The 144,179-nt window shown below is 37.0% G+C and overlaps 2 protein-coding genes across 3 annotated transcripts; one reads left to right on the plus strand and one right to left on the minus strand.

Annotated features, from left to right (window-relative positions):
• Nucleotides 1–20,223: 20,223 nt before the first annotated feature.
• Nucleotides 20,224–63,763, plus strand: LOC131033201 (DDT domain-containing protein DDR4). The gene is made up of 12 exons (XM_057964358.2): nt 20,224–21,970; nt 29,601–29,711; nt 45,146–45,232; nt 45,326–45,363; nt 45,453–45,534; nt 46,015–46,121; nt 46,302–46,461; nt 58,454–58,546; nt 58,894–59,017; nt 62,002–62,044; nt 62,181–62,372; nt 62,550–63,763. Exons 1-12 carry the CDS (start codon nt 21,695–21,697, stop codon nt 63,292–63,294), a joined length of 2,058 nt encoding a protein of 685 aa, XP_057820341.2. The 5' UTR covers nt 20,224–21,694; the 3' UTR covers nt 63,295–63,763.
• Nucleotides 63,764–87,695: 23,932 nt separating this feature from the next.
• Nucleotides 87,696–91,468, minus strand: LOC131033202 (patatin-like protein 2). Of its 2 annotated transcripts, none has more exons than XM_057964359.2 (9): nt 91,164–91,468; nt 90,731–90,930; nt 90,252–90,435; nt 89,936–90,100; nt 89,093–89,167; nt 88,769–88,999; nt 88,445–88,620; nt 88,225–88,305; nt 87,696–88,016 (listed from the first exon to the last, which is right to left on the minus strand). In XM_057964359.2, exons 1-8 carry the CDS (start codon nt 91,269–91,271, stop codon nt 88,257–88,259), a joined length of 1,188 nt encoding a protein of 395 aa, XP_057820342.2. In that variant the 5' UTR covers nt 91,272–91,468; the 3' UTR covers nt 87,696–88,016; nt 88,225–88,256. The 2 variants fall into 2 exon arrangements, with proteins under 2 accessions (XP_057820342.2, XP_057820343.2); XM_057964360.2 differs by having other exon boundaries at nt 87,697–88,016; nt 90,749–90,930; nt 91,164–91,461.
• Between the last annotated feature and the right edge of the window lie 52,711 nt (nt 91,469–144,179).

Raw genomic sequence — 144,179 nt, forward strand, 5'->3', positions numbered from 1 at the left:
GATATCTCCTATAGATATGCTACTCACTGTTTTGACAGGTTTATGGTTAGCTTCTATTTGAAATCTTTGGCACTGTATTTACTTTGTTTCTCATTGTATTGGACTAAACCATTGTGTCTTGTTTTTTTTTTTGTCTAAGCCTCTTAACGCACTGTCATAAAATTTTCATATCTACATGCAAGAGTGAGGATGCTAAGGAAGGTGGCGTAGTGCTATTCTCAGCTATCCATGAGATAGTATCTTTTCTGGGAAACTTTGGAACATCTGATGACTCTATTCATTGCTGTGAAGTTCTTGCATATCATCGATAACCTACAGAAAACACCTCGAAATGCAATATTTCATCTTTAAAATTTGCAAGTGCGAGTAGCGTTAAGGGGCACGATAGCATGCAGGTCGACCAGAGCATTTGTAACTGTGATATCTGATATAAATCTTCCTCCCATCGATGGTTTGGTGGATGTTTACAACCTACTCCATGTTTGCAGAGCCTGGCGCTATGTTTGCAATTCCATTCACTTGGAAATGAATACCTCTACACCCGCCAAGTGCATCTGCGTGAAAGGAGCCATCCGGGTATCAGGCGTTTAAACATTTCTTATTCAACATCTGCAAGTGGTCTTCAACTTGCGAGTGGAGTTTAGAGAGCACGATAGCAGGCATATCTATCGGCATGCAAAACAAACGGTGAAGGTTGTTATAAAACCGATTTTGCTATCCTTCACAAGCCACGTGGTGTATTCAATCCGCCAGGTAGATGTTCAAGGAGAAGGCGATATCTTTCAAAACACTTTCATATCGCCGCTGAAAACTAAGAAGTTGCAGTGTATCGACATCTTACTCATGTTGGCTAACTCACCGAAAGCATGAAACCGTTGCATGACTTTGAGTTTTCTCATATTGTGCGTAAGAACGTATTGGTAACTTGATGATTTTTACCAACTTATGATAATTTCTCATTCGCAACTCGAAGTTGGTGTTCATTGGTCCCTTTAACCATTTTACCATGTTGCCGCTAACACTTGGTCAACCGCCAGCTTAGACCGTTGATGATCATGTTTTACTTTAAACTCTTTGAAAATGCCAATAACAATCCTAGACAATACAATATTATCATTCATTTATTGGCGATTCGAGGGATCATTTAACTTGAAGTTTAGAAGTCAACATGTTATTTTGAATCATATCCTTTACTTTGAAAACGTTCATAGGATTACAAATACAAATACAAAGAGTTTCTCGATTTTCTCAAAAACATGATTTGCGACCCTTCACCATCATGATGTGAAGTACAATTATAACTTTTAAAGCTTGGGTGAACTTTGGGAATTCACATATATTCCCCTTTCTTTTTTACGAATACATCCAAATATATGACGAACCATTCACACTAAAACGACCCGTTATTACATGGAAACGAAGAAGAATTATAGTTGTCAAATTTACAATTAGGATCAACACAACACACACCACTTTCATACCCTTCACCACCTCCTTTCGCACACGATGATGAGCTAATCCACTGTCGTGAATAAGGATATCCCCATCAAACACATACATATATATCTGTGTGTGTGTGCACACACACACACACACACACACACACTCTATATATATATATATATATATATATATATATATATATATATATATATATATATATATATATATATATATATATATATATATATATATATATATATATATATATATGTACACACACACATATATACATGTGTATATACATGTGTGTATATATATATATACATGTGTGTATATATATATATACATGTGTGTATATATATATATACATGTGTATATATATATATACACATGTGTATATATATACACACATGTATATATATATATACACACATGTATATACACATGTATATATGTGTGTGTGTGTATATATATATATATACATATATATATACATACATGTATGTATATATACATATATGTATGTATATATACATACATATATGTATATATACATATATGTATGTATATATACATATATGTATATATATATACACATATACATATAAATACATATATGTATGTATATATATATACACATATACATATAAATACATATATGTATGTATATATATATACACATATACATATATATACATATATATGTATATATATGTATATGTGTATATATATATACATATATATATACATATATGTATATATATATATACACATATACATATATATACATATATATGTATATATATATATATATATATATATATATATACATATGTGTACATATATATACACATACATATGTGTTGACGTGTATTTTGTACACAATCAAACACAGAATAAAATACCCAAGGGTACCTTATCCTCTCTTGAATAAAGCCTCTGATTGTTGAAGATGTCGTAAAAAAGGATCAATCAGGATGACTCCAAGGTTCTTCGATGTAGGGTCTCTACGTGTGGATAAGCACCAGTGGTCGTTGTGAATGCTGTTTCATCAAGGGGCCTTACCTTTCCGAATTGTAGGAACAGAATTTCCTAAAACTAACAAGTTCTCAAAAGATCAAAAGATAGGGTTTGCAAGAGATGAATTCTAATCTAATCCTAAGAATGACTCAATGTAGGCTAGACTTGGTAAGATTCTACCAATTTTAGTATTGCCAAGGGATAACAACTCAACTGAAATTGATGCGATCTTCTAAGGTGTTTAATGATTTTCAAATCATCAAGAATTATAGATACTATCATAAAGATACATATCAATAGTTCAATAATGATTGAAGGTTCAAGCAATCCAAATATCTCCAGTTGACCACACAAGGCGTACTTACAATCAGTAAGAAGCTAGTGGTTTGGAACGTGAATCTCACCAAAGATCAAGCCCAACATTTAGTCCTTCAAAACTCTAATACCACTTCGACCGAGAATGATTCAAGAAAGTAAACAACCATGAAAATAGCCACAAGAATTGCAATAAAACACCATAACATCAACATTTTATTGATCTCAAAGCCAAAATAGACAACAATTGCTTGAAATTCTTTCTTCAATGCTCAATCTTGCTACAAAATAACTTTCTTCCCTCTAAATTCTAATAGCTCCTCTAATATCTAGTCTCTCATTACAAAATGAAAATGAGTGAGGGTATATATAGCATCCTCAATTACAATGAACGACCTAGATCAAAAGAAGATCAACAGCTGAGATTTTGACACCTAAACCCTAATTAGGGTTTGTTACAAAAAGTTCCCCTTTTATTGAACAATATTAAATGCATAGCCAAATATTAATTGGCACAAAAATCTAGGAAACATAGACCAATGATAATTAAGGTGTCACATCATCTACAACAACCTCTCTTCTCGAACCTTATTCCCTTTCCAATGCTATTTCTTAGCATATGAAATGAATCTAGACACAATTCCTTCAATCTCAGCAATAGGAATCTCGGGAAGATTCCTCATTCGTTCCTCCAAGTGGATAACCTGATCAAAGGCCTTGAGAAGAGCCGCATCCCATCCAGGTTCAAGTTCCTTGATCTTCTCAATCAGGAGCATAGTAGCGAACATTTGATCTCGTTGCCCATTTGTGATGACATTCTCATCTTTGCAAAAGATGACCTTGACTCTTTCTTCCAACTCTTGAAGATCCACATCTGTCTCAACTTCGATCCTCCTGCCAAGGATAGTACATAACACCTCAAACACCTTGTCCTGAATTGGATGGATGACTTCTTCAACTTGATTGCATTTGGTGCTGATGTCTTCGAAAAGAACCTCCTTCATCTGAAATAGAGTTGACCACTGGAGTAAATTATGAGCTCCTCCATCCATTATCTTTTCTTGTGCTAGGATCTTCCTTGGTGTTTGCCTGATTACTTGTAGAACAGGAATGATAACATCTCTAGTGTGGGCAAAGGTGGCTACTGTTATCATTAGGTTGTGGATGATCTCAAGGACCTGGATAGCTCAGTGGATTGTCTGCATCATTCTTGTTACAAATTTAACAGCAACTGTGTGGGATTTGTCAATCCAAGAGCTCATAAGCTGAACCAAGCTCTTGACTCTCTCTACCTTGCCAACCGATTCAAGGGGAAGTGCTTGCACAGGAGACACTGCTGGATCTTGACGTCCCAAGGGCTGATTGAGATGGCTAAAGTAGCCTCTCCAAGCACCGACCTCTTTTTCAAGCTTTCTATTCTTTTCCATTTCTTCTCTAAGCTTGTCTTTAAGTGCCTCAAATGAATCGGTTGCCTCATCCAGTGCCTGCTCAGCAGTGAGTGGACCAAGTTCAAATGTTTCTACATCATACTCCTCTGCAAGGATTTCACCTTCATACTTGTCCGTTGTTGGTGTAGCTATCTGTAACTTCCTGGACCCTGTCTCATCTCTGATCATCTTGGACATCTTGGTGGCCTTCTTCTTCTCCGTTACTTCCTGAGAATTTCCTACAAGGCTCTCTAAGTCAATTACATTATCTTCATCCTCAATCACAATCACCCTTGTCAATCTCTCCTTCAACCAATCTGGAATGGTGGATCTTGTCTCTCTGACTTGTATTTCTTTAGGCAAAGGTTCTTCTTCTCGGAGAGGAGATGTCACTTCATCATCATTCTTGTCTTCATGTAGCTCATTGACTTGGGGAGATCGACTTGATGAATGCTGGGGTGCCTTCCCTTTTTCAGGTCTATCATTTTGTACTATTGACTCCATAGACTCATCCACCTCAGGCATCTTCATCTCTTGTCCTTCAACTTGACTTGTCCTTTTCTCATGTCGAGATGAGGTACCTGATGAGCGATCTCGATTAGCCTCTTGCTTCTTCTTGGAGGGTTCCCTTTTCTCAGGTCTTTCTTTCCTCTTCGCGCCTCTAGGATGAGAATTGTCTTCACTTGCGCTTGCTCCTCCTTCTTCTGGTCTTTCCTCCAAAGTATAAGTCATTGGTATGTTCTTCTCTCTCAACTTTTGATGTTGTACATCCACCCATCTGCGAGTACATGACAGAATTGGAGCCATCAAAGCTCTCAGGTCTATAATCTCAGGTTCATTCCAATCTATCTTTATTGCTTTGTCTTCCCTGTCATAGGATGACTGGATATGTCTACCACTGTCCTGAGCTTGATTGGCCACTCTGTAAACTTTGCATTTCCTGATGAAATCTAAAGGTAATCTAGAATGCATTTTTCTTTTCACTTCTAAATCACTTGAGAGATTCATCAAAAGTCTTATACCTGAAATTTGTGCTTGTACTTCCTACCATATGCCTCTTCTATATACCCATAAGGATCAAAATTCTCCCTTGAGGCAAAGAATGCAAATGAATATGAGGCCAACTCCCTCTCTGCATCATCCAAGGCTAGAGCATTAGGACATACCTCAATTGAATTCCCCAATATGATGGGCACGGGAGCTCCATTTCTATGCCTGTGTCTGAATGTCTTCGCATAGTCTGCCAACTGCCTAGCCACCTCAAGTAGCACTATCTTGTCCGTCGGATACCTCGGCAACATGTAGGGAGGTGAAGGACATCCATGGACTCTGATATATGTAAACTTTTGAAACTAGATGAACCAAGCACCGTACTTCTTTATAAGTTCTTGTGCATCTTGAGATAGCCGATTGTGAATCCCGCCTTGCAATATCCTGGTGATGTTCATCGTGAAGGTATCATTGACTAACTTGTAGTCACTTCCTGGTGGATGATGCAAATGAACATAAGACTCACAAACTCTAACTTCCCCAGGTCCTCTCCCAATCACTCCTCTGTGAGGTAGTCCTGCATATTCGAAACTCCTGATCAAGGCATATATGATGTATGAACTCATGTGGAAGGACTTGGTAACCTTCAGTCTCCTTAACTGCACGTCCAAGCAATGGCTAATAATTCTAGCCCAATGAATCGTTCCTTTTCCTTGAACTATCACTTGGATGAAGTAGAACATCCACTTCTCAAAATAGAAGGCCTGAGGAGCCCCTGTAACTCGATTGAGAAAAGTTATCAAATCTCTGTACTCCTCCTGGAAGTTGATCCTATGTGGTGTGTTGGGAATCTTGCTCAGGCGAGGACGACTTTTGAGTAACCAACTCTTATTGATGATGTTTAAGCAAGAGTTTGGATCATCTTCATACATGGACCTGGCTCCTTCTAGGTTCTTGTAAATCATATCTTTATGCTCTGGAAGATGGAGAGCCTCACTTATAGCCTCCTCTGAAAGGTAAGCCAAAGTGTTCCCTTCCTTGGACACGATCGATCTTGATTGTGGGTCATAATGGCGAGCACACTCAATCATCAGCTCATGGCACTGGACCGCTAGAGGGAAACCGACCACCTTGATGATGCCACTTTCAATTATTCTCCTTGCAACGGGTGATGGCTTGCCAATGTAAGGGACCTCCCGAAACTTCTTGACACTGAAGTTTCCCAAGTTGGTATCTCCAATGTTGCTCCACTTTGACACGATTTTAGTCTCCAATTCTTCACTCCTCTAATCTTCCTTCATGAGAGCTGGGCGACTAGTGGAGGCTCCCGCCTTTGGGGTCGCCATCCTGACACCTACACAACATTTCATAATGAGTAATATATCTTGCAACGTAGAAATATAGAGTAGAAAGGAAGATTCAAGATTTTAACTAGGAAACTTCATGATAAATCTTGAGTTATCATTTCCTAATTAACTACGCAATTTTCAAAACTTGAAGTTCAAAATTCAAAATTTCAACATTGGGATTAGGATGATCTTGCCATACCTCCACTTGAGAATTAATTCTAAAAAATGATGCAAAAATAGGGGGAATTTTGGCTAGGCGAAATATAGATCAAAGTCCTTCCTTTAGCAAAATGCGCCTCCTTTAGTCTTCACAAGCATCAACTCCATCACCTTTAGTCTTCAACACTTGAGGAAAATTTGCTCCAAATAGGCTAGCTTTCGCACTTCTTCTTTGCTTCTCCAAATCGCACTTGAAACAATGAGTGAATGATTTGAATAATGAAAACATGCCCCAAATATATAGAGCGCTCACCATTTCATCTCCCCATAGGCCGACTTGATGAAAATAGGCCAAAAAAAAAAAAAAAATTAAAAAGGAAAAGGCCGACTTAATAAAATAATAAAAATGATACCTCAAGCGCTCCCTTTTTTAATTTTAATTTAATAAAAAAAATTAATTTTACATGCCTTAATAATAAAAAAATCGATTTTTTGGAGGCTCAAAATTAATTATTAAATGCTATGCGCTTTTATTAAATGCCAATTTAATTAATTCTTTTTTCAAATATTTCGAAGTTGATGATTTTGGCACTTCATGCGATTTGGAGGATGTTAACGTTGGGACATTGCAAAATAAAGAATGCACATGTTAAGCGCTCTGGTCCTTTGGTGAGGGATGGGAGCACTTTTGAAAAAGTGGCACAGTCCTTCAATGAGGGACAAGAGCACTTTTTCATTTTTAGGCTAGGATTCTCAACTTTGAAGTCAAACCTTTGTTCACCATGCCTTAGAAGATTTTTCCCATCTCATACAACGTTGCCTTAGCATAATCTCGGAGGGAATTTGTTGCTTTAAAAAAAAAGTGGGACGGTCCTTCAGTGAGGGACAGGAGCACTTTTGAGTCTATTGCATGAATCCTTGATCATGTTAATCTTCAATTTACCCTCAAGGCGTAGAATATCACATTTCACACCATTTTGAGCCTTGGTAATAAAAATATCATTTCAAAATGCAAGGTAAATGGTCATATTTGGAAAAAAGTGGCACGGTCCTTCAGTGAGGGAAGGGAGCACTTTTGCTAGTTGTCGTCAAAATTTGCAACTCTCGCATCTCAATTCAACTTCAAGGCATTTTAAACACTTTTTCAAACTTGCGCCTTGGTCTCAATTCGTCCAAAATTGGTGAGAAAGGCAAGATAACATGTTAAGTGCTCTGGTCCTTTGGTGAGGGACGGGAGCACTTTTAAAAAAGTGGGATGGTCCTTCAGTGAGGGACGGGAGCACTTTTGCAATTTCAAGCCAATTCGTCCTTTGCTAGTCTTCCAAATTATCTTCAATGGATGAATCTTGCCCTCCTTCATTCATTTCAATCATGCAACTTGCCTTGCCTTTGCCAGAAATCTGTATTTTTAGAAAAAGTGGGATGGTCCTTCAGTGAGGGACGGGAGCACTTTTGAAAAAGTGGGATGGTCCTTCGGTGAGGGATGGGAGCACTTTTCTCATCTTGGCGTACCCTTTTGTTCTTTAAATCTCTCAATTGCGTCCAAGGCATAAAACATCCTTCGTCCTTCCCATCCAAGTCAAGTTTTGCCATAAAATATCAAACAAATAGGAGAAACTTGAAAAAGTGGCACAGTCCTTCAGTGAGGGACGGGAGCACTTTTTGTCATTTGGGTTGATTTACTCTTTTGGGATCCGCTTAAATTATATTCAATGGACAAAACATGCTTCCCTTAACCCCTTCAAATCATAAAATCACCTTAACATTGCAAAGATAGTGCAGATTTGAAAAAAGTGGCACGGTCCTTCAGTGAGGGACGGTAGCACTTTTGAAAAAGTGGGATGGTCCTTCGGTGAGGGACAGGAGCACTTTTCCTTCTATCTTCAAAATTCACCAATTTTGTGCCTTCAAAATCTTCAAAAGTATCAAGTCATGTCCAATTGTCATTCCAGAAGACCCTGCACAAAACAAAATAGAAAAGTCAGTGACAAATATGCATAAAATAACATTTGTGCTCTGGTCCCTTGGAGAGGGACGAGAGCACTTTCATCCTTTCTGGCTAAAATATTCAAAATTTAGGTCTCCAATCATTTCACAAGGCAAAATTAGGTCATCTTCAAGGCCAGGAAACAATTATCTTGAAAAAGTGGCATGGTCCTTTAGTGAGGGACGGGAGCACTTTTTGTGTTTCAGGCATCATCTTGCCTCCAAAATTTGATCAAAATTTACCTAGGCAAAAATGTACAATTTCATCTTCAAAACGCTAACACTTAGACAAAATTTGAATTTTCCTTCAAAAAAAAAGAAACTTGACTAGACCTAACCTGAGACATATCTGACTTCGTGACAGACTCATCTTATTTCAAAAATCTCAATCTTCGGGAGGATGCATAATAACCTTCAAAATTTGACTGGACTCAGCTTGAAAATACCCAAAAGAAACCTCTAAGGTTTAGCCTTAGCCGAGACAACTCACTTACTCAAAAACCCTAAAAGTAGAGAAGAACAGGCAAAACAAAAGCAAAAAGAGGGGGTCCCCATTTTAATGGGGCGATGTGTGAAATGGTCACAACATCTGGCGACACCACTAAGAAATGTTGGTAAACATTTGGGAATCAATCTTTCTTGAAGAAAACTCAGAGAACCTCCCTCAATAAAACAAGGAGTTAAACAACACTTACAAGAAGAGATCTTCATACTGAGACAAAGTATCAAGTCCACAGTTACCCATGTGTGTGCAAATGAGTTAATTCCCCTCAACAAGACAATCATGATCCTCCAGGTTCCCCTGTGATAAGCTACGTAGTTTATCCGAACTCCAAAAGCATCCTGGATAGAGCCTCGCTGCTAGTCAGACGTCCATAGTCCCGACGAGGTTATCGCCGCAAGCTCACAAACATTGCTCCATTGCCAGCCAGGCGTCTATAGCCCCGATGGAGTTATCGGTATATTCCCCTTTAGCCAATTTGATAATTCTTTGTCGGCTCATTTTCTTTTCTTTTGATTTTTCTTATTTTCATTTTCTCATTTTTTCCTTTTGATATTGCTTTTTGTCCCATCAATTCTTTTGGCTTGTAAGCAGTGAAGCTTACTAGGGTTTGAGGATTGTGGTGGCGCTGAAGCCAGATTTTAGATTTTTCACCGATCACAGCTTTGCCTAAAAACCACAATGACTCAGAGATTATAAGTGTGAAAAGATATAATAACTGGGGGACAAAATATCTGAGTTCAATAAGCTAATCTTATTCCATTGCAAATATGGCCTGACTCAAAGTTTTATCAAAAGAAACCTCTTTATATTTCCAAAAGACCTCATAATTGTCCAAATGAAACCCACAATTGAGTGAGAAGTCAGAGTGCTACATGACAAAATCACCCAATTTCAAATGGATACCCCCCAGGACAAAAGAACTAACCTAGACAAGACACCTAAACTAGGAACCAAAAAGAAAGCGAAAGGCAAACCAAAACAAAACAAACCAGACAAATGAAAAACGAAAGCAAACTAAACTAGCTATGTACAAGGGAAGGCCTTTTGCATCCTAGGACTGGAAATAATGTTTGAGATACCTCCCATTGATAGGCAATGGGACATCTTCTCCGGTTAAAGTCTTTAATTTGAATGCATTCTCTCCAAAAATTTCTAAAATTTGATAAGGGCCTTTCCAAAGCTTATCAAATTTGTCATGCTCTCCCTTTTTCTCGCGTGCTTTATCCTAGTATAAGACAAGATCTGAGATCCAGAACGCCTTGACTCTAGCTTGTCGATCGAACCATCTTTTCACAACTCCTTGATGTTTTGCAAAATTTTCCAGTGTTTGATCTCTCTTTTCCTCGAGATTCAACAATGGTGTTAATCGGGGCTGGACAACATTGGTGTCTTCCATATATTCCTAGATAAATCTCAAAGTCGGGATCCTGAGTTGCATGGGGAATACCGGGTCTTGGCCATAAACCAGAAAATAAGGTGAAATCCCTAATGCGTTCTTGGTCCTGATTCTGTCTGCCCAGAGGGCAAATCTCAATTGGGTATGCCATTCTCTCAGACTTTTTTCCAGCAGCTTCTTAATAACACTGAGTAGGTTCTTATTAGTTGACTCAGCTAACCCATTACCCTGAGGATAATAATTTGATGAAAATTTGAGGGTTATTCCATACTCAAAAGCCCAATTTGAAAATCTCAATGATGTGAAGGTTGAGCCATTGTCGCAGACCAATGCATAAGGACATCCAAACCTTGTGATAATGTTTTCCTCTAGGAATTTAATTACGGCTTCGGTAGTGCATACCTTGAGCGCTTATGCCTCTGACCATCTGGTACAATAATTAGTAGCAGTGATGATATACCTGTGTTGTGCCAAAGACGCGGGGTTGACGACACCAATAAAATCCATTCCCCATTTGGCAAATGGTCTTGCTTCGATCATTGGGTTTAGTGGCATGGCATGATTTCTTTCTCAGAAAGCTGCGACTTGGCAGGTGTGGCAAGTCCTGATATGATTAAATGTGTCTTTGAAAAGCGCAGGCCAATAATATCCTACCCTTAAGATCTGATGAGCTGTAGCGAGGTTGGCTCCATATTCGGTCCCAAACTTGGAATGAAAATGTTCAATTATTTGTTTGGCCTCATCTTTGCCAACACACCTCAGATATATTCCCTCATAATTCCTGCGATATAGAATGGATCCTTGAAGCATATAATGTTGACACTTTATTCGCAATGCTCTTTTTTGCGTAGGTGTCGTGCGGGTAGGGCACTTGTTGTTGAGTAGGTATGTCACAATTTCTTTGTACCATTCATCAGGGGTGACATCCTCTAATTCATAAACTTGCTGGATTAATTCGGGTCCGTCAATTGCCAATGTTTGTGCTAAAGCTTGTCCTCGAACAAGTTTCATAGGCTGGATTTCGATATCAAACTCTTGGATAATGGCGACCCACTTGCCTCTTCTTTCTCCTAGTTCATTTTGCATTAGGAGGGTCTTGACTGCTACATCTGACACTATTGCATAAATTTTGGCCCTTAAGAGGTAATGTCTGAATTTTTTAATGGCCTTGACCAGTGCGTATGCCTGTTTTTCAATGTTAGGATATCTGAGTTCTGCATCTTTCAGTGGGGTGCTCATGAATGCAATTGGATTCTCGTCCCTCTCTTCACTTCTCTGGGTGAGAATAGCGGCACAAGTGTAGTCAGAAGCGAAGGAATATAGGTAGAAGGGTTTGAGGTAATCAAGACTGATCAATACTGGCACTTCTGCGATTGTCGTCTTTATCTCCTCGAATGCCCTCTTGGCTTGGGGCGACCATTCAATCTTTGCGTCCTTCTTTAGCATCTCGTTCAAAGGTCTGACTATCTCAGCAAATCCGGTGATGAATTTTATGACAAAGTTGATCTTGTCGAAGAATGATTTGAGTTCTTTCTTACTGGCTGGCAAATTGATAGTAGATATAGCTTTTACTCTTTCAGGATCGATGGAGATTCCTCTTTCTGAAATGACATGTCGTAAAAGCTTTCCTTCTGTTACCCCAAATATGCATTTCTTCAGGTTGAGAGACACACCATATCTTTTGCACCTTTGGAAGACTCTTCTTAAGTCATCCACATGATCTTCTCTTTTTCTGGAGAAAACTGTGATGTCGTCCATGTATATAATAATGCATTTTCCAATTAAGTCTCTGAAAGCGATATCCATGGCTCTCTGGAATGTGGCCCCGACATTGATAAGTCCAAAAGGCATTCTTTTGTATGCAAGTGTACCCCACTTGGTAGTGAAAGCGGTCTTTAGTCGATCTTCAGGCTCGACCAAAACTTGATTATAACCTGAATATCCATCCAGAAAAGACATCATCTGCGACCCATTGACAATCTGCAATACTTCATCCAGCGATGGCAGAGGATAATTGTCCTTTTCTGAAGCTCGGTTGAGATTTCTGAAATCGACACACAATCTGATCTCTCCACTTTTTTTCCTGACAGGAACCAGATTGGCGACCCACGTCGAATGTCTCACTGGGAAGATGATTTTGGCTGAGAGCAGCTTCTTAACTTCTTGATATATCAGGGGTTCCAATAAAGGATTAACCGGCCTTTGTCTCTGCCTAAATGGTTTGCTTCCTGGCTTCAAAGGGATTGTGTGAGTGATAATTGCAGTGTCATAAGTCTTGAGGTCTTCATAACTCCATGCGATGACGTCTGGGAAATCTCTCATATTTTTCAAAATTCCATTTCTTTCTGGTGTGGTGCAGGCCTTTCCAATGAACACATTCTTAACTTGCATGTCATCACCAATGTTAATTGTGTTGCACATGTTTCCTTCCATATTGTGGCTTTTCATCTCTTTCAATTTGTTGGGATCAAAGATTCTTTCTAACTCCACCATACCTTTTGGAATACTGGATTTCTTGACCAACACAGATGTCTTCCTAGCTCAAATCATTGATGAAGAAGAGGTGGAAGGAGCAGAATTGGCGCTAGAAGGAGGGCTCTTAAAACCACCAAAATCCGAAGAATTAAAGGGACAGTACACAGTTCAAGCATGATCATGAATCACGATGGTGTTGCCACATGAAGGATTGAATCAAGCAGTGCAACTTAATTTGGAGATAGGTAACATCCAAGAAGATATTGTTTCAGGATTGAATCACCTAGCGTGGAACATAAGGAGAAGTGAAGCTGAGTATAACAGAGTGAGAATCATCTTGGAGCAAGAAGAAGATAGGGCTGAAGAACACCGAAGAGCCGCCGCTATAGAGCTTCACAATCAAAGGAACCTATAGTAATCTCCGCAAGACAAGTCTTCACGCTGGATCGCATTGGTTCTTTCTCACCCGAGAAACATCAAAGAATATTGAGGTCGACACCAGGCGTCAAAAATCTGGGCGAGCTTCAGTTTACTTTAAGGTCGAAATGAGTCAAAAGAGAGGATACTCCCAAGGAATTTGAACTAAGATTAGAAGAATCTCCTGAGTCATCACAAGCTCCGTCTCTTCAAGAACAAGTGCAAGCGGCAATTCAAGCAAGTATCCAGGCGATTTCCCAACCAACAAGCCAGGCTAGTTCGTCAAGTCTCTTGTCAAGCTTTCAAACTTCGGGAAGCATGATGGCTCACAATGCTCCTCCTCCTCCTCCTCATGCTCATGTGCTTAACGACGCTACTTGGCTAATCAACAACCCATCACCATTGGAATTTGCAATCTATCACGACATACCAAAAAATCCAGAGCATTTTTGTTCCAAATTCAATGTCAGTGATTTCAATCGTACAGCGGAGGATCATATCAAGATGTTCGAAGACCTTCTTCGTAACAGACGAATCGAATATGGAGATGTAGCATGTAGGCTTTTTCCCTACTCATTGGGTGAAGAAGCATACTTCTGGTTTATTCACTTGCCTACAAGGTCAATCAGGACCTGGGACGCGATGAAGGATGCATTTATTGCAAAGTTTGGTATACCAACTACGCCAGCCGAGCTGTATAGACAGTTTGTTGAAATTCGGAGGAGAGAACAAGAGCCAATCACTTCTTTCAACAATAGGTTCCACTGCGCATACACGATGTTACAACATCCCTACCTCATTGCTGACCCAAGGGAAATCTATTATGGAGCCCTAGATCATCTTACCACCATGTTCGTGAGGACACATCCCATCCCGAATGATCTAAACACAGCATATGCAAAGGCTATTGAAGTCAGTAAGCACATGGGACAGAATATTACTGGGCCGCTACTACATATGGGACCTGTTGCAACACCAAATCAAATGCAAGCAGTTAATATGGCATTGGCCAACCAAACTCCAGTTATGAATCCTATTCCACAAGCAACATATCCTAGTATACAGCCGGCAAACCAGTTGGTACTTCATCCCAGAGTTCCACTTTCGCAAGCCCCACCGGTACAACCTGTGTACCTGCAAAACGCAACAAACTCATCAAGAACACAGGAAGAGAAGGATGAAATGAAAGAGTTGATTGAACAAGTCAAGAAGTTGTCGACCGAAGTAACTCATCTAAGGAATCAGAATAATCAACTACAAAGCATGCAAAGGGTCAACCACAACCAACATAAAAACAATCAAAATTTTCAAGGAAATAATAATCAAGGTTTCAGGAGCAATTATCAAGGAAATAACAACCAAGGCTTTCAGAGGAGACCATGGAATACTGCTCCTAATAATGGAAACGTGGTGACGCCGCTGGATAACCCATCAAATTCTCAGAATCAAGAAAATCATCCTACCAGTAAAGTCTTTTTGGCAAAAGCAGCCTTGTCCAGTTGGTGTAGACTCCACAATACAAACCAGCATTCTGAGTTGTAGTGTCCCGAATTCAAAATTGCGGCTGACATATTCCAGCAGGAGATGCGCAGCAACGATCCACCTGAAAATCCGCCCACGACTAGATACGAAATGGTCCCAACTACATGGTATGATCAAGCCATGATTGTGGAAAGTTACAAACATTCACCAGAAGAAGATAATCAGACTCGAAATGGGAGATTTCCACCAGAATCTGCCAATGGACCGATGGTACCTCCAGGTTCTCAGTTCCCACCTGCATCAGCAAATGAACCCGTTGAAAAATCAGAGTATTATTTTCTGCCATTGAATAACAGTTTCCTAGTCGAGGGGATAAAGGAGGTATTCCACCAGTCTTCAGGAGGTGTGAATCAAAGGGTATATCATAGAAATCAGAGAAATCAGGAACCCCTAACTACATCGATCCCTCCGAACAATTTCTCTACTCCTCCGGATCCACAAGCTAGTAATAATCCAGAATATCCACAACACACGTAAGGATACAGTCAAAAGAATATTGCACCTCCCATGGGCGATGAAATGAAAAGATTGGCCACGTTGGTGTTGGAAGAACTCAAGAAAGTCAAGGTTAGCCTACCGCTCTACAAGCTACTCAAAGTCTTAGAAATTAAAGATGCAATGATTAATAGCTTAAGTGAGTCAAATACAGTAAGGTCGAATGTTCAAAATCCCTCCAAGGATGCGGCCAACAAAGCTCAAGTTACCATCAATGTGACCCAAGAGGAAGCTAACAACAAAGAGCAATCTGAACAAGACGAATGCATGGTCCAGACCATAGCCTTCCCAGCCAAAAAGGAAGATATGTTAGAAGGCAAAATATTACTCAAAAGAGGCGAGACTAAGAAAGCTCAACCCACCATCAAGGAAAGCCTCACCACTAGTCAGATTCTTACAGAAAGGGGAGTTGCCATTAAGAGAGATGTGGTCAAGAAAGGGAAATCTCCAAACAAGATGGATCACTCAAAAGAAGAGAGCCCAACAAAGACTAACGATCCGAAGGTCAATGAAGTAAAACATCAAGAACACAGTGGGGATTCCTCAGTCCTTTCCCAAGGAAAAGATGAACCGGCCCCGTTCCTGCTATCAGTCAGAATTTTTGGGAAGTTACTACACAATTGCCTCTATGATTCAGGAGCTTCCAGTAATGTGATGCCCCTGGCTGTCTGTCAGAGACTAGGAATAACTCCTACTCCTACCAAAAGAAAAGTCACTCAACTAGACAAGATAGAAGTTCCAGTCATGGGAGAGTTGAACAATATCCACATGCAATTGGTTGCGGACCCAAGGGTTCAAAATTTCATAGACATATTAGTCGTAGATATTCCTGACCCATATGGGATGCTTCTGAGTAGAGATTGGTCACGAAAATTGAATGGGTATGTGTCAACTGACTTTGCACATATGTGGCTACCATGGAGAGGAGTCCCAAATCAAATCAAAATCGACAGTACTCCAAGATTGAGACTTATGATAACTGAGTATGGGGAAGATAATGAAGTCCTGTTCTTAGAATCGGATTTAGGGACATACAAGCCTAAAGTGGGAGAGGTCCTGATGATACAAAACCTGCAAGACAAGGATGGTCAGCAAGAAGTGATGGAATCTATAGAAATTGTTGTGGAAAGTGACCAAGGATCCGATCAAGAAGATGATGGAATGTTTGAGAATTTCAAAAAGTTCGTACATAGACACATACAACAAAGTGTGCAACTTGGTAACTTGGCATCCATCCGAGATCTACTCCTTCCCAACTGGTGTAGGATACATAATGCCGTCCATTCAGAACTATCCTGTGCTTTGTGCCAGACCGCATTCGAACAAGTATACAAAAGAGTCCCACAGACATTGATTGTAGAAGAAATTCAAGATTCAGAAGTTGAAAGCTCCTCAGAAGATGAAAGTCTATCCGACACATCAACCGAAGGCCAGGAGGACCGAGGAACGAAAGACCAAGAGAATGTAATATGGACATTAAGGTTCGATGGATCTAAGTCCAAACAAGGATCTGGAGCAGGCTATGAATTAATTAGCCCGACAGGAGAAACTTACCTTGCCGCTCATAGATTACAATTTCCTTGCACCAACAACGTAGTTGAATATGAATCCTTGATTCATGGATTATTGATGGCTATCAAAAAGAAAGCAAAAATACTACAAGTATATGGAGATTCAAAAATAGCTATAAGACAAATCAGAAGGCAGTATGTCTACCATGACAAAAGGTTGACTAGATACCGAAATCGAGTTTGGGACCTCATCGACAGTTTCGAGGCCTTCAACATCGAATCCATATACAGGCATCAGAATCAAGTGGCTAATTCCCTTGCACAGGCCGCTAGCTCTTTGATACCATTAGCAATGGAAGGATTGAAGAGGTTCACAGTAGAGCTCACCTCAGTACCTTCAGTCCCAGACAACATCACCAATTTTCAGGTTTTCGAAGATGACAAGCACATACTGGATTGCTTGAACCTTCAATCATTATTGAACTATTGATATGTATCTTTATGATAGTATCTATAATTCTTGATGATTTGAAAATCATTAAACACCTTAGAAGATCGCATCAATTTCAGTTGAGTTGTTATCCCTTGGCAATACTGAAATTGGTAGAATCTTACCAAGTCTAGCCTACATTAAGTCATTCTTAGGATTAGATTAGAATTCATCTCTTGCAAACCCTACCTTTTGATCTTTTTGAGAACTTGTTAGTTTTAGGAAATTCTGTTCCTATAATTCGGAAACGTAAGGCCCCTTGATGAAACAACATTCACAACGACCACTGGTGCTTATCCACATGTAGAGACCCTACATCGAAGAACCTTGGAGTCATCCTGATTGATCCTTTTTTGTGACATCTTCAGCAATCAGAGGCTTTATTCAAGAGAGGATAAGGTACCCTTGGGTATTTTATTTTGTGTTTGATTGTGTACAAAATACACGTCAACAATATGTATATGTATATGTATATGTACATGTACATGTACATATACATGTATGTACATGTGTATATACATATATATGTACATATACATGTACTTATATGTATATATATGTACATATATGTATATATACACATACGTGTATGTGTGTATGTATGTAATACTTTTTTAAACACACACGCGTGCATGTGCACATGTATGTGTCTCTCTCTCTATATATATATACACACACACACACACACATACGTGTATGTGTGTAATACATTTTTAAACACACATGTGTGCATGTGCACATGTATGTGTGTGTGTGTGTGTGTGTGTGTGTGTGTGTGTGTGTGTGTGTGTGTGTGTGTGTGTGTGTGTGTGTGTGTGTGTGTGTGCATATACATTGGCAAGGGTATGGGATATGGGATATAAGGTTTGCAGATCTCATGAGTGCTTTTTTATAAAGAGCTATAGATATTTTTTTTCGTTAAGTAGTAAAAAATATTTATTCACCTTTCTGTCCATATGGTCGTAGGATTGGGTATATATATACACACACACACACACACACACACACACACACACACACACACACATACGTGTATGTGCGTATGTATGTAATACTTTTTTAAACACACATGCGTGCATGTGCACATGTATGTGTCTATGTGTGTGTGTGTGTGTGTGTGTGTGTGTGTGTGTGTGTGTGTGTGTGTGTACATATGCATATATATACATATACATTGGCAAGGGTATGGGATATGGGATATAAGGTTTGCAGATCTCATGAGTGCTTTTTCATAAAGAGCTATAGATATTTTTTTCGTTAAGTAGTAAAAAATATTTATTCACCTTTCTGTCCATATGGTCGTAGGATTGGGTAACGAGCAATTTTTTTTTGTCGTTTTTTTTTTCAAATTTGCCCAAATAGGACAAATGCTAAACAAGAGATGCTGTCAACCTCGTAGCCAAAATGGCTAACTAGCCAACCTTAGACAACTACCTTTGTGTTTGCTTTTATAGAACCAAGCTCACATAAAACCACTAAGTGGTATTACATAAAACCATGTGACTAATACCACGAGATTACAAAATTATCAACCTCTCATTTAATATTGAGTACTTTATCAAATAACTTTCCCCAATATTAAATTAAATATTCAAATGGTACTTCATCATTGAGTGTGCAGTGTACAAGGATATCTGTAAGTAGTTTAAAAATACTTTGAAGGTGGATAGCCTAAACAAGCTTTTTGAGGAGTCAAGACTTCACAAGCTAGCAAGCTTCTTGATCAATATTCATAATAGAAGAGCCAACATAGAAAGAAATATGAAAATAGGTTAATGTTGATGCTTTTGATCCTTTGCATTGCAAGGTCTCGTGGACATCATTAAAATTAGGTCTCATTGACATCATTAAAATTCCTTCATTCATTCAATACTTTTTCATTTCACATTGAACACATAAAGTGATCCCAAAAATATTAACTCCTAGTGATGTAGAGTGATGCATGCACCTCTAGACACCCTTAGATGCACTACACACATGATAATAAATTAAACATTAAAAAACATAATGTAAGATGTACAACAACTATTTCTTAACCAACAAACTCCTAATAAAAAATTGATAATATATTACGGTACAGGAAAGAAAGAAAGAAAGAAATTTTAACGTCCATGAGGCTAAGGATAGCCTATGGGACAACCTGTCCAATCAAAACCGATTTTTGCAGATCAGTTCTTTGCCTATGCAAGTTGATGATGAGTGCTCCCAGCTTCTTGATATACTCCTCGTTGAATAAACTATACATCATGCTAGCGGTTAAGATATTGACAAACTTATCCCTATTGTCTTTAAGTGCATCACACTCTAAGATAAAATGCTTTTCGGTTTCCACACTCCCGGAGTTGCAAAATGTGCAAACTCTTTCTTCCTAAATCTCTTTTGGCCTTTTCCACTGCCCGATCTCGCATTGAAGTTGATGAGAGTTGATTCTACAACGAACAATAATAATTTTAGCTCTCCATGATATATTACTCCTATGTAGACTTTTTGAAGATGATCATAAACGGAGTTGAACTAATTGATATACTATTGTTTCTTTCTCCCTAACCCAACACTCCAAATTCTCAAAATTAACCAGCTAGACTAGTAACCCTTTCTCAACCCCCAAAAGAACTACCTATCTCAAACAAGAGGAAAGTTTAATCACTTGTTACATTTGGTGGAGGCACATAGACCGAGGCAAAACCGTAAGCCAAGAGAGGCAGCTAACTAGGGTTAAAATATTGCTCTCGCGGCGGACGGATGAGTTAGGTTCTCTAATGTCTTTTTCTTCTCTGCAATGACCATGTCTATACACTGCCAAATTATGAAAGAAACGGTCGCGTCTGTGCCTCTTTTATACAGCCCACGCTTTTGCCGCGATTCGATCTCTTGACCTGCGTCTTCACCCCCTTTCAGATGAGATAAGATAGAGTTAAAAAGTTAAGTCTAAGGAGGCCAAATTGGTCAGCAGGTTCTGTTCAAGCGCAGAATATTCTTCATGTCAAGTTTTTAAATTAATTCTGTGAAGGATTTACAGGTAGCAATGCAGAATATCGTTTTCGTCTTCGTCGTCGTTCTGTGTTGAAGATTTTGTGCCTCGGGAGTTCGTAAATTGTTATGAGAGGGTTTGTGCCGAAAATATAGAGCGAGGATTTCGAAACAAGCTAATTGTTGTGATTCGGCTTTTAATATCCGGACAGGGATTCTTAGGGTTTTATTTCGGTTAGACGAATATTCTGAAGATTCGCAGCCTGCAAGCGACCCGGAGAGTCGAACCTGAGCCAGTGGTGGTAAGCCTTTACAATGCCGAATATTATTGGTCTTTGTTAAAGATTTCTAGGTTTCCAGAGTCTATAAATTATTGCAAGAGGGTTTGCGGATAAAAGACATTGTCGAAACCGAGGCTATTGTGATCCGGTTTGTAAGAATTGGAAGATATAAGGTTTTGCTTTTGCACTAGATTTTTGTGGCGGGGAAGAATTCCAGGGCTACGATGGTGTGAGGATTTTAGTCGAGGATTGAACTCTGGACTAGAGGTAATTAACTCTTACAAAATTTGGGCATCAATGATTTATAGCTGAGAATAGAAGTGATGATAATCTCCCACCAATTACTGCTAGAGGATTTATAGCTGAGAATCAAATTTGGATGAGCAGCTTTACATGTCCACCAGTTTTCTGCTGTAGGATTTCTAGCCGAGAATCAAAAATTGATTAGCGGTGATAAACTCCCAGAATTTATTGCTAGAATATTGGTTGCAGAGAATTGAACTTGGGCTACGTATGATAAACTCCACCGATTTTCTGCTGTAGGATTCCTAGCTGAGAATAAAAAATTGATCAAAGGTGATAAACTCCCAGTAATTTACTGTTAGAAGATTGGTAGCAGAGAATTGAACTTGGACCACCTGTGATAAGCTCCATCAATTTTCCACCGAAGGTATTCTTGCTGCGAATCAAACTTGGACCGGCGGTGGTAAATTCCTCTAATTTACCGTTAGAGACTGTCTAGAGGATCTCTAGCTGAGAGTTAAACTCGGACCAGCGGCATTAAAGTCCCACCAATTTACCGCTAGAGAGCAGTGCAGAGAATTTCTAGCTTAAGTTGAACTTGGTCTAGTTGCAATAAACTCACATCAATTCACCGCTATAACACACTCTGGCAGGCTAATAAGAGGGTTTGTTGGTGTGTGATGATTATGTTGGACGGAGGAGGTGGAGGCCTGTCCCATGCAGAAGACCAGCAGCAGCAGGATAGGAAGCGGCGCCTGGCACGGGCTTGCACTGCCAAGACATCTGCACGTTTGGCTCCCCTCGCACCAACTGTGGAACGCCCCACCCCCCGCAAAAGTAACAGTGAAGACAGGGATTTCTTTACAGTTTTGACGACTCCTCCTCCTCCTCCTCACAGGCGCCGATGGCTGCTTCGCAACATGTGGGAATTGGCCTCTGTTCTCAATTTCTTCCATGTACGTTAATATTCCTTCTCTTTTGGTAAAGACATGTAGGGATTAGAGACTTTAAGCTTCCACATTCTTTAATTGAGACTAGAATAGCTTGTGGAAAAACCAGGCACAAAGATCTTGATGTTCAGTAATTCTGTGACAAATTCTTTTCATGCTCACCTGCCACTCACCCCACTGAATATATTATGAGGCTTAGATCATCTTTATAATTGGATTGATTTACTGCAATCAAATTGACGCGAGGAACATTTTTTCACATTTGGTTACCATCATGGCGATTGCTTTGCCTTAACCTAAACCATGGCCGACCGGACATGCTGAAGTCAATTTTAATTCCTTAGATGTATTAAATCTTAGTCCTAATGTTGCTGTCAACTGCAATATCCTGGCCATTAGTTCCAGTTTTATTGAGACAGTGGATTACTCTGTATTACTTGCCTACCCCGATGTCTTCGTTTGCCTGCTCTGCATATGACCAATCATGACCCGTTGGACTTAAGGGATATTCTTAGATTCAATTTAATTTAGTCTAAACTCCATTATGCAGATAATTGCCAATTCCTAGTCAATGATCATGAGATTGCACCCCAATAAATCATTACATTACAATATATTACTTTTTGAACATAATTACTGGACATTACTACTCTGCCTGAATTCAATTAGGTATTTTCTCTCACAATTAAAAAAATTAGGACATCAATGACCAGTATACCATGGCCTGTGGGACATATATAAGTCCATTTTTTCAATCTCAATTTATTTCCAAAGTTATGCCCGAGTATCATTTACCAGGCATGCGTCAAATAATCACCCAGTCATTACATTCTTCTTCTCGCTTACCATAATTATTTTATTTGGCTATCTTAATTACATTACCTGCTTAATTTTCTAATGCCCCTTCTGCCTTTATCTTTAGCAATTTTGATTGTTGGGCCCTCATTTGTCTTTGGATCCCTGGTATGATTTGTCTTTATAGATGACATTGTCTAACAGAGATTCAACCCCTGTTGGAAATAAGTAAAATAATTCTTGTATGTTCAATTTAATTACATTTTTTAATGATTAATTGTCAATCAGTCAATTACTATTTAAAGTTCCACTAAATCATTTTGAACTTCATATTATTTTCTTACTCAAATAACTTCACTTGAACTCTGTTCAGAGCCACTTAAGCATTGTCACTTGACAATTTTGAAAATTAGAGCCCCCCATATTCTACAATAGTTCATTAAACTTATGCGATTCATTTCTTTTATAATCATTACAATGCAGTATTAATTACGTTGTTGAATGTAGTTGCCACTTGCTGGTCACAAGTTTATGTCACACTCAGTCATTACATTAATCTTTGATTCTCTCTATATATTTTGATTTGTAAGTGAGGGAGAGTCTAAGGAGGCCCTTGCCCATGACAAAAGAAATATGAGATACGTACACCCAAAACTGTTCATCCTGAAGAGAAACCTAACAAACTAAAAGATGATAAACATTCAAATCTTTTATTCTTCCAATGCCCTTCATCAAAGACTCAACATAATTCTTCACCAAACAAGATTTGTTTTAATGTTATCAAGTTTCCACAATCCATAACGAATTAATGTAGTTGTTTCTGGATTCGATTGTGTAAAGAATTTTTTTGCATCAACGTTTCGGATCACACTCTGTGATCCATCATCAGGATGATAAAGAGAGCTCAAGGGTATAAAGATTTTTTTTTTGATTTGTAAGTGATGGGAGTCTATTGGTGCTCTTGCCCATGACAACAAAAATGTGAGATACAAACATTCAAAATTGAAACTAAAGAGAGGCACTCTGAAAAAGGAAAATTTTATCTAAAGAAAAACCTAACAAACTGAAAGATAATAAGATATTCAAGTCTTCTAATGCTAATCATCAAATACTCAGCATTTCTTCATTGAAGAATAAAAAATCAATAATGTGTTGGAAGTAACCTTGTTCCCTTATGAGAAAGAAGAGCCCCCACTGTTCAATGATATTCATCACCAATTGCATCCTTGGCTTCCAAACACAACCTCTCTGCTTCTGATTTCCTTAGTCTACGTTTTTCTGCAGGCCCACAATTAGCTTTGGCTTCTTACATTCTCTCTGAGAGATGGTTAAAATGTCTGTGGATGCAAACTGATCTTCCTTTTTCCTAAAATCCTGGAAGTCCACATTCTTCAAATTCTGTGAATCCTGCAAATAATGCAAATCCCCTTCATCAATAACCTTCTAAAAGCTGCCCTCTGCATCTGGTGGAACTGAAATCTCAAGCTGATCAAAATCATCTCCACTCTTTGAGAGTCTCCTACCAAGCTGACTTCCCTCCACCTTGATAAGGAGTGGAGAAGAATGAACATATATTTAGTCAGAAGTGCCATGGTTTTCCAAACAAAATCTACATCTGAACTACAATATTTCTGAAAACAGACAACACGAGAACCCAAGTAATTCTTAGGAGGACACTGTTATATTGTGCCCCAACTGTTGGCAGAAAAACACCTGAGAAGCAGTCCCTCAAAGTTCACAAATTGAGTCCAGTAACCTTGAGAGGACAAAATCCTTCGGGAATAACAAATTGCTCACCTTTTCTTCTACGCGTTCAGTCAAAACAGAATTTCTCATAACCAAATGGTGGTTATACAGACAAATCCACATTAGGAACTTTGTGATAAGGGCAACAGCAGGATCCAAAAAAGATGTCCAAGTGCTTACAAAGACACCAACCTTTCAAAGAACCAAGGGCCTTTTCTCACACAAATTCATGATCCTCAATTGACCCAAATTAAACAAGGCATTTTCTTATCCAACAATGAGAGAGAGGGTTCTGCGACCTTGTTCCAAACTAGATTCATATTTATTTATTTCATTATTTCAAATTCAATATGTTATATTTAATTTTAATATTTTTAGTTTTAATATAATATATTTGAACTTCAATACTAGATTTATGTTATTTGAATTTCATCACGAATTTTCCCCAATTTTTATCAGTTGATGAATTTGTTCTGAAATTTTATCTTTGTCGAACTCGAATACAAACACAAACCTTGTGACATAGGATCAAACCATCCACAGCTGTACAAGAACTGGAAACAAAGTTGGCCTTTGTGATTGAGGCTTCGCCTCGTCTGTCTGCTTCTCTGTCATCACGCCAAAAGCAACTGCTATGTGGCCATGTACTACAAACCCTATTCACCTTCACACTCATCTTACCACTAACCATTGCATTTTTAGCAGCTTTTTATAACTTTATTTTTCCATATTGCTTTATTACTTGAATTAACAATTACCTACCTATACTAATCAAGCTGTGCTAAGACTTTTTCTTGAAAAGTTCAAAAATTAGGGCCTGATCTACTTTCAAGGATGGACATGCAAATTAGTTCTCATATATGAATTTGAATAAATATAAATTTCAATATGGCAGTGAATTTCCACTCACTGATTATGAGTTTGAGGCCCACCTAGTCATTAGGTAACTCTAAACTGCTTATCCTGTTCAGATCCACACAAGCATTGGCCCATTTTTAATATTAAGTCTCAGTTACTATTGGAACTGGACACATACATATGCACTGCACAAGCAGAAGTCAGTCTATTTAAATTCTTTCTATTCCAGTGTTTACCTGAGGTTTTTAAAACGTTTTGGGGATGGTGGACAGGGACAGAATGTTCTTATACATGCCTATTCTTTTGCAGATTTTGGAGGGTACGTCTCCCAAATGTTGGTGACATTCCTTGTGATGTTGCCCATTTATGGGGACTCTGGGAGGATGTTAGGCTGTCCTCGACATCCCTCTGATGCCCTAGGATGCTGGGACATCCATCAAGGGCATCAAATAACACAGCCAAAAAAGTGGCCTCAAAATTCTAAAAACTCTAGAAACCAGAAATATCTTAGCCTTAAAACTGCAGTGTAATTGTTAAACGGGCCTCAAATCCCCCCTTCTTCACAACATTCCAATACCCATTGACCGTCTCTTTGCAGGAATCCAACCCCCATTGTGTGCCTCAATACAATTGAAAAAACTCAAAAGCATGTGGGTATGTAGATGGTATCATGGAATTTTCCCTTTGTTGAAGACCTTTTCCATTGAAATTTTGTTAAATGGGGACTGCCCATTTTTATTTTATGTAAACTCTACTGGCAGTATGTGACAGAAGGGCTGATCAGGAGTTTACAGCTCATTAACTCAGTAAGGGTTCGAATGAATTGAGCTTATTGAAACCCGTCTTTTTTAGAATGGTCCTTTTTATCAGACAGTGGAGGGAAGGGTCAGTGGAGATTTATGACTTGACAATCAACACTGTTATAACTTATCGGCAGTGTAGTGTGTACTCAATTCTGTACTTATTAATTAGTTTGTACATTTTGTGTATATTAGGGTTATATATATTACATATAACTCCCTAAGTTACCAGTTCATCAGAAAACCTAGCCATATCTGGGTCTGATTTGAAGCTGGCCCAGATTCTGATGTAATGTCCCCTACCTGATTAACATAATTTACCTATTTCAATATACTAAAATTGATTGAGAGACTAATCATGAGAACCAGTCATTGATATTCTTCAACTTATTAGTTATTAAGAAGGGCTTATTTATCTTCCTCATTAGATAATTAAATTCATTATTCATATTTCTTAATATAGATATCAAACCCTGCTACTACTTCAGTTTTAAGGGAGAAGGGTCTATGTATGTTACCAAAGCGCTTAGAGACCAACTACAATAGGTTCCCTCAAAGTTTACAGATCCAAGCCCTTACCTATCTTGGGTCTATACCCTCAAGGCTTATGGGTCGATGATCCCCACCCTATCTTGAGACTTAACCTATTGCTTGGATTTAGACTGCCCCTCTTTGGAACATCTCATTCCCATCTTCTTAAATACTGGCAGTAATAACATATTTAGACTATAAGCATACGGATTTCTTATGTATTATGAATATATATATGAAATTAAGTATGTCTGTCATACATATTGCAGTCCATACTAATATTACTATTTAATTTTGTATGAGCATACTAATTTCTTATGTATTATGAATATATATATGAAATTAAGTATGTCTGTCATACATATTGCAGTCCATATTAATATTACTATTTAATTTTGTATGAGAATGTTATTGGGCTTCATATATTAAGCATACTTATTAAACACATCCCCATGCATACCACCAAGAACAAGGATGTTACTGCTTGTAACTTAATAGCAGTTTTGATCTGATCTGATCCATGGTGATGTTACTGGATGCTTTGATTACTTTATATCTCTTAATGTGAGGGAGAAGTCCCACCTTTTCATCATGCATGCCCTTTGGCAAGAGAGACACCCTTTCACCATTAGCGCCCTTTGAAAAAGTGCAACTCTTCATTATTTCTGCCCTTTGAAAGGGACATAACCTTTCATAATCAGATGTGCACTTCTTCTTTAAATCAGATGTGCACTTCTGATTTCTACATTATCTCCCTCCTCAAATGAGGTTCTCTTCTTCCTTTTATATCTCACGTTTGAGGGAGTCGCAAGTTATCATTTCATTCCTTTTGACCATTCATTAACTTTAATCAAATTTTAATTATATTCTTTTATATTTTTATTCTTTTGTATTTTAATTTTATTATTATCATTCATTATTAAATTATATTTCAAAGTGGGGACATTACATCTGATTTGAAACACTTGGGAGTTTTTCAGGGTCCTGTCAAATAGGTCTGGATCTGCCCAGAACAAACCTCAGCAAACGTAAAGAACCCAAGCAAACCCGCCTGGAAAAGCCAAATTTTATCAATTTTAATTTTAATTTTATTCCTCTTTTGATTGGGCTGTAGATGAGAGAAATATACATATTGATTGTTAGGGTGTGCTTGCTAGCATTGAGAAGTGGTTCTGTAAAGGTGAAGGATTGTGTTGTTCTGTTGGCATATTACAATGGAATCTCCTGTTTTATCTTCTTCTGTTTTTGTTTAGTTATGCTACCAAATGGCCCTTGGGATACAGTGTCATATCATCTTGCAGTGTGCAAATATACTGTTTGATAATCGCACAATTGGCTATGTTATTATTTATGCTACCAAATGGCCCTTGGGATACAGTGTCATTTTATATTGGAGTATGCAAATATACTGTTTGATAATTGCACAATTGGCTATGTTATTATTGTCAAAAACAAACTTAGCTCAGGCACCTCTTCCCACTAATGGTATAACATAAACAATAGTAATTATGAAGGAAAAACGAGAAGCCACATATTTAATTTATAGAGATGTATTGAGAGTAGGCCCCTCAGGAGATGAAAAAGCTGCCAAATGAAATGGGTGCACAATTTGTTTTAGCTGGTCAATCCCATCTCCTTGTCACTGCGGTGTTGTTGTTATCCCATTTTTTACATGTTTTATTATTTTAATATTGAATGATGTATACTTATCATGACATTTGAGTTTGATAAATTGACATTGAAGTCATAATTTTTAATTTTTATGATGGTTTTGTTTATTTTATGATGCTAGGTGGTATTATGTATAATTTTATGATTGTTATATGTTTTTTGTACGGATGAACCCAAAACAAATAGAGAACCCTTTATTTTTGGCTGTATCTGTTTACCTGACCTGGACAGGCAACTGAAATATATTTGTACCCTGCCGCCCCCAAAATTTAGGAAAATATTTGCTCTACTTCCATCCTCAAAGCTTGGAGAAACACTGGTTTGCTTATCGTTCCAAGTCTAGTCATTATGTTACCCATTTAACTCAATTACTTTGACTACGTACCCTGAAAGCTCTCCTCAGGCATTAAAAAGTTCAAAAACTAGGACCTCATTTACATTGGAAGCATTGATTCTATTTGTAATTAAGACCTTTATCTATGATGATTGCATATCTAAGATAGCTTCAGCCTCATTGCAGGTTTTTTATTTAGTCTTATTTCTGCTGTGATGGTCAAGTTGCAAATTACTGTTAACAATATTTTAATTCCATTGAGTTATTTTATTGCTCTACAGTTCTTGCATTCCCTGATTACTTCACTTGACTACCTTGCTCAAGTTCAATCATTTTAAAGTTGTGGCCTTATCTACATCTGGAGTTCTTGTTACTTTGTTTCTGTTCTTAATAAAAGCTGTGTTTACATTGATCACATTTATCTAGGAAAGCTTGAACCTTGCCGCAGGTTTATGTTGATACTTGAATTACTTGTCTTTGAAAGCTTCAATCCTGCCTCAGGTCATTTATTTCATCTGAATACCATTGTTACAGTCAATTTGTTATTCACTGGTATCTAGTGTGAGTCCTATGGTATTGCTGCATAACTTAACATTCTTGCTTCATTTTTTTACATGTAATTTAATCTTTCTTCTTTATGGCAGTCTATTGACACTTACTAGTCACAAGTTCAAGTCTCTCTGAGTCATCATCCAATTACTTTTTTCCTCTGCAAATGCCTTTTTCACAGGTCTTAGGGAGCTTACTTGATTTCCCTGCTAAGGTCCACTCAGGAACTTTCTTTAAAATCATGGCCTTGAATGCTTTTGAGTTCTGGCCATTTTGGTTTTTAGTATGTTAGTGATGTATATATTTTAATCACACTTGTCTATTAATATTAATATAACCAACATTTGTGCAGGTTTTTCGGTCTGTTATCAATATAAATGTTGAATTCACTGCCGAGGAGTTGGAAACTTCTTTGATTACGCCGAACAACTTGCTGGACGATATACACATACCACTATTGAAGGTGTGGATTTCTGTATTGTGTACTTCCATTTTTAACATTTTCATTTCAGCAGCTTGACCTGCATCCTTATTTGAATTATTTAGTAGTCGCCAACATTTTCATAGGGACATCCCCTGCAAGTGACTGGACTGCACTAGCATTTCTTCTAGATTGAAAGTTATATTTTTACTTTATTGTTTTGCAATTTTTCTTTATATCTCTAGGTTATCACAAGAACAAAACTACCTTGTATGAGCTTGGGCAATTTTGGTAGTAAGTGCTCATCTTACTTTCAGGGCATGGCCTGGTGCAGATACTGAATTACAACAAGTTAGCTCTTTTTTCATAATATCTGAAGGGGTTTGTTGTTAATTAATTGTGGTGTTAGTATATTTTTTTTTTCTTTGCAAATTACTTTGCTCACTTTCAATTCTATTGTATTGTATTGCAACTATTATTAGTATTGTTGTTGTATTGAGTTCCATTAAGGTCTTGTGTGCCTTTTGGGTATTTTCTTAAATGTTGTTTTATACATCCTCCTTTTTTGTTTGTAAAACCCCTACTAATTTTTCACAAAATTTCTCTCTGTTCTTGCCTTTAGAGGTTTGAAACACACAGTTTGCTTGTAAGGATTTTATGATTTCCAATTCCAAGATTATAAGCAGTGTAGAAATTTAGATTCAGTATGCAAAGAGATTATGAAGTAACAGAACCTTGAAGTCTTATAATGAATGAAATTTCTTCTGTTTAATAGTATTGTTGTTGTATTGAGTTCCATTAAGGTCTTGTGTGCCTTTTGGGTATTTTCTTAAATGTTGTTTTATATATCCTCCTTTTTTGTTTGTAAAACCCCTACTAATTTTTCACAAAATTTCTCTCTGTTCTTGCCTTCAGAGGTTTGAAACACACAGTTTGCTTGTAAGGATTTTATGATTTCCAATTCCAAGATTATAAGCAGTGTAGAAATTTAGATTCAGTATGTAAAGAGATTATGAAGTAACAGAACCTTGAAGTCTTATAATGAATGTAATTTCTTCTGTTTAATAATGCTCAGAAATACACAAAAGTATGTATAACAAAATCTTGATGAAAACAGTTGCACCTTATTGGCAGCAGCTGATAGAAACCAGAATTAAATTGATGCAAGAGTTAATGTCTGTGTTTGGAGGCGCTAGACATTAATATACCCAAGGACTTGATCTAGAATCCAGAGATAAATGTATCCACGGATGGAGCCTTCAACAGATTCTTTCAGCAACTAAACTCTCAATTCATGTAACAGGTTGCAGTAGCAAACAAACTTCTTTAACTTCAAACTTCGACAGAAACAAATAATCTATGCCAAATTGAATACCCTATGCTGAACACACTTCAATATTAACCGCGATTTTACCTTCAAGAATGAACCTGTAGGCAGAGGATGGTACTCGCTCCAGGTGAAGGTAACACAATGCATAGAATCACTGTCATGCCAGGAAAAGGAAGGAGAATTGCTTCTTGAAATCACCAATACCAGCCTTCCCTGTTCAGAGGTATACTCCACAAAATATCCAACCAAACTCAGGCTACATACAAATCGGACAGCACAGGAGACTCACAGTATGCAAAGAACTGAGATCGCCACTGCCAAATTATGAAGTCGCTGTCCTAAGCAGTTCTCAGTCCAAAATGAAATTGTGCCATAACATAATCCTTCACACACTTATGCAAGGGCTTGCGTTCAGGAGAATATCCATACAAACAAGTTCTTCATTTCAACTAACAAGCTTTTCCCTTCATATTCCCTTTCGATGAATATACAGCCCGCAACTTTAATATTTACTTCAAAGAAATGGTCTTTATTTGCCAATGAACAAACAGCCGCACTTTATAATTTTCCTTTATTGTATCATCAATAAGAATAATGCTCTTATTTTTCTTTTTCACCACTTGATGAAAGCAACCAATAGCTTTCACACCAATAACAAATTAGACATTTAAAATGTAAATTGATCGCCATTAAAATTTTTTAGGACCATAAAATATTATATTCAGGCGAGATACCTATTGTAAAGGGTGAAAAATTAGGGTTTCACCCTTAGATGTAGTAAAACCACTAATTTTTGCTTAGGGACCATTACATTAGGGAAAGATAGAATTTGATAGATCTAAGCGGCCTAAAAGACCAAGATTTTGATCAGAGGTTTTAGATGTGTCTCTTCTTCCCTTTAAATTGAATTGATTTAATTAAAGATGCTGAAATTAAGGCAAATTTATGTAAATTGAAGCAATTATGCATAAACAGTGAGCTACAAGAGTCAAACGGAGCCACGAACTTGGATTTGAATAATAAATATGTGAGTGTTTAGATCTGTTCCCAAAAGGTTGACCTAAATTATTGGGACCAGAATGCTAGTCGCTCCGTTCCTCCGAACTTTTTGCCGTCCGAAAGGGAGCTTGTTTGTCTCTGCGAATAATGTCGATCCTGAAAATTACAGCTCTGTACTTGTTCTTGCACACAGTAGAGAAGGGAAAATGGTTGGAAATAGGGGTTTGCCTTAGGTCAAACCTCGGTTTTAGAATTAACTATGAAATAGAATTGAAATATAAATGAAGTGTTGTAATGGAAATGATTTTCTTTTGAGGGAAATGCTGAAAATGTTTGAAACACTAATGGTATACCTCTTTATGAAGTTTTTTTTGTTGGATTATTTGTCATTGATGTCTAAGGCTGAATTATATTTGAGCAGCTTAAGCTGCTTGAATGCTTGGTTGAGCCAGCTGACTGTGTGCTAGCTTGCTTCAGCTAACTAGCTGTCTACTTGTTTGAGGTGCTTGTTTGCTTGAATGTTGTTTGAGCTGACAGTGTGTGTACCTACTTGTCTTCTTCAGCAGCTAAATCAGCTTCTTATGCCACATCACTATGCTTTGGTGGGACCTGTCTCTCAGCCTCCTTTGCATTTTTCTTGAGACAACAATTTTGTTATTCGATGATAATTAGTGGTGCGTGGTGGTGTCTTTTTAATATTTCTGAATTGTGCGTTACTTCCTTTTGGAAGTCTAATTGTGCCATTGTGCTTATTTATTTGGCACAGGCCACGATTTGTATTGATCAGCATTTTTTTTTTAAAAAAAAAATGTAAGGAGGTGCATTTTTTTTTATGTGCCCGCTATTATTTTTCAAAACGGCTTTCTGAATTTGTGGGCAGAGTAAAATAAAAAAACGTCTGTCGCATGAAGAGAAATGAATTAAGTGTGGTAATTTGAGCTGTGTTTGTGCATAAAATTTGCTTCAGTTCGGTGCACCTTTTGGGTATATCATGGGTTACATGTTAGAAGGGAATGATCATTATGGCGCCGTCTCATTTTCAGTTAAGTGTGTGTGCAATGGTATTGTCGAGTTCTGAAGATAGTGAATTAAAATATATGAATTAAAAAATAAAAACAACTTATTTGATAGTCAAGAAACATGTCTTTATTTTTTTTGGCTGCTTGAAAGACGTGGAGACGGCGATTTATTTTTGGTGTAAAAAATAAAATCTCTCTTTTTCTGGGCATATATTTTTTTTGTTTTAGTGACTATACTCTAGCAGAATGATATACCTGATAAAGAATTTTGAATTGCCTATTTTTGAGTGGAAGAAACTTGTGGGCTTATTTAGTGCAGTAACACCCCTTATAGAATAAGTTTTTTTGATGGCCATCATGGACGCCCCTTATAGAATAAGTTTTTTTGATGGCCATCATGGACGCCCCTTATAGAATAAGTTTTTTTGATGGTCATTGTGGGGTTTTATAGATAGGCTAAGAAATTTTTCTGTATGCGGCTACTAATTTTTCTGGGTGTGTTGAGAGGTGAAAGTATAATCTTTTTCACTGTGTATTGTGGCCTGGGAAGAATATGAACTAAAAGTGAGTGTTGTGAGTTATAATGTTATATATTTCAAGCAAAAAAGAACAACGCTGTGTTGTTGGTTTTGAGGCGATGAAGTTGGCAGATGGACAGTATGTTATTTGCTTAGCGCATATGTTGGGTCTCTAGAGTTGATAGATTTTTGAAGTGAAATTTTTTACAGTCAACAGAAGTAATATCTGAAGCTGTGTGTTCTTGTGAACAGCTATCGGGGTATAATATGCTCATATTTTCTGATTTTTTTTTGTGTGGAGAACTATTTTGAGACAGTTTTCGGAGTGCTTTTGTCTTTGCTGTGTGGGTTTATATTCTGAAAGGTGTAATTAACTCTTATGTTTGTAAATTGGAGCCCTTTTTTGAGGTTGGTGCCTCTTTTATGGAGGTTGGTGCCTTTGATATTTAGAGTTGTTGCTCTTGGAAGGTGAAGACTTCTAGTGAGTTGTTGCTCACTCTTGTAATCTGGGTTGCAGCCCTGTGTTTTCCTTGAAGTGAATAGATTTCTCTTATGCCGTGGTTTTTACTCAAAAGGGTTTTTCCATGAGAAAATTTTGTGTCATTCTTCTGATGGTGGTTCTTGTGTATGATTTGATTTATTGCAGTCTCTAAAAGGGTAAAATTGTAGAATACTGATTCACCGCCCCTGCCCCCCACCCCCCCTTTCACAAGAAATTAAGGTTTCATGTAGATAGTCTTTATAAAACATAGAACATGAATGTCATCTCCAATGCTTGAATCTTGACTTTACTTTTGCTCCAATGCTTGAAAGAAGACTGATTGCTTGCTCACTTGAATTTGCTAGATGTAATTGAGATCTTGAATTCGTTAGTGCTTATCAAAATGAGAGGGGCAGACCTCTTTTTATACATGCTAGTCGAAAAACAAATTAATTTTCCGACATGAGCCCACACGGGATTTAGGTTCTCGCTCTAATCATGCTATCGTTACGAGGCCCCAAAATGGGCCCTTTTGGAGAGGACTAGGGTGCTAGGCGCTCTGGTCTTGGACATTAGAGTCCCAGGATCTTGGGGAAGGAAATGCAGATGATAAAAATTTGAGTAAAATGCATAGTGTGAGCAGAATCAGGGCTTCAATTAGGGCTTAGGGGATGACCGCCAAGGTGAGGGCTGAAGTGAGGACAAAATTGTAAAGGGAGTACAATTTAGGACACTACACCTATAATGAAGATTTTCCATATTAAACCATACACCTGCAAATTTATCACCAGTGGAGACTTTACAAATTTGAAGACATTCTGCAAATTCACTATTAAGGCACATGTGAAATATTTGAATGATATTTCCTGCAACTAGCTAGGATAGATTGTTGCACTACCAAAACCAACAAACCAATAGGGTTTTCATCCAATGGTTATAGCTCCAAAAAGCTCTCCAAACAGAAATGAGAAATAAACCAAGCATAATTGAAATGAGCCTCTCATTGCCTATTTATAGCCACCTGGAGATGATCTTTTAAATTCCCTTATAATTTCTTTCAAATTCTTCTTTAATTTCTTTTCATATTTCCCTCTTACTTTTAGCTTTAGCCAAAGGGAAATAATAAAGTGACCCTTTCTAATTCCTTATTGACATAACATTAGTCACTTAATGGCCTTATTGAATAATTAAAATAAGTTGTCATCAATTTTATTTACTTTCAACAACTTAATTTTAAATTATTTAAATTCTTCATTGACATAACATTAGTCATTTAATGACCTTAATAAATAATTAATATAAGTTGTCATTAACTTTATTTATTTTCGACAACTTAATTTTAATTATTTAATTATATTTATTGGCCAGATAAAAGGGTACATTACATTGTTTTTGCTGATTGTGCTTTCTGTTGCCATTATTGTAAGGTCCATGGTTAGGCAAGTTTTCTGTTGCCATTATTGTAATGTCCATGATTAGGCAAGTTTTTGGTTATTATGAGAGGATTGAAATTATTTCAATTGTTTGATTGTGGATCAAAGGTTTCTTAACCATTTCATAATGAATTGCTAATGAAATGGCTTGAAGGAAGGTCCTTATTTATTTTGAACCATCAGTTTGTGGATGAAGGTTCCAAGCTCTCTATGGACCTAGTCTTTGATTATTACACATGGCATTCTTGAGGGTACTTATCTGGTTCTCATCAAGGCCAAAACTAGCCTTGAATATCATTTGTCCCTGCTTTTCATGGGATTTTTTAATATTATTTGCTTTCTGTTTTAAATGGGTTTTTGTAAAGCAACGCTTTTGCCTGTTTTAGAGGTCCTAGGTCCAAAGTGAACAAATTGTACCAATTGTTGAATTTTCAGCACTGTCATTCGGGCAGTCTACTTTTGAGCAGCCCACATGGATTCAGACACTAAGAACAAGAAGACAAATGCATGAGAATGCAGACATGGTACTGATAGATGACCCTGAACTAGTATAAGTACTTTGAGAAGAAGTGAAAAAGGGTCATCACACAAAGAGGCATAAAGGGAGACCAACCTATCATTGCTGTAAGAGAGAGTTATGCTTTTCTAGCTTAAGTTCACTGAGTGATACTTTAGTTGAACTTTATTTAGCTCCTTCATGCTTTTCTGTAGCTCTCCTAAATTTACATTAGGGCATCTTTTTGCTTTCTATAAAGCATGTCTTTATGCATTTCAATTTTCATTTTGTAATCTTTATTTTTGAGTAATATAACATATCTTTCTTGCTGCTCTCGTTTGTGGAAGGTGTTCTTGTTTGCTGTTTGATTTTGCAGGTTTGTGTTGCAAAATTCAACAATTGCTACTATTGAAGAGGAGTTTATTGGATGAGTCTGAGAAAGGAAAGAGACAGAAAAGGAGATAGGATCTGTTTTAAATTCAATGAATGAGTATACAAAGGAATCTTTTAATGATCAAGCTGAGCAAATCACATCCTTAAAAAGACAGCTGAAGGTGGCATGAAAAAGTTAAAGAACACCAGAGACAAGTTATTGTTTTGCCAGAGTCTCTCATTGTGAGTCTACGTAGAGAAGGAATTACAACATATTTACTTAACGCTGATAGTTCTATATGGAATGTCTGATCAAATTTCTAAGGTGAAAGATAGAGCAATCTAATCCAGATGGTTTAATTAGAACTGCCCAGTCTAGCAGCCTGCACCATACTTCACACCTACCCATGCACAATGGAAGCAATTTTAATGCAAAACAACAAATTTATTAACTTCCTGTAGCTGATTTTGATTTGCAACAAAATAACATAATGCTGTAGTGGCTCTGGGCTACTCCTATAGCTTGCTTTCTACTAACTCAAAACAAGGCTTTCTTCACACCCATTTTTCTTAATACAATCCCCTTTTCACATTCAGGGGTGCTACTCCTATAGCTTGCTTTCCACTATCTCAAAACAAGGCTTTCTTCACAACCATTTTTCTTAATACAATCCCCTCTTCACATTCAGGGGTTCCTCATCTCTTTTTTATCTCCCAACTCTAAAACCAGTTTTCCAACAGAGATTCACATGTAATAGAAAATAAAGTTGGTCAATAGACTCTTACAGCTCTTGTCACCAGCCAATGATGAACAGTCATACTCATAAATGGATTGGTCTCCTCCAAGGAAGAATGAATAGTCATGTAGCCACAAGGATGATAATTGGCCATGGAAAAGTGCCACATAGTTAAAGAAGCTCAAGCAGCAATAAAAGATCATGCAGCCTCTACTATTGAAAGTGCTCATCCAAGAATGGCACATGATCAGGGAATACAGTAATGCAACGCTTTAATTGGCAAGGAAGATGTTGAATAGCAACAACAAAAGTTCAAGGGTCAAAGTAATGGCCAGCCACATAAAAGGAAGAAGAAATTGCAGCCTAGCAAGAAAGGATAACCCAAATAGAAGAGAAAGCAACCAAGAAAACTCTCAAGAACAGGTAGAAAACTTAGCTGCCATGTGTAGAAAACTCTGCCACAATCATTGCTCAATGTCTACATTGCTGAAAGCAGTAAATAATGTGAGAAATAGACTTGACCCCTCTGTTGCTTATTTAAGAAAAGGCATAAAGCTTCTTAAATGAGATATCTGACAGTTGACAAATAAAGAATTCAAAACATAATCTAAGTTTCGGGTTTGGGTTCGAGAGTTTGGTTCAATGGTTCGACAAAATTTTGAAAAGGGGTTTGGGTTCGATGGTTCGACAAAATTTTGAAAAGGGGATTGGGTTCATTAGTATAATATATATATATATATATATATATATATATATATATATATATATATATATATATATATATATATATATATATATATTGGAGTCTATGCCATCATAAAGTTTACCCAAAAAATGCTGATCAATATCAGCATACCTAATCATGTCGATGATGGGCTCAGTGAAATTCAAAACATTTTACACATGAGCCCCAATGCTTATACTTTTTTGGGCTCTTTTTGTGCTTGACTGCCGCCATACACTCCACAAGTTGTTGATGACCATAGAACTCAAGGGCCTCTCACAACTTCACAAAGTTCTTTTAAGACGATTGTGTGACATGCAAAACAAGTGAGTTTCAACAACCTAACATAGCATTAAAAAATACATGTCACATATGAACATTTAAAAAAAATTAAAAATATATTAAAAACAAAACTTTAATCACCTTCGACAACTTTGACTTCGAGGTGGTCCTGAAGATGCCTTGTGACATATGATGAGTAGTAAGAAACATTTAGATCTCCTTGCCCTTTGTGTAGATTTGTTTAATCCACTCAATTTTTGTGCCAATCTTTTGCAATATCAATTTTTAGTGTATTGCACATGTCCAAAAAATGTGACTATATGTATCCTCTACCATAGACCCAACTGCTCTACAATTTTTAGTGTAATCCATTATGACTTGGACAACATTTTTAGACCCCATGATTTCAATGGTTTCTATGAGGATATTGGCAATGAAACTTGCATCTTTTACTTGCTCCTCACAATACATCTTCAAAAGCATCGCTTCTTTAGGGGATATTGCTATAACATTGATCCATGATCTATTTTTACATTCATTCCATCCATCAAAAATGATGGACACACTTGTTTCAAGCCATGTATCCTTGATTACTCTCAATGATGTCTCTATTTAAACTTTCTCCTTTGCCTATAATGTGGTTCACACCATTTCCTACCTTGGATTAACATAATCAAGAGGTGTATTGTGAAGGGTTGTCATTATATCTTTCCAATAAGGTAATCTAAAAAGGTTGACAGGAAGCCCATTACCATAAATGCAACAAGCAATGCTCTGATTTGCAATCTCCCTCACTTCATTTTTTACAGTCTCTACTTTAGAAGAAGGTTGTGTTGGCATGAAAGGATGTGTGCTAGCCAGTTGCGATAAGCTACTAGGAGGTTTTGTGCAAGCTTCTTTTGACAAAAGGATGTGACAGAGACTTTGATCTATTACTTGGCACGTCGACATCCTCTTGTTTTTTAATATAAGCTAATATTTGTTTCTTTGACAATCCTTATTTATTTGCCTTAGGGCAAAGTTTATTCCTTGTAAAGGAATAGCGCAAAAGTGAGCTTTCACTCCAAAATGTGAGCTCTTCTACTCTATTCCACTTAGGCTACAATGCCATAGATAACCCCCATCACTAGGAAGTTGTTGAATCATTGTTGTATGTCACCAAAGAGGTAATGATGCATCAAATTTAAAAGAACTCTCCACATTTCAGGCAACAGAGCTAGAACTTCTATCCCTTTTGTATGAACCCAAAATATTTTTTCTTACAAATTAACAATGGTACATGTAATGCCCTGCTAAGAAACCCTAAAGGATACAACTACAAACACTTGAAAAAATTGCAAAATATATATTTTTTAAACAATATAGAACACATAAACGAATGAAATAACATTGCAATAGAAGCTGCACAAACGGAAGACTTAACTCAAACTCCTAAATGGTTTCCCAACATGAATTACTTAATTAAACTAATCATTACATAAGAACAATTAATCCATTTAAGAAATAGTTTTAACCATTAGGAACTTAGTTATACTAAACAATGATTGATTCATACCTTGCATGAGATAACACTAACATTTGTATGTTTCATTTATGATTAAACATTCAATTACATTACATTAATGAATTTAATTAAAGATGTCAATCCTATCATCTAAATCTCTTCATAATACATTGTTTTTACATTGCAAGGATAACGTAATATTACAACTGCACTTAAAACATCAAGTCTCATAATAATACATAATGATTACATCAAATTACAACTGTTGTAAAGACATACATATAAACATATGATACAATCGACCACAAAGGTCCAAGAGATAAAAATATGATCCGAGGAGAACAAAGAGGATCCAACTAGTACAATAGATTGAAGCAAATCCAAGAGATACACCTGGAGCACTTGCAAAGCTAATCCCTCGCAAGAAAGCATGAACAAAATACCCAGTGGAAAGTGGCACTATCACCCGACCATGTGGCCCAAAAAGGAACCACCCCTCCATGCTAGGAGATAGTAGTAAGGCCCTCAAGCAAACCACAACAAAGCATCACATGGTCTAACATGTATATCAGGTACTCACAAGGCGTAAGCATACAAATATGATTCTCAGGAGAGTGCTCCAAGCAAAGCCAACACAAGACTACACACTAGTGAACATAAGGGAAGAGTGTCATTGCATAGTTGGTATGGGTTATCTTGGCAGGCCTCCATAGGCCTTGGCCCCATCCTGGGTTATCCTGGTAGCCTCTCCCAAACCTCCGACCCCCATCCATGACTCATGCGGACCCAACAAACCTTTCATGAAGACAAGGTAGTTGGTTTGCCATTCCAAGTCTTCTCACTGCATCTCGAGTCTGGAGTAGCACTCAACCATTAGCGAGGCACAATTAATCTTGATTAATGTTTGAAACCCAACCCCAGTGTATTAATTAAGTTATCACTTATCACCCAACTTCCAAGGGGTAATCCTGGCAGCCACTTTGGGCCCCGACCCCCATTTAGAAGCCACTCTTTCTTATGACACTACACAACCTCCAAGGAACTCCAAGGCAAAATACAAAAGCCAACTAACACAAGGAGTTCAAAAACAAAACTGAAGAAACATTGGTCATACCAACCTTCTACCAAGGTTAAACCAACTGGAGGTGTGAAACGAACAACTGGTCTATTCACAAGACAAGACCGCAACCAAAATAAAGCAAGCACGACCACAATCAAAACTTAACCAAATCAACTTGCACAATAGACCCGCATTCATCAACATTCCCACATAACACGAGAATGACTCTTTCACATCAACACCAAAATCCACCAATCGGAGTAAATACTCAAAAGGAACACTTGCACTCTAAGCACATCCATGTTAAGGAATCATTACGATCACTCAAAATTTAATTAAAAGCTAATGTTATCTAATTGCAGCTCTTTCAATGAATTGACTCCTTCATGATAAGAAAATCCACAATGGAACAACGCATAAAAAGGGTTTAAGTAAACACACACCCAAATAGACTCGCACAATACTTGATTTAAAAACCATACACCCTTTAAAAGAATAAAAGCAACTCGTAGACTAAATAAGCCATCATATAAAACAAATATAAATCTTTTCCAATTTTAAATTTTTAAGTCAATTTGGCTATAACAAATTCCGTTTGCATTCAAATTTCTAATTAATGAAAATAACAATAAAATACATTTGAATACTAAATTCATTATTTAAACCAAAATAAATCTTTTCAATTAAAAATCATATCGACTAAACTTAATTGGTGACTATTCATATAGCCTTTATTTTCACTAAATAAATTATCATTGCATCGAATCAATCTTTGATATTTAATTCATATTAGTAATTCCAAAATACATATTATATATATACACATATATGAATATATATTTCAATATATATATATATATATATATCTATATCTATATATATATTTATTTATTAAATTCGAAATGTGAAAACCATTTTAAAAATCAATATCCCACTAAACTTCATAATTAATTTAAAATTACAAATTTATATATACATATAGACACATACACACACACACACATATATCACATTTTAATAAATATCGAAAAGCACATGGCGGAAATAATTTTTTTAAAACAACGAAACAACACTGCCCAAATTTTTTTTCCACAACATGGAGAAAGGGGCGTCCACGATAGTGGAGAGCTCCCCCCATGGTGTGGGGTGAGGAGCCTCCACATGTCGTGGAGAGTCTCCCCCCTACGGCTATGGTGAGGGGACACCACAACAGTGGTGCCGTCTTCCCACCACGGTGGGTAGAGAGGCACCACAACTTTGGTGCCCTCTCCCCACAACGTGGTGTTTGGGCTCCACGCCCCCCCACGTAATCTCCCTTTTTTAAAATTTTTTTTAATATAACTTTGTGAAATTTCAAAAAAGAAATTTCAGAATGAAGTTTCCTGCTGCAACAAAAACACCAGTCCTCTAGACTCTCCACGGCTGTGGTGAGGGGGCACCATAGCAATGGTGCCCTCTCCCCATCACTGTGGGTTGAGCTGTGGTGCCCTCTCCCTACGACGTGGAGTTTGGGCTCCACGGCCCCCCACGTAATCTCCCTTTTTTTAAATTTTTTTAAAATATTAATTTTTTTTTATAAAACTCTTTGTGAAATTCGACAAAGACATTACATTTTTTTTAATTATTTTTTTTTTCCAAACAAAATTTCAAAAAAGAAATTTTAGAATGAAGTTTCCATCAGCAACAAAAACACTAGTCCTCTGCCCAGAAACAAGGTAGAGACATTTGGCAAACAAATTTATTGGTAAAACATTCATAATATTAATTTAATAGTGTGAATCCAAGATTCAAATACCAAAATTTTAAAGACATTTCACAGTCCAATATTTTTCCCAAACAGAAAATTGAGATATTTCAAATCCCCATGAACCAATTTTACCCAAAAAGGGAAGGAATAACTTCTTCCAATTTCACTAAATTTGATAGAATCCCAGCTATTAGAGAATTCTAACAACAAATTCTTTCAACTAGACAAAAGAAGAAACAAGACAGTCACACAATCTCAGAGAATTTAAAAAAAACCAGAACAAAGCAAAAGAATCAAGCATCCAACTTGCAAATGCTTTCTTGGAGGAAATTTGAGGAAGAGCCATCCCAATCCTCCCAAAATTGCCAGAATTCACACCAAACCCCCAATAACCAACATGGAGGAAAATTTTTCCCAGAATGAGAAAATGATCCCTCATTTGAAATTTTTTACCAAATTATAAAGCAATTCACTCTATTTTAGGGCACAAATTCATTTTTTTATCAAATTTGAAAATCTAATTTTTTATTCAAAACATTTGCATGACTATATTTAAAAATTCTATTATTTTTTTAACACAAAAGCCAACAGATATTTTAATAACTAATAAGTAAAAATCAACTTTCTTTCTCTTTTATTTTATTAAAACAAATACTCTAAGACAAAATATAAATTTCCACTAATAATTCAACAATCACTTTAACTAAACAATTAAAGAATAATTGATTATCTAATTAACCACAAAAGTGCTCATAATTTAATTTTTTCATAATTTCAATTTAATAAACATGACACATATTAATTATTAATAACCATACGGTATTAATAAATAATTACTCATTAACTAACACAAGAAGAGAATAATTAAATGCACAAAAAGCATAACACGCAACATTCAACTTAAACAAAATAAAGACATGACCCACATACCAATGTCGGAATGATGGCCTACTTGGCGATCCGACAGGGTTGACAAAACGCTGACGATGCTCACAATCGAGCAAGGCTAGGGGTGATATTAGGGTCTTAGAACCATCTCCTCCACTTCCATCGGGTTAATTAGGTATGCTCAGACTTGTGGAGCCAGGTGGAGTCGTTACCTTGTACCTGCGATTCCTGCATCATCGAACCACGCATACTTATATATACAAACACGGTAAACACACCGGTGAAGGAGAATCGTGACTTTCCGTGTCTCATCGAAGTGAGTGATGGGAAATCATCTCCTTGCACCCCATACACTTTCCACACATACATGACGACATATACATAGAGCAACTCACACGTGAAGTCAATGTGTTAGTCCATCGTTAGTAACAGATAATAAACTTAACATTTCAGCATTTATAAAATACAATGCATAAGCAGAATTAACAACTACTTATTCAAAGAAATAGTAGTGCCTAATCAACATCTACTCCTCAATCAGCAATAATGCATAGTCATATTCACCAAATCACACTCCAAAACATCATACAGGAATAACACATCACAATCAAAATGAATCAACCATCCACATAAGTCACTGAAAAGTCAACCATGGTCAACGAGGTAAAAAAGGGTCGTATTAGGTAGGGGTACTACAATACACCTGATTTTTTTTAAAAAAGGGCATTATAACCCCCTATTATGCATAAAAAAGTTTTATTATATTCAAAACATATTAAAAAAATTGAAATTATAAAAAGAACTTGAAATTTTTTCAAAAAAATGAAAAGTTTACTCACCTTTGATGGCTAAATTTTCTTTGTGCTGCTATTTCTAACCTATTAGTGTAGGTTTTGCTCCCATGTAGTCCTCACCTACAAAGAAAATGAAACAACATTTAAAACTCAACAATGGCATCTTGGAGGGAAAAAATGCTGTTTTTGGTGTTTTATGTTTGATAAATAGTTTGCAAACATAAAAAAGCTCTCACTTTAGGGCAAAGGGAGTCATTGCGAGGCAGTTTTGATTAAAAAAATACTTTTTTAATGTTAAACTTTTTTTTGGTCCCATAGGTTGATGGTATGTGGGGGGTCCTTTTAGGTATGCCAGGGTACCACCTAGGTGTACCCGAGGATGAGTCCCGCACCCACACGCAAACCCTGGTGAAAATAGGAGGACCCAGTAACACAGTTCAATAGTAACAGACTGATGACTTTTCTCTCTAAGGGTTGCAACAATAATCACAAAAATTTGTCACCCTTTTTAACATGTGAAGTGTCACAATGGCATCAAGGGTACACAAGTGGTTGAAAATAAGCAAGAGATATTCATGTAGTGAGGACAAAATGGATTAATCATTACAATCATATCAAAAATGAGTTATTACATTGGTTCTTATACACCGAGTTTAATACTGTTGTCTCTCAGTTATTACATTGGTTGTTATATGTGCTGATTTCATCTCTATTGCAATTTGAAGTAGGCAAATATAATTAAGTTATCTGTGCATGAGCAAGGTGATGAGAGGAACTACTTGATGAATTTCAACCATGGATCGAGGGACTTAATGCTAGGCAGTTTCAATTAAACAAAGTTTAATTGGAATGATAATAAAGTGACAATTTATTAAATGATTATCATAAAACTACCGTTGAGCTAAATCACTGAGAGCAAGGTTATGTCTTATGTTTTGCTCATATTTTCCACTTTACTTATTTTTTGAATGCTATAAAAATGTGGTTAGAAGGAAAAGATAGTAAAGTTTTTTACAGCTCTTTTGAATTCATGTGTATCTCAAATGGGACTGTTTGAAAATGGCAATCTGACATCATAACTATGTCTTGCAGGCAATACCACCTATAATCAGGTCTGCATTGGGGCGAGGCACATGGGTGACCGTATTATGTAAGAAGCTTAAGGACTGGTGGTTCTGGGTAGGTTATAGGCATGACATGGGAATTTTGAGGTCTGCTGATATAGTGGTGAAACTTCTGGAACTGAACTTACTTGGTTACTTTTGTCTTTAGGTGGCAGAAGGGGAGCTTCCAATCATAGCATCTCATGGGTGAGAGTTTCAGTTTCAAGTATCATCTTTTTGTCCCTGTAGTTTCTATTTCTAGGAGGAATATGAAGGGCATGCCATTGATTGTGCAGAGAGGAGATTGGAGCATACAAAGAACTTGACCCTGGTACTCGGGTGTTGATTTTGAAAGCACTTTGTGAGATTCGTGTACAGGTATAACACATTTATGCATTGATTTTCTTGTGTTGGTAAAATTGTGATAAATGGATGCTACATACATGGTTGACAAGTAGCAAGGAAGGTGCAAATTTATTTTCTTCCTATATTTCCCAGTTGTCTTATTTGATAACAATTTTTGTTTATACAGAATATTGCTTTTTCCCTATTATACTTTTTAGTACCTCCTGACTTGTTTTTGAACTACAACTACCACTGTTTTTGAATTACAACTACCACTGTTTTTGAATTATTCTTATCATTGTTCTTTTCAGAAACATAAGTGCATCAATAAGAAAAAATATCTTTCCCTTGTGCTCATTTGAATTCTGCTGGCCTCAAATTATTGTTTGAATATCCACTATCTTTACCAGTATGTATACGTAAAAGCTTGTTGCTAGTATAGCTTTATCTGTATCTTTATTACTAATAATATGTACCATTTAATGAAACATTGGTCCTTCTATTTCACAATAGCAAGAGGACATTCAACGTTATATAGATGATTCTCTAAAGCACGGGTTCATACTCTCAACATTTAGAAAGGAGCGAATAGGGGGTGATGTGCATGGAACTTCCTTTTGGTAAAGTATTCGATCACCAAGGATCTCATTTCTCTTTGGATTCTTTTGGCTTATTATAGATCTTTTCAGAGAAATACTATTCCCATTGTCAGCTTATTAGGAAGTTTCTTCTATAATATTCATTTATGGAAACTGCCATAAATTTTAAATCTAAAATGGTTTTGTTGCATTCATTTTTAGGTATGAGGATGATCCCATACTTGGGCATCGCTTATATAGAGAGATTCGGAAAATTGAGGTCAAAACCAAGGCTAAGGGTAAAGGTCGTTCTTCATTGCCAATAGTGACCTGTCAATGGGAAACTGTTGCAGTCAATTTCGATGAGTTACAGGTGGTAGCGGTAAGTTGTTCCAAGAAGAGAGATTTACTTTCAGTTAGTAGTTTTTATCATTTAATGATTTATGCATCCTATGTAATAACAACTTTGTAAATTGTTTACTATTTTTATAATCTTCAAACATTTAACAAAAATGAGCAATATTAGCAAGTCCAAGTTAGTTGAGCATCTCTTTCTATCTAGTTACATTAATGAACATGTAAAAAGAAGTGATAAATTTGTTCAGCTTCTCGGGATTTACATTTTGTTACCCTTGACTCTGCTACATATCTGTCTGAAAATGATGTGTGTGCAACCTATTGATCTGTATTAGCTGCATTTGGACGGACTTATATTGTCTTTTGCAGTTTACAAGAGAAAATAAACCTCTTAAATTTACAGGTGTAAGTTGTTTTCTAAGCTTCTTTTGATGTCACTTTCATGAATGTTTTTGTTAATTTGTGAAGATATCAACTTGTTAAGCCTTGTGAATCTCATCAGCTCTGCCAGAAAAGTTTCTCAACTTCATAGAGAACGCCACACGGGATAGCAGATATCAATTAGGCATTAAAAGAGGATAGACAGAAATATTAATATCCTTCAGAATTTAAAAGGCATTGACAAATGATAAAAGCTTAATGTTCTTTAGTATGTCATAATGACAAGAGATCCAAATTTAAAACTAGGAATGGTACAAAAGGTATTCTCTTAGCCAAATAATAGTCATGTAATGTGTTTTGCATGGTTAACTTTATTTGTTTAAAATATGGCTGCATTACATGTAATATAGAAATCAATGTATAGAGCTCGGAGGATGAGAGAGAATGGAGGAATGACCCAACCTCTATTAATAATCAAATATGATATATATGGGATGATTGTTTCAATGGATATGACATTATGGTGTGATTAATAATCGGAGGAGATAGAGCTCAGAGGATGAGAGAGAATGGAGGAATGACCCAACCTCTATTCTTAGCCCAACCATGGAGAATAGGACAGTTTAATGTCCCCAATTTTTAACGTGACATTTAATTAAATTGATTCTTATTAAGTTTTCAAAATATAAATAAAATATTCATATGATGACTTAATATTAATTAATTTAATTAAATAACAATAAAATAATAAAATTTTATTATGTCACATTATTAATTTTATTTCTCCAAGTTGACCTATCTTCTAGATACTTCTTGGAGATCTTTATAAGGAGGTTCGTAGTGATGGATTGCTCATGCTTATGATTTGAAAATGTTTTATGATTTCTGGAGATGAAAACCTTTAGGAGTTCAATAGAAGGGTTGGACGAAAACCTGACTCTTCATGGGAGTGGATTCGCGACAGAGTTCAAAACTGAGCCAAATTTGTGAAGTCTCCATTGGAGACAAATTTGCAGTAGTAAGGGTTTTGCAGATTTTGAGGTTCGATATTATCTTATGAAGAATTTCTTTCAGTAATCACAAATAAAGGGGACCTTTTATATGATTAGCAAGCTGCTTGTCTGCCTTCTTAATTGAATTTTACAACTCGTTTTGGGTCTGCTGCCTAACTAATACCTTCTGTTGTAAAGACTCTTGGGGCAATCTCCCTTAAAGAAAACTCGTCAAAAGCTTGACTGCATGGGTGAGTCTAACTCAACCGCTAGGAGCCAAACAATTATCATATCGAGTGTTAGATATCTGTGCGGAGTCTACTAGGAGATTATTGTCATATATACGATATAAGGAGGACGCGATTGATACTATATATTGGGGTCCTAGGGCTAAGTTTACATTTGACGGCATGGGTTATATACAGTTGCAATCGTGTATAATAGAGACAAAAGTGGCTGACCTTGTTAATACTGTGGGAGTAAAACACTCAGCCACGAATATTTATTGGGATCTGATTCCACTTCAGCAAACATATGAACTTATTCACCAGTTCGATGGGAAGATTATTAGACGGGAGCTTGATGTGAGCTGAAGATTGGTCTGTTGGTTGCGGGAGTGGAAGAATCATTTTTATATCACGAAGGGTTCATCTTCATTGGAGCGTCTACAATAACCATGGACCTTATTGGTGAAATTGATTATTGCAGTTGGGAATCATAGTGTGGGTGACAGAGTATAACGGAAGCAGCTGATCATAGACTTATTCTATGAGCGATTTCCCTATCTGCTGAGCACTGTGAGTATAAATGTTAGCGCCTTTAAACACTACACATTAATAATCTCTATAACGATATTTCTGTCATGGATCCTTTTGGGCCTCATCGCTGCTGCATTAAAAAGGCAAAGTCATAATATTCCTGATATTTAATTAAACTTCTGTTCACCTTATACATTGAATGTACATTGAATGCCATGGTTATTATTGAATGTCTCAAACAATAGATTCTGCAATTTGAAACTAGTACAATCTAAGTTGCCGAATCGGGTACGGGTACGGGTATGGGTACGTTGGTACCAAACACCGGTATGTCTGCATCAGCTGGCTGTGTGTCTACTTGTCACTTTAACAGCTGCTGCAAACATTTTGCCATGTCATCATCTGCCAAACCTTTGTTGGAAGATTCCTTGTGTGGCCTGATTCTTAGTGAATCGATTCTCTTTTCTCATATTTAATTTTTAACGGAGACTTCATATGTTTTACGACAGCTTGCATAATTCCTTTTTTTGGCAAAGTATTTGAATAATTTCTGAGTGAATTTTTTTTTGGTGGTCGTGGTCATTAAAGTAGTTTGGAGGATGCAAAGAATATTTTCTTAAATGTCAGGAGTTGTGGAATTTCATTTCACGACAATTTTTCTCTTATGGGAGTCGCTGTTGCTGCAGGCCACGATTTTGAGCATGAAATTGATGATATCTATTTTTAGGTGTCTGCGTATTAATCTAAAGACGAACCGTTTTCTTATGGAGCTGTTTTTACACATACTCCTGGTGGTTGGAATTTCTATTGTGAGTGGTATGAAGTATTACGACTTTTCAGAATAGTGTTCGACGCCAAAAAGGGAATTGCGTGGAGTTTTCTGGAAGCCGTTTTGACAGAGAAAATTTTGTTTCGTGGCTGTGTGGAAGCAACAATGTTTCTTTTCGAATTGAATTGGCATGGTTAAGTTTGCTGAGTCAGTTCTCCAGCATATGCTTTTTTGTGTGGCAGAGACGTGGAGAATATTCTGTCTGTGTCGCTTTCTTTTATTGACCGACTTGAGTGGATAGCTGAAAAATTGAGTGCTAGAAATAAAGACGATATCGTTGGAAGTCGTGGTAAATGGAGCACTGAGCATGTAATGGCAATTGTGGCATTTTAATTTGAATATTGTTTTTATGTGGCTACAGGTGAATAGAGAATTGAACGAGGAGCTGGATTAAAAAAAATATGATTTGCTAATTGTGGTGTTTTGGAGTCCGTTTCTTAATGGCACAGGTCGTGGGTCAGATAAGACTGACAAAAATAGAGTGAAGTCTTTTTAAAAAATATACAGTCATTTTTTGGGGGCTGAAACAAAAAAATACAGAGTAAGCGATTCGACTGAGATTTTTTTAAAGTGGGATATATATATTTTGGGTTCGTGGAAATAGAATGTGTGCGTTATTTTTTAATGAAGTTAGTATTCAGATCGGACCAAAAAAAATATATCGGGCAGAGTTGATTAAAACAGTTAAGTGAATAAGAGGTCGATGTATGGGTTATGTCTTACAAGAAGGAGGGTGTAGTGCTGTCTCTGTGATTTCCGTGGCGAGGAGTGACTCTGGGATTTCTCTCCAAACAAGAGAAGATTTTTTTTTTCAGAAATCTGTGTTCTAATCTGCTCCTTTGGGGTCCACATATTGTAATTTGTAGGGAGTTGGTGCTTCCTCTAGAAGTTTAAGTTCTTGACAGATCTCAGTTGATGCTGAGTTGAGGGTTGGTGCCCATTTTTAAGATAGTGGAGAGATCATTGTGTTGTGGTTTTTTACCTGTCAGGGTTTTCCACGAGAATTTTTTTGTGTTCAGCTTGCATTCACTTATTTAGTTTGAAGTGGATTTAAATTCCTTTTGAAAGTTTTTAAAGTTCTCCAATATCGATTCACCCCCCCCTCTCAGTATTGGCTGTGTGTTCATCAAATATAATGTAGAATTTATAAAATTTTTACCTTCACAATCTTTGCACAAGGTGCCCAAAAGCCTGGCTCATAAAAAATGCAATCTGCCACTTCAATCCTTGCAGTGGTCATAGCATAGGATGAGGAAGCCCACGCCTCAAAGCTGACTTTGACCGAATCAAGGATTGTAATGTGACGAAGTTAGTGGCAAATCTAGTGATTCCTAGATGAGCCAACTCCCTCTGCCCTGTGTATTGCCTCATTAGGTTAAGGACCCATGGGTGATTGTACACAAATTTGCAAATATTTTTGGCCTTAACCACACATGTCTTGATCCATGGAAGATTGTTAAGATCCTCCAATATGAGGTCAAGGCAATGGGCAACACATGGATACCAAAATTTAGTTGGGTACCTGTCCATCAAAAGTCTACCCTCAACAACTTAATTTTCTGCATTATCGGTGACCACTTGAATTGCATTCTCTTCGCTCACCTCAAGTATGACTTCCTCTATAGCCTTTCAAAGGAATGTGGCATTATTTGAGTGTGCGAAAACATCAATTGACTTCAGGAACATGGTGCTACCTGAAAATGAATCAAAATCAATGATTCAATAAATCATAAATTAAAAATATTAATCACTAAATCAATTTCAAATTATTCAATGCATTGAGGGAAATAGAATGATCAATCACCTACGGAAGAAACAATAAAATTCAGGAGCGTCCTATTTCTTCTGGCTGTCCTACTGTCAGTCATGGTGGTGCAACCCTTCTTGCTCTATATCTCGAATTGCTCCTTTAATGTGGCTTTTACATCAACTTTCGATTTTGCCAAAATTTTGCCACTTAACTCAGCTTCAGATGAGGGCTTTGAACCCCGCCACACAAATAGTTACGACATCAACCATATTTTACCAATAAGGAGACCTAACACGTCACAAATAAATTGAATAAGAAAGTATGTCCAATTAAAATTCATGAGATGAAGAATCAAACTATAAATTTTAAAACAATCAAATAAAAAAGAATTACTTGGCTGCAAAGAATGGAATGGTGCAATAGTACCAAAATTTGCCAATTGCATGTCTAGTTGCATCATGTACTTCCTTGTTGCAACCCATGCGCTCAAGCGACGATTAGGAACCAGGAGTAGTGCATGGCTCAAAATATAAATCCATCCTAGATTTACGAACTCTAGGACCAATGCTAATACTCCCACTACCATTGGCACTAGCACAAGTACCTACGGTTGCACCAGTACTAGCACAAGCACTAGCACTAGGACGAAATGGACGCTTGGAAGAAGCCTCTCCAACATGACTAATGCTCGCCAACTCTTCCCTTTGCCTTTTCTTCATTTCCTTTTGTAATTCAAATGTTTCGATTTGCACTTGGCACTCATGAATAGCCTCAAGAGGTGCTTTGGTGCACTGTTCAACATCATGGCTGTGTGTGAGGGCAAGTTGGTATCTCAATGTATTTATGCCTCTATGAAAAATTGTTTGTGTTTTGCAATATTTACATTTGGCCTCTCCTTTTTTTTGCCTGTCAAAAGTTCAGCATTTTTCCAAGTTGGGTCCTTTCTATCTGGGGTTTTAGGAGTAGACATTGTGAAAAGTATGATTTTAAAAGCTCAAGGCTGCTGCCATAAGATATAATTACAAAAAAATGAACATTTGTGCATTGTAATTTGTAATTTTATTAAACAAATACAAATAAAATGTATGGTTTGTTCAAAAAAATAATGTAGAGTTTGTAGCTTTCTTCCAAAAAAAATCTAGGGTTTGTTCTTTCTTTGGAAGGAAATGAATTTAAATGTTGAAAAAAAAAAAACATTGAAATTTTTGTTTAGAAAACACAAAATAAAAAAAAAAAAATCAATCTTACCTCTTAGAACAAACTTGAAATGAAATGTAACCTCTTACCAATTGTTGGTAGAGAGCTCTTGATGCACCAAATGCGAGTATTAAAGCTGCCCGAATGTGATTTGTTGATGAAATCTTGGTCCTCCTCCTTGCTGGTTGCCCTACAATGCACTCTTATTTTTCCTCACAACTCACCTTTCTCCTATTTCACCAACACAATGAAATGAACTCACTTTTAGGGCTGTAGAGAATATAAACAACAAAAGAAAGCAATTAAATTCATTAAATTTAATTTTAATGTTTTATTCACTTAAGCTGCTGCTGGTCAAGTGTGGGCATTGAGACTCGCAGAGTTCAAGCTGGGTCGCGAGTTCAGCAGACTCACCCAAAACTCGTCCGGGTTCGAGTCCGGGCCCTTTGGACTCGTCGAGGGTCATCTAGATCAGGACTCATTGAGTCCAAGCTAGTTCGGGTGAGTCTCGGATCTTATGGTTGATATGGATACAGCTGGTACCCAGGGGGTGGGTGTATTTTGGATTTATAGAGGGTGTGATGTCAAGTATTTGCGTTACATGGTTATGTGGAAGTCTACATCTAAGCTTTCCCTTGCACTCGTGTGATTAGAGCAAGTGGTAACATATATTTATGAGCAAGAGCAAGTAGATGAAGTAGTAGGCCATGGATCAAATTATCCATTAGCAAAAAGATCTCAAGGAATGGAGCCCACTATGTTCCTATCTGATCCGAGGGGATATCCTATTTTAACTACACTTGAAAAATAACCCCTTACAAATAAGAGACCAAAGGGACATTGGAAATGACATTTAAAAATGAGTCAAGACATTGACGATCAACACAACAAAATGTTTTTATGCAATGGGTTGGTTTTCAATGTTGTTTGCTCACAATATTGACAAGAAATGGTGAAAAATTAATGAAGCTCCAAGTGGGTATATGTGCTTTGGTTATGAGAAGGTGCATGGTGCCTTATTGGAAAAGGAGGTCAAGTTTGTTGAAGATACATTGAAGTTCGCAAGGGATTCATGGGCTGATACATGGGTGACTATTGTTTTCGATAGATGTTGAAGTGCCCACTAAAGGGGCATTGTTTTGGAGAGTTGTGGATTATCACGGGGAGGTGAAGGATGACTAATTTGTGGATAACATACTTATTAGGACCATTGAGGGAGTGGGAGCTTGTAATGTTGTTCAAGTCATAATGAATGACACACATAATTGTAGACCTGTTGGTTTGTTGATTGAGGAGCACTATTCACACATCTTTTGGATGCTTAGTGCTATGCATGCACTAAGTTCTATGTTACAAAAGATCGACAACAAAATTAATTAGGTCAAAAAGTTGAATGTGTTGGGAAAACTATTGTTAGTGTTCACATGTTTGTTAGGACTATTACATCATGAATTATTATTATTAGAATATCATGTGATAGGTTTGTTAGTTTGTTTATTTATGCGTGTTTTTGTAATAGTTTGGTTATTTGTTAATCCTGTCATGTAAGGGAGTTGTTATAGGAGTTGTATAATATTGGAGATCCAATTCCCATAACTTGGCATATGTAATCTATGATTGAAAAAGGTGTGTGGAATATAGAAGCATTTCTATGTATAAAATTGCAAACTTCTATAATTCTGTGTGAATTTCTGATATGGTATTAGAGGCGATCAGAAAAGAAATAATGCCTATTTTTTCTAATCTTTTTGTGAAAGCTTCAGTGGGTAATCTCAAGTAGAAGATATGAAATTTGGAGGAAAGTCTACAGGAAACTCTTCATGAAAGAAATAATTGTTTTGCTTGAATATTTGAGGATTTGTATGGATTAAGTTTAAGGTGAAAAGTATGCTGGATAGTATGGTAATAGAATGCTCTAAGGCAATTTTTGTCAAAATTAAGACAAAAAAAATAAGAGAGTGCCTTGAATTTTTTTAACAAGTAATTAATGCGTTTTTGCCCCACCAGTAGTACTAGGTGTGACAGACAAAAAACAATTTTGATTATTGGGAGCTTGAACATGACTGGTATAGTCTTGATTGATCACATGCATCTGATCTATATGTGGAAGGATGAACTGATATAATGTGTGCTTAAAGATTTGTCTTCACTTGTTGATGTCTGAGGAAATCATCAACTTGATAATGAATCATTTTCTTCTAGGCTGTTGAAGCCTTAGAAGAGAGGGCATTAATGGACGACAAGATCCATCTCAGATAGTCGTCGACAAAATTTTCTAGATCAATATGGCGGTTTCAACTTTTCAGTGTCTTGTAAAATACTATTAGTACACCAAAGGATACTCCTGAGCTCAGGGAGGAGTTGCATAAGACTAGGCATCATATTGGATAGATGGTGAAAGATAAATCTCCAAAACTTAAAGCAGTGAGTGAAGCAGATCAATATACAAAAGTTGGTGCTATTAAGAAGGTAGTAGATGCAAAACTTGCTAAAGACTTCCAAATCAATCTTAAAGGAGTTATAAATAAAGGCCCAACAGCTTGTAGCTGAAATTGAGGAGCCAACTGAATAGTTTTTTTAAATCACTTCTCATGATGTTATATTTTGCGATCTATTAGTACAAATGAAGAGCTAAGTCATATAGATTTAAAGGCCTAGGTTTTTTGTCGAGTAAATGTCAATCGATAGATAGTTATTAGTTATTGTTTAGTTAGTGTTGTGTTATCAAAAGTTAGTGTTACTATTTATTGTGTTGTTTCCTTATGTAACCTCCCAATGTAAAATGAACAAAAGCATTAGTGTAATGCAATTCATGGATCTTGAAAAGGTTAATGGTAATCCAAAAAACCATATGAGGTGAACAGATGAGTGTGTTCCCATTCGAGTGCAGATTTGTGGTAGACCTGTGTGAAAATCATGAAAGGTTGATGTGAGGTGCCTTTCGTTTGAATCAAGATCATAAGCCACAAGAGTTGTCGTACTGTTCACTGGAAGTGCTTTTTTTGAAAGGAGGAGAATTGCGGACATCATTGATGTTGTAAACAGTTGTATAGGAAAGCAACTGACCATAAATATCTTCTAACTGTTGGACTTCTTGGAAGTGTGGTCAGCCGGTGATGAGTTAATTGAAGTGAAAGTGAGATAAATTCTCAGATGTAGGTGATCATGTGCAACAAGATCCAAATAGCAGTATGTAGACCTAAAAGTATGCATAGGCATATGATTTTGTTTCCAGTTCATCTGATGTACTTTCTCCCCATGTTCACTTTAAGGGGGGTGTTGGGAAAACTATTGTTAGTGTTTACACGTTTGTTAGTATTATTACATAATTAGTTATTAGTATTAGAATATCATGTGATAGGTTTGTTAGTTTGTTTAGGAGTTTGTTTATTTACCTATGTATTTGTTATAGTTTGGTTATTTGTTATCTGTCACGTAAGGGAGTCATTATAGGAGTTCTATAAAATCGGAGATCCAATTCCTATAAATTGGCATATGTAATCTTATGATTGACAAGGTGTGTGGAATATAGAAGTATTTCTATGTATAAAATTGAAAACTTCTATATTTATGCCTGAATTTCTAATAGTATGTAGAGGTTGAAGATATTTGAATGTTCATCACCAATCACCACATGTCACAAGGCATCTGTAGATCATTTTCAAATTTGGAGCTATTGGAGGTAAGTGAAAAAAAACTTTAGTTACATAGAATTTGTTTTTAAACGTAAGTCTTAATTTGATTTTTTATCACTCTTCAAAGTATGTTTTCAATTATTTTCTTTTAAAATAGATTGTTGAGATTCATTTCACTTTTCAATGCAACTGTTTTAAGACAACTTGTGAAGGTTTGAAAGACACTTTTTAGAATGTTCATTAGCCAAACTTGGTCTATATGGAGGCAAGACAACATTGAGAGGGCAACAAATGTAAAGTGGATTAATTAAATTGACATGGACAAGCTTTGTTTGGGAGATATATATGATAGCATCGAATCAATGATTGAGAAGATTAGGATCATCATGAATGGGAAATAGCAAGATCCTGAATAAATTTTCTTCAAACAAGTGCACAAAATTGTTGAAGAGAAATGGAACCTTGTTAGAATTTATTATGAATAACAAATCCCCAAGACTATATGTGTATGAGCTAGCCACAAAATCAAATGAGCAAAATAATGCTCTTCTATATTCAATATTATGAAGACAAGCTACAAAGAGTAACTTACAAATATGTAGGCCTTTTGGATGCACGAATTAAGAAGACGACATGTCTAAGAGGTATGAGTTAACTCTATTACTCTCAATGAAGAGGCAAGCTAACTCAATCTAAGTGAAATAGAGGAGGCTCTTATCCACCGTCAATCAAGAGTAGAGCTGGCACTTAACTACCATTAATCAAGAGTTGATGAGGCAATGGGGCGCTTTTGTATCTGAAGTCAAGGCGTTAACATATTATTATCAGCTACTAAGGCAAAAATAACTAAAGATCTTAATTATCTAAGTAAACCTATTTAATAGGTTCAATATCACACTTAGGATAGAACATATCTAATGTGAATAAAGTATTATGCCAATAATCACAATGACCATACTACTCCATCTTCTTTCCTTTTCATTGAGTCCAATTGTTCTAGTGTTGAGGTTCTTTTTGTGCCAACAAGGATAGCCCCATATAAAGATTATGAAGTCTCTGAAGGGTACAAGGCAATGTTTCATAGACTCTTCCCTGATCCTGATTTGCAAGATGTAGTCACAAGTGAGTTCATTGAGTTTGTACACTCCAATAGTTAAAGTATTAAAAGTCACAAGTGAGTTCATTGAGTTTGTACACTTCAATAGTTAAAAAGCTCTTCATGATAAGTTCAATAAGGATACTCATAGTTGGTGGAACTTCCATGGCCAACAATTCCAACACCTACAGCCTCTTGCGATCAAAGTTTTGTTGCAAAAAAGTTTGTTAAGTTTTTATATATTTTTATCCGTGAAGTTTCAATGATAAATTTTAAATTTAAGATTATTATAATATATACTATATCCCTCTACTTTGTCTTAAATTTTAGTAGGGAGCTAGTTCATCTGCATTTGAGAGGAATTGGGGCACATACTCCATCTGCTCAGCAACGACTGATTGCACTTAAAAGGGTAGAAAACTTAATGTAGATGCATTTCAACTTGTGCCTCTTGTTGCACAAACAACATGGCTACAAGGAAGGGGACACGAGGTTATGGATAAAAAACAAATTTTTTCAGGGAGATACTGCAAAGTTGGAATGTTTTGAAATTATCCCCCATTAAGGGGTGCTCAGAGTTAATGCTATTGTTAACTTGAGAGAAGGCATAAAGTGGACACTACCAATAGGAGGTCTGATGAAGGTGAATTTTGATGGAGCAGCCAAAAGAAACCTGTTCCCATTTAGGGTGGGACGTATTGTTTGGGAAGAGGGGTGGTTACTGTTCACCTCCTTGAAATTATTCAAAGAAAATGTTTTCAAACAATTTGGTTTATCCTTGGTCCAAATTAAGGAAGATTTCATGGTCAGTCATAATAGACATGGCATATAGATTCTGAATTATAGTTACTTAAGTTTCTTTTATATGGCAGGAGGCTCCAGCTATTTAGACTTGAGTCGTTTAATAGTTACTGCAAGGTGATAGATTGAATATATATGCTTGTTATATCAGTATTATGTATGTGAACAGGGAGATGTGTTGTTGAACTTAAAGCTGTGTAGAAAATTGATAATTATTTGTAATATATTTAGAAGCTATGGGTTACAAACAGGCTTGGATTTTGTTAGATTTTTGTTACAGCTGGGGGACACACTAACAACCCTCAATTTATTTATTGAAAAAAATAGATGCTTATTTTGTTATTTAATAGAAGACACCAAGCTGTATATTGGAAGCATTTCAATAGTCTGTAGTAGATTTCCTTTAGTGTCATCACAGGCATATAAGAATTCATCGTATTGCTTTCTTGCTTGCATATCATTGCATGTAATCATTTGATGAGGGCTTATTGGTTAGTGGTAGTTTCAAGGCTTTAACTTTAATTGCTTCAAATTGTGTCCTGATTCCTTCCTATAATTTTTATTAATGTAATGTGCAGGAGAAACTTTTTTCAAGTAGGAACAGGATGGAAGCTGGGATTGGAAAGAAACTAAAGAATGATATTCTTCCAGAGCTTGAAACAGTTCAGAAGGTAAAGCTTTTATGGAAGACAAACTAATTTAAATAAAGGTCGCTTTGCTTTAAATAACAATTTCTTTGAGATCACTAGATTGAGCCCATGCCATCACTGTAGATTTCAATCTTTGATTTGAAATTCTCATGTGTGGTCAATGGGCTTTTGTGTTATCTTGATACATGCATCGAGAGTGCTTGAGTTGTGTACAGTGAGAGGGTTCAGAACTCAACCTCATGCATTTTGTGTTCTCTCAGGGAAAAGATTTAGATATTTCCATTTAAATTATATATGAAATATCTATATGGTTTTGCCTGTGTAACATAATAAGCAGATTTTTTCCCCTCTACTTTCTTTTGTATCAGAGAAAAGAGCGAGCACTAAAAAAGCAGCAGAGGCAAGCTCTTCTTCTTGATAACTTTGTAAGCTCTCGAGGACCATCTTCAGGCCGCTCTCTCCGTGATCGTAAACCTGTTACATACACGTTTGGTATGTAAATCTTTTGTGTTCTGGGCATTGCACATAAGATTTCTATCCTGTAACTGTTTCAAGCTAGTTTAGATTCTAAAGTTAAAAGTCTACATGCATTTAAAAGATATTCTAATATACTATGTGATACTGATGGATGATGCTAATCTCCATTTCAATTATTCAGTCTTATCTTCCTTTTTATACAACAAGCAGATGACATAACATATAATGACATTAAATAAAAGTTGTATTCAGCACTTTTGTGTTTGAGGAGTGGTGGCATAGATCATTTGAGTCCTGAGAAATAAATTCACATCGACATGAGCCAGTGACAACTGAGTTTTTATGGTGTCAAATGAATTAGTTTGCAGTAAGTGCAATTCAAAGGAAATTCTTAAAATCTTATGAGGTATATATAATCTTGGCACTCAATTCTTTAATGATATTCCAAGACAAATTGATCCTTTGTAGTGCATAGCAGAATGAGAAAATATGGCTGTCTCTCTTCTAGTGAAATTCACCTAAACCATGAGTTTTCCACATTACAATTAAGTGGTTTTTTTGTCCACCATGTGCCCAACTCTTAGATCCCTACATCCTCCTTTTTGCTTATCATGAAATCATAGATTAGTTTGGTTTCTTCTATTGGCAGGTATATTGTCATTGAAATTAGGACCTTAGAACGCCATTGTGGTAGTTGGGCATTCATTATTGGTTTACTATATATAATTTTCTAGTACATTTAAACAAGGACATGGGTTTTAACTTGTAACTAATGTCCCTTTCTAGGATATTACTATTTTTTTTCCCTGAAACAATAATTCCAAGTTAGAATGACAATTGCATTATAGATAAAACTTTATTGAAAATGATAAAATTTTATTATAATATTCAACTTATAATTCTTTGAATAATTCTGAATAAGAACTTATCGTGGTTTCTTCTGTTGTAATCTTCCTTCAAACTTGCAACTATGAATGTCTGTTATAATATTCGGATCAATAATTTTCCAAAAATCAATCATATCTTGAATTCTTTGGAAATTCTTTCAAATTTTCTGAATCAGAGGTTCTTGTCCCTAACTCAGTAGTGGCAAGATTAAGGGTTTTCATTGTTAACTTGCCAAGAGTATCTAAGGGTTTTCGTCCTTAAGTCTCTTTATGAACCTGGGAGGGGGTTTGGCCTTGTTTTTTGAAAGTCACTTCCTCAAATTCAAGACTGATCCATTGATTGGACGATTGCTTGATTTCTTGATGATTTATTATTTGATGTTTTCTGATTGATGAACTGAGTTGCCCTTTATATCCCTTTTTTGGACGAGAAAATGAGTCATCACCCTTCATCGCGGCCTTTTGTGAATGGTAATTTATTTCTATATTGGTGGATTGGCTGATTCATTTTTTCCTTTTATACCTTTAATCCTTCAATTGTCATAACTCATATCCAACAACTATTATTTCGGTAACTCATAGATTGACTTGGAATATCTAGTAATTTATAATTTATAATTTATCTATATTTTTATTAATACTTAATATTTACAGAATTATATCTATTTATGATTAATAAAATAATAAACTATTTATCTATTATTAATTTATTTTATATTTATTTATATATTAAATTTAGTGTTAATTTATATTTGTATTTATTTATTTTTAAAATATATCAAACACAGCCATACAAAACCCCCAAGATAATGGGGAACATAGTCTAATTCTGTTATGGCATATTTCATATTTGAAAGCAAATTGGCACATATTAATATTTTACTACTAGAGATTAATGCTTATCTAAGTTGCTGGTATGGGTACACTTGTGTGTGCATGTGTGTGTGTACACAATAAATAAAGAAATAATTTTTTTAAAGAAATATGCAGAATCGTTAAACTAAATACATTTGATTGTATGATACTTCATCATTGATCAATGCCAAATGCCAAAATGGTAGTGATAAAGATAACTATTAAATGTGAATTGATAATTCAGAATTCCAATATTATGGTATATGCCATATAAATTATAATACATATCAGCTGCCCTTTAAAATACCAAAATGAGCAAAGAGAGAGTGAAGAGAGCAAAATATCTTTGTATTGGGCATTATGACCCTTTTAGGGGCGTTTTAGGGTTTTTGGATGCAAAAAATAACTTAAAAAATGGCTTTTTTTTGTTACTTTTGGGTGCTCAGTGCCTTTGGGTACCTTGGGTACATACCCTGGGCGAAACCAGGGATACCCCTGGGTGAACCCGTGCCCAGACTTACCTGGTATGGGTGCGGGAGGCCTTAAGGGCGTACCCAGTAACTTAGATTCTTAGTTTCACAGGTTTGCATACGTGTTGCTGTTTTGTCACATTTGAGAAGTTTGAACTAGTTCAAGCTTGATTGTAATACCATTGAAACATTTAAGAGTTATTTTGAAGCTTGCCTTGAGATCTTTTCTGTGCTTGTAAAACAGAAGAAAATGAGTGCTTATTATCATTTTCTTATCTAAGTAAATATTTTACTACAAGAGATTGATTAATAATTTAATAATACATATAGTTGGTTTAACATTTTTGCATCATTGTTTGTTCTTTTATCATTTGCAAAACTTGAACTAGTTTGGTCTGAAAGTTGCACCATTGAAAAATATCGAGGAGTCTTTTGGAGCCTGTCTTGGATCTATTTTTAGTTTTGGAAAGTTCACGAGAGGAATGCCTGTATATTGTAAAAAAGAAGAAAATGAAAGTTGCAATTATTATTTCTTTATCTAAGTAATTAGTGTGATATCTTTTTTATGGTCCCTTTCCTCCTATGGGTAATTAGTTGGTTTGGAAATTAGAAATATAAAGAATTATAAAATACTGTATGTCATATATTCAATTTTCAGCCATAACATTACATGCGTAGAATGCCACTGACTAGCATGTCATAAAATACTAGTTTTTAACTAGGGCCATTATTATTTTGTATAGACTCAGCTGAGTGATTGGCAGTTTTTTCTCTCTTCTTTGTGCAGATGATTTTGACCGGTCTATTAATGAGGCAATAAAAGTAACAACGTAAGTGATTTTTCAGTTGATATACACATATATTTTTGAATTTTGTTATAAGGTTTTCAATTTATATTTTAAATGTGATGTTACAGCATTTCTAGTTGTTGTATGATTTCAATTTGGTGCATTTAAAATGATTCAGAAAGAAGCAACCATCACCAGAGCCCATTCTTAGGAGGTTTCAAATGAGATCGGAGATTCCAACTACAAATGGTAGAGTGAATGGTAAATTAAATAGCAACCTGGAATATTCTGATATGGCTTCCTCCTCAGATCCAGGGAATGAAATTGGAGAATCTGATTCAGATGATTCACATGCTCCTCTCACTCGCAGGTGTGTTCGCCTTTCTAGCAAAACAAATCATGAAATATTATATTGTTATTTCATATTACAATTATCATCCTTGATGAAAGTTACGAACTCTTTGGATGTGCTCAGACACAATTGCATAATGTATGCTTAGGCTTAGGATCCATTTAGTATTGACATGTTTTGTACTATGCTATGTAGTGATAGACAGAGAAGGCGACCTCAAAGGTATTCAGAGAAAGAGTTTGTTGAAGCTGTTTCAGACAATGAGGCAGACTTTGATAGTGATGAGGAGATAGTTGGGGAGGCAGTATATGATGATGAGTACATTAGAAGTCGAAGACGTAAAAAACAGTATAGTAGCTCAGAGGGTGATGATGAATATAAAGGGGATGAGGACAGTATTGAAGAGGAAGAAGATGATGGTGATGCTTTAAGTACTAGTGAGGATGTTGATGATGGACAAAATTTAAGATGGAGACAAAGGCTTTCAAATTTAAAAAAAAGGAAGGAACGTAAATTGAAGTCTTTTGATGAACTGCAATCTGGTCTGCGTCGCAGCAAGAGAGCCACTCGTACCATTAATTACAGCCAGTATGACATCTCAAATTCTGATGAAGAATATGCTGAAGCTTCTGAGAAACCAGCTGGATCAAGTCAGGAGATAGATGAACTCAAAAGACACTCTTATGTGAGTAGCAGCGCTGATTATGATATGGAAAGTGAAGAATCTCATGATATGACCAAATATCCCAAGGATGAAAAACTGCTTAGGAAATGTATTAATAAAGTGGATGCCTCCTTGGAGAAAGGATCTGTACAAGAAACAACGTGTTCAACAAAGGAGGTTACGAGGGAACAACCTGCTGATGTAAAGAAGCGACGTTTCATTGACCTGAATGAGCTAGCTCCAGTTGCAGGACTTGATGATGGCCCAGCAGTGTAGAAGTAAAACAGCATGGACCACAATCAGGCATTGGCAGGGTCGTGGAGACCATTAACCTGCATTGTATAAGAACTAACTAGTGTAGAAGAGCCAAAGGGGCACGCTGTTGCAGTTTGCTACTGCAAGTGAAATATTAAATCAGAAAATCTGCCTCTCATATGGGTTCAATCCCAACTAGTTTAGTTCAACCTCTCCGATATGGATTCCAATCCCATTAGTTCAGCCTCATTGATACAGATTCTAATCCTCAGTGGTTTAGTTCTCATTTGAGTTGTAGTCCTGACTATTTCAAAGCTCAGGTGTATCATAATCAGAAAGTCCAAGGATATGAAATTCATTATTCACATTTTTGTAGGGAGTAACGAGCTGTCATTCCAGTTGTAATTCTAGTCTCAAAATATTTTACAATGTTGCATTGGCTATGCATTTTCCATCTCGTGTTAGATTAATATGAGTTATTTAATTCATATTACGGGAAGTAATTCTAGTGACAGGTTCGAACTAATAAGTCTTAACCATTCAAATTCACCATTACTTTTTTTAACTATAGATCTTGTGGGTAAATAATGAGATGGAATGTTATCAAGTGTAATTTTTGATGCACTATTGTTGGGCTAAAGTCGTGTTTAGCTTTTGCCCTTTAGTTTGATAAGAGTTGATTATAATTATTTCAATTATTTGAATCTCTTATTTATTATTAACCTTCCTCAAACCATCAACTGAGCAGTGTCATCTCTGTCAAATTTGTATTTGAAGGTATGGCAAATTCTATTCTGCTGTACTTATGATTTGTAAATTTAATAGGCATCGAGTTCTTTACTCTATAAGTTAAATGTAGCAATGGTGTTTTTATGGTGGATTTCTCAACTTAAATTTGTTTTACAGTTCAGTCCCTCATTTCTCCTTGGCTATTGGAAAAACTGATATACAATGTCGTTCTTAACTTGTAATGCAAGTAGTCTTGAAAGTTAATGATGCTTGCAGGATAAAGCACTTACTTGACTGGAGGTGCTATTTGTTCATCTAAATGAATTTTCTAAGCTCATAAGATAGATGATGCACTTTTAATGTCTGCAATTAACGAAGTACAATGTTGAGTGATATCTCTTTAAACATTCAATGTATTGGGAAGGAAGTATCATGAGGTGAGCAGAATATTTTCTTTATACTTGAGTGGAGGTGCTATTTGTTGATCAAAATGGATTTTCAAAGCTCTGAATTTTAAGATAGTGCACTTTTAATGTCCACAATTAAGGAAGTACAATGTTTTTGAGTTTTGTGCTGGGATATTGAGGTTCTTTAAAGACTTGTATTAGTTTATTTTTGTTGTTTAACAATTAGTTATTTTCTAGTAAGACTGTAGTTTATAAAGTTATACTTGGAAGACTTGGTTCAAGTCATATTGTAATACATTCCCGAATGAATTCAATACTATTATAATCATATGATGTTTAATATTGTGCAAATGTAAAGGATATTTGATTTTTTCCATATGGTATTCTAAGCCTAGGGAATATTGGTGATAGGGAGACAGTGATGAAAAGAACAATAGTTATGAAAGGATATATGAATGGTGGTGTTGTAGGATAATTTTTTATCTGTCCTTTTGTTTGCATTGAAATCCGTTGGTACCTTTTGCAGAATCTTTTCACGACAAGGGATGAAAAGAGCAATAGTTATGAAAGGATATATGAGTGGTGGTGTTGTAGGATAATGTTTTATGTCCTTTTGTTTGCATCGAAATCCTTTGAAACCTTTTGCAGAATCTTTTCACAGCTAGGGCTAGGGCATTGTTCTTGAAGAAATAAGCATTTGCAAATTGTTATGGTCAACTAATTTAATATTTGCTCTGGTTTAGCTTGATAAAATATATAGGCCCTCAATGTTCTGCTAAAAATGACTCCTCTCCAATGTAAAGGAAAAACAATTGGGAAATAGTGAATGTGAATGAACCGTCACGTACATATGCAAATAAGTTATTGGACTGGTATAGAAGAGATGATAAAGCCAAAACTATTTTGGTCTTGCCCTTTTCAACACCTAATTGCCTAATTACATCAAGTAGATTTAGACAAATCATCAACAAAAATTTGGGATTTGTTTGAATAAACTAATTGAAGCTAAAGCATTTGTAGCAGAATTTTTTCTATATTTTCTACTGTTTAGATTTGTAATGGAAGATAGGATAACTATGTCTAACTGCATAAGCAATTTGAGGTTTCTTATTGGATAACTAATATAAGTAAAGGTTAAGACTCTTTTGTCAAATACTGTCTTCAAAGTACAATAGTGTTATTTTTATATTTAACCAAAAAGAATTCTCAAGACCCTAGAAGATATGATTTCAACTCTTAGAAGAAGAGAAGAACAAATTCAGAGGATACATAAGTTATTACTAACATAGAGCATTATATTTATGAAGCAATAATAAAAAATGGTAAATTAAATATTATTATTATAAAAAAGGCTCACACAACTTCGACTTTGTTGGTAAATAGATTTGTCACTAAAGATTTCAAAGTGACTCTTCTAATGGGTAATGACAAATGTCCCAATAGTTGGATGGATCATTATGAAATAACAATCTTCCTCTTCATTTGAGTGGGCAATTGCCTTGTATGATGAGGGTTTTTGTGTACTTTTAATCGAAAAGTACAAAAAGGAGAAAGAACAAAACTAAAGAAAGATGGCTAACAAAAACCCCAATAGTAGACATACAAATGCCATTTGACATTCACAACTGGTAACAATTACCTTTGGGGATTTTAGCACAAAATATGTTTTGATATGCAATGATAGGAAGAAGATAACAAATCTCAATATATGAAGAGATAAATTACCTTGACACACCCAACTCAAGATATTGGAAATGATCATGTTTCATTACATATTTTGCATGGATTACCAATAATTCACATAGGCACGCAAAGGTATTACCAATTTAACATGCAAAAAATTAGCAATAATAACTCTTTATTGTTAACATTCAAAACATATGAACCAAATGCATTTTTCATTGTCTTTTTGGAAATATGTAATTCAATAACTCTTAAGTCAGTGTAAATACCAGTCATCTGAAAAGTATCTATGAAAATTCCTCTAGAATTTCCCCTAACCGCCTTGCCTAATAACTACCTTAATTACCTTTTTGAAATTTAATAAATAAAATTAATGAACCATACATATAATATTTTGCATAACTTATTTGGAAAAAAGATCCATTTTCTAACTTTTGATTACATTGACATAAATCATTTTAACAAAAAGATAACTAGCACCCACCGATGTATTAACAACCACCAATGCATTAACAAACTTTAGTCCTACTGACTTAATGGATTCAATCACACCTTGAATTAAAGATCACCAATAACATTTCTCAAATGTTCTTCAGGTGTCACAAGTACAACATTGGAGATAAATTTGATGATAAACTGACAATCACTGCATACTCTTAGGTTCATGATATCCCTGATAATTGTGGTCGAGCATGAGTTGATTAGTCCAAATGAAATTTCTAATTTTGCACTGTGCAGACAAAGAATGTGTCTTGTTTTTTTTGATCATCAACATCATTTAATGCAAAAGTTAAAGAGTTTGGTATATACCCCATGGCTTTCCTATTTTCCCAGACATTCTCTTCATTGCAGCTGCGATCTACCTTCGTCAAAGAATGCTTTGACCTATTTGTTTACAACCATTTAATCACAACCATATTAAATCCATATTGCAATGAATACCATAAAGTATCCAAATGGTGACATTAGGTTCAAGTGGAATTTTGTTGATCAAATTTGCTCCCTCTTGAAGGTGGCCACCACAAGCATGATATCTTATATTTTGTGTGATACCATAATCTTGTACCATGAAATGGAAGTATAGTTGGCCTTCTTTTGCTAGGCTTGCATGATGGTAATTCTTTATCTCTGGGATGAATGCCAAGCTCGGAGAATGAGAAGCATAGGCTTGTAGATACCAGGATCATTGATTTTAATAATACAATATTTACTCCCTCCTCCATCGAGATGAGACCAAAGTGGTTCTTCAAACTTTTGCCTATTGATCAACCGCCGCCAAAAGGAGAAATGTAGAAACCCTATGGCATTCACTGTATATTCTTCCAACTGTCATATATTATGTTTTCATACATTTAGCTTATAGCTTGTGGAAGAACATCAATATCTTCAGGAATAAGAAGATACTAACCATTCTGACGTTGCATCTATAATAACTGTCAAAAATCCTCATTTTTGTTATTCTTAGATGGATTTCCATGCCATCATAAATTAGCTTCTGTCCCCCATGGTAGTTTCAAGATTCCCTTCTAAGCGGTTAGGCTTCAAAGAAGTTAGGCTCTGATACCAATTGATGGACTTGAAAAGCACTGAGAGGGGGGTGAATCAATGATACCAAATCAATCACTACTTTAAACACTAACTGGTAGATGAACTTAATGCCACTATTTTGGTGAGCACAAAGATGTTGGTAAAGTTTGTGGAACTTAAAATTACACCTGCCGGATGCATTTGCTTAAAATTTGCAACACTTCTTCAACAATTCCATCTAACAACGCTTATTGTTTTGACACAAAAAGTTTGATATGGCATCTTTTATTACCTTGTCTCTATCATACCTTTCAACTAATGCATCCATTGCTGCCTATAAGTCCTTGACACTTTCATGTGTTTGTTTGTAAAGCTCAATCCGTTTTACCACATAATCAGACGCCTGAATTTTTTTACCAGTTTTATCCAGAGGTGGCACAACCAATTCCACATATTATTTCCTGATTGATCAAGCCTTACCCTCAAAAGTCTTGGCTCTTTTTGCAACTTTGGGCTTCACTAGAACTAGTTGGCCAAAACCAAAGTCATCTGAAGAGATGGCTTGTTTCTTTCTTTTGGGCGTTATTGATTCCAAACAAGGAGGAAGATAAGGAGCACCTTCTTCAACACCTGCAACCATAGTCTATGTAGATGTAACTTGTTCTTGAACAATTGTGGTTACAATTAGTGAAGTATGTGTTTGAACTGAAGATGAAGTTTCCACAATCAACACATTTGTCAAAGACTCAGACATAAACTTGTCAAAATCCATCATTCTGATATCGAGCATGGATGAGGGCACATCTGACAAGATGGGAAGAGAAGAAAGTGTACTAAACACATTCTCAATGTTGTTGTGAGTATCCAAAATTGACTCACAAGCAGTTGAAGAATGCATAGATTGATTTGAGACAACTGGTGCAGTTGAAACATTAAAAATAATAGGAGAAGATTGTACATTTATGACGGGAGGAGGTACCATAGTAGAAATAGGAGTGGAAGCCTCCAAACCAACCTCTAGAGTGGATTCATGCTCTGAAGTAACTGGAGGTTCTGATAGTCCGTCCTCCAAATGTTCTTCTCCTTGCTCCTCATCACAAGCTAATGTTCCCTTCTAATGTCCAATATCATCTTTGCCCATTGTAGACTTGTATCTAGGTGCCTTTTTGGGAGCAGGGGCATCTTCTTTGTTCTTTGTTCTCAACTCAGACTTCTTACTGGTAAGTCCAACAATATCTTCTTCTGATCCTGTGCTTAAAGGTTTCAACTTTATCCCATTTTTCTACAACCAGGGGTTAATGTTGGCTAGAATAGGTTGAAATATTTCTCTTATAGAAATCATTTCTTTTTGTGACCATCAAATTGAAGGAAGAGGGGGGTCAACAATCGTTTTCTCTTCATAGGGAAGATTCAAGATATCTTCTTCATCCTCCATGTCTTTATGATTTTCAATCTGTTCCAAGATAAGCCAACAGTAATCCACAATCAACCCATATATCCTCAATCCTATGCACATGAGTATAGCTCCTTTTGAGCTTGTCTTTCATACCTCTATAGTCAAAGTCTTCTCTTCTTTTGAATTTCTTCATAGTAACCCATTGTTGTTTCCATAGCCTTGGCCTTAGGAGATACTGTTATTGAGTATCTACTGATGGCTAGAGAAAATTTGAAACCAGATTTATGTGCTTCTAATTGTTGGCCATGCACTATCATGATTTGCAAACACATTTCCATTAGTACAATCTTATCACTTGGATGCCTAGGGAGCATATAAGGGCATCCCTCAAAACATTCTATTATGATATATGTGAAAGTAGGAAACTGTAACATACAAATTTTTTTATTGATATTTTCCCATGCTCCATCCGAAACTCTTTTCTTTTTTGAGCTCTTTATTAAACATGCACATATATGAATAGAAGAAGGCATCATTAACTCTTCAAAATTGTTTGATACTTTGTTTCAGATTTAATTGTGAATACTCTACTCGTGCATAGGAACTTGCCTTCTATCACCTTCTCAAGTCAGACTTGGAAAATATCTCATCAATGCAGTGACATACACTAAGTATGAGGTTATATAGAACTTCAGGGTGGTTGACACCTTTGAGAGTTGATTGCAAATCGCATCACTAATCTACTTTCTCCAGAAGATTTTTTGGTTTCCCTTTCTGATTATGTGAATGTAATGATACATCCACTCTTGAAAAAGATTGGATTTAGGAAGTTCCTTAACCCTATTGAGAAGGGTTATCAAATCATTGATTTCTTTGAAGTCACTACGATAGTGTGCCTTTGGCCACCTTGCAATTGTAGGCTTGGGCATTAGAAGCCAGTTTGTGTTTATATTATTTTTGCAATTTTCAGAGAACTTGTCATAATAGGCTTGTGCTAATTGTATAATAAGATCGATATACTCATCAATGTCTACACATTTGAAGATTTTATCGAAGAAGTCCTCAACTAGACTTATAACTACCTTTCCATCTACATCTTTCACACTCTTTCTTTCTTTGTCAAAGTGGGTTGCTGGTGCTAGGACAAACTCAGTATCTCGTGAGCTGACACTAAAAATGAGGAAGCTAGATGAATATTGCTAGACAAAACAACTTGCATGCTTATAGACACAAGTTGCTAATTGATCCTCTTTAGAATTTTTGACATGTCCACATGGCCAATCTTCGTATCTCTAATATTACCAATGTTAGATGACATGGAAGTCACCAGGAACACGTTTTGGGATTTGCATTTCATGGTCTTCTTGCTTGGAGAAGGTTCCGACATCTGGAGTGAAGCTGCAATACTGAATTGAGAATTTTCCAGTGTTAGAAAATTTTATTTTTCATATTTCATGTAATTGTGGAAAAATTTTACGCTTTTGCATTGGAGTATTGTTGTGATGTATTTTGGAGAAAATTATCCAGTCCCCATGTGAACCTATGCTATAGTGCAAAGTCGAAGAAATTCTCCACTTCTGCACAAAGGTAGGTTTGAACTTGTAATTCAGAGAAAATTCTGTGAACTACATTGTGAAGTGCTTGCGAGATTAGAGTTTAGTCGGGTTTTATTCTTTGAACTACACTTGTGAGATGGAAATGGTATGTAGTTTGGAGAATAATCTCTGAACTACACTTGTGAGTGTGAGCTATTGTTGATAAGGTTTTATAGCCTAATCAACGCAAAGGTTTGTGTTACGGTGTTGTTCGGGTTATAAAACCCGATCAATATATGTATCATGGCCAATGTATTAAGTTGTTCGGGTTTCAAAACTTGAACAATGGGTATCAATGGAAGGGTAAAGTTTGTGTTGTTTGGATTTTGAAACTCGAATAACACGAGGGTTTGTTGTTAGTGGATAAAATGCAAAGAAAAACATCCACATCTGCAAGATGGGAATAGGAATAAAGCCACAAGATGAATTGAGAAACAATATCTACCCTTTCAAATATTTAATACTTAAAGGGAAGAAACAAAAACAAAAGAAATAAAAAAACATACTAGTAAGAAATTAAAAACCCTGAAAAAGGAAAGAAAAGAAGACAAGAAAATAACAGAATACCTAAAAAGTGCACAAAATGAGCGAATAAATCCACTTCAATCTTACCATGAGGAGGGCAAGGGTGTCACAAGAGCACAAAAGACTCAAACAAACTAAAAGAATGATGAAACAATGAGTTAAAACTAATTAAAATATGTCACTTAAGTACATTTAATGCCACTCATGCGGAGAAAAAGGGGTTGCAGTTTAGTTTTTGAATAAATTTTTACCCCTCATTTGAGTAAAAAAAAACCTGAACTATATTTGTGAAGTGGAGAGGCATGCAATTTGGATTTAAAACTCAAAGTGCACTATGCAATGAGGACTAGGTGTAGTAGCTGTAAAGCGGAAAAATTGAACCCTAGTTGTTCTCCCCTCCCCAACTCCAAGGAGAGAGAAGGGAGGTCACTAGGGTTGATGGTTTTCACTTAGGAGAGACTTTACATTCAAAAGAGGGGTTGAAATCCACAAGATCCAATCCCACACAATGCAGGATTGGATTCTAAATGAGTTTCAAGGGTTAAGACATCAAGGATACCCTCTTTTGTAAAGAATGCAGATAGAATGATTGAACTAGGAATGCATGTAAAGTAGGAAAGATTCACTTATAAACAGAGATAGGGATACGGGATGAAGCCGCGGACCTGGAATTAGCAGTAAAATGTCGAGACGGTGCTGTTTTGCAAATTTGAGCGAAAGTTGACGGGACGATGGCGCCCGGAGTGCACACGGTCCTCCGAAAAATCCGCGAAACGAAGGGGGATCTGTTCGTCTCTGCACAAGGATTCCAGATCTTCAATTACAGCCGCGTACCTGCAACCTACACACAGAAAAGAGAGGACGATTGGGGGGTTAGGGATTAGGGGTTTGCCTTTAGGTCAAACCCCGGTTTTGGAATTAACCAAGAAATGAGAATGCTGTAAATGTAAATGTTTGTAATGTAAACAAGTACTGATACCTTGTTGTAAGAATGTTTGTATTCTTACATGCGAAGGTGTAATGTATGTAGTTTGTTGTATGTTGTATGTGATCTCCTCTTCAATGGTTGAATCCTTGTCTTGAATGCAACACCTAGCCTTGAATGGAGACTTAGAATGCTCAATTGCTTGAAGGAATGCTTGAATGCTTGAATGTTTGAATATCGCTTCCGCATCTTGCCCTTGCTTATTTCCTTCCTCCCTTTCTAGGAGAGGAAAAGTAGTTTATATACTTGTCAATTAGGGTTGAGAGACTGATTTTTCCGACCTTAGGCCGACCTAGAAGCATTATTTTCCAATTTGCAAACTTCAAGACCCGATGCCCAAAAGGAGACCGGGCCCAAAATAGGGCCAGGGACCAGGGCGTTGGGCGCCATGGTCCTGGGGGACCAGGGCGCTGGGCGCCCTAGTCCTGAAGGACCAGGGCGCTGGTCGCATGGTCCCACCTCCCGGGACAGCAGGGTGCAAGGAAGGATCAGGCCAAGGTGCAAAAAGATGCAGTTTTTGATGTCACAAGCAGGTTTCGGGGTCTCCATTCAGGTTCAACGTTGCACCGCCATCGTGAAGACCCAAATGCAGTCGAAATTGCAAGTGTCACAATTTTAGGACGCTACATTTAGCCCCCACTTTAGCGGGAGTATAAGCGTACGCCCATACTTCTGGTAAAGTACAAGGAAACAACATTGAAAGACTTTCACCACGTCAAGGAGGCAAGATACACCAAGCCCCCAGTGGACTAAGGATCTTACGACTTCGATTGACAAAGTAAAAGGGAAGATCACGAGGGAGAACCATGACTGTCAGTAGTAAGGTTCCCTCACTATGAGTCATGCAAGAAAGATATCAAAAATTTTCAAGGCAAAGCTAAATTTGTCAAGAAATTTTCAAGTATCTTGGAGAGATATGAATGGGGTGTATGCCCCCCTACGTTAAAGCGATCGCACACGCCTCATCGGGGGTGATTGCTTTAAGGTAGTGATACATATAAGAAATGAGAAGGGAAAGGAGCACATTATCACAAGGATTTAGCCCCCAAGTGTGAGATAAACCCAAGGATAATAGACACAAAACACAAAGCACGAGGTGAATTCGCTTTCCTCGGGGTCAGTATGCTGTATGATAATTCATGTATATCATATGTATGTATGCATAATTGTTCTTCATTCCCCAATCAAGGAAGGTCACCTAGAAGAAGGAAACACATGTGTCTTTTGAGTCAACATGAGAGAGACCAAAAGAGATCTCAATGTTTTGCATCGTCCTCAAGTAGACAACACTAAGGACAACAAATAGAAGAATGAGAATAACACATAGAAGAGGTAACAAAAGAGATCAAGAGAGGAGGAGAGAGTCTTCTATGCTAATGAAACTAGTCTAGCACGTCATCTACCCCCCGATCTTGTTGATCAATATTTCGGGAAGGCAGGAAACACGCTAGAGGAGGAACATCCAACACAGCAGATGGAGCTATCACAAGATCCAAACAAGGGCTATGTTCATGTCCCAAGCCACGTTGTTCTTGTCTAGGAGCTAGGATAAGTGCTTTAGAAAATTCGTTAGATAAATGGTTATCAACATCAACATATTCATATTCACTATCAGAATGAACAGGAGTAACATTTTCATCATGAATAATATTTTCATCATGAATAACATTTTCATCTATATCATCATCAAGATTTATAAAAATAGGATCTTTAACTCGCACAGGATCAAGACCATCATGCATCTTATGTTTAGGAGATTTTGGTTCAATTTTTGGCTGAGGAGAAAATGGAATAATACTAGTTGAAGGTGTTTTTGGGGATTGCAAAGTTTGAGAAGCAACTGCCTGAGCTCTAAGACGACGCTTTCGTCAGCATTCACGTGCAGAACGATTTTGTCTAGTCTTAGTAGGAAGTTGAGAAGATTGAGGAGGAGGAATGTTCTGATCCTTATCACTTGGGTGTTTAGGTTGTGGTCTCTTAGGTTGAACAATAGGAGAAGAGGAAGGTCTCTTCTCTCCATAAGAGGAAGGAGGAGGAGCTGCTCCATATAAAGGAGGAATATTTGGTTTAGGAAGGAGACCAAGTCCATCATGATGAGGAGGTATAGGTCTACTTTTAGGAAGTTTATTAGTCATAGGCATAGTCACATTCATAGGGATAGGTTGGGAATCTTCTTGAGGAAAGACATTAGTTTTATCTTTCAAAGGAAGAACTTCCTTCTCAAGAATGATAGGAATATCAAGTTTAGGTGTTCTAGGTTCACTTAGAGATAGGATCATATCTTTTTTCCACTTTTGATAAGATTTGAAAAGATGATCACTCCGCGGTGGAAGAGATTGGAATTGTTTAGGCCAAAAATAATCAATAGGAACGCTAGAAGTTCTTTCAGCTGGTTTAAAGAGACTATGATTGACAGTAACAACTTCACCATTATGGGGAAATTTCAAACACTTATGAATAGGAGAAGCAATAGCTTTCATGGAAGATAGCCAAGGATAGCCTAGCTTCACACGAAATTGTTCGGACGATGGAATAATAGCAAAGTCCACATCAAGGGATTTGTTATGAACCTCAATAGGTAATGTAATAGAACCAATTGCAGGCAGGAGAAGAAAATGCATCAAACAATTTCACAACCACATTTGTTTCGTCATAGATCACTTGATTCAATTGCAAAGTAAAAAGAAATTCTTCAGTAATAATATTAACCATACAAGAAGGGTCAATAAGAACTCCACGACAAGGTGTATTCTTGACTTTTGCAACTATATATAAAGGACCATTAGGTGCCCTGATAGTTTCACTGGAATCAAATGTGATGGAAGGTTCTTTAGGGATTTTCTGCTGTTCCACAAAGTTAATCACATTCGGAGTCATAGACACAAGACTATCAGGTGAGAAAGAGGAATCATTAGTCTCAACCACATTAGAGGTATGAGAAGGTAATGGATCAGTAAAAATCTGAAGATTTTGGTTAGGAGGAGCTACAGATGTGTTGCCTTTATCATTCACACCAGAAACAGAGATAGTATTATTATCAATCAAATCTTGAATTTTACCCTTTAAATCAAAACATTTTTCAGTATCATGCCCAGGATGACGATGAAATTGACAAAAAGATTTGTTATCAAAATAGGGTGAGTTAATCTTTGCAGGATCTATTTGCTTTATAGGAGGAAGAGTAAGCACATTTTGTTCCAATAACTTATTCATAATACTATGCAATGATTCATTCAAAGGAGTAAACTTTCTTTCTTTCTTGAAAAACTTAGAAATAGGAGGCACACCTGATGCTGCATTCACATTGTTGTTGATGATGTTTTCATTAAACTTAATTGACTCTCTGTTCGGTTTAAACTTCCCAAGTGGTTGTTGACTACTATCACCCTTATCACTCGGAGCCGTAGGATTTGCTTGTTCCATTTGACTCATAGTCAGTTGATAATTGTGAAGAGTTGCACACAACTGTTGGAAAGAAGTAAACTCAGAAAACAGAAGTTTTTCTCTAATATCTTTTTGTAAATTAGAAATAAAGATTCTTTGAATATCATTGTCAGGTACTGGAAAAGAAATTTGAGCATACAAATGCTTATATCTACCAATGAAATCAGTCCTTTAGCACCTTGTTTACAATGCATTAAATCAATCAAAGTAACTTTAGGACTTATATTGTTTTGAAATTGTTGAATAAAAGCATTTGCAAGTTGTTCGAAAGAAGTAATAGAATAAGAAGGCAATGAGCAATACCCTTGTAGGGCTTTATCTCTTAATGTTCTAGTAAATAGTTTTGCAAGCAACCTTTGGTCATAAGCAAAATCGGTACATATTGTTTGAAAGGTCTTAACATGTGTTAGAGGATCACCCTTACCATTATAAAGCTCCAAATGCGGAATTTCAACATGTTTAGGGGGGATAGCTCGAACAATGTCAAGAGAAAGTGGGCTCGCAACATCAAATGTGGGCACACTAAACTTAGATTGATTCATAGAGGCAATTTGTTGCTGTAAAGAAGAGACAGTTTGTGCAAGATTGTTAATGGTTGCTTCAGTCGAAGAGTTCATATTAGACGTGTTAGATTGTGATGGAGGTATTATGTTATTGAAATAAGGTATTGATTGAGAGTAAGGTGGTGGGACACTATGATAGTTAGTCATAGGAGATGATTGGAAAGAAGGAACACTACAAGGAGGAATGGAAGGGTTAAATGAATTGCCCCCTTGCGTCATGTTTATTTGCGGAAATGTAATAGGGACACTCATTGAAGGAATGAATGAAGGAAGAGGATTGATTGAAGAAGAAGGATTGCCCCCATGACTGGTGATCATAGGTGGAATGTCTTGTATTGAAGTAGTCATTATGTTTGATGTAAAAGTAGGTATACTAGCAATAGGAGTTGTCAAAGGAATAGAATGATTAACTTGAGTAGGAGGTTGTGTATAACCCAAAGTTTCGGCACAACTCTTCATAGGCATCACATTTGAATCCACAATGTGTGCAATACCACGCAAAATATCAATTCCATTCTTATCACTTTGAACCATACGTTTTAGACCCTCAATTAATGAAAGAGCTTCACTATCAGGGTATTCTTGAGACATCCATTGTCGAAAATCATCAAATTGGTTATCCAATTTTGAAAGTTGTTCTATAGAAACCTCATGGAGAGCTTCTTCATCATTAAGAGGATTAGAGGAATTACCCATGTCTTCGTTAAAAAGGCCATTCAAATTAGGTTCCATCTCCTCAGTAATTAAACCTTGGAAAGACTTAATTCTAAGGCTTTGTCTAACGGGAATAGTGTAAGTAGGGCTTATTGTTGTAAAACTCATGCACAAAAGAGAGAGAGAAGATTTTGAATTTTATAGGTAGCAAATTTCAATAAAATCAGCCAATCTCCTAGATTTAAGCTGTTAAATACAATCAGGACAATCTCCCGAAATTTCGGAAAAAATGTCAGGGACCGTGGCGAACGGAGTGCACACGGTCCTCACAACTTTTTTCAAAATTTTCAGGGATGAAAGTTATGATGATTTTAAAGCGAGTCTGAAAAAATTGAGTGATTTTACGATCTGTGGATAGGCCAAATTAAAGTTGCAATCTCAAAATTGAACCCTAACAAGATTGTTGAAAAATGCAAAATTTGAATTTTGAAAAAGAGAGGGAAACTGAAATTTTGAATTTTATGATTTTAGAGGGAATACTGAAAGCAATGCAGGCTTTGAAATTTAAAAGTTGACTCAATTTCATGCAAAATTCAAATTCGAAAGTGGAAATCAAAGTTGCCGCAATTAAACACTTAATTTCAAAAGTCACAAATTGTAAAAATTTGAATAAAGCACTGAAATTTCGAATGAATGCCAACACACTTTTCAGATTTAGGACAGTAAGGAACACAATTTTGATATGAATTTTAATTTCAACAATTTTTGAATGATTATAAGCCTTAATCCAAGCAATCACTAGACCAACTTTGACTTTAATTTTGAAAGTGTTAGAATTGATAAAATCAGCCAAAATTCTGGATTTTAGCAGGAAAATACAGTAAGATCTAGCTCCTGAAATTTCGGAAAAAATGTTGGGGACGATGGCGCTCGGGGTGCACACGGTCCTCGCAACTTTTTTCCAAATTTTCAGGGGTGAAAGATATTGTGATTTTGTTGCGGAATCCAAAGTTACAGCCGATTTGGAGGTGTTTTGATCAGTGAAATTATCAGTCAAAGGTTGAATCAAGAAGGTTTTAAAAATTAGGGTTTTGACACTTAACCACTTAATTTTCAAAATTAAAGCACAAATATGAATTGACAATTTGCAATAGAAGGGTAGATCTGAAACAAGCATTAACAATTAAACATTTCACAAGCTCAATTACTAAAAAGAAAATTTTAGGGTTTTTGTGCAATCAACCTCTAAAATTTGCAAAAGATCAAACATGGAAATGTAATTAAGGAAGCAAATTTTTCAGATCTAACCATGAATAATCAGAATTAGGATGTTCACGTTGGGGTCACCAAAATGTAAAGTGGAAAAATCAAACCCTAGTTGTTCTCCCCTCCCCAACTCCAAGGAGAGAGAAAGAAGTTCACTAGGGTTGATGGTTTTCACTTAGGAGAGACTTTACATTCAAAAGAGGGGTTGAAATCCACAAGATCCAATCCCACACAATGCAGGATTGGATTCTAAATGAGTTTCAAGGGTTAAGACATCAAGGATACCCTCTTTTGTAAAGAATGCAGATAGAATGATTGAACTAGGAATGCATGTAAAGTAGGAAAGATTCACTTATAAACAGAGATAGGGATACGGGATGAAGCTGCGGACCTGGAATTAGCAGTAAAATATCGAGACGGTGCTGTTCTGCAAATTTGAGCGAAATTTGACGGGACGATGGCGCCCGGAGTGCACACGGTCCTCCGAAAAATCCGCGAAATGAAGGGGGATCTGTTCGTCTCTGCACAAGGATTCCAGATCTTCAATTACAGCCGCGTACCTGCAACCTACACACAAAAAAGAGAGGACGATTGGGGGGTTAGGGATTAGGGGTTTGCCTTTAGGTCAAACCCCAGTTTTGGAATTAACCAAGAAATGAGAATGCTGTAAATGTAAATGTTTGTAATGTAAACAAGTACTGATACCTTGTTGTAAGAATGTTTGTATTCTTACATGCGAAGGTGTAATGTATGTAGTATGTTGTATGTTGTATGTGATCTCCTCTTCAATGGTTGAATCCTTGTCTTGAATGCAACACCTAGCCTTGAATGGAGACTTAGAATGCTCAATTGCTTGAAGGAATGCTTGAATGCTTGAATGTTTGAATGTTTGAATATCGCTTCCGCGTCTTGCCCTTGCTTATTTCCTTCCTCCCTTTCTAGGAGAGGAAAAGTAGTTTATATACTTGTCAATTAGGGTTGAGAGACTAATTTTTCCGACCTTAGGCCGACCTAGAAGCATTATTTTCCAATTTGCAAACTTCAAGACCCGATGCCCAAAAGGAGACCGGGCCCAAAATAGGGCCAGGGACCAGGGCGCTGGGCGCCATGGTCCTGGGGGACCAGGGCACTGGGCGCCCTAGTCCTGAAGGACCAGGGCGCTGGGCGCCATGGTCCCACCTCCCGGGACAACAAGGTGCAAGGAAGGATCAGGCCAAGGTGCAAAAAGATGCAGTTTTTGATGTCACAAGCAGGTTTCAGGGTCTCCATTCAGGTTCAACGTTGCACTGCCATCGTGAAGACCCAAATGCAGTCGAAATTGCAAGTGTCACAATTTTAGGACGCTATAGTAGCAAAAAAATTCTCTGCTACTACACTACATACCAAAAACAAGTATAATTGCATTAAATTTCTCTGCAACTGCACTAAGCGAAAAAAAATACTAACTCCTAAAATTGACTTTGCTAATATAGAAAAAGGACAAACAAGAGATTAGATTGAGATGGTTTCTCGAGCAATCAAACCACACACAAGAGCGATTGAAAATTGTCTTGATACACGTGCTTATATTACGTCCAGGCTACGAAATGGACAAGTCTTGTAGAGATTATCCCATAATTTGAGCGAGCTAAAAATCGAGGATAACAATTTTTTTGTAAGTGATTAGTGCCTCATTAATTGAATTCATAATTGTGATGTATAAAGGTGATTTTCATTAATAAACCCTATATGTATGCGATGTCCCTTTTGGATACTCTTTGGTTGTCACTTTCTCTCTTTTGTGTGACATGTCTCTAGTTCATGTAGAGTGTATTGAGGCTATCATTTTTTGGCACGATGGTGTTATCTAGTCCCTTGGTGTGGAGGGTGATTTTTTCTAGTATTCCTCCTCACTTATTTCTTTAGTATGTTCAACTCTTCCATAGTCGTATATTTTCTTATGTTGTTCAATGGCTAAGAAACATGTTGGATTGAAGCATTAGGATCTCTTTCTCTATGGTAAGGTTCTCTAGTATTGAATTATAATGATTTCCCGCAACCTATATTTTATCTTTCCCAATTAGGTAAAGAATGTTCTAGGTCTAGATGAGGTGGAGGGTTATGGTAAGCTATTCTTATGATAATCTAGAATGGACTATTTCCTTGAAAGTGTTGAATTTTTTATCTCTTCCATTGAGATCATAATTTTTTTTTCTAGAATAATTGAATGAGAAGCATAAGATGTTGATGCAGGGTTCTAGGAGCTCCTTGAAGGTTAAAGAATAGTTTATAGGTAATGGTGGTTTAATGGTGATTTTTCTTGCTCAATAAGGAGCTCCTAGCTATTATCCATAGTTTTGTTAATATCATGATATTTGTCTTAATCTTTATTTGATGTTAAAGCATATTTTGGTGACACATTCTCAAGGTCTTGAAGTGAATAACTCTTACATTCTATCATCCTTGGATGATCAATTGGTTGGTTATTGAGTGTCAAGAAGAGATCATTAATTGTGTCTATTATTTTGCCCTTTCTCAGTGTAATGTCAACACTTTTGTGAGTCTTGAGTTGGTGGTGGTTGATTTTAGGGGTTAGTGGTTCTTTTATTGTAAGTAGTGTGATAGGTGATGGATCGGGATTGGGTCATTGTGGTGTTGCTTACCAAGTGTAGTTGTTTCTATTTTTTTTGTTTTTAAGTTTATATTGCCATCAACTCATCTCTTCCATCGTATGATTTTTTTCCTCTCCATATAATCTTCTATTATATTTATAGTAGTTTCTTGTATCTTAAATATGAGCTCACATAAAACCTAATTTTTTTTTTTAAAAAAAATATATCATTAATGTTGATTGGAGTTATATTTTGTTGTCCTCATTTTTGTTTTAAAAAATGAAGGACCATTACATTAAATTTTTGTCAAAAAATGAAAATTTTACTTTATGGCATGCTTCCCGAGGTAGAATTTTGCCTAATCCTTGGACTGGCTTAATCTCTAGTCCATCCTTGAACCACGTTTCTAATTTTGTCATATTCTGGGTTTGTTTGCTATGTCTTTCCTTCAATTTTAGGTTTTTTCTCCCTGGCTACAGGTGGGAAATTTTCCTTAAATTGCAAGTTTTAATGATTTCCTTTGTTTTGGTCTTTGTAGGGAAATTTTTGGCTAATTACAAGTGCACTTTATTGAAAAAGAGAACTTGTAACTTGCTTTTTATTTCCCCCTTGATGCTTTTTGGCTTTTTAAGTTATAATAGGGATTTTTTGAATAAGTTACAAATTTACTTGCAATTCTTTTCTAAAACCCCTATTTTAATGTCTTTTGCTTGTAATAGGGATTTAAAACCCCTATTACATATGTGCAAGTTATTAAAACTTGTTGTAGGGATTTAATATTCCCTTTACAAATTATTTGCAATTTGCACATCTCTCTCCAAAAATTGATTTTGCCTAGAAATGAAATAAAGTAACATTTAAAACTTGCTATTTTGCCTAAAAAACCCGATTTCTCCATAAAGTGCAAGTTAAAGAATTTTAAACTTGTAATTGCATCTCCAAAACCCAATTTTGCCTTGTGAAGAGAAAAGTGACAATTAAAACATGTAATATGAACCCCAAAATCCGATTTTCACTTTTCTCATGCAAAATCGAACTTGTTCTTTCTTCTTAAAAACCCGACCAGCCAAGAGAAACGTTTTTGTTGGAAATTTGAAGCATTTTTTGTGGAGAATTTTTTGGAGATAGAAGGCATTTGGGATTCTTCCCTATTCTCATGCATTTGCAAACACATGTCACGCCATTTGAAGTGTATGGTTGTTGGTTTTTGGTGTTGAATAAGAAAGCACATTTTTACCAAAACCACGATTTTCTCTCCCAAAGTTGCCACAGATCTTCAACCTCCTAAGTTGTTTTTGCTTTCTATGCTTAGGCATTGATTTTGGGAGAAGATTTGACCCCTTCTTGGGCCATTTTATCTGATTTTGATGCCATGTTTTCTGTTTATGACATTTTAATAAAAACGTGGCTAAGGTTTCAGATTGCGGTTTATCTCTATTTAAGAGCTATTCTTCTTTATTCCAAAGATTGATCATCTTTTGAAGAGACATTTTTAGATTGAAACAAGGTATGATTTCTTTTATTTTCTTGTTTCATTTCTTGTTTTCTTATTTTTCCTTTCTAGTTGTAGATTTGTATATATGTGGATTTTGCCCCAAAAATCGGTTTTGTGAGAGAGATTTTCCCCTTTGAAAAATAATTTTTAAATTGCATTGTTCTTCCCCATTTTCCCTCTTTACTTGTATTCGGGATTTTAAATCCCGATTACAATTTGGATGAAAATCATTGTTCTTCCCTTACGGTTAAAAATATTTAACCATCTTTTGTTGAAATTCCAAGTTGCAAAGATGAAAAATACCCATCCTTCCAAAATCGGGTTTTTAGAACCGGATTACATGTTCAAATTTCTTCCCGTTTTTATGAAAATGTCATCCCCTAAATCTTTCCATTTTAATCCACCATATCACCTATATCCGTACTTTCCATTCACATCATTTCCCACAAGTCTAATTCTCATTTTTCACCCATTTCTCCATTTTCCGTTTTACAAGTATACTTGCATTCGGGTTTTAAACATCCGATTGCATGTGCGCTCTTCCAAACTTGTATACTTGTAAAATTTTCCCCAAGACTCAAAATTGGTCAAAGTCAGGATTCTTGTCATTTCCCATTTATTTCCCCTCTTTCTCTCACAAAATCGTGAAGTGGAAGGGTTGAAGTTCTTCCCATTTGAAGAAGAAAAAATGTTAGTTGCAGCTGATTAAAATGTTAGTTGCAGCTGTTTATGATGTTGCCTTAACACTTTTAAGTCTTCATCGCAGTAAACCAGATTGTCTTTCAATGTTAGATTTGCCTTCATCCCCAAATCTGAAAAAGATGAAGTACAAATATGACAAGTATCGGAATGAAATTTCACCTTTGCAAGTCTCTTCTCCTTTGGATTGCATAAAAGATACATAGATCGGGCATGTAGACATGTCCAAATTTGTCAAGAGGGTGGAGGATGGCTGCCCTAGAACTTGAATTTGTTCTCGCTTGCGCCCATCGCTTTGACAAGGAGATGAGAACCATTAAAAATGATTATGATGAAGCAATAATCCGCCTCGGTGCTGATACCATTGAGAAAGTCTTTAGAATACCACCAACACCTGTTTATATGGAAATCTCCAAAGATAGTGCAATTGAGTACTATGTAAAAAGGGAAAAGGATTGCAAACGTCATAAATTAACAGGTAGATTCATGAGCCACGCGCTGCTTTCTCAAGTGGGCCAAATTGTACCATTGTGACTTCAAATGGGAGATTGGGGACATCATAACTCTCCTCAATAGGAAAATAGGTTTTGAACATTCTAATGTTTTTGAGCCTTGGATGTACCAGTTCATCATGTTCATAAGGCAGTCCCATCACATATCATGGGGAGAAGTCATGAGTGATACCTTGTGCGAGCAACTTGTAGCAGTCCCTTCCACCATGACTTTCTACATGAACTCATACTTGGTGTACTTGGTAGAATCACTTAGACATTTTCCTGGTTTTTCTACCAAGGGTGATCGCTCGCTTATACCGGTATGGGAATACTATGATCAGCTGCCTTTGAGACCCAGCAGATTGAATTTTAGAAGAGTTCAAGATGCATTCTTCGATTACTTCATGTGCCAGTTTGACAGAACTCTGAAGAACAGAAGGGTATCAGATGAGGCATGGGAAAGAGTGAATGAGTATGGGTGCTTGTTTCTTCAATTCCCGACCTTTACCTATATGAGAGTCAGATGCTATAATGGGCAGCCATACATGCTCCCTAGATACCCAACTGATAAGATCATACTTATGGAGTTGGGAAGAAAGATCATGACTGTGCATGCCCATCAGTCTGTTAGACATAAGGTCGGAATGGGGATTTCTACAACAAACCCATTGAAAATTGGCCGGTATTCTCTTGTCACATCCATCAAAGCCAAGGCTATGGAGACTGAGATGCAGGAAATTAAGCTCAAAAGGTTTAAGTTCAAAGCTGATTTTGATTACTGGGGTATGAAGGAAAAGATAAAAAATTCCTTCGTGCACATGCATCGTATTGAGGATATCTGGGTAGATCTCCGAACAGAAGTAGAGGTTCTCAAGATGGACTACTGCAGGCTTACTGTTGAGCAAGTTATTGATTTGAACTTGGTTGATATTCCATAAGGGATGATTGATGATGGGCATGCACTTGATCCTGAATATATTTTACGAAGGGTTGAGGAAGCTCCACTTCCTTTAATCCAATGGTCACACAAGGAGTCCACATCCATTCTTGAGAGATTTCTGCCTATCTTGGCTAACACCAACGCTTGGCTGAAAAGTAATGAGTCGAGACCTCTTGGATGTAAGTATGAGATTCAGGTTGACAACAAGGAAGGCGCATCATCTTCTGGCACCAGAATCAAATTGCGAGTTAGTCAGGCAGTAGTGCTTCCTCCTGAGGAGGCGACTGTTCGTGGAAAGGAAAAGTCATGGTTTCATGTTCAGGTGATCGATCTTGATAATCCAAAAGAAGGGCAACAATCTGATGATGCTCCTAAGTCTCCAGCTTCGGACTCACCTCATGAGATCCCTTCCTCAGTTTTGATTGAGACGCCCCTTTCTCCTCCTGACTTAATGGTGGAAGAGTCTCCTCAGAATGTCATTCCTATTTCAGCATACGAGCTGCCTCCTGATCATCAACAAGAGAGTGTGCTGGAAGTTCCTGAAGATACTCCTGCATGTATCTAGCTGTCAGAGATTGATACCTCCACTTATGGCTTTGAAGAATTTATGAGGCAATCTTCATGCCCATTGGTTACTGAGCAAACCGTGGTCGCCATCCAAACAGATACTCCTCCCAGGATGACCACAGTTGTTCAAACAGAAAGTGCTTCTCCTCTGCTTGCGACTGTTACTGAAGGAGGATTGATGGCTTTACCCTCGTGGCTTAGTTCTTTTACCCCAAAAAGGAAGAAGCAAGAAATCTCACCTGATGCTTTTGATTATCAGCAACTGAAATAGTCTAGGCCCAAGGTGGCTAAAAAGGCCAAAACTATCTCAAGAGTGACTGTTGACATCAACAAGATGAAGATAGCTGAAATTGTTGAGCCTTTAGCAGATAAGCCACTTGAAGAGATGTCTGCTGCTGATTACAAGGTCACAAGGGTGGAATTGGGTAAGCAAACACATGAAGTGGTTAAACATGATGCCCAATATTCTGTAGCCTCACTAGTGCATCAGTATGATGAACTTTTGGCAAAGAAAGATAAGCTAGAAGAAGAAAACCGACAACTTGTGGCAGCTGTTCATAAAATTACAAAACCTGCTGTTGAAGGAAGTAATCCCACAAGTTCTTCCGGTTCCCAAGAATCAATTCATGGACTTGAAAGGGGTGCTCAGAAAGTACAAGCATTGGATTCCTGGGTTGATCAGCTTCATGATCTATGTGCGCAAGTGATGAAAGACATTTTCCAAATGATGTCTAAGTTGGAGGCCACTTAAGAGAAATTGAATCATACCTCCGACACTTTCAAACAAAATCTGGAAAGGGTTGAAGATAGTTTGACAATCTGGCGCACCATTCCTCCACAACAGTTGAGCGTTCTTCAGGAGCATGCCATTATTTCTTCTAGGGTCATGTACTTGGAATTTGAAGAACTTCTGGAGAATAAAGCCCTTGTTCTCAAATCCCTCATTGAGGAGATTGATGATGCAATGAGATTGCGGGAGGAAGTTTTCCAAGGCATTGTTTCCCATTGTGAGAAGGCCTCTTTCAACATAATGAGTCAGGATGGAGAGCTGATACCAGAAGAAGAATTTCTTGCATATTTACAGATGAAGATTCATAATGAATGGAGGAGCGAACAATTCTCAGTTGCTTCAATTCAAGTTTTAATGAAACACCAAATCTTTTTGCATGAAATTCAATCCATCTTGGAGAAGAACAATTCTATGCTCCTCTGATGCCATGATACCATTGTGAAGATCATGATTGTTGCCAAGAACACCCACGAACCGAATCCTGCCGAGTTACAAATGATCATCCAGAAGTTCGAAGGATTCATGTCTTCATGTGCTGCAGCTTAAGTGTTTTTCAACACTTAGTTGTATTTTTCCAGAATTGTAATCTCTTAGTTGTAGTTTTTATTTTGACAAATTACATGTAAAACCCTTTTTGTAAATTGCAAGTTAATCGATTACTTGCACTTTTGTAATTACATGTAAAGCAACTACAAGTTGTGTTCAATTAGGACTGTAGTTGGAATAAGTCATAGTTAGTTATTGAATAAGTCTTGGTGGTTGAGAGAATCTCTCAAGTTAGTTAGGATCCTCTCACATTTTTCTCAAGACTCCTCTTCTATAAATACTTAAGGGGTCTATTGTAATTTTTATCTTTTAGAAAACAAGCAAAAACTGTGCTAAATTTGCAGCAAAGAAGTCTTTGAGCTTTTATGTGTAAGTTGAAGAATTGAAAGGAATAGAAGAAAATTGCTCAAGCTTTGAGTCTTTGTGCTACATTCTTGAGTTTGTGTTCCATATTTCCTTCTTTGCAAGTGTTTCTTTGAGAGCTTAATCGAATCTGATTTGCAGTCTTTGAGCTGCAAGTATTGAAGATTAATTTAGTTAAAGTAGAAGTTCTATTGGAAAAAGCTGTAAGATTTTGTTCTTACACTTGTTCTTAACATAATTTAGAAGTAGATTTTGTGAGAAATAGCTGCGAGTCTTTGAGTTTATACTACTTCCCATTGTTTTATGTAGAAAGGATAAGATATTTCAGTCTTTGTGCTATTATAATTTGTTCTTAATTAAATTAGTATAGAAAAGGGTAGATAGGACTTCACATAATCAAGTCTTTGAGCTTGATATTGCTGTCTCGTCCCGAAGGAAGTGACAGAAGTCTTTGAGCTTTCAGGAAACTTCATTTCCTTTCTCTCATTTCATTTCGAAAGTTGTTACTGCTGTTTTATATCAAATCGCTATCACTTTTCTGTGAAGAGAAAAGGATATTGTCTTTCTTGAAAGAAGAAGAAGAAATATTGCTGTCCCATCCTATTTTATTTTTAAAGTTGTAGTTAGATAGGGGGAGCCTTCCCTTAATTAGGAGAGTTTTACTCACACACTATGGTTGAAGCCACAATTTTGTATATTTCCCCATTGTTTTAAAATATATCATTAATGTTAATTGGAGTTATAATTTTTTAAGATAACAATTTCAATTATGTAAACGAACTTTAAGAATCATTTTAACTTTATAATTATATATTTTTTATTTACTTTCACCTACATATAAAAAAGATTATATTTTAAACTAAAAGATGGGTAAAAATTTATTTATGAATGAAGAATCACAAATTTTTTAAGATCTCTTCCTTGTAAATATGAACCTCCTTTCAATGCAATTTTAAATCTTTAAGAAACCTTCCATACTATAAATTACATTCTACTAATTTTACCATTTTAAATACATACAATATATATTATTTTAAATAAAAGAGATTGAACCCTGTAAATATATTGCTTGCATAAAATAAGATTACTCAAGTCTGATAGTATAATGACCAGGTTCAAGAAGCACAGTAAACCTAGGAGAAATACAACACACATGATAATACAACAAAAATAATCAAAACTAGACACAACACACACACGTATATATATTTATATTTATAAATTGAAAAGATCTGCAACCAGAAAAGAACACATTCATTGTCTTTGGCACTTCAATCTTCATGCTTAGGAAGAAGCAAAAACCTCCCTTTGGGAATTGGCCATCTTGCAAAGCAAGTCTGAGAAGGAGAGCATCACTGAAAAGATTTCCATGAATATATTTCTAGCATAGAACTTGAAGAATAAGCAAACGCTGTAATATATATCCATGGCATTTGAAAGGAATCCCAAACCCATGTCCACAGGCAAGAAGGAGCACTGGGAGTCTTTAAGAATTTCCTCACCAATGACAATACAATTAGAAAAGTAAATCCTCAATTATATTGAAATATCATTCATCAATTTATGTACACAAAAAATTCTATGATAGGGTAGATATAACACTTCCACAATTTAATATTTCAAGAAACTCAATGTCTATCTCTTTGTGAAACTATGTATAATGATGATTAAAACAATATAATGTAGGCGTACCTTAGAAATCTAGTATTCCTATTGTGACACGATTATAAGGATGATCTTTTTCTCTTCTCTTCCCATAGCAATTTGGCAAATCTGTTAATTACAGAGAAACAATTGTTGTGAGTATTGACCGTTGCAATATGAATAACTTTTAGGTCAAGAAATTTTTTTAAGTTCTGATTAAGAAAACTACAACTGAGTAATGGATATAAATGATGATTACAGATGAAACCTGGTCAATGCATCCTTGTTGGTACCCTCATTTTGAACTTCTTCAAACTTGCCAGTTTCCAAATCCACTCTGCTCACAGGCTTATCCAATAACTTCTTCCCAATATTCACAAGATTCTCAAGGTTTTCTTTGCATGAACAATCTACACTTACTCCAACTCCACTTAAATTTGCTTCCTAATTAAAACTAAATGATTAGAGAGAATCTACACTAGAACTAGTTTACATAAAATTGACATACCATCTATTATTTCTAGTTACATGTCTACCTACATATAGAATAGATGAAAAAATAAGTTTGAAATTTTAAGGTCTTGTAAAATACCTGGATTCTGAGATAGTTTCCTTTGTGAAAACCAGACTGGAACATATTAGCCATGTATATGTCCACCATATCTGCACTGGCATTCATGAAGACATCTATGATTGGAGCTCTACCCTTATTCTGAATCCATCCCAAACCACCCCATTGAGCAGCCTCTTTGGCATTATAGTTTATACTTTGTGAATCTTCTTGTCCAGTTCCAAGTGAAAGAACTAATATTTCTCCATAATCCTAACCCAACAAAAAAAAATCTCTGCTCTTATCTTGTTTGCTCAAACACACAATTTATTCAAGCATCAAAATATGATAATAATCATTATCTACCTGAGGTCTAGTATTTTTGAATCCCGGATTCTCCTTCAGGCGCATTTTTTTAATTTGATTTATTGCTAACAAAGTCTGCATTGATCATTTTAATAAAAAATTATGATGAATGATTATATTAAGCACTGTGCCATCATCATAGTGCCCACATAAGTAAAAGTGAGAGATGATGATAAATAAAAGAGATTCTGATTTGACTAAAAGTAAAGAGCCATAAAAGGAAAAGGGAATGTCTGAAACAGTCCTAACATAAAGATAAATTTTCCCAGCCAGTGATCAATCAAACAATTGGCAAAGTACAAATCAACAAATATTCTTATGCCAATTATATTGTTCTTTATTTTCGTTGATTTGATAGTTCTAGCTTCTTATTAACTAAGTAACCTGAAATTACAAAAAGTGAGGATTAGTAAAAGAGTAAAATTTTATATCATAATGTTGTTTAGTATTATTTTTGGATTGGATTGTATTAGAATTTTTGTATCAACGTTTTTCATTATATTTCATGATTTATCATCATGTAAATAGTAAATTAGGGGAGAAAAAACTTATCTTAGTCTGCAATTAACCATTTTTTCTCTTCTAGCTTTCTATTATTCTGATGATAGATAATGGAATGTGATCCGAAACGTAACTCCCACACAATCAGATCAAAAAATAATAATAAACAAGATTGAAATACACAAATGAGGATAAACAAGGCTGACAGTTTACACTGTTTTCCAAAAATAGCTGATTTGTTTCTTTTTTATATTCTGCAACATTATGGCTCAAATGACATATGTACTTTTCTCAAAGGGATATTTAGGTCTCCTAGCTTAGTAATTCATCATGTTTACTTACAGGATTGTTGGCAGCAATTCCTCCATCTATCAAGTGAAAACTTCTAGATCTTCCAGAGGATTGATCATGTGTTGTAAAGTAGTGAGGTGGGAAAAAAGTAGGAGCTGCAGATGTACCAATGCATACATCTTTTAAAAATGGATTCTTGAAAGCATTTTCCTTTGCCTGCAAGTATAATATAAAAGTATTCAATCAGATCCAGACCTGTAAACAGAATTGCACCAACCTAAAAGACTACAGATAAATTAAAACACATTAACATTAGAAAAATTGTGGTTCAAAAACTTTGTTAATGCAGCAAGAGACTTGATTTGACCTCAAAAGTAGAAAAAATGATTGGCTGCTGCAGCTTTATATCAAAAGTGGGTAATAACACATTGGTGATGGTCTCGCTTAGACGTAGATTAGGAATCATCTCATTAAAGATCTGCCCGAGGTACTGCCCTGAGTATTTGCAACCATAAAACAGACACGTGGCTCCTCCAAACAGATTCCAACGGCTACAAGAATTCAATTTGTATCAGATTTAGACAGTAAAAATATTAAATGCAGGCAATTTTTACAGTCCATTAAATTATTTGATGATTTTTAAATTTGACTGTATTATCAATTTTTTTATGAATATTTCAAATCATATTCTATGATCTGTCATAAAATGAGTAAGTTTGTTTGAGAAAAGGAAAATGGATCATTCTTTTCAAACAGATCATATTAATAAAAAAATGATAACACAATCAAATCCAAAAACTATCAAACAAAATAAAAATATTACAAGATCAATACAAGAATACCAACTTGAGATCATATACTAACGTTGGTTGTGGGAAAATTTCAGGAAGACTCCTCAAGTAGAAATCAGTGACTTCTTTGGCAGAAAACAGAGGACGTTTGTTAGGTTTTGGAGAGCTTATCATAGCAGTCACCAGTCCTCCAGTACTAGTACCTGCTATAAGATCAAAATAGTCTACTATTCTGGCTTCTGCACCATCTAATTCCTACGAAACAAAAATACAATGGAAGTTAAATGGATCATCCAAGCCCATGAGAAATCAGTCCTATTGATAAAAGAAGAAAATGAATACTCAATTGGCTTTGACCCATTTCTTGATAATGGTCTCTAAATTAGTTGATTGTAATTAAGAAACCTAGAAAAAGATGTAGTTTAACTTCTCAACTTCTATTTGATTTACTCTTCTTGATACAAATTTGGACATTAGTTGTTGGTTACCTGAAGTTTGGCCTCTAAAAATCCAAGAGCTTGGGCAGGAATAAGTCCCCTAACTCCTCCTCCATCAATACTCAAGATTGTTGCCATCTTTGCTTGTGCTTTAGCCATTGCTTGTATTACCTGACTGCTAAGAAATGATGGAATAGATTGCAGAAAAATGTATGCTTTCTGTGAACTACTGAGTTCACACTTTAATTTCTAAAAATTATGGATGTGTGCCACAAGATTCTTTCTGGCTTGTATCTTTTTGAAAGTAGCTTCCATAATGTGGTCTAATGGAGATTTGTCCCACCTACTTTACTTTTCATCAGCCCCCCAAGCATTGTTCTTGTATTGCGAAGAAGAATCTTGACCCAAAACAAGGAAAGCCATTAGGACTCGGTCTTTTGAAGGGTCACAGTTAATAATTTGGGTGTAAAGGTTCCATTTTGTTGGATAAGGGTTAATTGGTAGTGATGAGGATTTTTTTATTGAGTTAGGTTTTATCTATTAAGATTTTCTCAAGTGAATTATTGTATTTTGTAGTTTAATATATATATATATATATATATATATATATATATATATATATATATAAAATCAGTAAACGGTAAAGTTAATTTTTTTTTATAGCTTAATAAAATATTTACAATAAGAAATTAATTGAATATGTCCAGATTATCAAAAATGATAAAGTGGCAGAACTGGAATCAACCCCTTACCAGAAAGAAAGCAATTTTTAAAGTTAAAGTGTATGGAGAACGTTTTACAGAGTAGCAAAATATTAACAGAAAATAGCAAAATTTCACAAATTGTCCCATACGCTATGTAGAAGAAGAGGGAGAGCTAGTAGAACTTGAGCTTGAGCTTGAAACCACTCCACGACCTTGACCCCTTCCACGACCCCTACCCCGGAGACGACCACCACCTCTGCGACTATTAGACAGTTCAGATAACCGGAAGACAACTAAGAGGGGGGGTGGGTGTGGGGGGGTGAATAAGTTGTCACAGATTACTGGAAGTATTAGCAATTTAAACTTTAATACCAGAACCCAAAACAATAATACCAGAATAGCAATTAAACCAATTAAGTATAAACAATAATCACAGAATAAATACCATCCACATGACACCAAGATTTGTATGTGGAAAACCCGGTGAAGGGAAAAACCACGGTGGGAAGCCTATCCACAGTCAGATAATACTTCTGCAGTAAGTATGTGAATTACAATGAAGGGGTCTGCATTTGCAAAAAGGCCAATAGCCTAGCACACTGCTCATCACAAAAGGAGCCTCATTGACTACATATAAATCCAAACTACAATTCAGAGAAGTGCTGAACTGCAATAGATAGCATCTCCTATGGCTGAGTACAGTTCTGGTTAAGCTCAATACCGGAGGACTAAATCCTCTTACATAAACCCAATTCGATTTCCAATGATTGACCAACTCTTCTGCCTGAATGATATTACATTATTCGCGCATTACATTCCTTGACCATGACCTCTTACATTAACCATGATGATCTACAATGAGATCTTACATCTTATTATACAAACTCTTGACCATAAACAATCAGGTCGGCCAGTATATAATAAACCAATTACATATTTACAAACCATGTCATCCTTAGACCAAACAAGTAATATCAAAACATAAGACATCCCAGAAATACAACAATAGGTTCTACCCACACGTTGCATTAATGCCGGTCCATAACCTAGATCAACCGGGACCAAGTATAGGTCCACACATTTCAACAATGATCTCCAAATGCCAAGTCTCAAACAAGATCACCAACATCATCCTAAAAATCCATCAGAAGCTACACCATCACCAATTATGCAATTCATCAAAGATCTCCACCAAAAAGCTCTGTCAGTGAAACCCTCGCCGGAACCAGAAACCAATCTTCTAAGCAAGCAAGATAGCATCCAATCACCAGACCAAAAACAACTGACCAAATATGAGTATGAGAATCACGAACAAACCAATTCCATCACCAGATTATACCGGAGTCTAACAGATCATGCTAGATCCAAGTTAACTAGAAACCACTCAACATACTGGGACCAGAAGGGTGTCGGTAAAGCATCCAAATAGCTAGTGTTGACATTAATGACAAAACATCAATGCAACACATAATCAATTGCACCAAATGGCCAACAATCTCCCCCTTTGGCATTGATGGCAACACTAGATGTGAAAAACATCTAAGTACCAAGAAATGCCAAACAAGTCCCCTCCTATGGAAGACAACCAATAATTGCATGCATATAGGCCTGAATATCAATATCTCTCACCCTATGAATAATATTTCTCCCTTGGACATTTTTACTTTTTCACATCACTATCTCTCCCCTTTTGACATCAATGCCAGAAATATGACAAAAATATCAAAGCAAAAACATAAGCCTCTGAATCTCAAAGTGAACTACTCCCCCTGAGCAGTAGCATCCCACATTAGTGCTAGAATGAATAGTATTTCTGATAATGCATGCCAGATTGATGCCAAACCACATCAATCAAGTCTCTGTCGAAGGGGCAGAAACCCCTAATCTGTCTCTCAGGTACTCAAATGATTCCTTAGATAAAGGTTTAGTGAAAATATCTACAATCCGTTCTTTAGTGTTCACATAAACCAGTCTAACTTCATTTGCTTCCACCTTCTCCTTCAAAAAGTTATACTTGATAGATATGTGTTTTGTCTTAGAATGAAATACCAGATTCTTTGATATATTAATACTAGCAGAGTTATCACAGTGAATAACTACCGATGCATCACAATCCACCTTTATATCCTTCAACATTTGCTTCATCCATAAAACTTGTGTACAATTAGTAGCAGCAACAACATACTCAACTTCAGTAGTAGATAAAGAAGTACATGACTGTTTCTTGTTGATCCATAAAACCAACTTTTTTCCAAGAAAGAAAGCTCCACCAGAAGTACTTTTCCGGTCATCAACATCTCCAGCCCAATCAACATCTGTATATGCACATAAAGTAAAGTTATCATCCTTAGGGTACCATAAGCCATATTCTGATGTACCTTGCAAGTATCTAAAAATCCTTTTCACCGCCATCTCATGATTTTCTCTAGGATCACTCTGAAATCTTGAAACAATACAAACAACATTCATAATGTCAGGCCTAGTCTGAGTCAAATAAAGTAGTCCTCCAATCATTGATTTGTATCTTGTAGGATTTACCAATGTAGAAACATCTTTTCTTGTCAATTTCTCACTTGTAACCATAGGTGTATTTACCGGTTTAGAATCTCCCATACCAAATTTCAACAATTCCTTAGCATATTTAGTTTGACAGATAAAAATGCCTTTGTCAGTCTGAGTAATCCGCAAACCTAAGAAAATTTCATCTCACCAATCATAGACATCTCAAATTCTTTCTCCATATTCTTAGAAAATTCTATGCATAATTTATCTTCACCTCCAAAAATAATGTCATCAACAAATACTTCAACAGTTAGTATATCATCATCAGTGATTTTATAATACAAATTACTATCAGTACCGCCCTTAGTTAAACCAAGCTTCAAAAGATATTTATCCAACCTTACATACCAAGCTCTAGGTGCTTGTTTCAATCCACATAAAACTTTCCTTAACCTGCAAACCATATTTGTATCATTTGATAGCGAAAAACCATCAGGTTGCTCAATATAAACTTCCTCATCAAGATCTCCTTTAAAAAATGCACATTTAACATCCATCTGATCAATCTTGTAGTTTTTATAAGCAGCATAGGCAAGAAATAATCTTACAGCTTCAATCCTAGCTACCGGTGCAAAAGCTTCTCCATAATCAATTCCTTCCTTCTGAGAATATCCTTTACAAATCAATCTAGCCTTATTCCTTATGACTTGACCATCCTCATTCAAATTATTCCTAAAAACCCATTTAGTTCCAATAACATTTTTCTTTTTAGGTCGGGGAACCAAAGTCCATGTGTTATTTTTCTCAATCTGATCTAATTCTTCTTCCATAACTTTTAACCCAAATTTATCTTTACATGCCTCAATTAATGATACCGGTTCAACTTGTGAAATTTAACATACCTCATTAGTTGCCAGTCTTCTTCTTGTCATCACTCCATTGCTCTTATCCCCAATGATTTGATCTTCAGAATGATTCAATCTCACATACCTAGGAGTCTTCTGACTCTCTGTTCCTCTTCCCTGTTCTTCAGTTATTGTAGAAATCTCTGATGTTGCCAGAGTAACTGGTTCAACTCTCTGTTCTGGTAAAGGTGCTACTGGTTTAGATATAATCATTTCCACTGCCGGTTCCTTCTCATGAACTCTTATTTGACTTCTGTTTAGCTCATCTAATTTAACATTATCACTCTCCACAATTCTCTGCAATCTCTTGTTATAACATCTATATGCTTTGCTTTCATTAGAATAATCAAGAAATATGCCTTCATCACTTCTAGGATCAAATTTCCCAATTGTATCATCTCTCTTGATATAACATTTACTACCAAAAATTCTGAAATACTTAACTGTAGGTGTATTGCCAAACCATAATTCATAAGGTGTCTTACCGGTTTCTCCTTTGATATGTACTCTGTGTGAGAGTTGAGAAATACAACACCACAGGAGCCCAAATGATCTCTGCAAGTTGAATAACCTGTTACATGGAGAAGCAAGGAAACAAATAACAAATAAAACAAATACACATAAAATATGCTAAAAAAGATGAGAGCTCAATATTCACAAAATGTGTAATGTGATAATCCTTTCCTTAAAATACAATGAAAATAATAACCTCTAATAGGTCAAGAAATCTTAAAAAAGAAAACCTAGGCTTGCACATAATAATTAATAAAAGAATTAATTATTATGCACCTAAAGTTAGCTTAAGAGTAAAAGAGATAAAAGGGATCTTAAATAATTAAATAAATATTGTTTAATTAATCAAGTAAATACCCAAATACTCTAACACCCCCCCTTAAGCTAGATTTAGGGAGAAGTTAAAACCTAGAACAACTACTGAAAGCAAGAAAGATGGGTCCCGACAATAAGGTCTAATCAGATACCCAAATATAACCAAATCTCTATGAACCGGAGAAATAGAGAACACCACGTGAGAACAAACTTCTACTCCAAACAGAGATGGAAAGAGCAAGAAGAAGGACTGAAAAAACCTCCAAACAAGAATGTTCCAAAAAGATAGGAACAAGAGAAGATCAGAAGAATCACTAAAGCATGAAGAACCTGCAAACACTGTCAAAGAATAACTGCTGATTTGAAGAACCTCGACTGAAATAGAACATGACTAGGTAGAGAAGACTGTGATCTGTATGAGTGCCCTCAAATGACACTACTCAAATCAAAAGGCAAACAAAGGCAAACAACTGAACTCGAAGATACAGATGTTGGGAAAAATGGTGTCTCAACCTTGCATTTATGCGAGGTTACTATTTATAGTAAGTTTTCATTTGAGCACGAAATGGTGCGAAACTCTCCCTGAAGCTTCTGGTTGGCTAGATAAGCATTCCGGTAAAGTTGCGTCGCAAGGTCACAGCTAGTTTTGAAGATATTAAAGTTTTCGTCTTGGAGGGGTGCGATAAAATGTTTAAACTTAATTTTGGGGGCTTTAGAGGCTCCGAAATGCCCTGAAAAGTGGCCGTACCCGACGCAGCGGGTTACGAGGTGATAGAGCACTTCGCGAGCTTTCCGACGCTTCAAACGGTTCGTTAATCGGACACCCGGTTCTCAAGTTATGGCCTCCGGAAGTTTGTACTCCTGAAATAGGAAAAATAATTTGTATCGGATACATAAATGAGCTGTAAAAGGGAGCGACACGTGTTGATGTGTGCTTTAACATGTCATAGGGCATCTAGAAGGGAGATAAGGTCGGCTACACCTTATTGGGTGGTTTTAGCCCATGGTTTTGTAATACCGTTTGACGGTTTCTTGTATTGTATCTCCTATTTATGAGGTGTGAGAGATAGAGGTTGGGTGTAAGAGAGTCTTATGGCTATTGAGTTGCCTCTGAATCTCTGATTAGTGGTACTCCTGCGAAGAGCTTGCTCTGCAAGTATGTTGTAATCTGTTTTTGATTGCTGAATAAAATATTGAGCTGCTTTTGGAGTGTGGGGTTTTTCTCCCGAAAGGGTTTTCCCCACGTAAATCACTGTGTTGTGGTATGAATGCTATTATATTTATTTCTATTTTTCTGTAACTGTTGTAACGATCTAAAAAAGTTTTGCATTACTCTCCTCTCAAGGTTAGTGTAGAAAGTTGTTTTCGCTACTTAACTTCCTTACAAGTGGTATCAGAGCCTGATCACCTTTGGTTTCAATTGTGGGCAGTTGGGTTTTTTGAACTAATCCAGATTTGAGTGGGAGCTTGTGCAGAAGACACTTTTTGATCTTGTTGTAGGAATATTCAGATGGCGAGTTCGTCAGGGAGAATAGAGGTGGAGAAATTTAATGGAAGTAATTTTGAGATGTAGAAGCTGAAGATGGAAGATCTGCTAATAGATCGAGATCTTTGGGATGCTGTTGATGTGAATGTCCAAAGGCCCTCAGATCCTACTGCGGCAGCTCAGTATGATGTTATGGACCGAAAAGCCAAGGGTCTAATCAGACTGTGCCTGGCAGACTCTGTTCTAATCAATGTCCATGAAGAAAACTCTGCAAAGAAGCTATGAACTAAGCTTGGTGAGATGTATCAAGCGAAATCTTTATTAAATCAAATTTTCTTAAGAAAGAAATTGTATTCCTTAGAGATGGAAGAGGGTGGATGAATCGTAGACCACCTGGAAGCATTCAATATGTTGGTGGCTCAATTAGTATCCGTCGATGTTAAGATGGACGAGGAGGAGAAATGTCAGATCTTGCTTTGTTCTTTGCTTGATTCGTGGGATTCTCTTGTTATGGCTATCAGTAGTAAATCTGTTGTTTTGAAATCTGAAGACGTGGTGGGTGCCCTACTCGGTGAAGAGATGCGAAAGAAGTTATCCATCAGTTCAAAGGAAGCCCTAACCGTTCGTGGAAGACCTAAGGAGAAAGGCAAGAACAATGAGAAGCGCGACAAGTCCAAATCCAAAGGGAGATCGAAATCTCCTGGAAAGTCCAAAGTCATTTGCTGGAACTGCGGTAAACCGGGTCACATCCGTAAGGACTGCAAAGAAGAAAAGAAGAAGAAGAAAAAGAAAAAGTTCGATTCTGATTCTGAGTCCGACAAGGAAGATGGCGATGCATTTATTGCGGCTTTGGCGACTCATGCAGGTAATGATGCCTGGCTAATTGACTCAGGTGCATCTTTTCATATGACTTCCAATAGAGATTGGTTTTCCGAATATGAAGGATTTAATGGAGGTAAGGTGTACTTGGGTGATGATTCACCTCTAGACATTGTTGGTCGAGGTAAAGTTAGAATCAGGTTTTCTGATGGTAGAATAAAAAGGATTAATGATGTGCTGCATATCCCTGGATTAAAACGAAACCTGTTATCTGTGAGCAAACTGATAGATGCGGGTGTGTAGGTAGTCTTTTCTGAAGCAGGATGTAAGATGATTAAGGGTGCTATGGTAGTTGTTAGAGGTGTCAGGTTTGACACTTTGTATAAGCTTGAAGCATACACTGTTGAGTGTAATAGCACTTCTGTAAAAAGTAAATATGCAGATACTTCACTGGAAGATTTGAAGGTTTCACCTTCAGCAGATGGAAATGGTTTTTGGGTACCTAAGGGTGTTCTTTCCTCTGAAGCAAAGTTATCTGCAGAGAAGACTATGTTATGGCACCAGAGACTTGGCCACATTGGAGAAAAGGGTCTAAGGACCTTGAAAAATAAAAACCTTGTTGAAGGTTTGAATGATTGTAATCTTGACTTTGATTTCTGTGAGCATTGCATTTATGGAAAACAAAATCGCGTTCAGTTTTACTCGAGTTCTCATAAAACTTGTGGTGTTTTGGATCTTATCCATTCTGATGTGTTTGGTTCAGTAGATGTTTCTTCGATTGGAAAATCCACATATTATGTTTCATTTATTGATGATTTTAGTAGAAGGACATGGGTTTATTTTCTAAAGAGTAAATCTGAAGTTTTTAGTCGTTTTAAAGAATTTAAAGCAATGGTTGAGTTGCAGACTGGAAAGAAAATAAAATGTTTGAGAACTGATAATGGCAGTGAGTTTTGCTCTAATGATTTTGATAGATTCTGTAAAGACTGTGGAATTAACAGGCAGAAGACAACTCCGTATTCTCCACAGCAGAATGGAGTTGCAGAAAGAATGAACAGGACACTGATGGAGAAGGCTAGGAGTATGTTGAGTGGTGCTGGTCTCGAACAAAAGTTTTGGGCTGAAGCTGTTGCCACTGCTTGCTACCTGATTAACAGGTCTCCTACATCAGCTCTTGTTGATAAAACGCCTATGGAAGCATGGTCAGGTCACAAGCCTTCATTGAGACATCTTAGAGTTTTTGATTGCGAGGCATATGCACATGTGCCAAAGGAGAAGCGAACAAAGTTGGAGAACAAGGCTGTGAAATGTATCTTCATTGGGTATAGTTATGGTGTGAAAGGACAAAAGGTAATTCACAGTAGAAGTGTTATTTTTAGAGAAATTAAGTCTCCTTCTGTTACATTGCAGCCAAAACAGACTAAAAAAGAAGATGTGATTCAACTTCTTTCTACACCTGAAAGAGTTGAATCGAGACCCCTAGATAGGCAAGAAGTTGAGGAGAGCTCGTCTAGCTCTGAATCTTCAGAAGAGGAGGAAGAACCTCCAACTCAGCTTGTTCGAAGGTCTACAAGACATAGACAACCACCTGAAAGGTATTCACCTAATGATTAGAGATGTATTTTTGCTCTGAATACTAGTGTGGATGAACCGAAATCTGTAGAAGAGGCATTAGGTATGAATGATGCAGAATCCTGGAAGATTGCTATGGAGGAAGAAATGGCAGCTTTGAAAAAGAATGATACATGGGATCTTGTACCATTACCTGAAGGACGAAAACCTGTTGGTTGTAAATGGGTGTTCAAAAAAAAGATTGGTTCAGATGGAAGCATTGAGAAGTATAAAGCAAGGTTGGTTGCAAAAGGCTACTCTCAGGTTGAGGGTGTTGATTACGGTGATTTTTCTCCTGTTGCAAAAATGACGTCCATTAGATTTTTGCTTTCTATTGCTACTGCTTATGATTTAGAGGTTGAGCAAATGGATGTGAAAACTGCTTTTCTTCATGGTGATTTGGAGGAAGATATTTATATGACACAGCCGAAGCACTATGTGGTGAAAGGCAAAAGTAATTTGGTCTGTAAATTGAAGAAATCTTTGTATGGCCTCAAACAAAGTCCTAGGATGTGGTACCAGAAATTTGATACATATGTGTTGAGTTTGGGATTTGAACGTTCTAAATCAGATCACTGTGTTTATTATAAATCTGATGGTGATCATTTCTTATTCATTGCATTGTATGTTGATGATATGTTATTCATTGCATTGTATGTTGATGATATGTTATTCATTGGTAAAGGGAAAGGTATGATTTCAGAACTGAAGTCTCAGCTCGCTGCTAAATTTGAAATGAAAGATCTTGGTGCAGTAAAGCACATTCTTGGGATGGAAATTAGAAGAGATAGGGTGAACAGAAAGCTATGGCTAGGCCAGAGTAAGTATGTGAATTCAGTGCTACAGAGGTTCAACATGCAGAATTGTAGACCATTGAGTGTTCCTTTTACAGTTGGAACGAAACTATCTGTTTCAGATTGTCCTACATCCCCATTGGAGATGGAAGATATGAGCAAAGTGCCTTACCAGAGTGCGGTTGGAAGCTTGATGTATGCTATGGTCTGTACTAGACCAGACATTGCCCAAGCAGTGGGAGTACTTTCTAGATATATGTCTAATCCTGGTAGAGTTCATTGGGATGCAGTCAAAAGAGTCTTCAGATATTTGAAGGGTACTTCAGAGTATTCTTTGTGTTATCATGGTAATTCAGTTGGAGACATGACTTCCCTAGATATCCATGGTTATGTGGATTCAGATTGGGCAGGTGATATTGATAGTAGAAGATCCACCAGTGCTTATGTGTTTACTTTGTTTGGTGGTGCAATTAGTTGGATGAGTAAGCAACAGGCTGTGGTTGCTTTATCCACTACTGAAGCAGAGTATATGGCAGCTACTCATGCTTGTAAATAGGCCATTTGGCTTAAGAGACTATGTTCGGATATTGAAATAAAACAAGGTACAGTGACAGTTTACTGTGACAGTCAGAGTGCAATTAGCCTAGCTAAGAACCCGACATTTCATGCCCAGACCAAACATATTGATGTTCAGTATCATTTTGTTAGAGATATGGTCGAAGATGGTAGGGTGAAGCTGGTTAAGGTGGAAACTTTGATGAATGTTGCAGATGCTTTAACTAAGGCTGTGAGTACAGAGAAGTTTAGATGGTGTTCAGAGTCTATGGGCCTTATGGCCCCTAGCAATTGATTCATTGTGTTGACATTCCCTTCCGCTCCTGCAAGGTGTTCGACAAGTGGGAGATTTGTTGGGAAAAATGGTGTCTCAACCTTGCATTTATGCGAGGTTACTATTTATAGTAAGTTTTCATTTGAGCACGAAATGGTGCGAAACTCTCCCTGAAGCTTCTGGTTGGCTAGATAAGCATTCCGGTAAAGTTGCGTCGCAAGGTCACAGCTAGTTTTGAAGATATTAAAGTTTTCGTCTTGGAGGGGTGCGATAAAATGTTTAAACTTAATTTTGGGGGCTTTAGAGGCTCCAAAACGCCCTAAAAAGTGGTCGTACCCTGCGCAACTGGTTATGAGGTGATAGAGCACTTCGCGAGCTTTCCGACGCTTCAAACGGTTCATCAATCAGACACCCGGTTCTCAAGTTATGGCCTCTGGAAGTTTGTACTCCTGAAATAGGAAAAATAATTTGTATCGGATACATAAATGAGCTGTAAAAGGGAGCGACACGTGTTGATGTGTGCTTTAACATGTCATAAGACATCTAGAAGGGAGATAAGGTCGGCTACACCTTATTGGGTGGTTTTAGCCCATGGTTTTGTAATACCGTTTGACGGTTTCTTGTATTGTATCTCCTATTTATGAGGTGTGTGAGATAGAGGTTGGGTGTAAGAGAGTCTTATGGCTATTGAGTTGCCTCTGAATATCTGATTAGTGGTACTCTTGCGAAGAGCTTGCTCTGCAAGTATGTTGTAATCTGTTTTTGATTGCTGAATAAAATATTGAGCTGCTTTTGGAGTGTGGGGTTTTTCTCCCGAAAGGGTTTTCCCCACGTAAATCACTGTGTTGTGGTATGAATGCTATTATATCTATTTCTATTTTTCTGTAACTGTTGTAACGATCTGAAAAAGTTTTGCATTACTCTCCTCTCAAGGTTAGTGTAGGAAGTTGTTTCCGCTACTTAACTTCCTTACAACAGATGGTATGAGAAACCAAAGCCTGAAGAGCTGATCAATCAAACCAAGGAAGCATTAGAACCAACATGACAAACCTCCCCATAATGCTGAAAGGGGATAGGGACAGGTACACTGAAAGGAATGGCCAACAAGAACTGCATGACGAAGAACTAGGAACATCGAAGGCGCAAAGACAATACATAGTGTTGTGGAAGGAATACTCACTTGACACACAACATGAGGCGAATTTCGTGGAAGGAACATTCATTGGACAAAGGTAGATGGAAAAAAAAAGGCAAATATCAAACCCCTCATGACACTTTAAAAGTAGTGCATGTACAATAAGGCACAAGATGTGCAAGATCCCAAGTAAACAATGCATGATGACACTTTATCTCAATGCTTTTGCATAAAAGAAGATACAATGATAAGAAGACTGGAAATAAAAAGGAGAACCAAAATAGAGACATCCTACTCAAAGAAGAGATCCCAGGACTTGAAACAACCAAGATATCCACAGAGTGCTAAAAAAACAAAAAACTAAAGAAAACATTTCTAGAGCAGAATCTGGAAAGAAAACTCATATGGCTAGAAAGTACACAAGACAAGATTTCCAAGGATATAATTTTTTCGAAAAATGGAGTTCGAATGCTCATTCTATGGCTCCCGGAGTGCAAAAATGAGACCCCACTTTGATTGGAAAAAAACACAGTTAAACAACAAAATTGGAGAAAAATTCCAACATCACGAGGTCCAGCTCGGAACCATCTTTCCGACGCCTATTCGTTTTCGAAAAAACAACTCTGTATGCTCAAGCTATGGCCAAAAAATGAACCCCCCTTAAAAAGACAAGAGGGAGGAGGTCCGATGGCAAGCGGGTGGCGCCCCGACGGTCAGGCATGGGCAGCGGAAAGGGGCCGTAGGCGGAGTGGGCGAGCTGAGCGTGAGCGGAGGAAGCGGGCTGCAGCAGCGGCGGGGAGGAGGGCTCCGACGACAGCGGTGCAGGGAGATGTCGGGCGGCGGCGATGGGGGTCGAAGTGCGAGGCCAACATGGACTGATAGGTTCGGTCGAGCGTACAGACAGTCGGTGGCCGGACTGTCAGACGTACAGAACCCTGCGAAACACCAAAAAGCCTTCCAAAATTTTTTTTTTTTTTAAAAACTTTTTTTCTCTTTCGCCTTTTTTGATTTTTTTTTTAAAATCAAAAAATCGACTTGCATGCCGTAAAAAAACAAAAAATAATTTTTTTTGAATTTTTTTCTCGAACTACATGCCAGGGTCGTACGACCTGTTATTGAAGAAAAATTACCCCTAGATGCTCAGGATTCAAAATTAGGCAAGTTTTAGATGACTATAGGGGTTTTTGGGCCTTCTGAGCACAATGGTGAGGTCCGTTTAGGCCCAAAGTGCTTAGAAAAAAGGCCTATCCCTAAGTACAAAAGAAAACTTCCTGAAACCCCAGATTTGCTTCCAATACAAAAATTCTCAAAATAAGAACAGATAGCTGCAGATCTAAAGCTTTGATACCATGTGAGAGTTGAGAAATACAACACCATAGGAGCCCGAACGATCTCTGCAAGCTGAATAACCTGTTACAAGGAGAAGCGAGGAAGCAAATAACATATAAAACTGTGTGGGAGAAAAAGTGACATTAAGCAAACATGCCCTAATCTCACTTTCAAGCACACATTTGTGGAATACGAAAGAGCCTAGAGATATCACACAATTGGCTACTTCTTTTTGTGGAAGAGAGAGCCACGGGCTACCTATTAGGATTTCTATTCCTTTGTTGTAATTGAAAGATGAAATGATGCAAGTTCAATCCCTAACCCCAAAGTGTAAGTATGAACTAATAACAAGATTACAGAATTGAACTTAAATGATGGAAAGCCGTAAACACAAGAATAAGACGAGAATGCAAATACGTACCTGGAGTAAAAATCTGAGTGAAAATGTTCAGGACGGGGGCGCGGGCGCCACTGTCCTGATTCTGCCCCTGAAACTGCTCCGAAAACTGTTGTTTTGCACTCTGGAAAAGCTGTCAAAAATGCTGAAAATGCTGTCTGTCAGGAGGACCAGGGCGCCCAGCGCCCCTGTCCCAGGGACCAGGGCGCCCCATGCCCCTGTCCTGGTCTTTTGCTCTGAAATTTGGTGGGAAAGTCGGTCTCAGTCTGCTTCTCCCGGATCTGCAACCTGCGGCGTCGTCCGAGTTCCGAAACCTGCACTTATATCTGAAAAGGTGTTTGGGTAGCTATATAGGGTTTTGCCTTAGTCAAACCCCTGCTTCGGTGATTTCCACTTCCATGAATAGCCAAGTTGTATTGTAAAATGTATTGTGTGTGCAGACCTAGTGTGTGTGCAAGGTCCTAAAATGCAAGAAAGCAAACTAGAGCAACCTAGAAAGTAAACCCTAATTGCTTGTAAATGATAATGTAAATTCTCTAAATCAAGATGAAAAGTGATCTAAAGCATGAATAAATGATATATTGAAGCTTATGCAAAGACATGAAAACAACATGAAATCATACCCAACCCTCAAGGGAGGGGTACAAGCCAATCTTCAGTCGGTAATCTCCTATTGTTCTTCAATGTCTTCCAAGCCCTAAATGAATGAATGAAATTGATGAATGCTTGATAGAGGGATGTTGAATGTTGTTGAAGTCTTCAAAGATCTGCTCTTTCGCTGCGTAGAAGGTCCTTCAAAGCCAAAATTCTGATCCTTTCAAATGAAGAAAGAGAGCTCTTATGTATGAAACCCTAGGTCTTAATTTCAACTTTTGACCGACCTAGAGATTGAATCTCCCGCCAATTTCTTGGGGTTAAGCTTTATTTTATGATTGGATCGCGCTCCTAAAATTTCGGGAAAAATGTCCGGGACCATGTTGCACTCCGGGCGCCATGGTCCCGACAACTTTTCACCAAATTTTCAGGACTGTCGGATATGATGATTTTAGAGAGAATCCCGAAGTTACAGGTGATTTCGAGATGTTTTGACCCCCGAAATCAAGCCCCCAAGTTCAAAATAGGACCTAATCAGGGTTTTTGGTTAAATGATGTATTGGAGGAATAAATTGAAAGGGGCACACTTTAATGAAAGGGCCCAGTTTTATGATATGGAAGATGATGAAATAGAACCTTAGACCTAATTAATTTGATTAATTAAGTGCTAAAGGAGAAATGCAATGCAAAATACAAAATGCGCCAAGGTGGGTGCTAAACTAGGTGTGAAATTGTACCACCCTAGCAAGTGCGTACAATTTACGACGCTACAAAAACAAATACACATAAAATATGCTCAAAAAGATGAGAGCTCAATATTCACAAAATGTGTAATGTGATAATCTTTTTCTTACAATACAATGAAAAGAATAACTTTAATAGGTCAAGAAACCCTAAAAAGGAAAACCTAGGCTTGCACATAATAATTAATAAAAGAATTAATTATTATGCACCTAAAGTTAGCTTAAGTGTAAAAGAGATAAAGAGAACTTAAATAATTAAACAAATATTGTTTAATTAATCTAGTAAATACCCAAAAACTCTAACATTCTGTTGAATGTATAAACCGTTGCACTCACTGCTTCTGTCTAGTAGATATGAGGTAGATTAGCTTCCATCATAATTGTTCTAGCAGCATCCAAGATAGTTCTGTTTTTCTTTTCCACAACTCCATTCTGCTGAGGTGTTCGTGGAGCAGAAAATTGTCTTCTTATACCATGCTTGTCACAAAAGTTATTAAACTCACCGGATGTGAATTCTCCACCACGATTTGATCTCAAACATTTAATCTTCAATCCTATCTTAGTTTCCACTTTAGCCTTCAAAATTTTAAACTTTTCAAATGCTTCGGATTTTTCTCTAAAAAAAGTAACCCACATCATTCTAGAATAATTATCAATGATTAGCATGAAATATCTATCACCAAGAAAACTTTTAATTCTAGCAGGGCCACACAAATCAGTATGAATAAGATCAAGAACATCATTTGATTTATCTTGTATACTCCTAAAAGAGGTTTATATTGTATACTCCTAAAAGAGGTTTTGACCCGTTTACCCATTTGATATTCTTTACATATCGGATTATAGGGCTTCATAATCTTAGGTATATCTCTAACAACCTTAGTTGAATTGATCTTCACAATGCAATCGAAAGTCACATGACAAAATCTTTGATGCCATAGCCAACTCTAATCAATCTGTGTAATCAAACATGTCTTCTCACCGGAGTTCAAATGAAATATATTACCTTTTGTCTGTGTACCAGTTGCAATCTCCAAGCCAGATCTGTTAATGATTTTGCATTTTCCATCCTTGAACTATAATTGAAATCCCTTATCTACCAATTGTCCTACACTCAAAAGATTATGCTTCAAACCTTCAACATAATAAATATTGTTAGTATTGTTCTTACCATCCAATGATATAGTTCCTTTTTCTTTAATCATACATGCCTTGTCATCTCCAAATCTAACTAGTCCACCATCAAATTCTTGCAAAGATAGAAACTTCCCTTTATCTCCAGTCATATGATGTGAACAACCACTGTCAATTACCCATTCATCCTTGTCCTCAATTTTAGCAGCAAGTGCCTTCTCCTCAGGTACATTCTCTTCCAGTGCCAGATCATCTTCCTTGATAGCTAAGAATACCCATTCCTTCCCATTGCCAGATCCACTAGCAGAGTCTTCTGTCGGTTCATCATCTAAATCAGTAATGCCTTCCTCATCCGCTATGTAGCATGATTTGTCTATGTTTTTCTTGAATCTATACTTGTTCTGATATCGAGGGTTAGGCTTAAATGATCTTTTAACTCTTTCTTCAAATCTTGAATTTCTTTCAGGACATCTAGATGCAAAATGACCAATCTTATTGCATGCAAAATATTTAAAAGGTTCTTTTCCTTCATACTTACTTCCTACTGGTCCTTTCGGTACTCTTGTAGCAAATAGTGCTTCAAGTTTCTCAAACTCATCATCTTCTCTCTTCATATCTTCTAATTCTTTTGCATATAAAGCTTTCCAGTCTTGCTTACCAGTTGTATATGTAGATGCATGAAAAATAGGTTCAGTCTTCACAGCTCCAGAAGGTCCAAATTCCTCAAGCTCAAAAGGAGATAGTTTCCTAACCAAAGTATCTCTGTTGACAGATGTATTAGCCATAGTTCTCAACTCATTAATAGCAATAGCCTTCATTTTGTAAGTTGGTGGTAGGGCACTCAAAACTTTAGAAACAATCTCATCTTCGCTCAGAGTTCCACTACAACATTGAATTCCCATAACAATCTCATTTACCCTTTCCATGAATGCAATAATCCTTTCATCTTCTTCCATCTTCAAGTTTTCATATCTCACCCAGTAACCATCAAGTTTAGCAATCTTTACTGTAGGGTCATCTTCATTAAGAGTCTGCAACTTATCCCATATAGCCTTTCCAAATGATTTGTTTGTTAATCCCATTATTTGCTGATCAGAAAGTGCACACAAGAGGGCTTCTCTTGCTATATAATCATTCTCGAGCTCCTTGTCCAGGTTTGTCGGAGGAGGATTGTCAGATCCGGGATTATAGGGTGTGACACCATTTCTGCCTAATCTCCCAAATCTCCTTGCCAAGACATCTTAGATGAGTCTCCATCTGAATCTTCCATATTTTATAATTTGATCCTTCAAGCCTTGGTATATCCCTTCGAAAGATAGCTCCGGAAGAACTGGATGAACTTGAACTGTTATTCGCCATAGGATCTTCCTCAAGTGGTTAAGCTTTCTGCAGAGAGGACCAAAGCTCCGATACCAATTGTTAGATAGTTTAGATAACCGAAAGACAACTGAGAGGGGGGGGGGTGAATCAGTTGTCACATATTACCGAAAGTATTAGCAATTTAAACTTTAATACCAAAACCAAAAACAATAATACCAGAATAGCAGTTAAACAAATTAAGCATAAACAATAATCACAGAATAAGTACCATCCACATGACACCAAGCTTTGTATGTGGAAAATCTAGTAAAGGAAAAAACCACGGTGGGAAGCCTACCCACAGTTAGATAATACTTCTGCATTAAGTATGTGAATTACAATGAAGGGGCCTGTACTTGCAGGAAGGCCAACAACATAGAGCACACTTCTCATCACAAAAGGAGCCTCACTGACTACATATAAATTCAAACTACAATCCAGAGAAGTGTTGAACTGCAATAGATAGCATCTCCTATGCTTGAGTACATTTCCGGTTAAGCTCAATACCAAAGGACTAAATCCTTTTACATAAACCCAATTTGATCTCCAATGATCGACCAACTCCTTTGCTTGAATGATATTACATTATTCACACATTACATTCCTTGACCATGACCTCTTACATTAACCATGATGATCTACAATGAGATCTTACATCTTATTTATACAAACCCTCGACCATAAACAATTAGGGCAGCCACCAGATAATAAACCAATGAAATAATTATAAACCATGTCGGCCTTAGACCAAACATGTAATATCAACACATAAGATATCCCAAAAATACAACAATAGGTCCTACCCACATGTTACATTAATGCCGGTCCATAACCTAGATCAATCGGGACCAAGTATAGGTCCACATGCTTCAACAATGATATCCAAACGCCAAGTCTCGAACAAGATCACCTACAACATCCTGAAACTCCATCAAAAGCTGCACCAACACCAATTATGCAATTCATCAAAGATCTCCACTAAAAAGCTCTGCCGGTGAAATCCTTGCTGGAACCAGAAACCAATCTTCTAAGCAAGTGGGATAATATCCAATCACCAGACCAAAACCAACTGACTAAATATGAGTATGAATATCATGAGCAAGCCAATTGCATCACCAGATTATACCGGAGTCTACCGGATCATGCCGGATCCAAGTTAACCAAAAACCACTCAACCTATTGAGACCAGAAGGGTGACGATAAAGCATCCAAATAGCTAGTGTTGACATCAATGACAAAACATCAATGCAACACATAATCAATTCCACCAAATGGCCAACAACGACGTCCTCAAGAATCTGCTTGGCCCCTACCATGAATTTGACTTCCACTTCCTCCACTCTCTGAAATAGGCTAAATATTTGGCTGGGGTTGGCCAGGCGGGATCACCAGATCATTCAGCTCTAGGGGAGGAATGAAGCCATTGCTAGCCGCATATTCCTTAAACAGTTGCTCCCTCATGATATCCTCTGGTTGGTGGTCAAGAACTCTCCACCTAAGGAACTCAACTGCTTCCCTTGCATTTTGTCTATGCTTTCTCAAGGTCTCACCCTAAAGGTCCAAAATTAGGGGAAAGAAATTGACCGATTCCCAATATTTATGTTCTGCAAAGACATCTGAAGGTCTTGGTACAATAGAGCCCGGTAATGCATAATATAAAACCTTATCTAACCCGCCCAAGAGCTCTGGTTCAAACAATTTCTCCATGAGAGCAGATGTGTCTGCCTTTGAAAACCCTACATCAAGAACCGAGGCCACAAACCCCTAGGATATCTGCATGTTGTCCCTGTAATATTTAGACTTGTTGAGATGGCCTTGCCCCAATATCATCTTCATAGCCAATATGATCAGAGAATTAACAGTGTGGAGCAGTCTCTTGATCTCGAGGTCTGAAATTTCTTTAAAACTCCATTATCGGATAGGGTTTGAAAGAGAAATGGGAGCGTCTACTCCAAAGCAGAAAATTGAGTTCGCATGAAGCTTGACAACAATCATCTCCATTGACGGCGAGGCCATTTGAAGTGGAGCAGGAGAAAAATGTTGTTTGCTATCAAAGAGACTAGAAGCTTCGAATGGAGGATTAGAGATGAAGAAAAGTAGAGAAAATAAACCTACAAAGAAAGCTTCAATTGTGATCGACATAACACCCATCATAAAGAGGACTAAATTGAAAAGACATTCCAACTGAGCAATGAGGGGAATTAAATGCCGAGAGTCTTGGGTCACTCAAGCAATCTCATTCTAAGATACATTCCTTGACAGAGGGAAGATTGCATCGCCTATTTCGGGTGCCATGATAAGGTGGGAGATTTGAGGCCTGCCACACACACCTTGCCAGCTGATATGATAAGGAAGCCTTAAATGCACAAACCATTGGAGAGGAACAGTGGCCAACCAATTAAAATTTAAACCAAAAAATATCCAGAATAGTTAGAAAGTACCACTTGCTAATTTGGTGGAAAAAGCTCGCTAAAAGAGGGCCCAAGCTTAAAGCCACAGAAGGAAGGAAAGAGAAAAAATTCGACAGGATAGGCGGAAGCACTAAAAATTTGAAAGGAAACCACTAAAGTTGGAGCTCCAAGGACCACGTGAATCTAGAAGAACGAGAGTTTAATCAGAAAGCTAGGAAAATACAAGAATTGAAGGTATCAAAATAAGAGGGCAAAATGGATAGGAGAACACCACATCAGATGCTAGGTGGACCAAACAGGCCATAAAATTTGAAAACAATTTCCCACTTAAGTCGAAGAAGCCGCCGACCAAAAGTTTACCAAAAAGGGCAATACTAGACTAAATGAATGTGCGCGAAGGCAAAACAAACATAAGTCCTCAGTAGGATGATTTAGTTATTTTAACTAGGATTGAGCAGTATGCAGAAAGCAATTTAATTAGGCCATCTGTCCCATGTCAAAACCATGCACCCACCAACTTAAAGAATCTCCTCCTGCCACTGATTTTGAGAGCAAATTTGCCTCTGAGTTAGCTTCTCTGTATATGTGTCTGCACGAAAAATTGTCAAAAATAGTCAAAAGTTGTAGAATCTTATCTAGAATTTCTTGAAGATGTCAATTGGTAGATTTCCCCGATCTAATTGATTGATCACCAGTAAAGAATCCCCTTCAATTTTGATATTGTTAACACCTCTCCTAGAACACTCAGAGAGACCAATCAAAATAGCTTTAAACTCTACTACATTATTTGTGTCTAGAGGGATTGGGAGGGCTACCTTGCCCATGAATGAGCCCCCATGATCCCTGATAGGACATCTAATTCCAGAGGGGCTCGGGTTACCTCTCGAAGCACCATCGAAGTTGAGCTTTAACCAACCAGATTTAGGCGGGAGCCAAACTACATTGCTTCTGTCCTCAGCCTTGTTTTTGCTTGTATAGGGAGGAATTTTGATCCCATTCCATCGAAGTCTAATCCTACCATCCCAGTATGTAAATTCCCTGTTAAGGTTAGGGAATAAAGCCAATTTTTAATTAACAGACTCTACAATGGAGCTTTCAACAAAGTTAATGACTGATTCTACCTTTCTAGCCTTATTTTCAAAAATTCTTCTGTTGCGCTCTTTCCATATCTCCCAAATTAAATTGGAATGGCTGACTTCCCATAAAGGACTTAGAATTCCATCCTTGGGTCTACTTGGCCATCCTTGAAAGATTGAAATAATATCATTAGGGAGGGTAGTAATCCATCCTATTTTAGCACAAAGCCATCTCCAACACCTGGCTGAGAAAGGGCAGTTGAGAAGGAGATGGTCAATTGTTTCCTTATGAGCCTTGCATAGTATACATCTTGAGGGACCTTCAAAACCCATTTTCTTAAATTTTTATGTTGTTAGAATTTTATTTCTCGTGGTGAGCCAAGAAAACACCTTAACTTTTGGAATATGCCTGCTACTCCAAAAGAGTTTAGGGCTAATTTGGAGGTCATAAGGTTCCATTTGGCTAGTAAGAAGGTTGTATCCATCCTTTGCTGTATATTGACCTGATTTGGAGATAGTCCAAATAAGAGTCTTGGCCATTTCTAAAAACCAATTGCCTGTTTTTTAAGATGCCCTTGAGCTGGTCAAATTCGTGTGTGGGGAGGGGAAGCCCCTCAAAACTTTTCTAATGCCATCCCATGGGGACATTACTTGAGAAAACAACATAGTCCTTAATTAAAACTCCCAAGTTGTGTGTTAGCCAAGCTCTTGTGGTTTGGATATCAAGTTGGCTGTCAATACTTGGATAGCCTCCCCTTGAATCCTCCCAGAATAGACAAGAGGAGTCATCATGAACATCCCAGGATATGTAATCAACTACTATAGATTTATATTTGGTAATGAAGTTCCAAATTCTTGACCCTTTGGGAAGATTATTCATTCTCATGAAATTGGAAGAAGGACTCACTTCCATATATTTTGCATGCATTAGTCTAACCCATCTAGCTGAACGATCTTTAATTATCTTCCACACTAGCTTAGCTCCTAGAGCTTGGTTATGCAAGTATTGATTTTTGATACCCAAACCGCCCAAATTCTTAGGCTTGCAAATTTTATCCCAGGCTATAAGAGCAATTCCTCATGTTCTGACTAAGAAAAGAGTTCATACCTACAGTGAGGGAAAGGTAAGAGAGGAGATATATGGTAAGGGATGAGATGACTGCTTGCAACATAACCAATCTGCACGCCCAAGACAACCATTTTCCTTTCCAAGAGATTGTTCTCCACTCCAACTTAGATTTTAAAGGATCCCAAAGCTTAGAATTTCGCAGACCTCTATCTATTGGGATTCCAAGATAGGTACATGGGAGATTTCCTTTCTTGCATTTGAAGATATTCATAATTCTTATTTCCAAGGTGGAGAAAGTGGAGAAAAAGTATATTTCCGACTTCTCTACATTGACCACCTAACCTGAAGCCTTTCCATAGGAAGATAATTTTTTTTGGAAACGAGCAACTTCCTTTGAATTGGCCTCCCCCAACAAGAGATTGTCATAAAAAAAATGTTGATGTGTTACTGAGAAGTTTGTAGCTATTTTGATGCCTTTTATCATGCCTTTCATATGCATATCTTTGATAGTCTTACCCAAGGCCTTCGCCATTATTATGAAAATGATTGGAGAAAGGGGGTATCCTTGTCTAATACCTTTAGAGGAGGAGAAGTATCCCTATGGATTACCATTAATGAGAATGGAGAATCTCGAGGTGGAGATACATTCAAAAATCCAGTTGATCCACTGCTTATTGAAGCCAAAGGCCTGCATGACCTTACAGAGAAATCTCCAATCCACATTATCATAAGCCTTAGAAATGTCCATCTTGATTATCATCCCTAGTTTGTTAGTATTCTAAAGAGTGTATTTTTTCTTGAGCAACAATAACCCCATCTAAAATTCATCTGCTTGGAACGAAGCCCGTTTGCTCTTTAGATATAATGCTATCCATAGGGGGTTTAAGCCTGTTGGTGAGCACTTTGGAAAGGATTTCGTAGATTGTATTGCATAGAGAGACTGGCCTAAAGTCTCCCAAATTAATCTCTTTCTCCTTTTTAGGAATGAGCTATGAAGGTGTTATTAATTTCCTTTAGGATATGGCCCGAAATCCTTGTTGAGATATGCTATCATTTCTTGAAAAAAATCGGAGGGAATTCTTCCATTGTAAATATTTCATTAAGTCTTCAGTTCTGATTGCTTGTGATGACTGAGAGGAATCTATTTTGATCTCCAAGGTTGAAGCCTTCCACTTTATTAAGCAAATTGGAGAAAAAATGAGAAATTTCTGATCGAATGATCATCGAATCCTCAATGATCTGATTGCCTGATACCTCAATCTTGTCAATTCTATTAAGGGACCTTCTCTGTTTGGTGACATTATGGAAGAATTTCTTGTTTCTATCCCCATCTTGCAACCAATTTTCCATTGATTTCTACTTCCAAAAGATTTCCTCTTTGGATAAAATATCTTCATATTCAACTAGCAACTCTTTCTCTCTCAAAAACTCTATCTGGGTCATACCCTCTTGGATGGATTTTTCATTCAACTTTTCCAATTAGGACTATAAATTTTTTGACTGCAAATATGTCTTTGAAATGATTAGCATTCCATTGGAGGAGTTTCCTCTTAATGTATTTCAGCTTGGATACAAAGCAATATAATTTGGACCCCTCAAAGGTTGCTTCCTTCCACTATATATCTATAAGAGATAGAAAGTTAGGATCCAACATCCACATATTCTCAAATCTGAAAGGGGGTTTAGCCAACAGGCAAGGGGCCATAAAAATCAACAACAGAGGATAATGGTTTGAGTCTGAACACGCAAGAATTTTGCAATCGAGAGAGAAAGGGAGATTGAAGAAGTCACCCTGCCAGAAAAATCGATTAATCTTCTCTGCAATATTGCTAAACCCGAATCTTCTGTTATTCCAAGTAAATTTTTCCTCCCTAGATTCCACCTCAAGCAGCCCATTCCGATCAATCCAATCATCAAAATCTTGCTGAAATCTACCAAGTCTGAGAATACCCCCCTCTCTTGTCAGACAAGCTTCTGATAGCATTGAAATCCCCTCCAATAAAAATATTTGCTCCTTGGTAACGGGCAATGATGCTATCCAAATCCAACCACAAGGCCCATTTCATAGAAGAGGACACTGGGGCCATAAACATTGATTAGGAAAAAGGAAATTTTGGGATCGAGTAATTTAGATTCTACCAATAGCCAATGCTTGTCTGAGGCATGTCTTTCAATTTGCACCACAGATGGCTTCCAAAGGATAAGCAAACCACTTGATGCACCTTTTGGTTGAACTGATTCATATTTAAAAATTTGAGATGATTGGCAAAGGAAGTTGCTTGATGGGAGTCAAGCTTGGTTTCTTGTAGCATTAAAATATCAACATTAATCAAAAGGAGTCTCCTTTTGATTAAGTATCTCTTATTAGAGGCATTGATGCCCATAACATTCCAGGATAAGATATTCATTTCTGTTTAGGGAGGGGTTCACCCTTCCTTACTTTGAGAATGTCTGTAATTTTCACTTGGCTCTCAACTACTCCATCCAAAGATCTGTGCTCATGAAGTGATTTCCTTCCTATCTTAGGAGAAACCATGCCGAAGTCAGGTTTTGGATTGCAATAAAAAAGTTGCTTGATCCCTAACTTTCTTTTTTCATTTACCTTGGAGTACAAAGCAGCAAGGGGTGTTTCCACAACCTTCTCAACATCTTCATCATCTTCCAAATAATTGTTAAGCAATGCCCGGATGTTTGAAGAAACACCATAATTAGGAGAAACAAAAGACAAGTTGGGAGAAGCGTCCAAGGAATGAGGAGGCTCAAGCGAGAGGTCCAGCTGCCCGGGATTGAGAGATGTAGACAAAGGAGACAAAAGGCAGTTATCTTCAAGACTGAAATTTTGAGCCACCTTGGAACGGTTGAAGTTCTCGAGTGGAATACGATTTGAGCCTGTCACCACTTGGAGCCCAAGCTGGGTTAGTGCTCTAAAGCTCTTGGGTCCAGATGCCTAAAGATGAAAGGGAGCTCTAAAGCTGTTCCTGATCTTTCCAGAAGCCCACCCAGGAGCTCTAAAGCTGTTCCTGAACTTTCTAGAAGCCCACCTTGTATTTTTCCGCCATTGATGGGCATCTAGTCTTGAAGAAAGGACATTCGCATGATACATACAGAGGTTCCAAGAGAATCCATTCACACGATGGGCGTCTGGTCTTGAAGAGAAGCCATTCGCACGATGCATACACAGATTTAGAGAAGCCATTCACACGATGCATACGCAGATTCAGAGAAGCCATTCCTTAGGGAAAGCATCCCTCAATTTATCTTAGTAGTAGATTTTTTTTTATATTATTATTTTATTATTATTTTATATTATTCTATTATTATTTTAGATTGTATTTGCATATTTAATATTGCATGGGTTTATTAAGTTTGTTTTTTTCTTTTCTTTTCTGAATGCGGTATTAGAGTTCGTTTTGAATTTTTTTTAAGAGTTAGGGGAAGAGCACGAGTAGACGTCATAGCTAACTTCGCGCATCCACAGATTCTAAACAGTACATCGGATTTTGATTTTTTTTTTTTAGTTGTCTTTGTATGCGACTTAATTGCTTATAGCCATTGATCTGGCTTCTGGGTAGTAACGATGCACGTTGTCGAATCAGTTATGCGCACAAAGGTCAAAAAGTGTACATTTCAAAGTGTCCCCTGATACCTAACTAAAGATGTTCCAGTAACCGTCAACTCAAAATCACTAGTACTTGTTGACAAATGTCCCAATAGTGGTGCACAAATGATCCAATAGTGGTACACAAATGGGACAAATGTTCCAATAGTTGTGCACAAATGGGCCAATTAATTACAAAAAATGATCGGCTATTGGTACAAAACAAATTTATTAATGGTGTTTTCACTATGACAGCTATTGGGGGGTCAACATGACAATAAGGTGACGGTTATTGGAACTATGTTATCTATTGGTACTCTTCCCTAGGGTTTCTTTTGCCTTCCATAAATTTTGTCTTAAGTGGGATTTGTGCACATGAGAATGTGTGAGATTTAACATGACATGAAGTACAAGAATAGACTAATTTTTTTAAAGGAAAGCATTTTTGAGTTATGCAAGCTAATGGATGATCTACTAGTTAATAGAGATCAATGATTTGTTGTATCATGTAGAACAAAGACATTAGGCATTCAAAAGATTAATATTGATAGATTACATACAAATAGTTCAATTAGATTAGGACAAACAAATTATGGGAGAAGTTGGAGATTCTATAACAAGGAAAGTCTTTAGTGATTTTTTTCTTCAAAATAAGTTATATATTATTGCAAATGAATGATGGGGACTTGGTGGCTAAACATATAAACGCCTTCAAAACTATGGTAATTCAATTACATTCTATCAAAATTTTAATAGATGACGAAGATACATGTATGACTTTTTTCTTTTTACTTAACTTCAATGTGATGATCTAGTTATGAAAATTACAAGTACTCTTTATAAATTAAAATAGAACATGTAGTAGAGTATCTATTATTATAAGAAATGAAAAAAACATATAGATGATTATTAATAAAAACTTGCCTTGGGTGTAAGAGATTGTTCCCATGAATGAAATAAGAAGAATTCAAAACAAACAAAAAGTTAGGAGATAATAGATCAAAATATAGAGTAAAATCTAATCCTCCAAATAAATGGCATGTAGTACTAGAAATTATTTGATAAAATAAGGTAATAAAAATTACAAAAATAAAATACATTAGAAAAAATATATTGTTATTAGTTTATATCATTTCAAAATTCATAAAATATGACACTTTTTTGTGATTCCATTTAAAAGTTGAATTAGTGTTGGCCATTTCCTTTATAAAATTGGCATGGATATTAAGTCATTTCATAATATCATGTTTGTAACTAAAAGAGAATTGACATGGATAAATGCAAATTATTTCATAATAATATTATTTTTTTAATTTTTTCTTTGTATTTGTGAATGTTCTTTTATTATAGACAATTGAAGGGCCCTTTCCCAAATTTACAAGAAGGTGAAAGATAAAACATGAAAGAAAATGACATTAACCAAATTACTTAACATTAATAATTAGATACAAAAATTAAGGTTCAAGAAAGAGACTAAATAAAAGCCATACTAACAAACACAAAAATAAAAAGTGGATGGATGACACCCAACTATCACAATATTGCACAACTTGTAGGATGAACTTAAAGAAAAGATTGAGATGTAAGATTAAGACATGCTAAACTTTCCAACCATTTATCATTACAATTGAAATCCTTTTCAAAAATAATATTGAACCACCTAATAAAATAAAAAAATAAAAAAATATGTTTCTATTATGTGTTTTTTATTTATTAACACAGGATAGTTTATAACCCCTAATCTACTATCTAGTGCTTTTCATCTCTCCCTGTGACTTGAGAAAGATTCTCACAACCTTATCATCTACTTTTATTGAAAATTAATTTGTAGATATTAATATAATTTCTTAATGGAAAGAGGGGTTAAAGACCAATTTCCTTTTCCAAACAGCAGGTTTGAAGATCAGTAGTTTTATGATGTTTTTCTAATAAATTCCACCCTTAAAAGAAAAGTGTAATCCCAATCATTGGGAGGTAATTTCATTTGACTATAATATGAATAATTAATGAGGAAAGTTAGCAAATCCATGGAAAATAAATAAACATTAAGGCAATTTTTCAATGACATTTGCATTAGTATATAATTTATATACCACGTGAAGCCTGCCTTCAAATCCACTTACAAGCAATATATTACTTTCAATTTTGGAATAAACTTTTGATTATTCCTTGGGCCCAAATGAACACTTTAAATTTATCTTGTTTCTTTTTAAAAATGTTCCCTTCCACAATGTTGTTTACTATTTAAGAGTTGAGCTTTAACAAATAATTGACAAGGGTAGGTTAGATTTGAGAAGACATACTAGAATCTCCTATTGAAGCTATTCATCTACCTTACCATGAGGTGTAGAAGAGAGTTGGGCATTTATATAGAGGTTTATTTTCTAAATCTTTTTGATTGTTTCATTTGGGAGGTCATTCAATAAATATTTTTGTATTTTAATTATGAATTAAGTTTGTAATATTTGGTATATTAATAGTAGCAAAATAAGGGTGGTGATCTTATAACAAAACAATTTGGAGGTAGTTTTAGAATTAACAAGCTATTAACAACATTAATAGTAAACCGGTCTTAATATCATAAACAGTTTGTAGAGTAAATAACTAATAGTAAAAGGGTTTATAAATGACACGATAAAAAAGACTCAAAAAAAGCCAACATGGGGCCTAAGCAAAGGCAATGCCCTAATCATCAGTGGGGAACTTAGAAATTTTCTTATAATTTTCAACCTTGTCACCATCTTTTTCGAGTTCCTTCTCTTGCAACAAACAAAGTGTCATCGCCAACCTATGCATGACCTTGGAATTGAATTTGGAGACACTCACCATCTTTAAGTTTGTAATGTTATCTTAAAGAATAATGTTGTAATATTAGTTGGTGAAATCATATATTTATAATGATACATTTAGTTTTGAATATATTTTGATAGAATTATTTAGAATATTTATATATTGATAAATGAGACACTCTTGTGTAAAGTTGGATTCATAGTATCATGTTACTACTCAACTATGTTTATATTTTTTTTTTTGAGATAGTCTTACGTTATTTATATCTACACACATTTTCATATATTTTATGCTTATTATGCTCATTATTTACCAATCATATCTAGAATTCATTCTTTGCCTAAATATTATTGCTTCCTTGTCTTAGGTCAATTTGATGGACATGGGATTGATTTTGTGTCTAACTAATAAAATGTTAAAAAATAAAATTCAAAATTTGGTTGACTCCACCCATTTAATTCATGTCTTGAGCAAAAAAATTGTTACATGATTTGTCCAAGCTCTTATATAATTTAATTGATTACTTTATTTGTAAAGCCAATTTTTTTTTATAAAGGTATCCCTTTATATTTTTTACATTTTGGTAAACTTGTCTAACCCTACATGGCCTAGTTTTTCCAATAAGAGTTTCTCTCCAATTTTATTTTTTTAGATATATTTGTAGCATCGTAAATTGTACACCTTTGCTAGGGTGTCCAATTCCACACTTGTTTAGCACTCATTTTACCGCGTCTCATTCTAGTATGCATTATAGGACTTCATTATGCACTTATTTAATCATAGGTGTGCCCTTTAATTATTTCATCTCTTCATTTATTTTTATTTACCTAGGCCCTATTTCAACATGTGTGGCCTTCCATATCTTACCCTAACATCACAACTCAATTTACATTCAATCCTGGCCTCTCATTGGCATTCCGGGCCTCAGGTTTAAATTTAGGCCCACATTGGAGGGAGAAAGGCACCTAGGGCAACCTACTCTAAGGATTGGGCCAATTAGGGCACCTCGCTCCCTGATGTTTCATTCCAAATTCAAAACCACTTAACAGTCAGCTCATTAGGCGGGAAATATTTGTCCGTGTCGTTGAGTTTTGCATCCCGAAATATTTGTTGAGGTATAAAGACAAGTTATCTCACCTCATTTTAAGGAGGGGGAAACAATTGTGAAGGACTAGATATGCAATTTGAAGCCATCCTATGAGGTGAAGATCTGCAAATCAAAGGAAAATCAACAAACATCAAAACTTTAATCCATTTTTTTCATCAATCAATATGTAAGCTTAAAGAGATGTTGGAGGATAATAGGTAATTGTTGACTGATGATTGGCTTGTACCTCTCCCCTTGGATGTGGTATGATTTCATGTTATTCTCATGTTTCTACATATAATCTTCCGATCTAAGTTTCATTATTTCAAGTTATGTGATTCATGTAATTTCATTTTCAATATCATTTAGGGTTTTACTCTAATACATTTGAGTAGATATCTAGGCTAGTTTTATGCATTATTAGCTCAGAGCAATCTTAGACACACTTAAGATTCAAGAGCACTCACAATTCTGATTTTGATATCGGCTATTTGTGGAGGTGGAAATCACCAAAACATGGGGTTGACTTAGGCAAACCCCTATATAGCCACACACACCATTTTTCTACGTTGCAAGTTCAATTACAGGTCTAGATCAAGAAACCACCTTCTAACACTATCACAAACTTAGATCTCAAATTTCAGCCTCATCTACAGGGAGCTACTTTCCCAAGGCGTCCTAGTCTTGGGAGCAAGGTGCCCTAAATGCCCCAGTCCCCTCAGATTCAGTTTAGATTCCACTCAAAGTTAGAACAGACCTCTAGGAACCCTGATCCATAACTCTATCAAGTTTTTCAATCTCAGGAACTAGTCGCCCTAGGCGACTCAATCTTTACAAAAATAGTCTAGATTTGCATCATAGGTACAATGTAATATTCCCACTTCATTTCCAAATCTGATTTGTGGCTCACATATCTTTGTAACAATAGTTTTTCATATTAAAGCTTAAAACCCTAGCCCTTTTAGCCTTAAAATACATATCTTCAAGCAACAAAAGAAGAGAAGCCCTAGGAGAATAGATACTGAATTGACTCTCTTGGATAAGGGGTTAGTCAATCATATTTGTCTCTTGGTAGCTTCATATTCTAATGTGATTAAAAAAGGGGATTCTCAACCTAGTCGACCTATCCTATTTTCCAACCATCATAATATTATTTTCTTATTTATATATTTTATTCTTAGATTCAATCTTCATTTTATCTATGGTTGTGCTTCATTAATTGATGCAGAAATATCTAGGGGTGTGTGGCAATATTGCATCACCCAAAAATATTTTTCTAATGTTTATGTTTGTTTTAATTCAATAAGTTGTTTTCCATGTCCACTCTATAAATTTTACTATTCGGTAACTAGTTTTATTGTCATTGTCAGTAACCAGAAGCTCAGTTATGGTTACCACATGGGAAACATCATTAATATCAATATTTTATTTTTAAAAATTTGATATGGGAAGTTGGAAATCGATGGGATATAGACTTTGAATCTGAAAATTATTTATGACTATGTTAGCGAGAGTTATGGAAGAACACTTAAATGAAAATGCTTGGCATGTTGTCTTTTCTTGCACTGATTAAGAATCCACTCATGCATGAATGGACGTAGGTGAGTGGAGAAATATTTTAAATATATTTTAATCATTTTGGACTTTGGAAATGGTGGAGCATTTGGAAGTTAAATGCAAAATTTTTCTAGGACCACCTAGGTACCAAAAATGAGTTATGATTGAAAATGCAAATGAATATTTTATTTAAATTTCAAATTTAGGCATGATATATTTTGTAGAATAGTATAGAAGCATCAATACCACACCAAAGAGGGTTTTGCATCATTTTTGAATTGTTGGAAATATTTTGGATGTGAAAACTCATGAAAAATAGCTCATTCAAGGACTTCGCAGGATGAAGGAAGATAAAGAAAAGCATATAATGGAAGCGTGCAACCATAGAGACATCTTAAAAAAAAAGTATAGTAGATTTGAAATGTTTTCACAGTTGTGTGAAGGCTAAGACTTGAAGAAAATAATATTTCTTATCAAGTTGTTCAAGAGATTTGAAGTTTCATAGCGATGGGCAATAGTGAAGTTGCATTGTTTTGTCATGAAGTCTAAATAAAGATATACATGTATGTGTAGCTAATGTTTAACATCCCTTGGTGTTGTAGATGAGGTCTTGAGACCCTTTCTAGTTTGTATTTTTAGATTTCAAAAAGTTCATTTTATGAATATGAAGTAGCATTGTTTTCCTTCATCTTGTGTAGTTGCAAAGAGTGTAGATTGTGTGAGAGATATATTGCATGAATTTGGATACTAATGTTTGCTGATTTGAATGGTTTTTTGTAGCTCTTATTGCTATAATATAAGTTGTTATTATACTATTAAAATTTGTTTGGAGAGAATACCTTTCATGGAAGTTCTATATTTTGTTTTGTATAGAATTCTCTACTTGGATGGGTTGTTTGCAAAGACCTCCCATTCTTGATCAGCATTATTAATGCATTCTTATTCTAAGTTTTTGTGTCATTACCTACATATCTTGCATTTAATTTATCCTATCTGCACTTATTTTGGCTTTATGATTTATATCTTATAGTTTTTTCAGATTGATTATGAACTAAATTTTTATTTTCAATATCATTTTAAACTATTGTAAATGCTTGATGATGATGTTATTTGTTCCACCATGAGGTAATTTGCAAGTGTTTTATTGTTTTTTATGATTATTTTGTGGGCGCATGAACTTGTCCATACCTGACAAACATGATTCTACCCTATCCTATCCCATTAAATACATTTTTATTATTTATTTGAGTCATCCTTTATATTTTCCACTCATCCTTAATTAAATAAATTTATATTTATTTAGTTAAGTTTAACATAAGTCGTAGCTACAATCACAAGGTTAAGCCACAGTCATTTGAAGTAGGTGATTTGGTCCTCAAAAAAATCCTAAGAATCATCAGCGCCAAGAGAAGAAGGGAAAATTCGAACCCAACTGGTTGGGCCCTTACATTGTTACTGTAGTCTATGGTTCTGGAGCATATCAGTTATCTACCCTCGAAGGTGAGCCACTGGAAGATCCTATCAACAACATGCACCTTCACAAGTTTCACACCTATCTCTTCAGAGAACCCTTAAAATATCAAAAAAATATTTAAAAAAAAAATGTCAAAAATACAAAAAAATTATAAAATAGAAAAGAGTAAAGAGAAATAAAATTCATCCAATGGTGAAAACCACTTCGGTGGCGCCCTGGGAAAGTACCATGGTGAACACCGAGAAAATGACACCATGTGTAGAGAATTTATTCCTCTCCTTCAGGATTATATATCGTCCTTTCACTTCGCTTTCACACTTCCCCTTCATAATAAACCTTTCATCCCCATCATGGCTTGTTATTGTTCTACCAAAGTCATCGTTGTTCCATAACAAAACCCCTTTTTTCACCTTTCTTCACTCATAATAATCAACTCCTATCCAGAATTGGGTGCATATCCTCGACCTAGTGATGAAATTGGATCCTTGACATCACATGTTATGAGGAATTTTTCTTTTTCCTTCTCACAATCGCAATCCACAATAAAGTTTCACTTTCATCGCCAATCTGCAATGAAGTTTCCTCCTTTCTTTGCAATAAAGCATATGTTTCATGGATTGTGAGACTTTCAAATGAATCTATGCAGTGTTGTGCTTTACCCAAATCAATCTTTCAACTTAGACCAAACTTATCACAACTATCGATCCTATTTGCCTAAGCATTATCTGTCCTTTATCAAGATATTATCAAAATCAGACGAAGTCTAAATTGTGTCAAGAAACATCTTTGGCATGATGATTTCATTGGTTATTGGTTTAGGTTTTTACTTTTCTTTTTTATTTGATCATTTGCAATATGGTTACTATGCTACTCAAGGATGTCTATGAACTAGATTGGTTGGGATGTGGCACGCTCACATGATTGCTTCTTGTGGCATGTTCTCTAGTAATACTATGGCTTGTACAAGGATATGGTGGTCTATGATCATCAAGGACCTATGAGTCTAGTGTGAACAAGGGCATTACTTTTTTTTGAGTGTCTTATTTCCATGCAAATGGTATGTGGATTGTTTGGGTCTAACCCATTTATAGATAGTCATAACCATTTACCATAATAAGCTCAATAATGATAAAACAATTCAAGTTTGCACAAGAGCTCACTCAATACATTATCCCCCATCTCCTATCAATCATCCATCTTCGCTCCATTTATTCTATGGCCAATTTATCATGTCATCCCATCCCCCTTCCTAGTAATCTTACATCAATCAACTGAGTATATTGACACTCCAAAAATGCTAGGGGTATGGATTGCATTAGACACCATCCTGCATTATCACATGTTAGGACCATATATCATATCATATTAAAAATCTCATATAGTATCCCATCTTGCATCCACAATAGGTCAACTCATAATCATAATCCATCATATAACATCATGCATCATAGACTCATAAATACATCATATATAAGAATCACATAAACATCATAAATGCATCCATAGCATCATAGGATCACAACACATAAGTCCTAATTGCATCACATAGTACATAATATATTACCATCACATAACCCATAGAATCATAAGAACATCACATCATACAATCTTATAGAACATAAGTACATACATGAACATCATAAAAAGCCATCACATAAGAATACATGCATATTAACTTCACAAACAATTAGGTTCATATATAATCAAAATATAATGTGTCAGATACAATGATGTCGTATATCAAAATAAGGCTACCACGAGTCCCAAAATCATGTCACATAAGTGTACCCATCATATACAAATGATACAAAACTGATACACATGATTGGAAGGAGCTCTGATGAATTACCACCCTCAGAACCTACCAATCTCTATGGTCTCTAAGTACTAGAAGGTCAGGTACCCATTTGATGAGTCTTAGTTTTATGCCTTTATTTGTAGTCATTTTTCAAAGCTTAGGAATCTTATATACTTACTGATGGGACTTTATATTATGTTTTGGCTGACTTTTTGAACCTATTTGATGATCATGTTGCTTATATTTTGAAACCTTTATTTTGACAAAACAATGAACCTTATGGATGCAAATATAAATATTTACTATCTTTGTATGTTGATGAATGTGTTGCAATAAATGATCATGAAATATGGATGGGAGTGCTTGTTATAACCTTGATGTTGCAGTTGTGTAGAAGACTTTTTGTGATAAAACATGGCTTTATTGATAGCAACATGGCAACGTGGACAGGATTGGACAACAAGGCGTGAAAAGGTCAAAGGTTGTTACAACTCGGGCACTAACTTTTCGAGCTCATTAAGGAATCTTCAAAAGCAACCATGACTTATTAATAATTTTGTTAATAGCCATGTTGGATGTTGGAGCATATCTAGGAAAGATTTACAAATGTTCAAAAATGGAGCAAAGTCCTTTTTTCTTAGTTCTCTTAGATTTCATGTTCTAAATAAAAACCCCCACCTAGATATGAGGAAGTGGGTGGATCTTGTGGAAAATAGTTGTAAGGATGAATGCTATAAATCCTTCTCAAGTTTCCTAGTTAGTTAGTTAGTAGTTGTTTTTGATATCATACCATGTTATGTTGTAAAATTGATTTTGAATAAAGGAGCATATCTACTTTCTTGAATAAGTTCATGGTGTTATGATATGATTATGCAAGCCTTATAGTTAATTGCTGTTGTAGCTTATAATCTAGGAGACTCACTCAAGGGGGGCCACTTGGTGAGGATTCTATCTGGTTATTTTTATGCACTTTATCTTTTGAAGTTATTTAATTTTGTTTTGTTAGATTGCTCACTGTCCGTTCCTACAACCATTGGACTGTAACTCTATGTCTGTTCCTCCAGCCATAGCAGAATAGACCAGCCATTTCTGCATAAGTTAGAAGAACTTACATTTTGTTGGTAGAAGTTAGCATAGTTTCCCTAAGTTATAAATCTGAAGCAAAGTTTCTTCCTTATGAATATTTATTCAGTATTTCTAGTTGCTTAGAATATGATAGATTTGTTCCTTGACACTCTTGGTGCATATATTTTGTTGTCCCATTTCAAGTTATTACATCCTCAGATTGATAAGATAAATGAGATAGGATAGTGGGGTTTTGGATAGCTGCTCAATTAGAAACTTGTGTATCTAAGATGAGTATTATGTTGTGTTTAAACATCCATTGTTTTACACCAACATTTTTGGCGCCGTTGTCGGGGATGGTGACAAACTGAGATTTTATGGAAGCGTAGGATTTCATTTGTCAAGTCATTGTTATAACAAAACTTTACTTTCTAGATTAGGTTAAATTATTTATGTCATTCATGCAGGTCTAATGCTAGTTTTACAATACCTGTATGCATAGAAGAAGAGTGGTGCAGTCACGATTAGGAGGGACCTTAATGAGATCTATCTGGATTGTGCAACAAGAGTAAACATAACAAAAGCAAGACAAGATGATGGAGGCAATGCATAACTTAATGAGTTAGATCATGAAAACTGATTACAATGGCCGATAACATCTGGACTTCAAGATTCGGCGTACTGGCCTACTACATACATGCTCAATTACAGAATCGGTCAACTCCTAACCTCTAAATCTTAAGATATATCTCTTATATTCTTTTCAATAAATTATGATGCTTAATTACATTGATGTATATGCTCAAGAGAGATTCGCATCAGCCCAAGAGGGATCAAATGCTGAAGAACAAGATCAAACATGTAAAACCACCAGGTCAGTCTCTGCTAATGAAAATCCACCAAAAAATCTAAAGGAAAAAGTGTGGATCATAGGGAAGGTCAACCACATGCCAAGGAACATTGGGATCAATGAACTAAAGCTTTGCAACCTACAGAAAGGATCCACAAGATTCACCAATAGCAAATAGGTCCATGTAGTTTCGGTGTTCTAAGCCAAAAAACTGTCTCAGAATCCGGAAGGGATAACTTGCCTGAAAATGATCCAAATGTCCCACGGTTCAGGAATAAGGAAGATACTCATGTTTACAATAAAAATCCAGCTTCGCAAGATCCAGTGAGCAAATGCAAGAAAATGCAGGACAAAATGCTAAAATTGCAAAACAAAAGACAAACTGAAAATAAATGTTTTTGTTTGATGCAAGATTGCCAAGAACTAGGGATGCTCCTGCATCAAAGAGATCCCCTTGGGAGATTAATTCCTAACCTGAATCACTCTGAATAATATGTACCTGAAGATCCAAATGCTGAGCTAGAAATTAATTCTTTTCGCAACTCTTTGCAGACCTAGATAATAAAGGCCTAGATAATGTCATTCCTCCACTTGGCCCACAACTTGTAGAGAATCCGTTTGCTGCATTAGTAATTTACCAAGGCAACATAGAAGGCCTTGGCAGTGGTGGTGGAGGCGGTGGTAACTGTAGACACCCAAAATTGTCCAGTCTAATTTAATATTTATCTAAGCTTAATTCTTCTATTAATTAAATAAATCTTTATTTATTTAATTAATTCATTTATCCTCTTCTAACCTTATTTCTCATTTAAATAAATACATTTATTTATTTAAATTATCCTTTTCCTAAATTAAATAAATATCTTATTTATTTAATTGATCTCACTCCTTCTATTAATTAAATAAATCTTTATTTATTTAATTAATTCATTAACCTTTTCTACCTATGACACATGTCATTCATCTCTTAATTCATACACTACCTACCCCTTTCATTATTTTATTATTTCTTTTACCTACCCTCTAATCATAGCCGACCTCCTTTTACACCTCTCAATCTTATCCCTCCATTTCATATTGTGTCTTCTATATAAGGAGATGCTTTCTTCATTATCAAACCCGAATCGTTCTATGCATTCTAATCAACTTATGCAATTGACTACACTACGATCCTACTAGCAACCACATTCCGTTCTTTGTTGAGCTCTTGTGCACATAAAATCTGAGAGCAAATATATCAAGCAAGATCAATGGAGATAGGAAGAATGGAGATCAAAACCCTATTGGACATGTGATGGTATAATCTTTGTGATTTCATTTGATTTGCATTGTCTTAGGTAATCTTCATATGTTACGGTGGATCTTTGTTGTTGTTAGGCTAGGGTTTTGTGGTTGAATTCATTTAGCCTTTCAATATTGTTATTATTGTTATCCATTTTCACCATATACATTTTGGCACGCCCGGTGGGACTCTTTGTCCCTTTTGCATTTAACATCTTGTTGCAGATTTTGTATTTTGAAGTTGCAGATCCGACGTTTTCGACAATATTTTTGACATTTCCACGTCTGCGTACTTTCGGATCGCGTTTTTGATTTTCTGGCGCGTCTGCGACATCTAGATCCGCGTCTGTGTTCTGGCATTATTTTATTTTGCAGGTTTCAGGAAAACACGTCTGTGATGTAAAGTCGCGTCTGTGCTAGTTTTGGCCGCGTCTGTGTCCAGAAGACGCGTCTGTGGTTTATAGCCGCGTCTGTGTCTCACAGAACCGTGTCTGTGTTATCCAATCGCGTCTATGTTAAGGGGATCCGCGTTTGTGTTTATCAGTTTCAGAATTTTTGATTTTTCATTGATTCAGTTTTTCGGATTTCGCATCTAGGGTTTCAGATCTGGTTTATTTTGAGCTAACATTTTCAGATCTAGCTAACGAAATTGGTGCAACTTGTCTTGAAGGCTAAATCATTTGGTTGAAGGCCCCTATTTTCACAAAGTCTTTTGGGTTTAAAATTTACCTAACTTGTGTGCTTGCAGGAAGGGGTGATTATTTGAAACAACCCAAACTACTAACAAATCTTTGTTGCAGGTCCTTGGCAAGGGTTTTTGGATTTTTATTGTGTGCCTTGTTTTCATAGACTAGCAAACACTTCCATTGGTGCACTAAAATTGAATCATTGTCTTTTGTGTCTTGAGCAATAGGCTCTTTTTGTTTAATCTTTAGAGGGCCTGTCTTCCCGTGTGGTCATTAGGACTACTAGTGAGAAGAGAACGACCCAAGTGGTAGCGAGGAAAATCCACCTCATCCGAACCACTATAAAAAAAATGTATTCATGGTGAAAACTATGAATAACGTGTGCTGATTAGTTCATACCGACACTATGTCTCCCCATAAACCCGTTTGATCAAATTTATTTGATCAGTTGTAGGGCGTAACCCCTACCGGCTGGGAGCCTTCTGTATTTACAGAGCTGAAAGTGCCACATGTATGGCCACACGAGCGGATGCCCTTACTAGCACCATTTTGTTTTAGAGGCCCAAATCCTTCTAGTTGTTGGGGCAGGAGGTCGGACCTCTAGTAGCGGCCCACACACATACGGTTCTTAGTAGAGATACAAAGTTCGCCATGGGGAGTTTTCGTGGGGACTGATGCTTGGCTGACCCGAGAAGTGAGTGCCGAGGGTGGAGCCAGTGAGGTCAAGCATCTAAGTATCCGCTCTGAATAGCGTAGCCTCGGGGGTAAAACCCCATGTGGGATCAACAACTATTGTCTTGGCCAACCATAAGAATTGTGCTCGACTTATGTTAAACATTCAAAACATTCAAGACCAAATAGCAAAACATTGTGTCTTTTGTGTTTTCAAGTGTATGCAAAACATTTTTACATCAAACAACACACTTTTCTTGGAGTCATTTTGAGTCTAGACACTTGCAAACATTGGGTCTTCATCAACACTGTGTCCTCTTGTCAGGAAAATCAGTCAAACAGTCAGATTTGGTCACAACAAAATGATTTCACAGATTGGAAAAAATTGCACAAATTTTACAGAAACGCGTCTGTGTCGGACATAATAGCGTTTGCATCAGGAAACCACGTCTATTTCAGATATAATAGCGTCTGTTTTGTCTAGCCGTGTCTGTGAAGGGCTGAATCACGTCTGTGTTCCAACAATCAACATTACACTTTGCAAAAATCTTAGAAATGCGTCTGCGTTAAACAGAGCAGCGTCTGTGTCAGGAAATCGCGTCTGTGAAGTATACAGGCGCGTCTGTGTCCAGAATTGAAAAATTGTTACAGTCCAGCAAACAAACACAGTCAGTTTCAGAATTCTTGAGCTTCCTAGGTCATTTCTCCAGGGTTTCATTTAGCATTCAACCTGTCTTTGGGTCTCACAAAGTCCATCATTGCTTTACATCTCACTTTACATTCATATTTGTCTAAACTTGAGTCAAAAGGTCACTTGCTTGTCCTCATCATACTTTGTCAACACACTACATACGACAACACTTTGCTAAGTGGTCACTCATCAAGGTTTCTTACCTTTGGGTCTCATTTGGTCTTACTTAGAGTCAAGGTCAATTTACCTCATCAAGAGAAACTATCCTCTCTTTGGAAGTCACACCTACTCTACTACATACATACTTGGTCTTACACTTTGGACATTGCAAGTACACTTCAGATTCATTTACATTTCATCCAACTCTTGGTCTTCCATACTTTTTCCATTTTTCATCTAGTCTCGCATATCTTGGTCAATACCTAGTTCATGGTTGAAACCCGTCTTCAAAAATCTAGGAGAGAAACTAAAGAGGCTCAAGAGTCCGTAAACATGAGTTCTTATGAGTATGACAATGAGATCTTTTTCAATTCTGATCATACTACATTACCTAACATGGATGCCTATAGAAACATTTCAAATGTTGAGAACATGGACACTATAAATAACAATGCTATACACAATGACAATATGGACAACTTTTCTGTACATTCAGCAGATGTGGAAGAATCCATTATGAATCCCCATTTCAATCGATTGGTTGAGGAAATAATGAGGAGGGATAGACAATACTTTTTACAAATGATGGCACAAAGTGGAGCCAAGATACCTCATGATTTTGACATGTCTCAAATAATGGAAAATCAACCTTTGCAACAATCTCACTCTAACATGGATCAAAGGAGACCTAATAGTGGAGGAAATAGAGGACCACATATGGTACCTGAATCACCATCAACTTTGCTTCAAAAACCAGAGGTCCCACATACACATGGTCAAACATATGATACTCACCTTCGCAGACCATTATGGAAATCTTATGGAGAAAAATATGCTCAATCACATATCAATGCTAAGGATCAACCACCAAAGCAATGGGATATGCAAAGGCATGCTCAAAATTTGGACACAAGGAAACCCCGCGTCAAATTTGGGGGCAATACAATAGAACATGACATGCCTGTAGAGTATGGTGTACATGCACAAAATAGATATGGGGTTCCTCAACATGAATCTATACCAAGTGGTCCATATACGCAACATCATTATAGACCTCCTCCATATGAACATGTGTATGATCAATATCATCCATATATGCAACATGCTCCTCCTCCAATGGGTACCTCAAACATAGGATATGGTCCAAGAAGTCGATCTCCACCTAAGAGCAATTTAGAGCAACAAATCAGGGAATTACAAAAGAAAATGGAGGACATAAATGCACCAAATCCAACATACATAATGAGAGACATATGTCCTTATCCATTTGACAAGAGCATTCCAATGCCTCCTTTTCCTACACACTTTGTGACGCCTAAATTTGATAAGTATAGAGGAAAAGGGGATCCTAAGGCACACATAAGACAATTTTTCACAGCTTGCATTGAGGTAGCAGCAGAAGAGACATATCTGATGAGATTATTCCCACAAAGCTTAGGTGATCAAGCTATGGAATGGTTCTCCCAACTTCCACCTGGTATTAAGTCATGGGGTGATCTAGCAGAGGCTTTTATTCAACATTTCTCCTACAACATAGAGACAGACATATCAGTCACTACTTTGTGCAACACTAAGCAAAACGAGGGAGAATCTTTTTCATAATTTTTACAAAGATGGAGAAATCTAGCCAGCAGATGCTCTTGTGAAATTCCACAAAAACAAATGGTAGAAATGTTCACACAAAATGTTAACAAAGACATTGGTTATGATCTAAGAAAAGCTTGTTTGTCCACCTTCAAGGACGTTATTGAAAAAGGCTTAGTGACAGAGAAGGTCCTAATTGAACAAGGAGTCATTAAGATATTCAAGGAAAACAAAGATGACTTTAAAGGAAAAGACAAGCCAAGATTTTGGAATAAAAACAAGAACACAGTCAATGAGGGTGTTGTTGATGCCAACACAGTGCGACCCAAAGTCATCTTTTCTGGATCAAGTTCTACAAACAATCAAGTGAATACTCAAACAACTTCCAGATCATGAAGGAAGTACACCCCATTGGGAGAACCACTTGAGTCAGTCTTCAAGAAGCTAGTGGCAAACAAGGTAATCACAGCTCCAGATTTTCCTCCATATGAACCAAAGGTTAAACCAAATTGGTGGAATGATGATGAATATTGTGAATTTCATAAGAGCAAGGGTCATAAGACAGGAAATTGTCATTGACTGAAGAACATCATACAAGATCTCATTGATAGGGGTGACATTGAGATTGAGGGACATTCATCTAATCAAGAACATGAGATGTTTAAGGAACCATTCCCAAAACATGACAAGGGAAAAGCTAAAGCCATAGAGGATCAAACCAACTATACCAGAGCATCTTATAATTATGATTCAACTATCAATCACATTTCAATGGACAATTACGTCTCTACTATTATCATCAAGGACAAAGCGTCTGAGAATTCTACTCAGAGACCCAAGATTGTCCTAAAGGGCGTTGGATCTTCTTCAGAACCTACCTCTGAATGTCATGTTACAACTCGCCGAAGTAAATTCACTTTGCAAGGTGCTCCAACTAAAAACACCACTTCTTCATCAACCAAACCTGAGTATGACCTTGTAGAACAGTTAGGGAAGACACCCGCGCTCATTTCAATCCTGGAGCTATTACGCATATCTCTTGCACATAAAGCTATTCTTGACAAAATCTTGAGAGATACTGCTGTTCCTACTGATCTGAACGTGGATCAGTTTCAAGCCATGGTGGGATACCTTTCCATTCCACACTCCCTTACTTTCACAGAAGCCGATGACACATCTGTAAGTCAGCCACATAATGCACCATTACACATTGAAGCCTTCATACACAAACATCGAATAAAAAGAGTCCTGATAGATGGAGGAGCAGGTCTAAACATTTGCACATTAAGCACTATCACACAATTGGGATATTCTGATAAAGCTGCGAATTCCACAAACAAAATCACCATTAATGCGTATGATGATGAAGAGCGTTCATCCAAGGGTACAGTCACCTTACCTCTCAGAGTTGGGCTAGTTACAAAAGATGTGGTCTGTCAAGTCCTGGATTTAAATCTCACTTATAACATATTGCTAGGACGCTCTTGGATCCATGAAATGAGGGCAGTCCCATCCACATATCACCAATGCATTAAGTTTCCTCATAATGGAGTGGAAGTAACAGTTAACGGTGATCCTAATCCATTCATATACTGCAATAACCTGAAATCAAAGACTGAGACCATCATTCCCAGTAATCGTGAGGCTGTTCCTTCGTCGACATACATTGATCCTGAGTCATTAAAACGCTCGACCTCAAAACAAGGTGAGCTTAAAGGCAAGTTTTAGGACAAAGGCATGGGGGAATATACTTTCAATCAAACCATGTACTTACGACAAGTCATGAGTTCCCCAAAAGAATATGGAAGACCACATCCTAACAAACAAATCTCCATCATGATGCTCAAATGGGACCCTACTACCTTTCAAAGATGGGGTGAACTAGAAGAGGAAGATTTATACCAAATGCTTTTCAGGGACAATGAAGAGGAAACACAAGATCACATTAGTCTACCATGTGAGAAATATGGCAAAGGCTTCAAAATTCTACAAAAATTCGGGTATGATGGAAAAAGCCCTCTGGGATTATGAAAGGAAGGCATCATTGAACCTTTACAACCTGAATTGACTTTCAAGAAGGAACGCTCAAAAGGACTTGGTTTCTTAACTTCCAAGGTCCACACCCAAAGGACAGAAGAAGCCTTACAAATCAAAGCTACCAAAATTCAACAAGAGAATCGCTATTCCACAGATTCCAACGAATGGGAATGGGGTTCCGACAAGTCTTCCAGTGACTACGAGCTCATTGAGACATTCAGAGAGCCAGATGAACCCACAGAATAAGAGGAGTTTTATAAAAAAATTAGAGTTGGTCAAGAAACAACCCATGAGGAGTCTACACAGTCCTTGTCTCAAGGTTCTAGGTTGAAATCACATAGGATGAGAACACCTGTCCTAGAGTGCGCTACTAGTGATGATATTTTGGATTCGTTCGTGATCGAGACTGATGAGGAGAGTGCCATCGATGACCTCGATAATTACCTTGACATACCCGAATATAACCACATCTTCACTCTCAGCCCCGCTAACTTCGAAGACATTAACAGCCTTCCCCTTGTTCACCACCAACTCATTGACTGGGATCATGAAGGACCTGCACAGTTTGATACATTCCAAAATGATGAAGCTTTTATAGACTATCTAGGCATAAGAGATGATCTTCCCCCTGTAGATCATAAAGTGGGATACACCATAGAATTCAATAGCGTGGCATATTTTGGTGAGGGTGTCGGACCTTCCAGTCGCAAAAATGTGAAAATAAGAACAAATCAAGGGTCTTATGGCGAAAACCACATTGTGGTGCTATCTGACCCCAAAAAAGTAAAAAGAAAGGATGTATTTGAGGGTGAAAACCTCTCTGAGGCGCCCGAAGATGGAAGGCTCGACATTCTCCCAGCATCATATGAGGAAAAGTCATCCATGTTGGTAGAAGAGACTATCAAAACAAACATTGGTACAGAAGAGGTTCCACACAACATATTCCTAGCTCAATCATTGACAGAGTCTGAAAGGTCAAAATTCATAAGTTTCTTCAAAGAACGACAAATCAACTTTGCCTGGTCATACGCTGATATGCCTGGATTAGATCCGGATCTGGTAATGCATCATTTGACAGTAAAACCGGGGGCAAAACCAGTATAACATAAACTAAGAAAAATGCATCCACAAGTGGCATTACTAGTCAAAGCAGAACTGGAGAAATTACTCGATGTTGGATTCATACGCCCAATCGATTATCCAGAATGGATCTCCAACTTGGTACCTTTTAGTAAACTAGATCACAGCATCAGAATTTGCACAGATTTCAGAGACATCAACAAAGCTTGTCCAAATGATGACTTCCCATTACCAAATATTGACTTGATTGTTGATCTCACAGCAGGTCATGAAATGTTATCATTAATGGATGGATTCTCTGGTTATAATCAAATAAGGATCGCACCCAAGGATCAAAACAAAACATCATTTACTTGTCCATGGGGAACTTTCTGCTGGAATGTCATGCCTTTCGGGCTAAAGAATGCAGGTGCTACATATCAAAGAGCCATGACTACTATCTTTCATGATCTCATGCACGTAACTGTGGAAGACTATGTCGATGACCTCTTGGTCAAATCAATAGACAGAAATACACATTTAGACATACTTTCAGTCACCTTTGATCGGTTGGAAAAATACAAAGTAAGATTAAACCCTAAGAAATGTGTCTTTGGAGTAACCTCCAGGAAGCTACTAGGATTCATTGTATCCAAAAGAGGAATTGAAGCTGATCCAGCAAAAGTCAAGGCCATCTTGGAAGTGCAACCACCGAGAAATATCAGTCAACTTCGATCCTTACAAGGCAGACTCCAGTCCATCCGAAGATTCATAGCACAACTGGCAGATAAGTGTAATCCTTTTCAACACCTGCTACATAAAAACATCAAATTCAAATGGGATGATAACTGTCAACAGGCTTTCCAGACGCTCAAAGATTATCTTCTGAACCCGCCAGTTTTGATGCCACCAGTTCCAGATCAGCCTCTGTTACTATACATATCAGCTACTCCAATAGCACTGGGGGCACTCTTAGCACAACAAATTGCTGCGGGCAAGGAAAAAGTAGTATACTATATCAGTTGCACATTGGTGGGATATGAGCTAAACTACACACCAATTGAGCATGCATGTCTCGCCGTGGTCTTTGCTTCACAAAAATTACGACATTACATGCTCACTCATAAGACTAAGTTAGTTGCAAGAATAGACCCATTGAAATACCTTCTCAATAAAGCAACACTTACTGGGCGATTGGCCAAATGGGTAATGATCCTGAGCGAATTTGACATCAAGTATGTGGACAGAAAAGCAATAAAAGGACAAGCCATCGCAGATCAATTAGCAGATGCTCCCATGATAGATGATGTTCCTCTAAGTTCAGAATTTCTAGATGAATCCATTTTAACAATGTCACATGCGAAGTCATGGCAACTGTACTTCGACAGCTCATACACACAACATGGGGCAGGAGCTAGCATCCTCTTTATAACTCCTCAAGGGGATTCTATACCAAAATCATACCGCTTATCATTTCCTTGCACTAACAATATAGTGGAATATGAGGCATTAACAACAGGATTACAAATTGTAGTTCAATGGAAGATCCAGGAACTTCGTGTTTTTGGGGACTCCCAACTGGTTATTCGACAAGCAACTAATGTTTATCAAACAAAAGATGAAAAGTTAATGCCTTATAAGCAAATGGTGGATGATCTAAAACAACATTTCACAAAGATAGACTTTGAGCAGATACCAAGAGAGCAGAATCGCGCCGCAGATGCCATGGCTAAAATTGCTTCCCTGATCGATCTACCTCCAAACGAGACCCGCTATGAGTTCTTGGTAGATAACCTTTTGGTCCCTTCATATGAGATCATGCCTACTGAGATGATATGTGTTGTCGGTCCCGAATCCCAATTATATGGTTCCATTTTCACATACCTATGTGACAATACTTTACCTCCTGATCTATCAAATAACCAACGTCGCACTTTCATTCGCCAATCCTCTCGATATGTCATTTTAGCTGATATCCTATACCGGCAAGGTCTAGATGGCACTCTTCTTAGATGTTTAGAAAGCGACGAAGCTCAGATTGTTTTACGGGAAGTGCATGAAGGGATATGTGGTCCACATGCTAGTGGTCCTACTTTGGCCAAGAAACTCATTAGGACTGGATATTACTGGCCCAATATGGAGAAAGACTCATATCAGTTTGTCAAGAAATGTAAGCAATGTCAAATTCATAGAGATCTCATACATGCGCCAGCACAAGAACTTCAACCACTTGCGTCTCCTTGGCCCTTTTGTCAGTGGGGACTCGATCTCATAGGCAAGATTCACCCTCCTTCTTCCAATGGTCACAAATTCATTATCACTGCCACAGAGTATTTTACAAAATGGATTGAAGCCGTGCCTCTCACACAAGTTACTGGAAAACAGATTGCTACATTCATCCTCAATTATATCATTTGCCGATACGGTATTCCTGTTTCCATTATCACTGATAACGGGCGTCCCTTCAAAAATTAGGATGTTCATGAACTCTATGACCGCTTCCATATCTCTCATCGTTTCTCCACACCATGTTACCCCCAAGGTAATGGCCAAGCTGAGGCGTCTAACAAAACAATCCTTAAATTCCTAAAGAAGACAGTTGACGATGCTGGTCGTAATTGGCATAGCCAACTTAATCCTGCACTTTGGGCCTACCGCACAAGTGTCCGCACACCTACAGGAGCTACACCCTATTCACTTGTCTATGGCACTGAAGCTATCTTGCCGATTGAGGTTGAGCTACCCTCTTTACGGGTCTCTTTGCAAAACATCATCAGTGACGAAGACTGTAGGATCTCTCGCTTACAAGAGCTGGAACTACTAGATGAAAGAAGACAAACTGCTTTCAATCATCTCAAGGCTTACCAACAACGAATGAGTCGCAGCTACAATCACAAAGTCAAGCCTTGCACATTTGAGGTAGGTGACTTAGTTCTCAGAGAAAATCCTAAAAATCAACAAGACAGAGACAAGAAGGGCAAGTTCGAACCAAATTGGCTTGGTCCCTACATTATTACAACAGCATATGGATCTGGTGCATATCAGCTTTCAACTACAGAAGGTGAACCTTTGGAGGATCCTATCAACAACATGCACCTTCGCAGGTTCTACACATAGCTCTTCGGAATATCCTAATTCAAAAATACAAAAAAAATCAAAAAATTCAAAAATACAAAAAAATCATAAAAAACAAAAAAAATAAAAAATAAAAAAAATAAAGAGAAATAATTTCGTCCAACGGTGAAAACCACTTCGGTGGCACCCTGGGCAAGTACCATGGTGAAAACTGGGTCACCAGCGCCATGTGTAGAGACATTGCTCCTCCCTCCTTCAGGATTCACTTTCAGCCTTTCACTTTGCACACACTCACAACCTATTCGTTCATAATAAACTTACCTATTCCCATCATGGCTTGTTATTGATCTACCCAAGATTGGTTAGCCATTCATAATAAACATTCCTTTTCATACCTTTCCATCCATAATAAATCAGATCCTATCTGTGGCTAAGACAAATCCTACGTCTAGTAATGGGTGTGGAACTGAGAACATCACATGTTTCGAGGAGTACAGTTTCTTCCAGCTTCCTTCAGTCTATCTGTGCACAATCCGCAATAAAGCAACATTTGCATCACAAATCCGCAATAAAGTTTCATCTTCTCCACAATAAAGTATCAGTTTCATGGATTCAGTCAGTTTCAGATGAGACACAGCAGCAACAATGGGCTTCAACAAAACAAATCTTTCGATAGACTCAGACAACATTATGGTTCAATGCTATTTATCCTTTCTGTGAAAGTAAACATTGTGACCACAATCAAACAAGACTTATACAAGTGACAAGAGCCACTAAACTTGAGGACTACAGTGGATGTTGGTGTCGAGTCTTGGTTTTCTTTTGATTTTATCTTTTGGTGACATGTCTTTTAGCTTTTCCGGGATGTCTTTGACTAGAGATTCTATCTCTAGGATGTCTTTGACTAGAGAGGCGAGGATGGGGTATCGTCACCTATTTTTCTTTTGCTGTCTGTGGATTGCTTCTTAGTAATGCTATGACTTGTCTAAGGATATGAGGACACTGTGAGTCTAGTATGAACTGGGGCATTTCTTGTTTGTGACTGTCTTATCTCTATGCAAACAGGTACAATGACTTTCTGGGTCGAACATATGCCTCGATTGTCATAACCTACTTGTCATAATAAAGCTCAATGATGATAACGCACAAGAAGCTCTTTCACTTTCATATCTTCTGTCTTTCATCCCCCTTTCTTGATTGACTTCCATCGTCCTTCTCGAGTTCGCGTAGCCTGCTATCACATGACTGAGTATAATGACACACCAAAAACATTTGCATGTCATGTAGTTGCACCTGCATTACCACATATAAGCATTTCATACATACATATAGATATGACAACTGCATCACATCCTGCACACAACACCTATTAGCACAATTTACATTTGCATTATCATATTCATTTGCATTACATACATTCACATTTGCATTTGCATAACATATAAAACATAAAAGAACAAAAATATGACATTTCATCATGTACACATTTGCATCCATAGCATAAAACAAACATCACATAAGAACATCTCATCACATAGGTACACATGCATATAGCTGCCGCAAAGATGAATCATCTCATATATATATCAAAAGTGTCATGATAAAATGATGTCAAAAAATCATATGGCTACAAAAGCACCCGCAGGTGTCTACAATACAAAAAATGGTACAAAACTGATACAAAGGGAGCCCTCTAAGGCTATGATGAACTCCCTCCCTCGGAGCCGCCTGGCCTCGGTGGAATCTAAGCCCCTGAAGGACCCGCCCCAGGATCATCCCGCCTGTCCCCTCTATCTGGTGGTGGTGGAGGACCCATAACCCCACCACTCGATGCCTGTCTCCTCCGGCTCCCTCCCATAGCTATTGCTGTGCGCGACGGTCTATGGAAGCTCCTTGCCCACTGATCTGCTGGCACTGCACCATAGTAGAGGTCCCTCCAGTAGGCTATCTCCTCTCCTGCTCGTAGGACATAAGCGTATCCCGCCCCTGTATCCTCAGTTGCCTGTCTCCCTGCCCTCAGTGCTATCTCAGCCTCTGTGTAGCGCTAGATAGCTTGATCTCGCTCCCGCTCAGTATCCCTGAGCCTCGTCCTGAGCCGATCCCTCTCCCTCTCCAGCTCCTGAATCTCATCTGCCTGGCCCTAGCAGATCTCCCTCAGATCTAGCAGCTCCTCCTCCACTGGGTCAACCCCCTCTGCCTCTACCTGTGGCTCCCCCTCTGCGGGTGCCTGCCCCTGTGCCTGTACATGTACCTATACTAGTACCTATGTCCCTGTCCCTGTATCTGTATCTGCCTGGGACCCTGGGCTGCTGGCACCTATAAAGGCAATCCACCGTGACCCCTCACCACCCGAGCCTGGCTCTCCTCTCCACCCTCCCTCCGAGGTGCAACCCGCCTCTCTCCAACTACTCCCCTCCTCCTCTGTCGGCCTCTGCCCCCATCACCTCCACCATCATCATCATCTCCCCCCCATCACCCTCCAATGCCTCTCCTGGATCTATCAACCATGGGAACGGATGCTCTGCCCAATAAGCTATATACTCGGCATCCATGCCGGCATCCTCGATCTCTGGCCACATGTCCCAGGGTAGAGGTATCATCTCCATCAGCTATGTCACTGCCTGATCATACGACAGCAACGACCCAAACTGTGCCTGATCTCTAACTGTGCGGGCATACATGCCTGAGCCTTGGGGCATCCTCTGAATCCGGCCAAACTGTCAGCCAATCCTGTCTACAAGCTGTCTCTCTAGTACATAGGGCGTCTGCCCAATTAGGTACCTGCTCCGGAAGGTGTACGAAAACTCAACTGCGTCATCCTCCCACTACTCACAGCCCAGATATGGTCTCCATATGACCTCATCAATGTCATCTATCACTCGTCGCCAATACTCTAGCCTGCTAATCCGTGGCTGCGATGTGATCATATCATACAAATGTACAAAGCTGCGTCCATGACCTCTGCCCCTAAAGTGTATCGGTCGGGTAACCGACAGATGCTCATAGGCCCATACCTGCAACAATGTAACTCCGCAGCCCAATCCCACTGATCTATGATAAACAAACTGATGAAGCTCATAATACAAATGGGCCAACACACATGGTCCCCAGGCATATCTGGTGTGCTGCATCACCAGAGTCTCCAATGCTCCTCCCCAGCCCACAGCCAACCCCCGTGTCGCCCTATCTGGACACAGGAACCCACTGATAACTCCTCCGATCACTGCCAACAATGCTAACCCTGTGGTTGTCATAGTATCCCATGCCACGTGTCCTGCCCTCATCTCCAGTCCGGGGTCCTGGAACACCCATCTTAGGGCCTCTCTATCGCCATCTCGATCGTATGGGATCAACTCCCCATCGATCGGTATCCGCAATATCCTGTATACATCCTCCAGGGTGACTGTCATCTCACCCATCGGCAAATGAAACGTGCACGTCTCAGAGTGCCATCTCTCAGCTAGCGTAGTCAGCAAACCCATGTTTGCCCGAAACTCAGGCACATACAGTACATGTCTCAAACCCATCTCCTCGATAGCAGCTCCGTCCTCGAGCGACAACTCAGGTCACAACCTCTGAGTAGATGGAAATCTCTCCCATGACTCTAGCATCGGCAAGTACTCCTGCAGTCAAACAACTCAATCATGTTAGTCATTGTGGCATTCCCTGTACATCACAAAATGCTACTTGTTATCTAAATGCATATTGCTATCTACCCTAGTGACACTCACTGTTCATCACAAAGTGTTGCTTTTATCCTAGTAGTACTCCCTGTTCACCACAAAGTACTACGTGTGTGACACTCACTGTTCATCACAAAGTGTTACTCACATTTGCACTCCCTGTTCATCACAAAGTGCTGCTCATACTCTAGTACTCCCTATTCATCACAAAGTACTCTATCTTGGTACTCACTGTTCATCACAAAGTGCCTTGATTTATTCTAGTCTTCCTAGAGGACCTGCTTGAGTGTATCCTCTCAGCAGCTTATCCAATCGACAGCGTATGTTCATCACAGAACTATCGATTTGACCTAGAAGATGCAAATTCATACTTTTCAAATGCAAACGCGCTCAAAGACTGCATAGACGCGCCTGCTTGACACAGACGTGCCTATGCTCTGCATAGACGCGCCTGGGCTGCACAGACGTGCCTTCTTGGCACAAACATGCCTACACATCGCAGACGCAGCCGCAATTGACACAGACGCGGGTCCAGACATAGACGCGCCTGGCACAAACACAGACGCGCCTGGCACCAATGCAGACACGCCTAAACGTTTTTGGACTTTTTTGGACCCTAGTCTAAGCGCATTTATGACCCTATTCAACATGCATTAATGACAAAATTAAATGTGTCAAAGTATGAGGAGGTTTGGTGGTACTTACCAGCTCTCCTGCCTCTGCTGGCCTCTGGAATCGGCGAACATGGTCGAATCTGTGAGTGAAGGCCATCGCTGCTGACTGCTGCTGCTCTATTCTCGCTCTGCAATATGCTCTCGTGGATGTGTAGATGACAATGAGGATGTATTTTCCCCCGTGGTCTATCTTATAGACTAATCCTAGCCCTCGCCTTCGTTTCCCGAGTCAGTCTTCTTTATCTCGTGACTTTGTCACTTTATCCGATCAGTCCATTCTAGCCTTTCTTTCTTATCGAGAGATTGTCTGCGATCTTTCCAGACATTTTCATCCAATCTCTCGAGGGGGCATATCATTCACAATCCTGGGGCAAATCTGTATTAGTTCATATTATCTTCTTTGAAACAACGCGACAAGCCGCATTGTCTCAAAGAGGGGCAAAATGTAGACACCCAAAATTGTCCAGTCTAATTAAATAAATATTTTATTTATTTAATTATCTAAGCTTAATTCTTCTATTAATTAAATAAATCTTTATTTATTTAATTAATTCATTTATCCTCTTCTAACCTTATTTCTCATTTAAATAAATACATTTATTTATTTAAATTATCCTTTTCCTAAATTAAATAAATATCTTATTTATTTAATTGATCTCACTCCTTCTATTAATTAAATAAATCTTTATTTATTTAATTAATTCATTAACCTTTTCTACCTATGACACATGTCATTCATCTCTTAATTCATACACTACCTACCCCTTTCATTATTTTATTATTTCTTTTACCTACCCTCTAATCATAGCCGACCTCCTTTTACACCTCTCAATCTTATCCCTCCATTTCATATTGTGTCTTCTATATAAGGAGATGCTTTCTTCATTATCAAACCCGAATCATTCTATGCATTCTAATCAACTTATGCAATTGACTACACTACGATCCTACTAGCAACCACATTCCGTTCTTTGTTGAGCTCTTGTGCACATAAAATATGAGAGCAAATATATCAAGCAAGATCAATGGAGATAGGAAGAATGGAGATCAAAACCCTATTGGACATGTGATGGTATAATCTTTGTGATTTCATTTGATTTGCATTGTCTTAGGTAATCTTCATATGTTATGGTGGATCTTTGTTGTTGTTAGGCTAGGGTTTTGTGGTTGAATTCATTTAGCCTTTCAATATTGTTATTATTGTTATCCATTTTCACCATATACAGTAACAATCCACCCCCACCTCCTGACTTGACCTTTAAGTTTCCTATTCCATGACAAAGAACCAATGCCAATTTTAAGAACATTCCTCTAGTTGCTCTCCCTCACTTTTATGTCCTTGTTACAGAATATCCAGATACTTTCCTTTTTGAGTTTGATGTGTTATGAAAAAGTTATGACTATACCACATATGCACATAAACTTAAGTTTTTTCCATCCACCTTGAAATATTCTTCTCTCTGTTGGTTTATGTCCTTAGGAGAAGATTATATAACTAATTGGGACACCATGAAAGAAAAGT

Source organism: Cryptomeria japonica, chromosome 6 (genome assembly GCF_030272615.1).
Source record: "Cryptomeria japonica chromosome 6, Sugi_1.0, whole genome shotgun sequence".
Classification (NCBI taxonomy): Eukaryota; Viridiplantae; Streptophyta; class Pinopsida; order Cupressales; family Cupressaceae; genus Cryptomeria; species Cryptomeria japonica.

Coding starts and splice junctions, on each gene's coding strand:
- LOC131033201 (XM_057964358.2), top strand. CDS start 21,695: ATGATTATGTTGGACGGAGGAGGTGGAGGCCTGTCCCATGCAGAAGAC. Junction 45,535..46,014: donor TTTGTGAGATTCGTGTACAG/GTATAACACATT, acceptor ATTTCACAATAG/CAAGAGGACATTCAACGTTA. Junction 46,462..58,453: donor ATGAGTTACAGGTGGTAGCG/GTAAGTTGTTCC, acceptor TGTAATGTGCAG/GAGAAACTTTTTTCAAGTAG.
- LOC131033202 (XM_057964359.2), bottom strand. CDS start 91,271: ATGGCTAAAGCACAAGCAAAGATGGCAACAATCTTGAGTATTGATGGA. Junction 90,931..91,163: donor TTTTAGAGGCCAAACTTCAG/GTAACCAACAAC, acceptor TTTGTTTCGTAG/GAATTAGATGGTGCAGAAGC. Junction 88,621..88,768: donor GAAACTATCTCAGAATCCAG/GTATTTTACAAG, acceptor AGTTTTAATTAG/GAAGCAAATTTAAGTGGAGT.